The sequence below is a fragment of the Muscardinus avellanarius genome, assembly GCF_963383645.1.
Source record: "Muscardinus avellanarius genome assembly, chromosome: 1".
In the NCBI taxonomy this organism is placed as follows: domain Eukaryota; kingdom Metazoa; phylum Chordata; class Mammalia; order Rodentia; family Gliridae; genus Muscardinus; species Muscardinus avellanarius.
The window spans coordinates 123,134,247-123,275,433 of NC_137786.1; the positions used below are offsets into that span (position 1 = coordinate 123,134,247).

Below are 141,187 nucleotides of genomic sequence, written 5' to 3' on the forward strand. Positions count from 1 at the left end.
GGGAAGCTATGGGCTAGGCATAAGACTGTGATGACATTCTAATTCTTATTTGGGTTATTTTTGTGAGTTTTGGCTTATTGTCCCCTTTATATGATGGAGGGAATTTTCTGTCTTCATAGACCTTTTAAGTGTTGGGGTTGGTCGGTCCTGGGGGGCCAGGTGAGGGATATTTTATGACTATGATGTGATGACGTGTTTAAGGATCAAGATGTGTTGTAAGGGACATCTTAGGTAAATTGTTATTAGTAGAAGTTAAGGTCAAGGTTTATAAAAGATTTCACAAGCTGAGCATGGTTACGCACGCTTGTAATCCCAACATTTGGGAGGCCAAGACAGGAGGATCGTAGTTTGTGGACAGCCTCAGCTACTTAGTGAGGCCCTGTTTTCACAGAAAGAATAAATAATAGGGCTGGGGGTGTTGCTCGGAGGTAGAATGCCCCTGGGTTCCACCACAGTACCACAAAATAAATAAATAAATAAATAAGATTTCACGTTTATAAATGAAAAGTCTCATTATTTCTCTAACAAAATAGTTCGTACGTACTTGATTCACATATGCTGAGTGGGTGGCTTCGTGTTGGAGCAGGGAAATTACATGTAGTACCAGATTCACCCTTGAGAGCTTATCATGCATTTAAATGTCACACATCAGATGATTCATAACAGAGAGAGACAAGAGGTCAGAGTCATTTGGGGACTGAACCTACATTCTACCTCTACCTCTGAGCTACATTCCCAGACCTTTTTATTTTAAAATAGGGTCTTGCTTAGTTGCTGATGCTGGCTCAAAACCTGTGCTCCTCCTGTCTCTGCCTCCCAAGTAGTGGGATTACAGGCTGCACCATTGTGTCTGGCTTCCAATATATTTTCTTAAAAGCTTAAAAAAAGTTCTATATACCTTTATTAGAACATTCATTTTTTCCAGCAACTGCTATATGATGAAAGGCCCAGTACTGATGGGGGCTTTCAATCAAGACAGTGGGCAGCGAAATAAAATAATGAAATAAATGTTTAACACACTTGATAATTGTAAGAGTTAGAGTCAGGATGGGTTTTGAAGGAAAAGGTGAGATTGGCTGAAGAATTAGATGTTAGTGGTCCAAGAAAGGATGACTCCAGAATTTTCAGCCTGAGCATCTGGAAAAAGGCCTTGCCATTTATAGAAATGCGATGGACTAGAAGGAGCTGGGTTTGGGGGACAATTGGGAGTTCAGTTTCAGATGTGTCTCAGGTGCCTTTGGAAATCCAACGTGAAGCGCCATAGGAAGTTTAAGTGTAATTTTGCCTTTTCTTAATTGAAGAAATGCAAAGTGTGAAGGCCTCTATTTTCCCTTTTTGAGTGTGTGGTGCTGGGGATCTAACTCAGAGGCATTCTACCTCTGAGCTACAACCCCAGCCCTGTTTTATCCTTTATTTTGAAACAAGGTCTCACTAAGTTGAGGTGGGCCTCACAAAGTATCGGAGGTTGGCTGCGAACCTGTGATCCTCTTGCCTCAGCCTCTCAGGTACTGGGACTACAAGTGTGCGCTATCATGCCCAGCTATTTTCACTTTTTAAAAATCTCTTTTCTTAGGAAACAGTGAACTCTTCATAGTTGAGTGATGCCCTTCACAAGCTCATCTGCACACACATGTGTGTGCACATGGCTTCATGTTACTTGATACACATGCAAGCACACATGTGTAGCCTGTGCTGCCTGACATACCCACATGTGCATGTGAATGTGGCTTGTGTTAGTTGACACACATATATCTGTGTTTACAGTTTTGCATTACCTAATGTACACGTGCACTGCAGCCTTGTGTTACCTGACACACCCACACATGTGTATGTTACTTGACCTATAGACATACACCTGTGTACATGGCTTTGAGGTACCTGACACACATGTATGTACATGTGTGTTCACAGCTTTGTGTCACCTAACACTCAGGGGCGCATGCAGCCTGTGTTACCTGACACACATGTATGTACATGGTTCTATGTTACCTGATACTTTCTGTTAACACCAGGGCTACCTTCATGAAACAGGACCCTGTGGGGCTGAGATCTCCCCTCCCTCCCCCACACCCCTTGCCTGCTAGGTCTTGAAATCTCGTCCTCTTTTCTTTTCCCTTCCAGAATGAGACTGTCCTACACTATGACCTCAAATTCAACCTTCTTACTGGGTACCCCCAGCACCAGGGTCGGTTCCAGAACCGCGTAACCCTGGTGGGGAATGTGTTCCACAGTGATGGTTCCATCAAGCTGCAAAGAGTGAAGGAATCTGACGGAGGTCTCTACACCTGCAGCGTCCACCTGGGGCACCTGGTGTTCAGGAAAAAGGTGGCACTACGTGTGATCCTGGAGCCTCCAGGTATACCCATCTGTCCAGGGAGGGTTGAGGGACCTCAGCTGGTGGCTGGCCAGGGCTGAAATAAGTTGGAGAGGCTGCTAAGCTGCAGAATGGAAGGAGGCTTGCTCTGGGTACTGATCCTGCTCTGCTCTGCCTTGCCCTGTCTGAGAGTGAGGCCTCCTTCAGCCTAACTCCTCAGTACCTGGCTCACCTTGCCTGGTTCTGGCACTGTTGCTGGGCTCAGGAAAAGGGAGAAAATCATCTGTCCACTCTGCTTTGGCCAAACCCTCCCACTCATGGCCAGTGTAGTCTACTGCTGTGGTACTAGATCTCAGAGCTGGGCTGGAGTTGAGGCCCAAAGTCATTTTCACTTGGCTTCAGGGGAGTCACTATAAGCTCAGGAGTGGAAGGGACACTGACCCTGAGCTAGTGGGAGACAGCAAGGAAAAGAGCGAGCAGGAAGGTCCCAGTACCAAAAATGGAGCGGGTTCTGTATTCTGGCAGCAGTGTGCCTCTGGGTGGTGTGCAGAAGAAAGACTCAGCTGTGTTGACTGAGGAGGTCGATACGTGAGGGGTTGAAATTCAACCATAATGCAGCAGTCAGGATGTGGCCTGTGGATTTGTCTCTCAATAGGGTCTTCAGGGCTTGGCTGTGGTTGGCTGGGGGCGGGGGGAGGATGCAGAGGCTGAAGTCTATGAGCACTTTCCTGTTAATAGCAAGGGATCCCAGCTGGAGAGGGAAGCAGGACAGCCGGATTTGTTGAAGAACCATCATCTTCATGTACACTTCACTCTCAGGAGTCTTTGCTCCCTTTACGGGGGCTTCCTCACCTATGATCCCCTCCCCCACATCTGCATCTGCACCCACTCTCATCTCTACTGCCATCCTGCGGCAGATGAAGTCCCCTCCTGCCCTGGGCCACTGGGTGTCTGCTCAGGAGCTGCCTCCTCTCCTCCTCAGGAGCCTCAGCGTGGCCTCCTGGCTCTTACCTTCTGTTGCTTCTGTCATTCTGCGTATAAATGTGCCCAATCCTTTCTCTTACCTGTGCTCTTTCTTCCTTCAGCTCTCATCCTGTGTCTTTGTTATCCTTAAAACTTTTTTTTTTTTTTGCAGCACTGGAGATTGAACCCAGGGCCATTCTACCTCTGAGCTACACCCCCAGTCCTATTGTTTATTCCTTATTTGGAAACAGGGTCTCACTGAGTTGCAGAGGGCCTCACTAAGTAGCTAATGCTCCCTGAAACTGTGATCCTCCTGTCTCCGCCTCCCAAGTACTGGCTCCTTAAAACAGTTCTATTGAGATATACTCTACTTACCATGCAGTTCACCCATCCAAACTACATAGCTCAGTGGTTATGTATCATCAGAGCCATATGACCATCAATCCAGCAGTCAGTTGTGTTTTCTTAAAGCCACATAGTTTACTAACAGGTTGTGCTGGCTGTCCTACTGGCTCATCTCTATTAGCTGTGCCACATTCTGGCTCCCACTTCTATCTCTCTCTAGCCGTCCTCAGCCTGCTTTACCATAGTGGTACTGGACACATGTGGGCATCTGCAGGAGCTTGCTTTCAGGATGTTCCACTGACCCCTAAATCTGTGGATGTTCAAGTTCCTTATCTAAAACATTGTAGTAGTTGGATGTAACCTCCATGTATCTTTCTGGATACTCTAAATCATCTCTAGCTTACTTAAATACCCAATACTATGTAAATATTTGCTATACCATATTGTTTAGGGAATAATGACAAGAAAAAAATCTGTACATGTTCAGTACACCTGTAATTTTTTCCCCAAGTATTTTCAGTCTGATGCTACTTGGTTGAACTCATGGATGGATAACTCTGTATATGGAGGGCTGTATGTAGGTATAGGCATGTGTGATATGTTTGTATGTATCTACATATGTGTGCATATGCACACACATGTGTGTATATGTGTGCACATGTGTGTGTATACATATATCAACTTCTCCCAAATTTTTCAAAGATCCTTCAGATACAGTGTGTCCAGGTCTACCCCCGCCCCACGTCCTCCGTGGCCCATCTCCCCAGCCTCACTTAGTTCTACCCTGTCTACACATTTGTGTAACTGGATGCCTGGGGGGTATACTTGATCCTTTTCTTTCCTGTGGCCCCCAATTTAAGTGGCCAACGAGTCCTGTCATTTTGTTGCTGACTTTTGAAGCTGTCCTCCTCCCAGTCCTCCTGTTAGTTCTCCTCCTTTTCCTCTGTCTTAGACTGCGGGCTTGTAGCCACTCTGCCTATATTCTCAGCTAGAGCCATCTTTCTACATAAACCAAAACATTTTATGCCATTGCTTAGAATCTTACAGTGGTTGCTCCATTGTCTGGAGAAGAAAAGGCGGCCTTTTGGTTGAAAAGGTCCAGTTCCTTCCTGACTTGGACTAATTCCCTCTCCAGCCCATATCTGCAGCATAGCTTCATATGTAACCTTTGTGCCCTATTTGCTGAGCTATTCCAGTTCCTAAAAGCACTATCCTGTCAAGCTCCAGACCCCGTGCATAGCATCTTCTTCCCTCTGCCATTCCTCAGATTCTCTGCCAATTGGATGCTCCTTCAAGATCCAGATCAAATCCTTATCTTCTGCTCTGCATAGAATCGGGCACAGTTTTCTCTGAGCCCCTCCATACCCCACACAGACATCTGTCATAGCACTTTCAGCAGCCCATGGTTGTTGTTTACATGTCTTTCTTCCTCCTTGGAGGCAGGGACCATGCTCCATTTGTCTCTGTGGAACCCTCTGGGCCCAGTGATGTCTGGCACTGGGGGAGTGTTCACTGTTTGTATTTAGAAGGAATGAGTTTAGATGGGCAGGTCAGCCTCTGAGGACCCTATTTGGCATCATGACTACACAGCTGAATGCTGTAGCATGTATTCTTTTAAAAACAATCACTTTTCCATAGAAAACCCAGCAGCCTCTAAAGCCTGTCATGTCTAGACCACTCGGTAAACCAAATTTAAAATGGAATTGTTGATGTCAATGGAAATTTTACTATAGGCCAAGTTCTAGTCTTTTCTTCCACTCACCTGAATCTACATTTTAGGAGTAAGCAAGGGGATCCGACTTTGGTTCTCAATCTAACAGGAACAGTCTCCCTGGTGTCCAGATACTCTGGTGTCTTGCTGACCTGGCTGCTGCCACGTCGTCTGGAGCTGACGTGACTCTCTGCTCTCTTCTGGAACACTGAGACCCTCTTGCTGTGCTTCCCTTCCCAGCGATGCCTAGATCAGAGTTCCTGGATGGGAATCAGCTGGTGATCATTGTGGGAATCGTGTGTGCCACTCTCCTGCTGCTCCCTGTTTCGATACTGATTGTGAAGAGGACCCACAGGAATAAGAGGTACAGGGCGCCCCACCCCTTGGGTTGGGGGCTGGGGCACAGGGCTGCTCTAACCCATAGTGGAAAAGTGGTGGCCCTGCTTGGGCCATGCTCACAGGAGCGGACATTTAAAAATGGGACCATCTTCACTGTCATGTTAGACACCATCGCAGGGAGCTCTGTTCTTTTGCCCATCCACCCTGGGAAAGACTTGGGAATCCCTAGGCCATTCTCATTTACTTTGACATTGCACAGAGATGACCATCTCCCCTACAGATGGAGCATCACTACGAAGATAAATCCTAAACATAAACCTTATATTTATACTTATATAAATATAAGCCCAGAGTACTTGATTAGCATGCACAAGGCCTTGAGTTCAGTCCTCAGGACTGCAAACGACAGCAACATAAAAGAATATAAATCTTATGCAAGAATGATAACAGCATCATTCTCTACCTGAGAGAAGGGATTTTTAATTAACCACAGTGTCTGTGCTGTGAAGCATCCTGAGAGTGGCCAGTGGATTTATTTAGGGGAGTCAGTTCTTATTCTGAGAGGATAGTTTTGAATAAATGAAATGACCCTGGGTTCTGAATGAATTTTTATTAAAATGTGGGGTCTTTTTTCTATTTGTGTACACACACACACACACACACACACACACACACACACTTATTTTTTGATACTGGGTATTGAACCCAGGGGTGTTCTACCTCTGAGCTACACCCCAGCCTTATGTTTTATTTATTTATTTTTATTTAGGTTCTGGGAGTCTTGCTAATTGTTGAGGCTGTCTACAAACCTGCAATCCTCCTGTCTCAACCTTCCAAATACAGGGATTACAGGCAGGTACCACCATACCTGACTTGAAATGTATTATTATTATTATTATTATTTTTTTTTTTTTGGTGGTACTGGGGATGGGAACACTTCTACCTCTGGGCTATACTCCCAGACCTATATTTTATATTTTATTTGGAAACAGGGTCTCTTAAGCCAGAGAGGATGGCTTCGAACCTGCGTGATCCTCCTGTCTCAGCCTCCCAAGTGCGGGGATTACAAGCATGTGCCACCATGTGCAGCAAAATGTATTTTTAAAGGCCCAGATTTTATCAGTAGTTCTTACAAGGGATAAGAAATACCACAAGGCTACAGTTCCATTGGCCATTGGCAAGTCTGCATCCCTCAGTTTACCCAACTATTGGCGAAGTATATTGGTAGGGAAAGTTGATTCTCTTGCTGAGATCGTATCTGTGGGAAAGAACCCCATGGAGACCATACAACGCTACCTTCCTGGCTCTGCCTTCCCTCTCTTCCCTTTCCTTCATTTTCTCTCCTCCCACTCCCTCGCCTCTATCTTGTCCCTCTCAATGCTGGGGACCAAACCCATACCTTTGCCATGCTAGGTGAGCATTCTATCACTGAGCGACTCCCAGCCCTGCATTGCTCCCTCTGGAGTGCCCTTTCTCAGGCAACGTGGGTTCTGCACAAAGTGCTGTGCCTCTAGGAATGCAGTCCCACTCCTCCTGTCTTGGAGTTTTTGTGACTCTGAGAGTCTTTTCTCTGGGCATGCTGAGAGCACAGAGATAAGAGCTGGACAGCATGGATTCCACCACTAGCTTAATTCCCCTGCTGGGCCTTACCCTCCCGCCCCATGAAGGGCAGCATTTCCCTGTCTAGTAGTTTATTTTAAAAAACATTTAGACCTCCATGCTGAGATTTGTGTATAAATGTGGCTACTTATAATTAAAAAACTAGACTCAGATAACTTTGTGTCAAGACTTCCGGGAAGATGGCGACCGAGAAAAGCGGGGCTTAAGAGCCCCGCTAACAACCAATCTCCATTACCACAAAATCAGCGCCTTTCATAGCTAGAAAACACCATAACCAGAGAAACAAAAAAATCACCAGGCTCCAGAGAGAAAGTGGACTGAGAACAGAGCTCAGAGCCACAGAGGAGATACACTGGCCTCACGCCTGAGGACGTGGCAGCAGCGCCATACTGCCGGCAGCAGCGGCAAGTTCACCGGACGGCTACAGCAAGCCGAGGTGAGCCGCTGCGGAACAGCCAGGCAGGATTTCTCGCCGCAGGTAAAATCTAAAGCTCCCAGTGGCTGAGCTCAGCACAAGCTACAGGGATTCAGAGTGGAAATCAAAACCAAGAAGAAATACACCAGCTTCACGGCTGAGGGCGTAGCAGCAGCGCCATATTGCCACCGGCGGCAGCAGCAGAGAATTCACCGAATCCAGTACAGCTACATCTGCGTACTCAAGAACAGTGAGTCAAATTGCGGGCCACAGAGGAGAAATCCCAGTACTGTACTCCCTGGGACTTGACCCAGTGGGGGAGTGGCGGTAGCAGAGATATCACACCATAGGAGAATGTGCAACTTGGCACCCCCCACAGTCTAAAGCAGCCTCTATCGACTCTCTGGGTCGGAGTCTCTGTGATACAACCCAGTAAAGGAGTAGTGGGGTCTGAGATACTACTGACTCGAGATCCAGAACACCTTAAGTGAAGTCATAGTGACCCAAGGGAAGAACCCAGAGAAGGCACAAACTTCTGAAATCATGGGAAAGAGGAATAATACTGGAGCAATGAATGCCCACAACCCCACAACATCAGAACCCGATAAAACAGAAAATCAGAGATTTCTAGAAGATCAAATCAGGAAAATAACTGTAGAAATAATAGAGGTGCTTCGAAAAGAACTCAGAGAGAGCCAAAAAGAGATAAAGGATGCAATTAATGAAGTAAAGGCCTCAATTCAAAGCACAAACAACCGATTAGACCACATGGAGAGCAGAATCTCGCTCTTAGAAGTTGATCATTCCAAAAATGAATGCATAGTTTCTAATCTAGAAAAAAATATCTGACAGCAGGAATCTGATATTGAAGAAATATGGGCCCATTTTAAGAGAGCTAACCTAAGAATAATTGGAATAGAGGAGGGAAAAGAAAGTGAAACCAAAGGGATCAACAATCTCTTCAAGGAAGTAATAGCAGAAAATTTTCCAAACATAGAGCAAGAGGTTGATACACAGGTCCAGGAAACTTATAGAACTCCCTTTAGACAGGATCGGAGAAGAGGATCCCCATGCCACATAATTGTCAAAATGACTAATGTGGAAGCCAAGCAGAGAATCTTAAAGGCAACAAAAACAAAGGGCCAAGTGACATTCAGAGGCAAACCGATTTGAATCACTCCAGACTTCCCAAACCAAGTCATGAGAGCCAGAAGGGCTTGGAGTAACATATTCCAAACTCTGAAAGAAAACAACTTCCAGTCAAAAATTTCCTACCCAGCAAAACTTTCTATCAAATTAGATGGAGAAATAAGAAGCTTCCATGACAAACAGAAACTGAAGGAATTTATGTCTTCAAAACCAGCACTAGAGAAAATACTCAAAGAGATTAACTACAAAGAAGAAATAGGTAACACACACCAGAACCAGAGAAACAAGAGTTTCCATCCAACAGACAACTAAGATTGGTTATCTGTGGAGATTCATTATTTATGTTAGTCTTTTACCTATCTCTAAAGGGTATTGTTTGCCTTTATTGTTGTTAATTTTTAGGATTTCTAGTTGGAATATTAATATACCTTCAGATATAGCATTTGGAAATATTTTATCCCATTCTATTAGTAACTGTTAACTCTGTTTACATTGTCTTTGGATATACAATATTTTTTTTATTTTTTAGGGAGTTTGTATACTCTTCTGTTGCCTGTGCCATTGAAATCATATCCAAGAAATCACTGCCAATTTCAATGTTGTGAGGTTTTATGACCCAGATTTTCTCCTAAAAGTTTATAGTCTTAAGATTTATATTTAGGTCTTTTATCTATTTTGAGTTAATATTTGTATATGGGATTAGGTAAGGGTCCAACTTTATTCTTTTCCATGTAATTATTATGTTTCAACAATATTTAGTTAAAAGATTATTATTTCCACCACCAAATGTTCGTGGAAACCTTGTCAAAAATAACTTGACAATATAGGGAAGAATTTAGCTCTAAGCTTTTATTTAACTCCAATGGTTTATATATCTGCCTTTAGAATAGTACTACACTGTTTCAATTATTGTAGCTTTATATGGTTTGAAATCAGAAAATATATATCTTCTAGCTTTGTTCTTTTTCAAGATCGTTTTGGGTATCTAGAGTCCATATTCCATATTAGGATAGATTTTTTTTCTGAAAAATAAATATATAAATATATGATAGTTTCACCTAAAAATATAGAAAAAAATATTCTCTGGTAAGAAAGAAAGTAAAAAGAAATATTGAAATGTTATCTTTAAGTCATCAAAAGCTTGGTATCAGACAAATGAAACTGTTATGTGAGATTATCATTTTTAATTTTGGATAAATTGCTATAATACTAGATGTCAACCACTAAGTCAAGCATGGGAAGGAGGGATGGGGAGGAATGGGGTGGGGATCGGGTGGGGGCTGACTGGGCGATGTGTGCATGTATGTCTACAAAAGTTTGTATCCCACTATGATGTATGAATACAGTGCACCAATAAAAAATAAAATAAAAAAAATAACTTTGTGTCAGTCACAAAGTTACTGGTTTAAACCAGAATGTAATGACCTGGCATGACATCCAAGATAACTCAAATCAAATAGAATTCTTAGTATGATATTGATATGATATATAGCATGATGTTCTTTTTTTTTTTTTTTTTTTTTTTTTGCTGGTACTGGGGATTAAGCCCAGGGCCCTGAGCATACTATCTATGAAAGCTCTACCACTGAGCCACATCCCCAGCCTTTTTTATTCTTTTATTTTGAGGCAGGGTTTTGCTAAGTTGTCTAGGCTAACCTTGAACCTGTAATTATGTCTTGGTCTTAGACATGTGTCACTATGCTGGGCTATATGATTTTATTTATTTATTTATTTATTTATTTATTTATTTATTTATTTATTTATTTTTGGTGGTACTGCGGGTGGAACCTAGGGGCCTTCTACCTCCAGGCTATACTCCCAGACCTATTTTTTATTTTATTTGGAAACAGGGTCTCACTAAGTTGCTGAGAGCCTCACTAAGCAGCTGAGGCTGGCTTTGAACCTGCGTGATCCTCCTGTCTCAGCCTCCCAAGCGCGGGGATTACAAGTGTGTGCCACCACGCCTAGCTTTATGATTTTATTTTTATAAAAAGAAAGTAATATAATACTTAAGGACCATGTATAGAAAATACTTTGTGTGAGTTTATTTGCACTGAGAGAGGTTTGGAAGGATAATTCTAAAATCTCAGCAGTGGCATTATATTTAAGATAAAGAAGGTGGTTCCTGTAGGAGTGAAGGGTTTACTGGGAACTTCAGCTTCCAACTGTCTACATTTCTGTGTTATTTGATTCATTTTATGCTGACAATATACAACTTTATAATCAGAAAATATGATAAAATATTTCCACTTTGAGACAAAAACTGTGGCTTCTTTTCTAGATTATACCCTGATTTCTCTTCTCTTCCCTTCCTTTTTCTCTGCCTTGGTTCAAAACAAAAGAACAAAGTCCATTTGCAGGCAGATGCAAATGGTCAACAGATCAGAGGCTAAGGCTGGGACAGAGAAGGGCCAGGCTAGTGCCCAGTTTCAGGGTGTTACACAGGTAACTAGCGGGCTTGTCCTCCCTGAGAGGCTCAGAGCCCTCCCAACCGGTCCTGCTTTAGCATGTGCTGCCCCCTGCTGGTGTAGATGCCTCCACCTAAGTGCTCAGAAACATTAACAGGAGGATAAAGACCAATCCATCCTCTGCCTTTCTATTCATTCACTTAAAATTATATCTCCTACCTTGGACAGAAAGTTGTAAGTTGTTAGGGTGATAATAAATAATTCAGAGCTGTTCTTTATCCTAAACTATTTCCAGAATGACTTTTTTTTCTCTGTTAGAAGAGATGCCCTAGCTGGGCCTGGTAGTACACACTTGAAATCCCAGTACTTGGGAGGCTGAGACAGGAGGATCACAGGTTCCAGGACAGCCTCAGAAAGTAATGAGACTCTCATTAACCTAGCGAGACCCTGTTTCAAAATAAAATAAAATATTTTTTTGCAGTACTGGGGATGGAACCCACAGGTTCTACCTCCAAGCTACACCCCCAGCCCTATTTTTTATTCTTTTATTTTGAAACTGGGTCTCACTGAGTTACAAAGGGCCTCACTAAGTAGCTGAGGCAAACCTTGATCTTCCTGTCTCAGCCTCCCAAATGCTGGGATCACAAGTGTGTGCCACCGAGCCTGGCAAATAAAATAAAATAAAATAAAACAGGGCTGGGGGTATAGCTTGCAGGTAGAATGCCTTTGGGTACCAAAAAACAAAACAAACAAGCAAAAAACTAAGAAGAAGGAGGAAATTCCCTAGCTGCATGAGTCTAGAGAGAATAGTTCTTTGGTTATGGTCTATCAGATGGTGTGTGTGTGTGTGTGTGTGTGTGTGTTTGTGAGTGTGTGTGTGTGTACATGCATGCACACATGCATGAATAAACAGTGCCCACTGATTAATTCTATGTGATTTTCATCTGCTCTGTAGTTCAGTAAATTCTGCAGCGTTGGTGAAAAGCCTGGAGGACATGAAGAAGGCTAATCCAGAGGTAAGAGGAGAATTCTGGCATTTGCTGCCTGCCCTGTGACAGGGAGTTGGACACACGCTCCAGCAAGAAACACTGCATGGGTTCAGCTGGCGCTGTTATCATTTTTTTTCCTGGAACTATATCACTCAGTATGTGTCTCAGCTCACAGGCCAACTGCAGGGACTCGGGAAGCCTGGGGTGGACTGGAGTACGTAGGGCTGACTGGGCCAGACCAGTTCTGGGCAGCAGATCCTGGTAGTGGACTGAGTAAAGGCCCTGGGTTTGGAGACAACACTTCCCCCCATCCCATAGAACCTCATCAACAATCTGAGGATAAGGACAAACTCTGCCCTGACTGCTTCACAGTGCTGTTGTGAGCCTGAGTAAGATGCTGATGGCAGGCAGGTGCTTCATGGTCCATGGGGCACTGAATGACTACTGGGGAGAATTAGGATACATGCAGGAGATAAAGAGTTCATGGTTAGAACTAAGTATGCAGGGACCTTTAGAAAGAGAGGACCTTCCATATTGACTGGTAATGGAGTTGTAAGTAGGGACTAAAAAATGGCTGAACTTCCCTGGACTCCTGTTGTTTTTTGTTCTTCCCCTCCTCTTTCTCCCTTTTGTGGTACTGGGGATTAGACCCACTGAGCTACACTCCTAGCCTTATTTCCCTTTTGTGGTACTGGGGATTAGACCCACTGAGCTACACTCCTAGCCTTATTTATTTATTTATTTATTTATTTACTTATTTTTGTGGTACTGGGAATTGAACTCAGGAGCATTCTATCTCTGAGCTACACCCCCAGCCCTTTTTATTTTTTATTTTTGAAACAGAATCTCACTAGGTTGCTGGGTATCTCATTAAGTTGCTGAAGCTGGTCTTAAACCTGAGATCCTCCTGTCTCAGCCTCCTTAGTGCTGGTGTTACATGTGCGCGCCACTGCACCCCACCTTTTTATTTTTTATTTTGATACAAGGTCTCACTGAGTTGCTGAGGCTGGCCTTGGACCCCTGATCTCCTGTCTCAGCCTCCCCAGTTGTGGTTTTATAGGCACATGCCACTGCACCCAGCTCCCTTCCTCTGTTTAATGTTTAGAAACCCCTCAGTTACCTTTCTGTCTTTTGGGCTGTTGTCTCAAGATTTTCCCCAGCATGACACAGGAGTCTCTAGAAGCCCACCAGTTTGTCACTGTATGATACTGCTTTCCCAGAGTGATAGGACCGTGAATTATGAAGTACACTGACCTTGCAGATGTGAGGGTCAGTGAGGGCTGTCCCTGCTGTGTAAGCCTTCTGAGAAATGACAATTAGTTTCTAATTAATGCCATCCTGCTATGGTTCTAATTAGAAGAAAGTGTCCATAGAAGACAAGCAATTTTGCAAGATACAAGCTCCCTGCTCTTAATTCTATGTCCATAGAAACAAAGACATCCCGGCTTTTGAAGTAAATAGTTTGGTTCTTAAGGTGGTGCCCTTTGCTAGTGAGGTAATTTCAGTAAAACTGGTCACCCTCTAAACTAACTGATTTTGGTGGCTTATGCCCTGTGAATAGGAGTAGATGGTCTCATGAGATTTGCCTGATTCTTATAGCCTTGCATATTTGTTTCCCCTTCTAGAAGCATGTTTACTCCTCTATAACCATACACGAAGTGATGGAGGCAGAAGACCCACAGGGATGCCCAGAGGCCACCTACATGACCATGGTGAGAACAATACTGGGCCTCTGGGCCAGTGTCCAGAGGCAGGAGAAGGGACTGGGGAGGCTGTTTGCTGAGGGTAGAAATTTTTTTAAGTAAAAGGAAAGTCGGAGAAACTAAACTTTTCTGGATAAAGTATCTTATCAAATGAGTCTTCATAGAAGATTTCAAAGAATCAAGTCATCATGAGAGAGTATTGCCTTTCCTGGGAGTAGGGAAAGTGTCTCTGCCTCATTAGCATACCCCTGATAAACAAGACCTAGCCAGGCGTGATAGCCTTTGTTTGTACTTGGGAGGCTGAGTCAGGAGAATCACAGGTTTGTAGCCAGCCTCAGTTACTTAGTGAAGCCCTCTGCAACTTTGTGAGACCCTGTTTTAAAATAAAAAATACAAAATAGACTGGATAGGGCTGGAGGAGTAACTCGGAGGTAGAAAGCCCTGGCTTTAATTCCTAGTACACACACACACACACACACACACACACACACACACACACACACACATACACACAATGTTAGGATTCTTCAACAATTAGTATGCTGTAAGGGATTGTTTTCTTTTCCCATCAGAGGGTCAAAGTAGAGTCCCTTAGAATTTTTTTTTTTTTTTTTCCGTACTGGGGATTGAACTCAGGGCCATTTTACCTCTGAGCTATACTCACAGCCTTATTTTTTATTCTTTATTTTGAAACAAGGTCTCACTAAGTTGCAGAGGGCCTCACTAAGTATCAGGCTGACCAAGAACCTGTAATCCTTTTGTCTCAGCCTCCCAATCTCAGCCTTGGGATAAACCATGCCCAGCTGATCTTTAGATTTTTAAAATAATCTGTGTCTTAGTAAGATCTTCATACAGTTTAACTGCTCTGCAGTGTGCAGGCTGAATAGCATGGAATCTGATTTCTACTTTTTCTTGGATTAGCCTTCTCTATCTCCCTGGGGAAACACAACACCCAGAAAAGGCCACACAGTGAGTAGGGGTAGGGACAAAAGGACTCAGCTGGCTAGAGCTCAAGCTATTTGTAGATTAATTGTAGGCACCAGTCCCATGAAGGAGCAGTGCTCGGCTGGGTTCAGAAAACCTGGCCTTCTGTGCTTGTGGAATAATGGGCGGTGTTTGTTCCTGTCCTGCCATACAGAGGACACATGATTTCCAGCTGATTTCAGTAAAGAAAGATCTGCCGGGGCAGTGTGAGTTCAGAGACTTGGCCTGGTTCCACCAAGTGAAACTGTAGCCCTGATCTGAAGCTGCTGTTGAATAGTCATTTTCCCAAATCCGTCTCCCAGTATGGCCATGTGATGCTCCAGTAACCTGCCAGGCCTTGTCCTGGGATCTTTAGATCATACTTGCAGATGTGGCTGCAGCTGTGCATCCTCCTGTTTGCAGACTGTCTTGAGGTGAGGATGCTGTAGGACTGACAGTGCTCTTCACAGCCACTTTCCCCATGTGCAGCGGGAGGTGCTGGTGACATAACAACACCACTGTCTTCTGGAGACAGATCTACTAGAGTGTGGGTGACAGAGGCCTGGGGCGCTGAGACTGCCAGGGCCTGCCAGGTTACTCTAACAGTGGTTCACCAAGTTAAGTGAGTCTCTGGGTAAATGCTGCACTGCAGGCCACTCGTTTGAGACCTCAAGTGGAGAGGTGTTCTTTGCACTCGCTGTTGACCTCAATGAAATTTACTCAAATGTACAGTTATCCCTCTGTATCTGTGTTTTCTACATCCCCAGATTCACCCAACCCTGGATTGAAAATATTTGGGAAAAAATTGCATCCATGATGAACTTTTACAGACTGGTTTTCTTGTCATTATTTCCTAGACAATATAGCACACCTTTTATGTAGTATTATCATTGCATGAAGTGTTATAAGTAATCTGCAGATGATTTAAACTATACAGGAGGATGTGTGCGTGGATTGTATGTGAATACTATACCATTTTATATAAGGAAGCTGAGTGTTCATGGGCTCTGGTCTTGTGGGATTTCTGGAACTGATCTCCCATAGTACCAAGGGATTCTCTCTCTAAGGCTGTACACACAGTGGTTGAGGTTTTGGAGTTAGGCAGGCCTGGGTTTAAATTCTGACTCTGTGAGTTAGCCTCTAGATGCCAGCTTAGAGGGAGGTAATTTAGCCCCTCTGAGCCTCTACTTCTTTACTTTTCAAGTGAAAATAATAATCTTTCCCTCCTTGGGGGAGGAGTAGCTGAGCCGATGCCTGTGAAGCTCAGTACTGGCCCAGGCACATGAAAAGAATCACTAAATGGTAGCTATTATGATTGAACTACTTGTTCTGGCATTCTTTTTTCCAGTGCTGGAGATGGTACCCAGGGCCTTCCCCATGCTAGGCAGCTTCTCTAGTCCTGAGCCACATCCCTAGTCCTGAACAATTTCTTACAAGTGTGCTTTTGTTTTTTCCCCCTCTTTTCCCACACAGCATCCAGTTCGGCCCTCTCTGAGGTCACTTCCAGCTGGGGGGATTTCAAAAACAGAGCAAGCTTTTTGAGAAGACAGGAGTGTTCCCTGCATCTTAGCCATGGCAGGGTCTATGTCCTTGTGTACACTGAGATACTGCCGGTTATTCCTGACTCCTGCACCCTCAGATACCCTTGGCTTCCATCAAAGGCTGAAGATGGAGGGTCTGGAGCCTGACAGCAAGACTGGATGGCCTGGAGGAGAAGGCTCTGGAGGGGGAGAGCATGGACTTGGCCCCTGCAGTGGGACCCTGGCCCTGGGAAGCTGGCTGAACTGCAGCGGTGGCCCCAAAGGCTCCATTTGATCGCACCCTTCGTGTGGACATTGCCTTTTATGGATGAGCTACTAAGAAGAATCAGAGAGATAAAAAATCAACCCTTGAGAGTCCTTCAGTAAATTATCCCTAAATAGATGTGTTTTGTGGAAATGATTGGTCTTTAGGTCTGGGGAACAGGGCATGTAGAATTCAGAAGTCCTGGAATTACTGAAGCTCCAGAGGAGAGTGGCACCCTGACTCTGTGCTGGGGCTGGAGGTCCTAGGTGGGCTCTGGTGGACACATGGGAAATGGGTGGGAGCGCAGCTCTAGGATTCAGCCCAGGGACTCCTCCTCCTGCTGAGCTGGGTGCCAGCATTGCTGATGGCTCCCTGCTGGGCCTCCTGATGTGGAGTTCCTGGGGGTGCTTAAGCAAAAGGAATGTCAGTTGGATCCTAAAGTGGATACCACCTATTGAATTCTTGGTCTAAAATGGAGCTTTCTATGCTCTGTGGTTACCATTGTAAGGTTGGTCTTAAAAGTCATTTGGTTTTGAACCGACTTTCAGTCTCTAGAGCACCCTGAATGCAGGTCAGCTCTGCTTCCCTTCCCTCCATACCACGGGCCTCTCCTCATTCTCTGTCTCCCTTTCTTCCAGTTGGCAGTTCAGGGCTCAGATAAAGAGGAAGTCCTTAGCAGGATGTGGTGGTGCATGCTTATAATCCCAGTACTTGGGAGGCTGGGACAGGAGGATCAGAGGTTCAGAGTCAGCCTCAGCTACTTAGTGAAGCCCTCTGCAATTTAGTGAGATACTGTTTTACAAATAAAAGAATAAAATAGGGCTGGGGGTGTAGCTCAGAGGTAGAATGCCCCTGGGTTCAATCCTCACTATCATAAAAAGAAAAAAAAAAAAAGAAAAAAAGGAAGTCTTTTCTGGGTCTCTGATTTTTGAACCAGTCTTAAGCAGTGCTATATTTTTAAATGACCCCTCAAGTTCTCCAAACATCAGAGCCCTCTCATAATATGTCCACTGTGAACTCCTTCTCTTTTGCCGACTGTTCTTACTGGGTCATGGGGAAGAGCCACCAGGGGTTCTTTTTTGTTCCTGGTCAGTGGTGATGCACCTGTTGGGCTTTGAATAAGGACTATGTTAATCTGTGTCTTGAAGGCAGTAGCCTGTCTAAGACATACTAGGAGCATATTGGCAGGAGAAATTGGTGAGAGAGGGCTCTTCATAGCCCAAGTGTTTATGGAAGGGAAGTGGTTTCATTTCTGGGCTGTTAAGTGACCTGCTTTTCTGGGCTAAGGGCTCCTTCCCACTTCCTCATACATTGCATGCTCTGAGCTGGGTTTGGTGCACTCACCGGGAATCCCAGTACTTGAGAGGGTTGGGACCTCTCAGCCCATTTGGGGTGTGTGTGTGTGTGTGTGTGTGTGTGTGTGTGTGTGTGTGTTACTGGGGATCGAATCCATGGGCATTCTACCTCTAAGATACATTCCTAGCCCTGTTTTAATTTTTTAGTTTGAAACAGAGTCTTACTAAGTTGCTGAGGTCCTCATTAAGTTGCCGAGGCTGGCCTTGAACCTCCTGTCTCCTTTCAAATACTGGTCCCAACTCAGTTTTAATTTAAAAAAATGAACAGTGTGGATGACAATATTTTTGTTGATGCAGGCCCTATCTCTTGTTAATTCTGATATCTGTGGGCAGGAAGCCTTTTTGTTGGGTGACAGGTTGATTCCTCAGCTCAGAAACTCAGGATTGGTGGGATCCTTGGCTAAGGTGATGGAAAAGAATTTGAGCTTGTGCCAGTCAGGTATGGATGGAGGTTTATTTGGGGAAAAGGAAAGAAATACATATTCAAGAGGGACTGTGGACCACCTCAAGATGAAGAAGGTATTTTGTGGAGAGCAGGGCTCTCTTCTCATAGGGGACTTCATGAGGGGTAGATTAGACGAGGTACGTGAGGATGATCTCAGTCGTTAGTCCCTGAAGCAGTTTACGGTGGTCTGGTAGTCTGGTCAGCTTTCGGGAGGATGATTTCAGTCCAGTAGACCCAAGGTGGTTCCTGGTGATCTGGTTAAACTTAGGGTCCTCAGGCTGATTGGGGTCTTCCTTATCTGACTGACAGATAAGCTGGAGAGTGTCCTAAATTATAAATTTTTCAAAATATCTGTCTTGTTAACAATGTATAAGGCAATTATAGTTTCTTTCAATTAGCTCTAGAATCTACAGATTTCCTAGAAATTTAAGAGTCAGGCCTGGGAAAGAGAACTGGTATGGGGAATAAAGGCTGAAGCACTTCAGCTCCAGGTTCTCATATTAAAGTTCTATCTTACTTTTTCTTCCTGTCTGTCTCCTTTCTACCTACTTATTTTTTCTGTCCTACATCACTTTAACCCTCTTCTCATCCATAGAGTAAGGAGGCTGAGTCTGACAAGGGACTCTGTAGCCCTGAGTGGTGACATTCTGAAGGGTGTGGAAGCTGCTGGGGAGGGAGCTGGCTGCGCCTCCTGGTTAGCAAGCAGTTTTGTTACTTGAATTTGCAGTAATTCAGTTCCCTAGAACACCAGATGCTCCCATATTCGGAGGTTTCCAGAAGCACTCAGGCCCTTGCCAAGAAAGCAGCCCCAACTGCAGAGGGGTGAGGCTGCCCATGAATAATGGAGAATCTCGCAGCTCCAGAATATGGGTGGTATTGCAGGCCTGTGATCCCAGCTCCATGGAGGCCTGAGGCAGGAGCAGCCTGAGTTTGAGGATGGCCTGGGTAACATAGTGAGAACACTTCCTCACCCCCAAAGAAAACACCAGGTAGAAATTCCAAACCACAGGGCTTCATTCCCCCAAAGATATAGCCTATCTTTGACCTGGTGTCTTTCTTCTGCATATCTTTTCTAAGCTTCTCTTCCCCAGCTTTTGATGGCTTCTAGGGCAAGCTTATTCTTTCTGAGCAAAATGGTCATGGGAGGTTCTGAGATGGATCTCCCCTGGCTTCACCCTGCCAGGGCCTCTCTTCTTGGATTTTTTTCTCAACTGATCCTTGGGGTCTTGGCTGAGTCAGACACAGGCTGTTCCAAGTCTAGATAATTGGTTTCTCTTGACTAAATTCTGCTTGGAAGCATAAGAACTACTAGACCCATTTTTTTTTTTTTTTTTTTGCCTTAGTTCCTTCTCAGATAGAAGCTTCTGGACCCAAGTATGAGATCAAGTAGGTCAGGGAAGCAGCTCCCTTCAGTTTCTGGGCCTCAGGGGCATCCTTGGCCACTTGAAGAAAAAGGAGGAGGCCGGCTACATCAAACCAAAAATCTCTGACAACCAGCTAGGCTGAAAAGTGTCTGCGGTGGTGGCAGCAGCGCAGCGACAGCAGGCAGCAGGCAGCAGGCAGTGGGGCTATAGAACTGGGACTTGGTGGGTCGGGCCTGAGCAGGAGCCTGCCCTGCATCCCATCCAGTGGGTGCTGGCCACTCCTCCTGGAACACCTGTGAGCTGCTGGTGTGGAAGCTGCCTCAGATTGGGCTGGGGTGGGATGGAGCCTGGCCATGCTGCTGCAGGAGACTTTCCCTCAGGTGCACCCCTGCTCTTTCCTGGTTGCTTGTCCCTTCAGGGGCAGACCCTGGCTGGGGTGACAGGCACCTGGGACAGAGTGTGTGCATGCTGGGGCAGCGATCAGTGCGAGGTACAGATCTTTGGTAGACTCTGAGGCTCTGCCTCTTCCCTGTGGTCCTGTCTTCCTTTCCTGGCAGCTTCAGAGGTTTTCTGGCTGGGTTCCAGTGTACCCACTACAGCCTTGCCAACTGTTTACTCTCTACTCTGTCAGCCACTCTGGAGGGACCCCTCTGTCCCCCGCATCCTGCTTCCTACCACAGTCTTTTATATGGTCCAAAGCAGCGAATTACTTCATCTGTTCTCCTGGTCTTCTCTTCTGTGCCTCTCTGAACAACCTCAGGGCTGTCCTTCCGTGGGTGATAAGCAGTGGGAACCCTGGGAAGTACAGGTGCTTCACCAAGGCCTTGGCTTGAGGGCCTTTAAACTGGGGTGGGCCAAGTCCTAAGATCCTCAGCTATCCTAGGGCTAAGATTAAACTGGGATATCACCTATCAACTTCTTGACATAGAGTTAAAGCCATAAATATTTCTTGCTCCTTCTGCACATAAACAGCGCTTTGCCAGTACATGGGCTTGCTGATGTAACTGGGTTCTGCTTGACCTGCCCATTTCTTTGCCTAGGGCCACCTTTCTGCTCTTCCCTGAGTTCTCCTACTGGTGACATGGGCCCATTTTCCCCCTTCTCCAAAAGAAAAAAATTCAATCGTATATAAAAGACTGCGTCAAGATGCTTCACATCCTCCTCAGGTTCTCTGGATCATTTGGAGTATCGCCGGCTCCAGGAACACCCACTTCTCCCACCTCTTTCTCCACCCTTTGGATTACCTTAAAGCAAATTCTAGCCATTATGCTATTTAATCTCTTAACACTCCAGTGTGTATCTGGAACAAAGAAAATATTAAAGAACATAACTACAAGCCGGGCATGGTGGTGCATACACACTTATTGGGAGGTTGAGACCAGATGGTCACAGGTTTCAGGACAGCCTCAGCAAGTAGTGAGACTCTCATCAACCTAGTGAGATTCTGTTTCCAAATAAAAATATAAAATAAGCTAGGTGTGGTGGCGCACGCTTGTAATCCCCGCGGTTGGGAGACGGAGACAGGAGACAGGAGGATCGTGCAGGTTCGAAGCCAGCTGCGCCGGCTTAAGAAACCCTGTTTCCAAATAAAAATATAAAATAGGTCTGGGAGTGTAGCCCGGAGGTAGAAGGGTTTCATCCCCAGTACCACCAATAGATAGATAAATAAATAAATAAATAAATATAGGGCTGGGGTATAGCTCAAAGGTAGAATACCCCTGGATTCAGTCCCCAGTAAAACACACACACACACACACACACACACACACACACACACACACCACAAAACATACCATTATACTACTTACTGCATCCCACAAAATAAGAAATTATTCATCAATGTGATCTAATACTCAGTTCATATTTTTTTACCAGTTGTCTCAAATTTTTTTTTTTTTTTTTTTTTTTTTTTTTTTTTTTTTTTTAGTGGTGGTACTGGGGTTCCTGGAAGCCCTTCTACCACTGGGCTACACTCCCAGACCTAGTTTTATACTTTTTTATTTGAAAACAGGGTCTCTTAAGCCAGAGCAGCTGGCTTCGAACCTGCGCCATCCTCCTGTCTCCGCCTCCCAAGCGTGGGGATTACGAGCATGCGCCACCATGCCCAGCTGTTTTTTTCTATTGATTTGAGTTGGGGTTCCCCAAAGGTGCCGTTCCACTTGACTACAAAATCTATTAGAATTTTATTTATTTTTACCAGCTTCGCTGATGTTCTATTTTTCAGTATAAATGCTAGAACAATGGGGGAAGTCATTACTTCCCAAAAGCTCCTCCAAATCACTTCCCTGACCCCTTCCCAAATAACATAAAAACAAATACTTCCTCTTTCTGGCCTTTTTTGGGGGTGTTTTTAAATGATAAAAAGAGCTCTCTGTTGACAGCAGCTTGTAAATAAGTGGATTTCTCTGTTGTCAAAATCCAAAAATCATTCCAAGGGAAGGAGAAAGGCAGGGTTTGCTTTAGTTCTTGTTTTAGAGGGGAAAACTTTCTGGGAACTTTGTTCTTTTCAGAGAGACTGTTTTATGCCCTCCCACCTGCTTTCTGAAATCCACCAACCATAATATTTACTCCATCCCCTTTTTATCTCTCTCTCTTTCTCTCTCTCTCTTACAAACTCCCCCCCTCTTTTTAGCAGCAACATACAAGTCGGCCATATTAGAGAGATGGAAATAAAGCTTCCTTACTGTTGTCTATGTCTTAGAAGTACATCGTGCATTTTCTTCTTCAGCATCTAACCATTCCTCCCTCATAGTCCTTCGGCCCCTAAAACCGCCCTATCCCCTGCCCCCCCTCCACCCGACATCTCAGTCTCTGAAAATGCGGAGGGATGCCTGGCTACCTCGCCCTGCCTTCAGCCTCGCGGGGCTCGGTCTCTTTTTCACTTTGGGTAAGTTAGACCCACATCTGCATGCTCCCGCGGGGTCAGAGGGTTTAGCTGTGCTGCCGCCGCAGCTCGGGGGCAGGGAGGCAGGAAGGAGGACAGCCGTTGAGCTTCCCAGTGTCCTTGGGAAGGGAGGAGCAGGGACTGGGGGCATTCATGGGACTGCATAACACCAGGACAGCTTGGTCCCAGAACTGTTGGGCTGGGGGCCTGAGTGCCTGAAGATGATTTTTCTTTGCGTTTCCTTGAAGTGGAGCCGTGTGGGGTGGGCCCAGGGCAGGTGGATCTGCAGAGTCTTCTCCAGGGCTCTTTTTATCATCTTTTTAGCTGCTGTGGATGTGGAGTCCTGAAACTTTCTGGTTTCTTTCAAGGGCTTCTTTTGGAAAACTTGATCCTAAAATCTGGGGGATTTGGGGTTTCAGGAGGGAGGGAGGGAGGGAGAGAGGGAAGGAGGGGAGAGAGAGAGAGAGAGAGAGAGAGAGAGAGAGAGAGAGAGAGAGAGAGAGAGAGAGACTGTACCACTGATTTGTTGGAAGATGTGTGGGAGTCAGTGGGAAGCAAGCTGGAGGGAGGGTCTTCTGGCTGGGAAGGGGGCTGGGGAAGCAGGACCTAGGCCAGATGGGGTAGAGGAGGGGGGTCAGGTGAAGGAGAGAGGAGAAAGAGAGAGGAGAGAGAGAGAGAGAGAGAGAGAGATATGAGAGAGAAGAGAGAGAGAAAAGAGAAGAATGAATGAGAATGAATTGGAGCCTTGGGCCCTTTAAACCAGCCTGGGAACTGTCCAGCTCAGCCTTGTGGACTCCCCATCAAATCAGTGCTGAAATTCAATTCCGTAGTTGGCCACTCATCGACTTCCTAGTGACAGGTGGGCTGGGAAGGTATTTGTTTGCCTTCTATGTAGACAGATTTAATCTGGCTCCAGAATTTACTCACTGCTGATATAGTGACTGAGAGTCAAGTCTAGGGATTGTCAGTGGGAATATTCCTCATCACAAGATGTCTCTCTCGCCCTCTCTGGGGTGATGAACACGGTACTGAGCAGGGGTGCTAAGCAGAGCTGTGCAGAGCCCCTTACAGGCTGTGCCACGAGGCCTGTTAGCTTTGCTGAATTATTTATCATATTGATGACAGAGCAGACATGTTGTGGAAGCTTGGAAGGGACCTGGGTTTGGAGCCGACTTTGTTATTCTCGTAGTGACTCCCACTGAGCCGCAGGTCTTGTGGGGCCAGCGAGGTGGGAACACCTTGTGCCTGCCACAGTGGGCTTGACCGTGGCAGGCTTTCTGAGCACTCTGCATGAGCCTGGGCATGTTGTTCAGTTCGTCCTCACAGCGATCATATGAGGCAGGTATTGTTCTTATGCTCATGTTACAGGGAGAAAACTGAGGCACAAAGAAGTTTAGTAACTTGCCCACAAGGTCACGTGACCAGCATCCGGCAGGCAGCTGCGATCTGAACTCCCATGTGCCTGACTTCAGCAAGTTCTCAAAACCACTGGGCTCTACTGCCCCCAGCATTCAAGAGATGGTACTGCCACATTGGCAGTGATCTAGAAGGGCAGGCTCCCTGAGGGAGGTGGCCTGCAGTAAGGGCCAGAGCTGGAGGACAGGCACCTCCCTGGGGGGTCAGGGAGCACTTCCTCTGAGGAGGAGTATGGGCTCCGGGAGCAGGACAAGGAGCCTGGGATTAGGAGAGATGAACTCTGGACAAAGAGATCCGGGTGACAGGCCTGCAAGGGGTGGTGGGAGGAAGCTAACGCCTTACTAGACCTGAGTGGTGGAGGATGCCGGGGTGGAGATCTTGAACTTGAACTTGATGAGCTGTGGCGGAGCCTGTGTGGACAGCGGGACTTTGGTGGCTGCAGTAGCCTTAATCTCGAGGATGGAGGGCCGGTGTCCAGGTTGGGGCTTGTGGGGCGTGGAGTTGGTGAAGAGAAAGCCAGGCTGGTCAGTGGCTGCACCCACAACAGAAACACAGGAGACAAATTTTCAGCTCAAAATGGGATCTCAGGACTGCTGACTCCGCAGACTCAGGCCTGGACACTGAAGTCTGATTTGTATGAGGGCTTCCGGCGTGGACCCTGGTCCTTACTCAGACTCACTGTGCATTTTGGCTGCTGGGGGGCAGGGAGCTGGACATAGAGGCCAATGTCTTCCTTTCCCAAACCAGAATTTTATTGAGCACCTACTGTGTACCACGTGCTGTTCTGGATGCCAGAAGGCCAGGATGAATAAGAACCAGTTCCCCAGAACCCCTTGCAGGACACAGGCTCATGGACAAACAGTAGCAATGTCTGTGTAACAGAGCCAGTAATGATGATAACAGTGGCCACCTCTTACCAAGGGCTGTTTGCCCAGCACTGTGCTGGGCTTTGTACCTGGAAGAGGTTATTTAATCCCCACAGTGGCCCTGGGAGGTAGGTCCTATTACATAGATGGTCCCTAGATTACAGATGAGAAAGGTTAACTATTGTTCCTAAGATTGGATGGGGCACTAGAACACTGGTCATAACCACTATGCAGCTCTGCCTCCATTGTCACATGGAAGAGAAAGGGATGGGGTTGGCGAGAGGATCAGAATTCTGGGAAGCTGTCACCCAGGCCATGCCTGGCGAGCCGGCAGCTGAGGGGCACATGGAGACGCCCAGGACAGAGAGGGGAGGGCTTCCCACCACAAAGTAAAACACTTGCAAAGACCAGAGAGGGAAAGACAGTGGTGTTTTCAGGACTCAGAACTCTGGGGTCACTGCGGTGTGGGTGTGGGGAGATGGGGCTGGCAGGAGATGGGGCTGTCCCAGATGGCAAATGGGGATGGAAATGTGGGCAGGAGCCTGGACTTGGTCCTGAAGGCAGCAGGGAGCCATTGAGGGTTTGAAGGTGAGGAAGGATGAGGACAGATTGCTCTTGGCTGCATGGGGGTAAACTGGGCTGGGAGGGGCTGTGAACGGTAAGGTGGTGCGGTAAGGAGGTGGGCTGGGTGTCACACTCACTGGGGGCAGGGGATGCTCCAGGAGACAGTTTCTCTGCTTAGATATCCCCTTTAAAAACAAACAAACAAACAAACAAAATCAACAGTAAAACAAGCCTACATCATAGGTTGCTACAGGATTGGAGAGAAGAGTGAAGAGAATTGACTTCCAGCATCTGCAAGACAGTGATTAGTAGCTGAGCACATTTTCATGGTCTCTGCAAGATGGGTCAGACAGAACATAGGCTGGAGGGGCCAGATGCACCTGGGAGGGGGCAGTCCTGGCGATGCGCTGAGAGCATCAGCTGTGTCCCTCCTGTATCCTGGTTTCCTTTCTGTGAGCTGGAAATCAGGAGATCCAGACGCAGACCTGGTCTGGATAGTGGGACTGTAGAAAGACTGGGCTCCTCTTGGACAGAAGTACCCCCCTTCTGTGTGCCTGATTGGCACTGGGAGCTGGAAGTGATGGGGCAGAAGGTGCCACATAGCCTGAGTCCTGCTCCCTGGGACGTCTTGGGGTGACAATCACATCTCTGTCCAGCTTTGACCCCTGGACTCTGTCTGGAGCCGGAGAGCATAACATCAAATTGTAGCTGTGAGATTGGGTTATTCACTTCACTTCTCTGAGCCCCATTTCCTCATCTGGAAAGTGGGGTGGTACCAAGGTGACTGTGAGCATTAAATGAGGTCATCAGGCGGAAGCATCACCCCACGCTGCTGGCCCCTCGTGGGCGTCTGTCTCTCTCACTGCAGGCCTGGCTTTGCTACTTTCTCAAGCAGCAGAGTTCCTCAAGAGACCAGGATTGTGCTCACAGTTCTGCTTTTGAGCAATGATCAGCTGGTCCTTGACGAGGGCCTGGACCCTGGGGCCCTGAGCCTCTAGGATTCTGAGGCCTCAGGCTGAACCTTGGGCTAACTCTCAGGAGCCTATTTCTGCCTCAGCGTGTCCCTATTCTCTGGATGCTGTTCTTTCCTCCCAGGTGAAACCTGCAGGCCACTAGATCCACAACCTGGGGGGCGGGATGTCTCCTAGCTCTGGATTCCTCTGGTTTTGTTACCCTCCCATCCTGCTCTGCTTTAGAGACTTTATGTTGACCCCCGTCCCCGCTAGAGGGCACACGTGTCCTGCCTGGTGCCTCTGCAGGGAGGGTGAGGCAGGAACTGCACTGCACCTCTCTCTCAGCCTTGCCGCAGGGCGGACCAGGGAAGGCCTCTGGCTCCCCGTGACAGGGATGAGTGCCACCTCCTTCCTGGTGGAGGGAGCTGCCTGGTGGAGTTCAAGTTTGAACCTGGCACGTGCTCTGCTCCGGGGCCGCTGGGATGAGGCAGAGAGGCCCAAGGTGGGTGAAATTCACAGAGCCAGCCTGGTTTCACAGAGCACTTCCTTTTCCGTTGGAGACCCTGTGCCAGAGAGGATGGGGTGTTGCTGGGATAGAAGGTAAACTCAGGGCAAGCCTCTACTGGCTCCTTCCCCCAACCTCAGGCTCCGGGGCGGGTGGGGGCGGTACGGTATTTTCCATGCATCTCCTTGCCTGGCACTGTGCCACGTGCCTTCAAAATGGATCTGCAAGTGCAGGAAATGGAGCTGGGCTTTGCTGCTCCTGGTGGGAACCCACACAGCCTCCCTAGTTGGTAGCCCCCTAAAGAGCACTTAAATGCATACCTGGAGTCCTCCGCCCTGCAGGGTGAAGTTTGAGTGCCTGTCCCTCCATCCAGGGCTCCCCGGCCACCTCCAGGGCCAAGTGGTTCAGAGCATCTCCTGCCCTTCAGTCCTGCCACTTGCCCTGGCCCTTCCTTGAGGGATGGGAAGAGCTGAGGATGCTCTGAATGGCTTTGACTCTCCTGCTTCTGGGCTGCAGATCTGCTTCTGTGCTAGGACCAGCAGCTCGGTGCAGCAGAACAGCCTGGAAATTGGGAGTCCTGCAGCTGGGTCTTTTGCCAGCTCTGGGGGCATTTCAGCCAGCTGGCTTGAGGGGCAGCCTCTGGGACACCTGGGGCTGGAGACTCCCCCTGCCCCATCTCCTCTGTCCCACCTTCAAAGCCCTGTTGTTATGAGACAGAATGTAAGGAGAATTTAGGATAATAGGCACCATTTGCTGAGCACTTACTCTTATTTTAGTTATCACAACATACCCCAGAGTTGGCATCCCTCAGCTGCCTTTGACAGAGGAGACCAAGGCTTAGAGCATGAAGGCACTTGCCCACATCTTCCCAGCTGACGAAGGCTGGAACTTGGGCCAAACCAGGGCCTAACTGTGCCCCCTGGTCCCCACCACTTCCATGTCCACAGCTATAATCCTCCATCCAACAGCCCCCCTCCTCAAGCCCCTCTATTGCCCTCAGAAGACCGCACCCTCCCTGCTCTGGCCTTCTGTGGCCGAGTCTCTCTCTGACCACCCATCTCACCCTCTGCCTCGCCATCATCACTCTGCCTGTGCTACCTCAGATGAAGGAAGGGCATCTCAGCCACTGGGACTCCATGCTCCCCTTGCCTTGGGATTCAAGCCCCTCAGAGCCCAAAGGTGCTGCCTGAACGCCACCCTCTTAGGGTTCTCCCCGACACCCCAGTGCAGCAGCTCCCTCCCTCACTTTAGTCCACATCCTGTAGCATGGCCTGTAATCATGGTCTTTCCTTCTTACTGACTGTCCCTTCACTAGAATACAGGCTCCAAAATGCAGTGACTGCCCCCTGGAGATGCCCCAACTAAGTGCCTGGCACAGAGCAGATTTATAAATGTTTGGAAAATAATAGGATGAATGGGGTGAACATTACTGTTAATTTTTTAGCGTGCATGGTACTGGGATGGATCCCAGGTACCTGCTCTACCCCTGAGCTGCTCTGTACCCCAAGTCCTGTTAATATTAGATTCATCTTTTGGGAGGAGGGTTTTTTTTAATTTTTATTTTTTGGTACTAGGGATGGAACCCAGAGGCATTCTACCTCCAAGTTATACCCTCAACCCAATTTTATTTCTTATTTGGAAACAGGGTCTCATTAAGCGCAGAGAGCCTCACTAAGCTGCTGAGGCTGGCTTTGAACCTGTGCTAGAGACCAGCAGCTCGGTGCAGCAGAACAGTCTGAAAATTGGGAGCCCTGATCCTCCTGTCTCAGCCTCCCAAGTACTGGGATTACAAACAAGAACCACCACACCCAGCTTTGGGAGGAGGTTTTGACAATATTGTTAGATAATCTGGGAACCGAGCAGGGCTAGAATGGGGGCAGTGAAACGTCTGGGCTCAACATTCAAGGAGGTGTTGTCCTGACCTTGGAAGTGGACACTTTGGCCTTGCAGCATCCAGGAGGTCAAGGCAGGAGGATCGCAAGTTTGAGGCCAGCCTGGGCTACTTAGCAAGACCCTGTCTCAAAATAAAAACAAATAAACATAAACCAAAAAGAAGGATAGAAAGAAAAAAAGAAGGAAAGAAAGAAAGAAAGAAAAGAGCTAGAGGCGTAGCTCAGTGGGTTCTGCCCTTAGTACTGAAAATAAGAAAAGAGAAGAAGAAAGTGACGCCTCCTTCAATGTCTGTGCCATGCACAGCACAGCACTGTGAGCTGCCTGTGCGGCTCTGACTCCACAGCAGCGGGGACGGGTCTTCCTCAGCTTCAGCACCCTGTCTCCTGGCCTGAGTCCGGTACCTCTTACCCAGTTCCACCCCGGCAGCTGTCAGCCTGTATCAGCTGTTCTACTTGCGTTTCCAGGCCTGACATCTTCAGGATGGACTCCTGTCCCCGAGGTTGCTGGCTGGTGCTTGGGACAGTGCCTCTTCTTCTGGGGCACCTCTTCCCTGTCTGCTGCTCTTCTGCCCTCCCCCCTGCCTGTTGGCCTGCGGAAGATGAGGTGGCTGGGCCAAGACCATGTCCTGCCCACCCCTAGGCATGGAGGCCAATGGGGCCTTCTGAGTCTATCTGTCCCCAGCCACTGGCCCCCTGGTGGGTACTACTGCCTCAGTTGGAAGGGCTTTGGGCCCCCAAAAGATGGTTGGAGATGGTGAAGGGGACACTGGGGTGGGCACAGTGAGCCCCTGTTCAGTTGGCCAGTGGCCCCAGCAGGAGGGTGGGAGCAGTGGAGGGCTGCCCAGCAGTGGCCTCTGCAAAGGCCGGGACTGTCCCGCTGTCCCCCACCTGCTTCCTGCAGCTCTGCTAAGCCTAGCCACCTCCTCTGGCCCTGCCGGAACCCTCACCAGCTCGCGGCTTTGTCTGCAGTGCCTCCAGGGTGGAGCATGGAAGTCACCGTCCCCAATATCCTGAATATCCTTAACGGCTCTGACGCCCGCCTGTCCTGCACCTTCAACTCCTGCTACACGGTGAACCACAAACAGTTCTCCCTGAACTGGACCTACCAGGAGTGCAGTAACTGCTCAGAGGAGATGGTGAGTCTGGGTGCAAGTGGGGTGGGGGCAAGAGCCCCACAGTGTGAAGCCATTTCCCTGGCACTTGCTCCTGCACAGACCAGAACCCCTGGGTGGGCTGCGTGCTCCAGAGGGCTTTGACACAGGGGTGTGGCCCTCCTGAGGTAACGGCCCCTCTTCCCAGGTAGGAGGGTGCATCCATCCCCAGCCATCCTTGTGGTAGCCCACTCCCCCAGCCACCCATCCGGTCTCCACCCTGCCCCCAGTTCTTGCAGTTCCGCATGAAGATCATCAACCTGAAGCTGGAGCGGTTCCGAGACCGCGTTGAGTTCTCAGGGAACCCCAGCAAGTATGATGTGTCCGTGACGCTGAAAAACGTGCAGCTGGAGGATGAGGGCATTTACAACTGCTATGTCACCAACCCACCCGACCGCCACCGTGGCCACGGCAAGATCTACCTGCAGGTCCTCCTGGAAGGTGAGTGGGGAGCTGCAGCCGGTACCAGGAAGAGGGTGGCTGCTTTTTTCCCCCGTTGGTCACTCAGGGGAAAGGGCTCTGAGAGTCCTCAGAAGGATACTGCCATGATCACACCTTAAGGAGAGCTGTGGCTTTCATAGCTGGACGTTCTCCTTTCATGTTCATAAAAACCACACGAGAGCCCGGCGTGGTGGTGCACGCTTGTAATCCCTGCGCTTGGGAGGCAGAGGCAGGAGGAGTGTGCAGGTTAGAAGCCAGCCTCGCTGGCTTAAGAGATCCTGTTTCCAAATAAAAATATAAAATAGGTGTGGGAGTGTAGCCCAGAGGTAGAAGGGTTTCCAGGAACCCCAGTACCACCACCAAACAAACAAACAAACAAACAACCTCAAAATTAAGCTGGGCGTGGTGGCGCACGCTTGTAATCCCCGAGCTTAGGAGATGGAGACAGGAGGATCGCGCAGGTTCGAAGCCAGCCGCGCTGGCTTAAGAGACCCTGTTTCCAAAAAAAAAAAAAAAAAAAAATACAAAATAGGTCTGGGAGTGTAGCTCAGAGCTAGAAGGGTTCCATCCCCAGTACCACCACCAAAACAAAACAAAAACACAAGGTAGATACTATCACCCTCGGTTTTACAGATGAGAAAATTGAGGTTAGAAAGGATGAGTTAGAGCCTGACATGGTGGCACACATTTGTAATCCCAGTACTTGGGAGGCTGAGACAAGAGGATCACAGGTTCACAGCCAGCCTCAGCTACTTAGTGAGGCCCTCTGCAACTTTGTGAGACCTTGTTTCAAAATAAAAGAATAAAATAGGGATGAAACTGTGGCTTGGAGGTAGAATGCCCCTGGGTTAAATCCCCAGTACCACACACACAAAAAAAAAAAAAAAGGAAAGAAAGAAAGAAAGGAAGGAAGGAAGGAAGGAAGGAAGGAAGGAAGGAAGGATGAGTTAACTAGGTAGGCATTGGAGGCTGAGACGGGAGGATCAAAGATATGAGGCCAACCTCAGCAACTTAGTGAGATCCTGTCTCACAATAAAAAATAAACAGGGCTGGGGGAGTGTAGTTCAGTGGTAGAGTTCCCCTGGTTCAATTCCCAGTATCCCCCCCCCACACACACACACAAGAAAGAAAGAAAAAAGTAAAATTTTCACTAACTAAAAACAATTTTGGATAGACATTCTGAATGAACATACTTGGAGTTCAGAAGTCTAGTCACATTTTAAATTTAAATATTTGACTCTTAAGCAGGGCATGGTAGTGTACCCTGTAACGTCCCAATATTTGGGAGGTTAAGATAGGAGGATGACAGGTTTGAGGCCAGCTTCAGAAACTTAGACCCTCAGAAACCTTGGGAGATCTGTTTCAAAATGAAAAATAAAATGGGCTGGGGGTGTGATCAGAGGTAGAGCTCCCCTGGGTTCAGTCCCAGTACAAAACCTGCACACAAAAGGATAACTTACCTGAGGTCAAACAATCGTAAACGGAACAACCAGGACTCAGATCTGAGTCTGCTTGATTTCAAACCCCATCTTTTAAGTATTCCACTTTGCCTTCCCCCAGTGGCCTTTGGGTGCTCGGGACTTGGGGCTGGTTGGTTTTGGCCATCTGCTTGCCTTGTGTCTGCAGAGCCCCCGGAGCGGGACTCCACGGTGGCGGTGATCGTGGGAGCCTCTGTGGGGGGCTTCCTGGCTGTGGTCATCTTGGTGCTGATGGTGGTCAAGTGTGTGAGGAGGAAAAAAGAGCAGAAGCTCAGCACGGACGACCTGAAGACCGAGGAGGAGGGCAAGACGGACGGCGAGGGCCACGCGGACGAGGGCGCCAAGTAGCCCGCCTAGCCTCCCTGCCCGCCTCTTTCCCTCCGCCCTGTACAGTGTGACCCCGCCTGCCCTCTGTCGGTGTGCTTCTCTTGAACAGAACCCTGGGCCGACCTGGGCCCCCTAACTTCGTACCCCACCCTGCACCAAGAGTGACCCACCTCTCTTCATCTGAGAACCTGCTGTGGCATGGCGTCTGGGATGTGTGGGCCTAGGGAGGGGAGAGGAGTGGCTCCAGCCTGCCGGTCCCTGTGTGGGGTCTCCAGCAGAGGTGGGCAGAGGCAGAGGAGCCCTGATGCTTGGTCTGGCCTCGCGTCGGTCTTTGAGCTGACCGGAACAGCCCATAAGCCTGAGGGAGGATGGGCTCCTGTAAGTGGGGGGCATGTTGCAGGGATGAGTGTGCATTTCTGGGGCCCCGAAGGAAGGCCAGGGCTGAGGAGAGCCTGGGTGCAGCCTAGGCCAGGGAGCTCCACCCTGGCCCCTCCCACATGAGGCTCTTGGCTTGCTGTTGCCTCCCACCCTGGGGGATGTTGGCGAGGACACCAAAATCTGCTGAGGGATGGAGGGGTGTGGGCTCCATCCTGAGTGGGGCTGGCTGGAGACCCCAGGCGACCTCCCTCACTGGCCAAAGTTCAGATCCCAGGAGAGCGGCTCCCTTCAGGGCCTTGGCTTCTCCAGTTGCCCCTTAGGCTTTCCACCTCCTTGGCAAGAGGGAGGGCTGGCAGGCCTGAGGGCAGGCGAGGAGGCAATGGGGCCTGGAGCCCTGGGTGCAGCCTATACACTTGGAGTCCTCCCTCCTATGTGGGGAGGAAGCTGACTTATGGGAGAGACTCTCACCACCATCCACTCACACTGAAGGGGATTGTTTAAGCCTGGAGGGAGGGAGGAAGATGGGGACAGAGGTTGCTGATTCAGAGGCTGAGGCCTTGGAGGAAGACCTTCAGAGGTCAGCTAACCATGTCCCTCATAGCACAGATGGGTAAACTGAGGCTCCAGGCAACAGAAAGTTCCCTAGCTCCTCAGTCTCCAGTCGGAATGAAGAGCCATGGTTTTCTTGATGGGAGAGTCTCTGAGGCCTGGTGGGTAGTGGTGGGGCCATGAAGCCCTGGTCCTGTCCCAGGAGCTCAGGGAGGTAGGTGTCCGGGACAGAAATGAGTGAGGGAAGCAGGGTAGATGGCACCATGACAGTTTCAGGGACCAACCCCTGCCTCTGCCCATCAGACGGCCAGTTTGGGGGGAGAGCAACAGCATATGGGAAATCCAGCCTCATTCACTTCAATTCAACGACCATTGACTGAGCATGAGCCCATGCCAGGCACTGTGCTGAGTGCCACAGACACACTCAAAGCCATATAGAGCTGCCATGTAGGACTGTTGGGCCAGCACTGTAGGGCCAAGATTCATTTTCTGGTGTGTTTATTTCCCTCTCTGCAGCCATTGTTTCCAGGATTAGGGTTGGGGGAGAAGGCAGGGATTCTAGAATCTGGGCCTTGGGGTTTAAAGGAGGGAGGGTATACCTGGTGCAGCAGCCAGGCGGGTGAACACTGAGCAGGGCACGGGAACCAGCCTGAGAACTCCTGGGCCAGGCGAGTCCAGCCCTTCTGGAAATTCTAAACTCATCAGCTCAGTACCTAACTGCCAATCAACACACTGCCAATGGGTGTGGGCATGGAGCAGGTGGTGCCGCCTGCCCTCCAAGCCAGCCAGCTGGGAGCAGAGAGGTGGGTGGTGGGCACCTGACACCAGCTGAGACTGAGTGAGCGTGGTGGCATACGCTTCTGCAGTTTGCAGATTGTGTGATTCGGTCCCCTCATACATGCCCTCCGTTTACAGGATGTGAAAATCTGTGCCAATGTTGGGGGAACTTTCTTTTTCCAGGACTTATAACATTTAGGACGATTATTTGCAAGAGTCCCTACATTCCTTCTAAGAAGTCCAACTCTCCTTTAAGAAGCCCAAGAGTCCTAGGGTCTTTTCCCTCTCTTCTCTGTCTGAGTGCAGCCTGGGGAAAGCCTTGCCTGACCAGAGGCCTGGGCCAAGCAGGTGGTGCTGGTTAGGAGTCATGGCTGCCCCAGGTGCTCGACCTCATACACGCATCCTTCTTGAGGTTCTCAGAGCTGCCTCCCCAAAGGCAGCCAGGTTGGGAGCAAGATGGGGATCTGTGAGTTGAGGTGGGAGATGGGTGAGATGTTTCCGCACCCTTGCTCCACCCTGCTTCCCAGCCTACGCCAGCACGCAGCTCCCCTTCCTGCAGCAGCTGCTCCAGCCCTGCTTCTGGCTGCACGCTTCCAGGCTGGATTCAGGTCTCTGGCTTTCTCAAGGACCCTGCCTCTCCTACTCTCTCAGACCTCCTCCCCCATCTGTCTCCTCCTCCTAATTAAGGACCATAGCAAAGAGAGATGGGCTGGCTAACCCATGGGATTTAGCTTATAAGAACAAAGCACAATATTTTAGGGCTGAAATGCCTCGAGGTGCCTTGGAATTGGCTTTGGGAAGAGCTACCTGCCTGTCTAGCTGTGGACTCATCACGGCTCTTCCCAGTAGATAGAAAGGAAAAGCTGGTTGGATCCATATTTCTCTCTGTGAGTCTCCACAGGGAGGTGGGCTGGTCAGTATTTACAAAGTTAGGTTAAGCAATTTGACAGGTGGGAACACTGGCCAGGTTGCAGAAAGACAGTCCCAGGTCATAGGACTGGCTTGGTACTGTTGGGATGAGTATTAAATCCAGCCATCTCCTGTCCTGCTTATAAGGATAGACAGCCTGCGTCCCTTGCCGTGCCTCTTGATGTCTTCCTCTACCGAAGCTTGCTGATGCATTTGTACATAGCTTCTCTGTATAAGTATAGATATATTATATATATATACAAATATAAAACATCTTGCTACATCTACCCCTGAAGTCACACTGCCGGGGGAGGGTGGCATCGCTTCTCAGTGTTTTGAGTTGATTCACCAAAGTCAAATTATCGAATGTTCTTACTGCCCTTTGTGCACTTGGAGGGGGATGGCCAGCTGCATAAGGAGTCCTTACGTGTGTCTGGGTTCCACGTGAGGTGTGGTGGTTGGAAGGGGTGGTTAAAAGGGGAGAGATGCTCAAACAGTTCCCTGTGACCCAGCTGCTAGGATGTATCTGCTGGCCACAGAAAGAGTTTGTTTGCCACTTGATTGCTTGGATCTCTGGGCTACAATAAATGCACTGTCTCCTCTGAATGTGTCTTGAGTGTAGCTTTTCTCAGGGGCACCAAGTGGGATGTGTTGAAGCTTCACCAGGAGCCTAATGAGGACCCCAGATGATCCTTTCCTGGCAAGCCCATCCACACTGCCAGGTCTGTCATCTGAGGACCTCGATGCTCTTGCCTGGTGAAGGTGAGGTCACCCACTCCACTCTGACAGATGCCTCATCCCTTTACCCCTCAGAACCCTGGAGGACTCTGCCCATCCTGGGGGCCACCTGGGACAGGGTGGCTGAACAGTCACTCTAGGAGGACTTGTGGTTATCTCTAAGAGAGCCCATTATATGCCCAGGGACAGATGGGCTACCCTTCCTGCCCCCTGTTTCTCAGCCTGGTCTAACCAGGCAGACAGCTCATGTGCCTGCTCTGGACTCTGAAAAAATAGATGACAGCTGGTGGGAGTCTGCTCTCACGTTGATTCAAAGAGGAGTCTGGTGATGGGGCATCAGGCTGCCCCTGACCCTGCTACACGGGTACTGCTCTGCCTATTTACATAGCGCTGAGTCAGCGCTACCAAGTGCAGGACCAAAGACAAGTTCTGGCTAGGAGCTCCACTGTCCCAGAACCCCTGGACTTTTCCTCTCTTGCTCCCTGCATGCTCGCTCGCTCTCTCTCTCTCTCTCTCTCTCTCTCTCTCTCTCTCTCTCACACACACACACACACACACACACACATCTCTATCTCTCTCACTCCTTGCTGAACAAGAAAAAAGAAAAGCTTCAATTTACTGAACAGCAAGGAAGTGCCTACTTTTCTTCTGTCTTCCATTTCTGCTACTGCCTGCCGACCCAGAGACCCTGGCCAGGAGTTAGAAGTTGGGAGCGCTCCAGGAGGGTCTTGGGATTGGTAGGTGATGCTTGCCCAAGCAAGACGTCAGAAAGGAGATGGCAGCCTCCCACCAAGTTGCCAGTTTCAACAGACCGGAAGGACCTTGGTTTAGGAGCTGTCTGTGCTCCAGAGTCTGAATTTTTCCAGGGTTGAAATATCAGGGAAGGAGCTTTCTTCCCAACAGATGGGGAAATGAGGCAAGGGACTTGGATTGAGCAGAGGAGCCTCTGGGGAGCCGGTCTGGGTCTTGCTGGTGGACACGAGACCTCGATATTTAGCCAGATCAGTGGCATCTTCTGTATTGGGCTTTACTCCAAGAACTTTTGAAGGACATGGGCTGGGCTTCTGGGAGGCTGGATTTGACCCAGGGTCTCATGCATAATTGGCAAGTGCTCTACCTGAGCTCTACCCCATCCCGGTGGTGGTGATGTAGTCTCACTGCCCAGGGAGCTGCCTTAGGGGGAAGAGCAAACTCCCACCCCAGTGCTCAGAATCAGCCACTTGCTTCCCGTGTCCTCCAGTGGCATGGAGGCGCCCATACAAGAGCACTCCCCATTCCTCCACTGCCCATAGGTGAGCCACCATGGGACAGGAATCTGAGGGGAAAGGAGTAAAGCAAGAAAGCAGATATTAAGCCAGGTGTGGTGGTGTACGCTTGGAATCCCAGCATTCGGGAGGCTGTGACAGGAGGACTGTGGTTCACAGACAGCCTCGGCTACTTAGTGAGGCCATTTGCAACTCAGGGAGACCCTGTTTCAAAATAAAGAATAAAAAATAGGGCAGAGGGTGTAGCTCAGAGGTCAAATGCCCCTGGGTTCCATCCCCAGACCTGCAAAAAAAAAAAAATATTCACAACATCAGAGGATCAGAGGGACGGCCCCCTGGAATACCTGGCTAAGTCTCCTTGTCCCAGTGGAGAAACCAAGGACCCAACCTCTCTCAATGCCACATCAAGCACAAACACAGGACCTCGTGGTGGACTTAGGTCTGCTGTTCTTCCCACAGCCCACGTCCAGGCTGGGCTGGCACTCTGCACAACTTGATAAAGTGACTTCACCTGCCCGGGCTCCTGCCCTGCCCTCCCCATCTGGCCAGGGCTGGTCTGGAAGAGGCACTGCCTTCAGCTTTCAGAAGGGCTCAGTTTTCAAAGCTGAGGTTCAGAGAAGGAAACTGGCTTGCTGTATTTCCAGTGGGACAAATTCCCCACTAACAAGTGGCAAAGGAGCTAGGAACTGTTTGCCTCCATGGCAGGCCAGTGCTAGTGTTTGGCCCTGGGGCACTTATTGATCTAGTGGAAGTCAGAGCGGCAAAGAGGGCTGAGTTTCTTGAGGTAATGAGATCCCCATCCCGGAAGGGATTTAAGCATAGCTGGGGGTGTTGTCAAGAAGTTTCATATATCAGAGCATACTTTTAGATGGCCTTTAGGATGACTGAAGATGGCCCTGGGCCGACCTCACTGTAGGACTCAGATGACAGACAGCAGCAGGATTAACTCTTGCTTGCCTGAGGTTACTAGGACTTGTGCCTGGCTCTCTGCTGCCATCCTCCCAGGCACCTCTGCAGCTGTGCACTCCTTCCCCTAACTCTTCTCTATCTATGTTGTCCGTGGCAGGGGTGGGAGGTGCTGGCAAACCCCTATGTGCAGTGAGGAACAGACTGGGGGCAATGGGGGTGTGAAGCTAAGCACTTCTTTCCAACCCTCAGGCCACTTGCCTGCTCAGCCTACCCTCCAGGCCAACACACCCCTGTCTGTCCAGGCAAGACTGGACCCAAAAGGGAAAAGTCCTCTCTGCACCCCGGAGCCCCTGCAGTTCCCCTAATCTGTGACATCTCACCCCCCACCTATAGAATGCTGACCTGTGTGGCCCCCACAGGAGCCAAGCCCCGTCCCACCTTAAAGGGCTTAAATGACAGTTGGCTAGACGAATAGGAAGAGCCACTCTTTTTCCTGCACCTGCTCCATGCCTGGCATAGGTCCAGGTGCTCTGCCTATTAGTGGGCCTCATCTTTGGGACAACCTCCCAAACATTCATTCCTCCCTTGTTTTTACGGACAAGGAATCTATAGATATAAAAACGGTAACAGGGCTAGGAAATCACAGAGTCCTGTAGTACATCAGGAGAAAGGACAGCGCACAACTTCCTGCAGTCCCGGGACTCAGGGCTAGGGGTGGGTGACTTGAACCAACGGCAGAATGCCCACAGACTGTGAGGCCTCCCCAGAGGGCCGCTGATGCCCACCCTAGTGGCCAGTCTGCTGACCCAGGCTCTGGGCCAATGGCTGCAGCCTCTGCCAGTCACCTTCTCCCTTCTTGGCTTCTTCTCCCTACTGAAAGCCTGTGAATTCTCCTTTTCACCTACTAGCCAGCTCCTTCCCTGCCCCTGCCCCTCTCCCCAGCCAGAGGCATACTCTGGCTTCCCCAAGTTGCCTTCTACCCCAGGAGGATCCCCACTGCTCCTGTGCCTTCCTTCAGGTGCCCCTTCTCCCCGGTCCTGTCCCTCCCTGCCCTGCTGCATCTCCTCTCCAGTCCATGTCCTTCCCCTTAGCTCATAAGACCCACTGACCTCATACTGAAATGTTCGTGGAGACAGATGGGACCGGTCCTGCCTGGTACTCCACACCATTTTCTGCTCTGTCTCAGGTTCCCATCTGGAGGGCAGGATCGGGTCTAGGGTTCCAGGAGGACATCTGGCCAAATGACAAAGCATTCAAATGCCTCCTGAGCCCCTGTCCTCCACCAATAAGAGGGCAAGGGGCACGGTGACCTCAGAGCAAAGAGATGAACACAGCTCCGGGATGCCAGGTACAGTGGCCAAGGCTGTGCACCAGGGAGTTTCAGATCCCACTGCAATGTGGCCCAGAATAAAGAGATGCCCAGGACTCACCCTGTCTCTGAGCTGCAGCGAGGGAAGTGTGTGCCTGCTCCTGGCAGTGGGCACACGCCCCTCTCCAGTGGGACTGTCCAGACAGCTCCTCTCTGCTTGGGATACTTCAGCTCCTCCTCCCTCTGCTCTCTCCCTTCCCATGAGCTCATCTGTCTGGGGCTCCCCACCCCCCTTTGAAAGGATGCTTGGACAGAACCTGGCACAAAACAGCAAAGGAGGAAGGGAGGGATGAGGAGGTGACTACCTACCTGTCTGTGCCCAGAGCCTTAGCGTGTGGATTAGGTGAAGCAAAACGAAGAGTTCTCCCTGGGAGGAGGGCTCAGAATGTTTCTTTCCTCCAATTCACAGATGCTAGAGCTCTGGGGTTGGGATGGGGACAGAGGTGGCCCGTGGGGCTCTTTGCTGGCCTGTTAAACCAAGAGCCTGAGGCTTGGTTTGGTGCCTGCTGCCTGTTAACCCCCTCTGTGCCTGCCAAACCTCAGTGGCTTCTGAGTGAGACTGTGGCTAGGGGCCAGTAGGCACTCAGAGTTGGAAGAGGGGGTGCTGAGCGGGTGGGGGCAGAGAACAGATTCAGGTGTTCTAGGGAGAGGTTTCCAAACAAGGCCCTGGGCAGTGTCTGCCCAGTCCTGACCCAGGTGGTGGAAGGATCTGTGAGCCTTGCAGTCATGTGCCTGCAGTTCCACTGCCCTGAGTTAGGCCCCCGTTTGCCAGTGGAGGGTAGCTGGGGTAGGCAAGGCACAGAAGTGGCTCTTCTCTGGGTGTTGAGCCAGGCTGGAGAGAGCCACCATGTGGGGGTACAGGGAGAGTTTCCTGCAGAGCCCATGTCCTCTGGCTCCAAGATCTAAGAGCCTACTCAGCAAGTCAGAGTACTCAGCTGCCTGGTTACCTGCAGTGCCCTGACAGGAGCGCTAGGGTTTCTGGGGAAGGAGGCGGGAGAGGAGGTGGCAGGCAAGGGCAATGGGGGAACTGGAGGGGGAGGAGGCTCCCTGCCAGGCTCCTGAAGCTTAGGAGGGACTCCTCTCAAAATAGCTCTAGAGACCTCAGCTGAGCTCTCTGGTTCACTTCTTCCCTGCACAGGGGTCTTGGCTGGCTTGCTGGGAACTGACAGGGAAGAGGCCTTCCCTCTTCCTGCCCTACTCACCTGTAGAAGGCGACCTGCTCTGTGAGTAAGCGCCTTCAGGGTGAAAGCAGCTCAGATACTAGAGGCCAGTGCCTACCCCACAGCCACCCGCCCGTTCTCTGACCCTGGGTGAGGTGGCTAACACTTGTATTCCCAGTACTTGGGAGGGCGAGACAGGAGGATCACAGGTTTGAGGCCAGCCTTGGCAACTTAGCAAGGCTCTCAGCAACCTAGTGAGACCCTGTTTCCAAATAAAAAATAAAATCAGGCTAAGAATATAGCTTGAAGGTAGAATGCCTCTGGGTTCAATCCCAGTAATAAAAATAAATAAATAAGCAAGTAAATAAATAAATTTGCCAGGCGTGGTGGCGCACGCTTGTAATCCCCGCGCTTGGGAGGCAGAGACAGGAGGATCGCGCAGTTTCGAAGCCAGTCTCGCTGGCTTAAGAGACCCTGTTTCCAAGTAAAATATAAAATAAGTCTGGGAGAGTAGCCCAGAGGTAGAAGGGTTCCATCCCCAGTACCACTAAAAATTAAAAATAAATAAATAAATAAATAAGTTTAAATATAAAATAAAAACCGGGCATGGTGGTGCACACTCGTAATCCCAGCATTTGGGAGGCTGAGACCGAAGGATTGCAGTTCATGGGCAGCCTCAGCTACTTAGTGAGGCCCTTTGCAACTCAGTGAGACCCCATTTCAAAATAAAGAATAAAATAAAATAGAACTGGGGGTGTAGCTCGAAGGTAGAAGGCCCCTGAGTTCCATCCCCAGTGCCCCTCCACACACAAATAAATATAAAATAAAAACAGCTCAGAGGCTGGAGGCAGAGCCCTGCCCACACTACTGCCCACCCTATGTTCTCCCCTTCTCTGACCCTCTCCAGAGAACAGGGATCCCCTCTTCTTCTCTGCTCCCTTCAAGCCCCTAAGAGGCAGGGGAGGGGGACCTATGGAGCAGTCGCCTGGTCTCTTAGAAGAGTGTTGGGCTTCGAGGAGTCCTACCTGAATCCCCAAGGAAACCATCGCCTGCCTTACAGTCCAGTCTCCGTCTCTGACAGTCTGAGGATGTGCATTCTCTGGCAACTCCTTGGCTCGGGCCCAATCCTTGGCCGCATCCCCGAAAACTTGCTCATCAAGGCGTCTCTGCGCCAAGCGGCCCAGACCTGTGTGCATTATACTGACCTCAGGAAGCAGCCTGCTCAGGCCGCAGCGGGGGCCATGTCCCCAGACATCGGCCCTCCCCGAAGGGATTTTCAGCTGGCGAAGGACACTGTCCATTCCTGTCCCCTGGGGTGAGGGGCCCTTCAGCTGGGCAAAGAGGGTATCAGTCCAGGAGGGCTCCCCAAGAGTTTTCCAGAGGTGTGTGTGTGTGTGTGTGTGTGTGTGTGTGTGTGTGTGTGTGTTGGGGGGACTCTGACCTTTGTCACTCTCTCCCCTGGAATCCTCAGGAGGAGTCTGTAAGCTAGATCAATGTACCAGGTCTCTGGAAATTTTTGAGGAAAGTGCTCTATAAATGTAAGAATCCTCTAACTGCTAATGCATTTCCCAGACACTTTCTGCCCAGCCACAGAGCCCTCCTGGTGCTCCTTAGAGGCAAGCTTGAGTGTGGAGTGGGGAAACAGAATACTGGGGTAGACTCTAACCCGAGTTTCACCAGTAACTTTCCAGGTGACCTTGGGCCATACAGTCTACCTCTCTGGGCATGGGAATTTGTTTCCTAAGGATGCTTCCAACTCTAAGAATCAGTGAACAGCCGGGAAGGTGGGGGAGAGGGCACGAGGGTTACTGGCCAGGACCTAAAGATATCCCTGGAGCTCCGTCCCCTTCCCCTCCCCCAGGCAAGGCCTTCTCTGTCCCTTTGACTCACTTCTCTCACCTCAGCCAACTGCTCTGGGAAACACGACCCTGTTGTAAAAATAAAGCAGGCGGGGTGGATGCCTGGCCTGTGACTGTCGTGTAGGGAAGCAGGGGAGGCCTGCTGACCCGGCCTGGAGACAGGGCCTGCCTGCTCTTTGGGGGCCACAGAGCCCTTTGAGCTCCAATGTGCTGCATGTTTGCCCTATGCCTGGCACTCTGCTAAGAACTTCTCCAAGCAACAACATCTCCATTTCCCTAGCCAGGTCCACTTCTGACGTCTATGAGGTGTGGGGAAGGGCACAGTGGAAAAGACACAGAGGTTATAAGCCAGGATAATGGATGGTTAAAGCTTTTCTTTTATCTTCTGACCTTAGCTCATTTTCCTTTTTGTTGGCCTGGAAGACCAAAGTGAAATGTCTGGACTGTTCTGCTTACTGATTCCTAGAGCCGGAAAGGTCCCAGGATCCCCAACCCCATGCCTTACAGATAAAGAAATGCAGAGAAGTAGAATGTGTGGCTTAAGGTCACCTGGAAAGCCAGGGTGAGTTTCCAGCAGTATTTGAGCCCTCCCCCCACACCCTCACTCTCTTCTCTGGTCCTGTAGCAATGGGGGCTGTCTTGAATGTCCGGAGCGCTCTACAGTCATGCAAGTTCCATCCATCGCCCCTGCAAATAACTGCTCCTTTGCCACTTTTGGGGTTTCTGAGTGCACATTTGCTATGACCCATTTTCAGAGGCTAGACCTGGGGAAGAGGCCTAGTTGGGGCATTTGGGCAGGGAATCCCAGGGTCCTGGATCCCTGGGGCCTTCTAGAAGGGGAAGAAGTACATGCCTGCCCCACTGTGTTCCAGTGGATTTATTGTCCAGTGAGAAGGGGCCTGTCTAGAGGAGAGTCAGGAAGAGGCCCCCTAAAATCAGGGGCTCAAGCAGGGTGTAATCCCAGCACTTGAGAGGCTGAGACAGAAGGATCCCAGGTTCAAGGCCAGCCATAGCAATGTAGTAATACCCTCAGCAACTTAGCAGGACCCTGTTTTCAAGTATAAAATAATACAGGGCTGGTGGTATCCCTGGCTTCAATCCCCAGTTTAGTAAATATCTAAAAATAAATCAGGAGCCCACAGCTCAGGGTGACATTGCTCCTTGACAGTCCTACCAGGTTACTATCAGGTGCTCACCATCTGTCAGGTGAGGAGCAGAGGTTGGCTGGCCTGTTCAGGTGGGGCTGCCAGAGCCCCCATGCCACCCTAACACTTATGCTGAAGAAAGACACCAGCTCTGCAGCAAGCATGCAGACATTGACATTACCTGGAGGGCCCCCGGGGCCTCGAAAGCCCTGGACTCAGGCGGAGGAGGTAGTGACCCTGTGCCTGCAGCAGAGGCCAGGCTAGGAAGGGGTTCCGAGTTGGAACCAGTCTTTAGACAAGGAAGCAGAAAGAGAGTACCAGGAGGCCCCACTGGTCAGGCGGAGTGCTGAGGAGGACACCCACCCGGGAGCACTGCTCACCGAGAACGCAGGGCTGTCGAGGAAAAGGCTGTGTGTTCCAGGTGTACACTCAGCCCTCTGACCTGGTTGTGACCCTGGACTCCCCCTCCCCACGCCCCACTCCCATCCCAAAAGATTCTGAAGGGAATGGGAAGCTTTGGAGGAAGGTGACCAGAGGAACCGCTCAGGTGGGGATAGTGAGGAGCAGGGGTGCTGTGGGAGGGGAAGCCTGCGCTGGCCGCAGCCCAGAGCGGACGGCAGCATCTGGACAGCTCCCTCACCAGGACTTAGGCAGTTTCCAAGAAGTCTAGGAAGAAATGGGTTAAGTTGGTGGGCGGTGGGCAGGGGCATCTTGCTATGGGAAGGGAAGCTCGGCTCCTGCGGGCTAAAGCGACCCGCGGAGCAGATGAGAGGGTGCGGGTCCTCGAGATGCGGGTCGCAGTGGACACCCGCCGCTGCGGCAGCGCCCGCCTGGACGTCTGCGCTCTCCGGCCGGCGGTCCTGCGGAGAAGCCGCTGCCCTGCCGGAGTTCCCTGCGCGGAACGAAACAGCCTTCCAACAACCCGCTTCCCCTGAACCGTGCTCCTGATCGGCAGCTGGGCGCACGGATGCTGCGGGCCGGCCCTGCGGTGCCGGTGCGGGTGCCGCCCGCAGACTGCAGAGGCGGCGGGCCCCGGGCTGATGGCGGGGCCCCGGGACCCCTAGGCGGCCGGCAGCCTGCCCGGCCCCGCGCCGCCACCAGCCCTCCTGCGGCTGGAGCGCTTCCAGAGCGCGGCGCAGACACGCTCGCCGCGGCGCGCTCCGCCGTGCTCCCGCTCCGGCCCGGCTCCTCCTCCTCCGCCCTCCAGCCGGGCTCCCGCAGCCGCTCCAGAGGCGGGGAGCGCGCCGCCCTCGGCTCCCTGCGCCTCCCCTCGCGCTCTGCCCGCTAACTTTCCCCAGCCCGACCCGCGGCGCAGAGCTGCGGGGCCGACTGCCAGCCTCCGGCGGAGAGCGCGGCGGTGCCGGGCGTCCCATCCCGCGCCCTCCGCGCGCTCCGGAGAGGACAGGACGATGCCCGGGGCTGGAGACCGAGGCAAAGCCCTGGCGCGATGGCTGGGCACTGGGCTTTTGGGTAAGGCAGCCCCAGTTTGGTTTCTTCTTTCTCCTCTTCCTTCCCCCACCCCATCCCAGAGGCGTAGGCGCTCCAGAAGAGGGGCGCCTTGGACCGGGTGGGCTCAGAGCGCGGCACTGAAGGAGTATCGGCGGCCACGTCTTCCCGCCGGACTCCTGGCGCCCAGCCTGTGCTCCCTGGGGACTGTGCACCCATCCCCAACCCATGCCAGCCTCAGGATGAGTTTTTTTTTTTCCCCCTTTCCTGTCTCTGGTGCTTTCAGCTCCAGGATTTTGGAGCCGGATCTTGGGGCTGCCGCAGGGATCTCCCTAGTTCAGAGTTACAGGCATGCTAGGGAAGTGGGTCTGTGCCAGGTGGTTGCACGCATGATTGTTGGGGTGGGGTTTCCCACCCCTGCCCGGAGCCGTTTGATTGTTTCCCAGGCATTTGGCATGCACCAATGGGGTACAGGCAGCTCCCCTTCCTCCTGGGTCCCCTACCTTCTCCCTTCAGCTCAGAGAGGCAGGGAGGACTGCTCAGAAGCCACTGTTTAGGAAGGGCCCCATTCTCAGGGAGGGCCTGTGTAGGCTCTTTATCTTTGGGATGACCATGAAGATTGAGGAGACATGCCCAGAGGACACAGAGGAAACGGAGTATTGTTAATACCTATTAATATACACACGGTAGTCTCGAGTGTCAAACTCCAAGAGATTAGGGAATATTTATTAGTCCAAAATGTAATCTCCTCATAAATCATAGCTGGATTTCAATGTAAGCCAACTCATCTCGGGCGCCTGCGTCTCTTCCTGTTTTTATTTGTCGGATTTGGCTTTTGGAGGCTCCTCTGCCTCCGCGGGGTCAGGGACAGGATAGAGATGCTTGTGCTGAAGGTGGGGGGACCTTTAAGGGAAGTTGCTGCTGCTTCTCACCTGCAGACCAAATGCAGCCTGGACGTCTGTACCTGTGGGGTGGGGCAGAGCTAGCCTTTACTGTTCAGAGCTGCTGATTTATTTACATCTCTGCAGCTGGATAAAAGACACTGTTGTTTTCTCTTGTGCCCCTGGCATCGATGTCCTGTGGGCTTCACAGTGACCCCAATGAAGTGGGCCTCTGGGGCCTGAGGCTCCTCTTCTTGGGATGGGGACAGCTCCACTCCGCAGTTCCTCTGGGTCCCCACGGTGGCTGTGGGAGGAGTCTGGGGTCACGGATACATGGAGACTTATGCAGTCATTAAACTACTTCATTTGACACTGCGGCTTCCTTGCTTCCTGTGCCTGGTTGGTGAGATGCCAACCCCGGGCTGTTAGAATATTCGTAGAACCAGACTTTGTGGGCAACCAGAGGGCCCTGGGAACTGTGTGCATGTGTGTGCGCATGTGTACAGGGTGGGGCAGGGTCTTGGTACATTTTTCCAGGTGGAAGCCCCATTTCTCCAAGGAGGAATGATGAGATAGGGGCAGGGGCCATGGGAGCAGATCTAGATGAATCCTAGAGCTACTTCTGGGAGCACAGGACAGAACCAAGTGACTCAGAGATGGAAGGCTCTACCTGCTCTGGCCCCTGAGCCTCTGGTCTGCAGAGGAACTACAAACACAGTCTCCCTCTGGGCTTTGCCCAGGCCGCCACTGACTGAGCCCTCACAGGTGTGCTGCTCTGAGCTTGGGGCATAGATGATATCCTCGTTGTGGGTCTAGTGGGGGAGATGCAGAGAGGACTGGATGGCCAGCAGGAACTGTTTCCTGAGCATCAGAGCAGGCAGGGACTTGAGAAGCACAAAGCTCTTTTACGGATGAGAGACCCTTCTTCCAGACAGGGACAGTGACTCGCCCAAGGCTGCGTGGCCAGTCTAGTGTTTAATGGGACAGGATTCAGGCTGCTTGGCTCTGGCACACCACACTGCCTCCCACTTATCAGAAGTCTGGTGAGGAGGAAGATCCCCACAGGATCCCGCATAGGGCTGGAGGGTCAGTGAGGCTCCGGAGAGTGGTGTGGAAAGATAGAGGCTTAGAGGGGCCCATAGCTGCTGGGGAGACCGACTGGGTCACAGCAAATTCCCGGGAGTCTTCTTCCCTTCTTGCCACATCAAACTCAGCCTCATAGAATGATATTTTACTCCAGCGATTTTGTGCAACCCGACAAGATGCCTTTTTCTTAAACTGAGAGGCTGTTTTGAGGCCCCACATGACAGTTGAGGTTCTGGTCTTAAGAATGTAGCTGGCAACACGTCTGTCTTGCCCACCCTTTCCTTGTTTCCTGATTTGCTTAATTGCTGTGATCTGTGTTTAATTATCACTTGTGAGGGTGCTGTGTTGTAGCACTCTCTCTCTCCCTTGGTGTGTATTTATTAAGGGCTTGTTTAATGAGAACACAATTAAGTCCCACTCAGAGGAAGGAAATGGAAAGGGTAAGCCAGGGGGTTCCTGGAGAAGAGAGGGGGAGCAGAAGAGGGATATGGCCAATTTGAGTCTGGAAAGGTTGGGTAGTTCTCTTTCAAGGCTCTTGGGAATGGAGAGAGGGCTGAGTCCTTACACCCTGATGACTAGTAACCTCCTAGTAGGAGACTCTGGGTGTACTGCACTGCCTTGCCCTGTGACAGGTCCTTGAGGGGGTGTAGAAATATTCACAGACGCTAAGGGTGGGCAAGGCTTACATCCTCTGCTCAGAAGCCTGCAAGAGGAGCAACCTGCACGCTGTACTTGTTTGCAAAGCTGGTTTTGTTGAGAATCCAGGGCTGTCTCAGAGGCTTGCAAAGCTCTTGGGGCTAGGCAGGAAGCAGGCAGGTTGCCTAGGGCCTGGGAGCTGAAATCTTTCCTTTGTCTTTGGGCCCAGGGGCTTTGCCTGGCCCAGCCCTGCCTCCCACAGCCCCCAGAGCCTGCTGCCCTCCGCTCACTCTCTGCCTCCTCCAGGGCCAGAGTGTCTCGACTGAATTTCTGCTTGCTATGCCGACAGAGTCCTCAGAGCTAGACTTAGAGTGGACACCCTCATGCCCTCCTTCCTCCTCCTGCCCCGGGGTAGGTGTGACAGATACCCAGATGTGGGGAAAGGTGGTAGAATGTTTCCCACCTGGCATTTGTCTTGGACCACATGGTAGCTGCCACCAGATTCCTGCTGGTGTGGATATTTCATAACATTTGCATGTATTTGCTACTTTTTTACTTTAATTAAACTGGGGAATCCTGAGTCCCTTCTCAGACAAAGCCCTGACACCTGGACAGATGAGGGTGTCAGGGAGCCAGGATTCATAGGACATCAAGGGAAGGGATTCCAGAGTGGCTAAGTGACAAGTGGAGGCCAGACTGTGGGGCACAGAACCAAGGCCCAAGGACTGGGACCTGGGGGGGCTTGTCCATCAATCACAGTGCCAGAAAGTGCCTCCCACTCCCAATCACACAGCACAGCCTGGCATTCTAAAGAGCTGAGTCCAGGTCAGAGCAAAACAAGTCCTTTACTTCAGGGAATTAGCCACATGGAAAGATGTGGTATGGGGCAAAAGTAGAAATCAATGTTCAAGTGGCCTGGCCACACTCTTGGCTGTCACTGGTCATTAAAGGAGCCTAGGTGTGTCCTGGTTACAGCCGTGCCTGGGGCTAGCCCTGCCCCTCCCCCTTTTGCACACTGCCCTCTACCCGCAGGGCACCTGCTCAGGAAAGCCCCTCCTGCATCTCACAATCTCGTTGGCTCACACAAAGCTCAAGAGGTAGGAGAGTTTACAGCCACGTGGGCACCGGTGTGGGGGTGCGCATGCCCAGGTGGCACCTCTGACTTCCTCAAGGTCAAGGGGCAGAGTGGGGCCAGCCTGGCACCTGCTGACCTGTCCTTGCCCGGCCTGGCCATCCTGCTGAAGCAGCCCTCTGGGGGCCTCTAGTGGACCACATGCCTGCTCCCTCCTTCTCTGCCGCCCAGCCTCACAGGTGAGAGTGGGCTGGAGGCAGACCCCTGGGCTCTCCTGTGCTCAGACCCCCCAGACTTAGGAGGCTGGCAGGTTTTAGGACCAGCTGGGAGGCTGTGTGGTGGAGGAGACAGGTGTGCCCAGCTCCTTTGATGCCTTAACCCCGGGCAGGAATCTGGACTCCACTGGGCAAACTGTCTCCACGTTTCCCCTTTATCTTCTGCAGGTCAAGAAGGAAATGGCAGTGTTTCCCTCAGAGAGTCTTGAGTGTATTACAGTTAAGTCATCCAGCCCAGGCAGAAATGAACACTGTGAGCAAGGAAGAGTGCTCTCCTCTACACCTCTATTCCAACCCTTTTTTGCTTTTATTTGTTTCTTTCATTTATCTATTTAAAGCAATCAAAAGTATCCCCTTAGCTGAGAATGGTGGCACACACCTTTAATTCTAGTACTTTGGTGGCTGAGACAGGAGGATCACAGGTTTGAGAACAGCTTCAGCAACTTGACATGACCCTGTTTCAAAATAAAAAATAAAATCGGGCTGGAGGTTTAGCTCAAAGGTAAAATGCCCCTGGGTTCTATCTCCAGTACCCCCCTCAAAGTATCCCCCTTGTCATGGGTGTCTTTTGTATTGTTCCACCCCTCCCCTTTGGTACTGAGCATTGAACCCAGGAGTGGTCTACCTTGAAGCTACATCTCCAGCCGTTTAAATTTATTTTTATTTTGAAATAGGATTTCACTGAGTTGCTGAGGCTGCCCTTGAACCTGTGATCCTCCAGTCTTAGCCTCATTCCTGGTCAGGATTGGGAGGGGGAATTTAGCCTCTGGCTTGAGTTCCCACATCCTCTCTCCATTGCTCTTGCTTCCTGGGCTTTGGAGTAGGAGCTGCTGCACCCCTTAGAGCCCAGCTACCAGGAAGCTGCCTTTTCCTTGATCTTTGGCTTGGGGGGGCTGTGGGGCGGCTGAGCGGCAAAGCTGGGGTCTCCCAACAGAGAGCCATCTCTTCTAGGGTAGGTCCCAGGCTGGAAGGTAGAACCCTATGCTGGCTCCACCTCTAGACCTCTGGAGGAAGAGGAGCTAGAGGAGGGCAGAGACAAAAGGAAAATCAGGAGCTCCAAGGAGCACCAAGCCCTGGCAACGCTGTTCTCTGGGAGGGTGAAAAGCAGTTTTCTGAGTGTGCCTGCCTACTTCCTGGGTGTGTGGCATTAGCAAGTGAATCTCTTTGAGCCATGTTTCTTCTTTGTTTCTTGAGAATAAGAATAACTATCAGCTGGGCGTGGTGGCACATGCTTGTAATCCCAGTATTTGGGAGGCTGAGACAGGAAAATGGTGGTTCATGGACAGCCTCAGCTACTACTTCGTGAGGCCCTTTGCAACTCAGTGAGACCCTGTTTCAAAATAAATAAAAAATAGGGCTGGGGTGTAGCTTGGAGGTAGAATGCCCCTGGGTTCCATCAACAGTACAGAAAGAAAGAAAGAAAGAAAGATCTCTTATAGGATAATTATAAGGATTAAATTAAATGGTATATAAGAAAAGATCTGTCCTATTGTATAGTGAGTGTTCAGTTGTAGCTGGGCCATTTACTCTGCAGCCCCTGGAAAAGTCACTGACATCTCTGAGCCTGGATTTTTTTTGCATCTGTAAAATGAGAACAAAAAATGAGCTGGGCATGGTGGCCTATGCTTGTAATCCCACAACTTGGGAGGCTGAGACAGGAGGATTGCAGGCTTGAGACCCTGTGGGCTGAGGGGTGTAGTTCGGAGGTAGAATGCCCCTGGGTTCCATCTCCAGTACTGCAAAAAAAAAAAAATTATACCAACCTTTATCACCCTAATAAAACTTGTGGCTAATATGTGTAAGTTCTCCAGCACAAAGGTCCTCAAAGTGGGGTCCCACCCGCAGCCTTCTCATCACCCAGGGGCTTTTTAGAGATACCACTGTCAAGTACTCAGGCCTGCTGACTCAGCAGCCCTGAGGCTGGGCCCAGCTGGCCATACCTGCTTCCCAGTGATTCTGATATTTGAAAATCACTCTCACTTCCCGGCAACAATTCCAGCATATGAAAATGAGAGCTAACTGAAAAATCTCCCCAGCACTCACTGGAGCTCTGACGAGGCAAATCTGGCAATCTTAGGATGCAGGGAGAAATTTTCTTGCTTTGGGATTATGGGATGCTGGAAATGTCTCTTGTTGACCTTAGACAAGTTACCTGTTTCATCTCTCAAGTGACTCTAGAATAGCAAGTTACTCCTAGGAAGAGATGTACCAGGCTCACAGCAAATGGTCAATAAATACCAGCCAGTGCTGTATTGCCTGTGGCAGGGGTCACAATTGGGCTACTGGGCCAGGGGGTGTGATTTCGGAGCTGGTAGGGGATGAAGGCAGGAGCAAAGGGGATGTGAAGAGGGACACCTGGGAGCCCAGCGGGCTGGCAGCTCTCCTTGGAGCCCTCCATTGTCATTTGGAAAGCATTGTTTAGAAGTCCCAAGCATCATCACTCGCTCCTGTGGGCAAAACAAAAGGAAAACGATTTTTTGCTGCAGCACAGAGGGGATTAAGTGGGACAACAGAGGGGCTTTCTGCGAGTCAGAACGGGCAAAGGTTCTCTTTCCCTTAGGGGCAAGGGGAGGTTAAGTGTCCGATTTGGGACCCTTTCCCCAGTGACCTTGTGTCAAGTGGGGCTACCTCGAAGACTGTGCCCGGCTGGCTGGGTGGAGGGCCAGGTCTCCTTCCTAGGACTCGGGAGGAGGGTCCAGGGCGTTAGTGGGACCACCTCTGGGGACGCTGGGCTGCACTGCCGGGCGGCCGCGCGGCAGTTCCCTGGGTGGAGGCGGTGCGGGGCAGGCCCCACCCTGCGGGCGCGCATTGCAGTTATTCTGAGCCTCCGCCGCGCATCTCTGCGCACTTACTTTTCTCTCCATCTTTGATTTCCGCGCCCCGCCCTCGCCGCTGCCCTGCTCCCGGCGGTACCCCGGGCCGCATCCCATCCTGGCCTTGCCCCTCACCCTTCTGTTTGGCTGCCAGAAGGCGCTGGACACGGACGTATAACCAAAGCGTCCCTCTGCCTTTTCCACCCTCCAGCCGGCAGGAGGCTCTAGGGTCGCGCGGGGACGGCGGCGGCCACTTTTCTTTTTAGATGCCCTCGACTCCAAAATCCCACAATCGTAAGGAGGAGGCACGCTCGCACTTCTGAGCACCTAGAGTGCAGGTGAAGGGCGGGGCAGGCGAGTGGGTCCTGCAAAACTGTCAGGTTCTCCTTTTCTTGGGCTGGGGTGACCCCTGGTGGCCATCCAGAGATCCACAGGCGTATCAATAGGCCTGGAAGTCAGTTCCTCTGAGTGAAGGGGGGAAGTGGAGAATGATTGACACGTGGCCCGGGGCCACCAACCCATGGTCCCGAAGGTGACATCGAGGGTGGCATCACCACCCCGCGCCAGCCTGGAGGCTACCCTGGGCTCCACTGAGGAAGGCCGTGCCTCGTACACAGGTCTCTTCCTGCTCCCTGCATCCCTGTCGCTGGAGGTGACTGTGGGAAAGGCCACCACCATCTACGCCGTCAACGGCACGGAAATCCTGCTGCCCTGCACTTTCTCCAGCTGCTTTGGCTTTGAGAACCTCCGCTTCTGGTGGACCTACAATACCAGCGATTCCTACAGGATCGTGAGTCCAGGAGGGAGGGGCAGGGCCATGGATATGCCCGCTCTTCCCCACTCTGTCCCTCATCCTGAGTGCAGTTTCTAGTCCCTTCTGGGCAGAGCCCCACTGCCATGGCCCCCGGGACCCAGCTTTTGCTGCCCATTCTCCCAATATTCTTTTCAGGCTGGCTCTAAGTGTGAGGAGACATTGATTAGATGGTGTGGCCAGAATTTGGAGTCTGCTGGAATTCTTGGCTAGAGTTCTCTGTCTGGTCTTAATAAAATACCTGGAACTTAGATGGTTTGTGTAAAAGTTAAGAGCTTAATAACAAACACAGAAAAAAAGACCATGGGAAGGCCTGGAGAGCGGAGATGAGAAGACAGATGAGGGAGGTTGGGAGGCTGGACTTGGGAGGTGTCTAGCACCCCTAGACTAATAGAGGGAGGCACAGGAGCCCCCCCCCCCCCCGGTAGAATTTGACGCTGGGGCCAGAGGGTGCTGGTGGACAGAGCTCTGGACAGAGGATTGGAATCAAGTCAGGCAGGGGACACAGTGTCAGAGAGGCTGGTGGGAAGCACAGCGGGAAGTGCCTGTGGGATTTGCAGTCATTATATAAAAGGCTTTGAGGAAGAGAGCTAAGGGCATGCTGCATTCCAGGGAGACCTTCATAAAAGGAACATGATTTAGCCTGAAACAAGCAAAATTCAGGTTAGACCAGCAGGGCTGTCAACACTGCAGAGGAAACCAAGGTGAGGGAAATACCCTTTACCGCAGTCTCTTTCTGGACCCTGACAGAGCAGGCACCAGTGGGGGCTGGAGTGAAACCTGCCCCTGACCACTCACTGTGATTCTTTCACGCCTCAGCTCATAGACGGGACCGTGAAGAATGAGAAGTCGGACCCCAAGGTGCGGCTGAAGGATGATGACCGCATCACCCTGGAGGGCTCCACAAAGGAGAAGATGAACAACATTTCCATTATGCTCAGGAGTGTAGAGTTCAGCGACACAGGCAAATACACCTGCCACGTGAAGAACCCCAAGGAGAAGGGCCTGGAGAACAACGCCACCATCTTCCTCCAAGTGGTGGACAAGCGTATGCAGCGGGCCGCGTGGGAGCTCAGTGGGGGGCGGGGTGCCGCGGCTGGGCTGGCACGGTCTGTCATTCCCCACATCTGGGTGTTACATCTGGAGGCTAGAAGAATTCAGCTTAAACTTCTGCCACTGAGTATCTTGTCAAATACTCTTGGCCCCTCTGAGCCTTGTTTTCTGGGTCTGTGAAATGGGACTGTAGCTGTGTTCTTCTGGGGTCGTTGTGAAGGTTAGGGGAGCTGGCTGGAGTGGCGGGGGTGAGCTCTCTGAATGTTGTAACTGTTGTGTGTTCTTTACGCAAACGGGGGTCGATTGTCAGGTGTTATACTAAAAAGTGCTTGGAATAATGCACTGTTCTTCAGGAGTGTCCAATTGAGACCAGGATGGAAGATAAGCAAAGGAACACTTGAGATGGGGCGTAGGCTGCACACCTGTCAAGGTGCCTACATCAGAGATGGGGTAGGCATGCTGTTGCCCCCTGGTAGCTTGTCTTCTAGGTGGGGGGGGGCGATGGGGCAGGCATGGTCTTGCCTCCCGAGGAGCTGGTCTCCTGGTTGGGGATTCCAGTCGTAGGCAGTGAGGGTGCCTGTGATAAGGAGCCAGGTGGTCACAAGCCCCCAAGGCTGGAGGTGGCTGGAGAAGCAGAGCAGGTTGGGAGCCGCCAGGTTGGCCTTGTGCTGCAGAGCAGCCTGGGAGCCTGGGATTCAGGAGCTCCAGCAGTCCTGTCCTGCTGCCTTTCATAAGCACCTGGGGTTCTCTGTTCTCCTGGGAGAGGGAGTGCCAGGAGTTTGATTTGGGCCATGCCAAGGGAAGGCAGGGCCAGCGGCCACCCAGCCAGCCCTCTTTGAGCTTGGAGTTATGTGAGTGAGGTCTGTGTATCAGACTTCCCCTCCTCTTAGTCAGGGATCCTATCAGTCTACTCTGTGCTCAGCTTTCTCAAGAGGGAGAGGAAGGAAAGGGGAACCAACATTTTTGGTGCCAGGCACTGAGATAGGCACTCTCACTTACTTTTTAAATTTTTGTTACTGGGAACTGAACCCAGGGGCATTCTACCTCTGTGCTGTACCCTGGCCATTTGTTATTGTTGTTGTTGTTTGTTTTTGAAACAGGGTCTCACTAAGGTTTGGAGAGTCTCTACATATTGCTGAGGCTGGTCTCGAACCTGTGATCCTTCTGTTTCAGCTTCCCAAGTACTGGGATTACAGGAATGTGCTACCACACCTAGCTCCTTTTTATTTTTTATTTTGAAAAAGGGTCTTGCTATATGCCGGGTGTGGTGGTGCACGCTTGTAATCCCCATGCTTGGGAGGCGGAGACATGAGGATGGCACAGGTTTGAAGCCACCCTCGCTGGCTTAAGAGACCCTGTTTCCAAATAAAATATAAAATAGGTCTGGGAATGTAGCCCGGAGGTAGAAGGGTTCCATTCCCAGTTCCACAAAAAAAAAAAAAAAAAAGAAGAAAAAAAAAAGTCTTTCTAAGTCGTTGAAGTTCTCCTATGTTGCCTAAGCCTGGTTTCAAACCTGTGGTCTCCCTTTCTCAGCCTCTCAAGTGCTGGGATAACAGGTGTGCACCACCATGCCCAGCTTTCACTTATCTTTTTGCTCCTTACAAAGTTGAAGTGGACCCTTTCCCTGTTTTAGCTTCATTCACCCATCGATTCCACAAATGTCTACTGAGCACCTGCTTTGTTGAAGACGTTGTTCTAGGTGCCTTGGGTCCAGCAAGAACAGGGACATTCCCACTCTTAGGGAGATGACCTTCCTCCCTGCCAGATGGGAGTTTTATTTATTTATTTATTATTATTTTTATTTTTATTTGGTGGTACTGGGGTTCCTGGAAGCCCTTCTACCTCCGGGCTACACTCCCAGACCTATTTTTACATTTTTATTTGGAAACAGGGTCTCCTAAGTCATCGCCTGTGGCTGGCTTCGAACCTGCACGATCCTCCTGTCTCTGCCTCCCAAGCGCGGGGATTACAAGCATGCGCCACCACGCCCGGCTAGTTTTATTTATTTATAGAGATTTATTTATTTATTTATTTATTTATTATTTTTTGTGTGAAGGAGGAGATGAGAGGGAGTCACCAGGATGTCATTTGTTTAGAAAGTGACAATGAATCTTTTGCATGGCAATTTGGGGACCACGCTGTCACGCAAACCTCTGCTTTATTCCCCAGCACAATTTTATGTGAGTCTGCAGGGGATGTGTGTGTGGAGGGTGTGGAACGGGAGCCTGTGCACGTGCCTGAGCTAGTGGACGTCATGTGCCGGCCTCTGTGTCCTGCTGGATGGCTGGGGGCGCGGGGGAGGGTGCTGGCCAGGTGACCCCGTTCCCCTCTCCTTCCCTCCACCTCCCTCTCCTGGCTGAGCAGTGGAAGAGGTGGATAACACAGTGACGCTCATCATCCTGGCCGTGGTGGGCGGGGTCATCGGGCTGCTGGTCTGCATCCTGTTGCTGAAGAAGCTCATCACCTTCATCCTGAAGAAGACCCGGGAGAAGAAGTGAGTCGGCCCCACCCACAGCCCTCGCCTCCTGCTCCTCCAGCTGCAGCGTCCTGCTGCCGGCTCAGCCAGGGCTGCCTTCCCACCCAGAGGCTCTCCTCTCTCCTTCTGCCCTCTGCCTCTACCCTTTGCCCACATGTCACAGATCCAGGGCTTGCTGGGCCTGGGGGGAGGAGCTCTGAGTCCCCAGTGTCCTCCCTGCTGGCCTGAACCCTTGCCCTGGGGTGGCACAGCTGGGCAGGACCTTGGCTGATGCCATGGGACATGCTGATCCTGGGCAGCCTCCTAGTGCACCTTCTCCTCAGTCAGTACCACAAAGGAGGTGTGAGTTTGCAGACGAGGAAACTGAGGTAGGGAGAGGCTGAGTAACCTGGCCTCTTGATGTGTTGGTGCGGGCTGGGTGCTCACTGTGGCCCCCTTGCTCCTTCTCAGGAAGGAGTGTCTTGTGAGCTCCTCCGGGAACGGAGACAACACGGAGAACGGGCTGCCCGGCTCCAAGGCGGAAGAGAAACCACCCACGAAAGTGTGAGGCCGGCTTGGCCGAGCAGCCAGGGCCCGGCCATTGCTCCTGACTGACGGCCCGGCCCTGGCTGTAGAACCCACGTGCCTGAGACATCCGCTGCTTGGCTCAAACTGTAGTCTTCCGGGCAGGGAGAAACAGGGTCCTGTAGGCCCGCCTTACCCTCTTCCAGCCAGGGCTTCCCAGGGACAAGGGCTGGCCAGGGAAGGGCCTGTGGAAGGTTTGGGAATGGTAAAGGAGGAGCTGGTTTCTGGAGACCCAGGGAGATGGGTCTTCTTCCAGCTCCCAACCTGTGTAAGCAGAGCAAGATCTTGGTTTTCCTTCTCATCAACAGGGATTTGGAGGATCAGTGAGGATTGCCTCCACAGCTGGGCCTTGGCCATGGGTGGAGGGAAGGGTTGGCAAATGAACCCTTTGGTGTCAGGAGGGGGCTGGAGGAAGACCTAGAGGGCTGGAGGTGAGCCACAGTGGGGCAGCCTGTCCCAGCCCCATCCCACCCAGCTCCGAGTCTCTAACCCCATCAGCCCCGCTGGCTGCCTTGGTCTACTTAGCTACCCTTTGCTCTCTGGGCTGCTGCGGGGATGGTGGAGGGGCCACTCAGCCTTCCTGGAGCACAGGAGTACTCTCTGCACCTTCCCTGGCATTCCCCCTTGGGTGGGCAAGCCAGTGGCCTAGGCCTTTCAGCCTTTGGTCTGCTTCCCCAGCCCCTGTCCTGGACCTGGCAGGACCATGCCCCCCTACCCCCTTCCATGGAAACAGTAGGTGGTCTCACTGCCTGAGGAGTTGCACTGACCTTCCTCCCATTGGCTTGCTCTTCCAGCAGCCTCCTCCTCCCATAGGCCTTTGCTCTGCCCCCAGGGTTGGTCAGCCCCAGCCCTGGATCCACCTTTGCTTCAGGGGCCCTCTTTGGGTGAGAGAGCCCTGGGGTTTCCCAGCTCTTCCTGCTTGGCTGGGCCGCACCTCCCACCCCAGGACTGGGAGTAGCAGGGGAGGGCAGCCACACTTCTCTGCTTTTCGCAGAGCTGGTTTGCATACTTCTCGAGCATGGGGTCCGACTGTGCCTTAGCTCTGGAGTCCAGCTCTTTCCCTTCCCTCTGCAGCCCTGCCTCAGCTGCAGCCAGAGGCTCTTCAGTCCTTCCCCCTCAAGGTACTGGAGGAGGCAGAGGGACTGGGTTGGGGTGCTGACACCCCTTGGCCAGCCTCCCATCCAAGACCCTGACAAGGGGATGCGATGGTGTTCCATGGGGCCTCCTGAAGGGGTGGGTGCAGGGGATGTGACAGGCCCTGACTGCTGCCCTCCTCCTCCTCCTTGTTGGATTCTGTCCCTCTGCTCTGGCCCCCAAGAGGGATGGAGAGGAGTGGCCCTTTTTTCCAGGGATCATGGCAGCTACAGGGCTCTCTTGCCCAGAAACAGCTACAAGCTTCCCCAAGGGGGTGTTGGGGAACAGCAGCACCTGTAGGAGGTGCTGTAGCCAGTGTCCCTACCCAACCCGCTGGGCTCGCAAGTTTCCCCATCTGGTCTGCCCCTTTCCCTCCTGTTCTTCTCCAGCAGAACCCATCCAGGCAGGCTTCAGACTCCCTGACTTTGGGAGCAGACAGACCAGAGCTCAGGTCATTCAGAAAATATCCTGTAGCTGCCTTCCTGCAAATCCACTTTCTTCTCTTCCCAGCGTCAACATTTGAAGAGATAGCTGCCACAAGGCGGTGTTTGCTCCCTTGGGTGTAGACAGAAGGAGAGAAAGCATGTCCCTCTCCCCTCTTCTCTCTCCTCCTGTGCTGCCCACCTCGGTGGGTGTTCTCTGGGCTCTGCTATTATAATAATACTTACCTACCTCACAGGACTGTGTGAGGCTTGGCAAGTCTCTTTAAAAGATCTTTTCAGCTTGGAAAAGGATTTGGGCAGCAGGTGTTTTATCATTGGAGGGGTTTACCAAGTCTGTCTTGTCCTCATTTCTCTATCCCATCCCTAACACACACACACACACACACACACACACACACACACACACACACACACACACTTTTCCCACTTCTCTCCTTTGGAAGTCTTAGTATTGGGACCTAGGGGGAGATGTTTCTGGTTGCCCCAATGCCTGGGGCATGACTGACTTGTAGTGAGTGGGGACTAGGAGTGCTAAACACAGTCCCCATGAGAAGGAATGTGTCATCCCAATGACGGCATTGTGCCCTTGATTAACAATAGGAGGGGTGACCTTGGGGCTGGTGAGGGTGTTCTGGGGTTCATGGGCTCAGCCAAGGCACTCAATTGGGAGTCCTGGGCACATCAACTGCCCTGGCCGTGATGTCAGTAAGACCAAAGACAGAGTTCAGAGTTTCTCATCCTTGGCCTCAGCAGGCCGCCTGCACTTGTTTGAGGCTTTGGGTTTCTCTCCAGTCGGAGCTGGGCGGCAGGCCTGGGAGGGGCTGATGGACACAGACTCTGCATGCGCACCTGGCCCACTTGCTCCAGGGGAGCTGGGGTGCAGGAACACTGCTGAAGGTGCTGGGTGAGGGTGCACCTGTGGGGTGGGGTGGCGACTGGAATGTGTGGCTGTGTGTGAAAGGGGTGGTACCCGATGGGGGAGATGCACGTTTCAGGAACGATCCTTCCGCTGAAGACTGAACACAGATAAGAGACCAGTCACACTCCTGGATTCCATCTCTCTCTAACTCCATCTCACTGTTACAGATGCTGCCATCAGAGGGCTGGGGAGGGAGTGCCAGGAGGGGGACTCTGGGGCGAACCCTGTGGCTTGCTGCACTTTGCTCTGTCCCAGGTTGGAGTCCACGCCCTCCTGCCTCCCACCTGAGACGCACTGCTTCCCACTATCTTATGCATGGTTTATTTCTCTGGCTTGGATGACGATACCCATAGTCAGTTTTTCTCTATAGCTCTGTAGATGACACGAAGCAGTGGCGGGCCTGGGAGGCTCTGGTTGTAGGTGCTTCTGGGAGGCGCAGGTGTGCGCATGCTGCATCAGTTTGTGCTCAGGCACAGGAGGGATGCAGCTAATCAGACTGTTTTGCTCCTACAACATGTTTTGCATTAAAGAATTGTATTTAGCTTTGCCTTGGATGAAATAAAAACTATGTTTAATAATTTGGAGTTTGGGGTTTCCATTGAGTTTTTTTTTTTTTTTTTGCGGGGTTGGGGATGAAACCCAGGGGCATTTGACTTCCGAGCTACACCCCCTGCCCTATTTTTTATTATTTATTTATTATTATTATTTTTTGGTGGTACTGGGTTCCTGGAAGCCCTTCTACCTCCGGGCTACACTCCCAGACCTATTTTTACATTTTTATTTGGAAACAGGGTCTCCTAAACCAGCGTGCACGGCTGGCTTCAAACCTGCACTATCCTCCTGTCTCTGCCTCCCAAGCGCGGGGATTACAAGCGTGCGCTACCACGCCCGGCTAGTCTTTATTTTAAAACCGGGTCTCACTGAGTTGCAGAGGGCCTCACTAAGTAGCTGAGGCTGTCCACGAACCGTGATCCTCTGGTCTCACCCTCCCGAATGCTGGGATTACAAGCGTGCACTTACCTTGCCCACCTCCACTGGGAATTTATCTCCAGTTTTACTTTTGGACAGCAGTAATTAGGACAAGTTTACTTTCTGTGAGCCTCAGTCTGTTCATGTCTAAAATGTTACCTGCCACCAGGTATGTTGGCACGCTCCCGTAATCCCAGCATTTGGAAAGCTGAGACAGGATGATCACAGGTTCGAGGTCAGACTCAGCAACTTAACAAGACCCTTAGCAACTTAGTAGGACACCACTTCAAAATAAAAAATAAAAAGGGCTAGGGGTGTACCTCAAAGGTAAGATGCCCCTTGCCTTTTGCGCTCAACCCCCAGTAACTAAATAAAATGTTACCTTTCTAGATAAGATAATACATGTAAAATGCCCAGGAGTTTCTGGTATATTCACAGGCATTCAGGCTGCTTTCTGGTAGCTTCCCTGGAGAAATTGGAAAGGTAGCCTTTTAATATTGGAATGAATGTTAGAATGCTCCAGTACAATGACCTTGGTAATGATTTTGGTGCCACTGAATGTCATAATATCCTCTTCCCTATACTTCTCTCCCACCAAGTCTAACACGGTATCCAGGCAAATTCTGCTTCAAATGAATGCCTGGGGGTTACTAGCTGCTGGGCATAAGGCCAGGCTGGGAAGGAATTGGGGGTACAGTGTCCCCCCTTATATGCAATGGCTATGTTCCAAGTCCCCAGTGGATACGCCAAATTGCAGATAATACTGAACCTTACATATGTGGTAAGGTTTTCCTACACACGCGCAACTATCATCAAGTTCAACATATACAATAAGAGATAACAACAATAATAACATAGAACAATCATACCAGTATAATATAAGAAATAGTGTGTGAATATGATCTCTCTCTCCCTCTTGAAAGAGTAAGACCAATCGTATTTGCAGATTGCGGTGGCCCTTTGGGAGCAGAAGCCACGGAGCTTGGGAGAGGGGCTGCTGGATAAGTCGGTGTGAATGGCTGCTCAGGTTCTCTTTCTTTTCACTCTGCATGTCAGAGGTCTCATACACTAAGTTCTTCTTGCTAAAGACTTCCTCCTACATCAAGGACCCTAGCAGCAGCAGCATTCACAATGGCCCAAAGTAGAAGTAACACAAATGTCCATCCACAGATGAATGGATAAACAGAATGTACTATGAGCCATGGAATATTATTCACATGCGTCAGAACTCCTGACACATTCTACAACATGGACGAACCTTAGAACATTCTGCTAAGTGAAATAAACCAGGCACGAGAAGACAAGTACCATCTGATTCCACTTATATGAAATATATAGTTAAATTTGTAGACAGAATGGTGGTTGCCGGGAACTCTATATCTAGGATTGGGTGAAACTATAGAAAGAGGGTCCTTGAAAAACTCAAGCCTCCATAGAGTTGCCAGAGAAGTCCCTGAGACTTAATTCTCCCACCATTTTAAGTGCAGGGACTTACTTATGCTTTTATTCCCAGAACCCAGCTTGGAGACTGTCTCATGCTCCAGGTGACATTGAAGGTCTGGAAGAAGTCAGGGTTCAGAAGAGAAAGATATCTTCCCAGCCTCTCGGGGTGCCCTGCTTGAATGTCACCTTGAATGCCTAAATCAGCTTCCCCCAAGTCACAGTTTGTCCCTGGCCCATGGCTGACAGGGGGCAAGCAGCGAAGGAGGAGGCCCTGTGGGAACCACATCTGCTCGCTCTGGCCTCCCTGGTCTGTAACTCACAGGGGCCCCACTCAGCAGACTCTCGGTCCTCACATTTCTGTGCCCTTACTTGGAGAAGTGACTGTCCCCTCAGGATCCTTTGATCCCTAGGTCAGAGAAGAAAGGTCCAATGGACCCGACTCAGCTCTTATCAAGCAGCCTGTGCCAGGAAGTTCACATACCTGTTTAATGATGATGACCATAGAAATAACAGTAACAAAGAGTGCATGGCAGATGTCACCACAGGACCACACAGTTTACACTTTCCCTGGTTTCTTACTCAGAAGAGAGCTGATCAAACCCGCTCCTTCTCTCCTCTTGCCCTTAGCCATCTGGGCTCTCACAGAGCAGCCTATTCACATTCAGCTGAGAGGAAAGCTCATCCTTAGCCAGCAGAGTCTCTGCGACCCAGGCCACAGTCTGGCTCTATGCCATGGCTGAAAATCTCCCTGGGGCTCTGGGAGCACTCGCGGGCTGAGCTAGGGAAGCTGGCTTCCTTCTGGGTGTCTCTGGGGTGCGAGGTCTTGCCCGAATGGAGGTATTTCGTTGCTTTAGGAAGTGCTGAGGCTGTGGACAGAGAGGAGTGCTCAAGGGGACTCTCGTTCTGGGTCTGATTTCTGGCAGCGGGTCCCCAGGGGTGCAGGGCCAGGGAGGGGCAACGGCGTCACATCTCAGACTGGAATGAAAGAGAATAACGAGGAGAAAGCCAGATGATTCAAAACTGGACCAAACTTTGACAGAGCAGTTTTCCTTCTCCTTTGAAGCTCTTGGCTCTCTCAACTCTCTATGGGCTGGGAGGTCCCAGGAATCTTTCAACTGATCAGAATCTCTCTCTGGAAAGGATCTGATAGTCTGATTCTGTTAGAAAACAGAGAATGACAACACTTGGTGTGTTCCACACCCCAAGGTATTTAACAGGAGCCTCCGCCTTAATGGAGAAATGCCAGGCTATCGGCTTGTTGGAAGGGAACTTCATGTGGGAGGTGAAGGGCTGTTGGCGTCATTTAAACCATATGGAATGTCGGTTTCATCTCTGGGGTGGAGGAGGGGATGGAGGGCTCAGGGGTGGGCCATACTCACCTTCCACACACTGTAGACCCAGTCCAGATAGGCTGTGACCTTGGTATATACCCCTGGGGTACTCGGGCCCCCACATCCATGGCCCCAGCTCACGATGCCCACGACTTGCCACTGGTCCGACTTGTACATCAGGGGCCCACCACTGTCACCCTGTGAGAGGACAGAGCAGGGGCTGCTGGGGAGGACAGGCCAGGGAGTAGCCTTCTCCTTCTCCTGGCCTGGAACTGGCCCATCTCTTCCCCTGCTCGCCCCGGTGCTCTCTGCCGTTCAGCTTTTACCCCTTACTCAGGCTATTCCTACATTCAGAAACGCCCTTCCTCCCGGAGCCAAAGGGCCTATTGTGGTCCAGTAGGCTGTGGGCCAACTGTTAACACTCTCTAAGAGACTCTCAGTTCACAGCCGTCCATCCCTCCCTCCCTCCATCCTTCCCTCCCTCCACCCACCCATGCATTCTTCTGTCTTTATCTGACTATATTCCTTCCTTGTCTCCCCGTCCCCTTTTATCATACACGGTGTGCCCACCATATGCAAAGCGTCCTGTGGGGCATTTAGCCTCTGGATTTTTTGCACATCCTCCTAGGATATACATCTCTATCCATAGAACTGCCCATGATCCTTGGAGCCCCACCTGGCAGGCATCCACGCCCCCCTCTGGGACGCCTGCACACAGCATCTTCTCCGTGACTTCTCCCTGGTAGGCATCCTCTGCATTGCATCGAGCTCTGTCAACCACCTGGACTGATGCCTGCAGCAGTGTGTCGGACATCTTTCCTGGGAGGTTGAAAACACACTTACCTTCTCATTGTTGCCTTCTGCCCCAGCCCAGGCGAATTCTCTGCATCGCAAAACTCTTTGCTTTAGGCCTGGAACCTTGGTGCTTAGTCTTCTAGGAAGGGCTTTTCCAAAGAACAGTCCTCCTTCCCATCACCTCTGGGAGCTGCTCCCTCACACAAAAGGATCTCCTGCCCTGAGTCCAGCACTTGCCTCCATTCTGCTCTGTAAAGCCCCATCCTACGACCCAGAGTGGGGTGGCTGGAGTGAGCTCCTCGTCCACAAAGGGCAGGCAGATGGGCCTGACTGTGTCTGCCAAGAGCAGAGAGGAAGAGAGAGACCTTGTATTAAGGATACTTTCAGTTTTGTGTTTTATCATGTTTTGTCATGTTGGGGATCTTGCTAGCCTGGGAGACTGACCGGACTGGGTTAGCTAATTTCTAGAGATAGTAGACCACTTGCCCATGGACACGCCTTTACTATGCAAACCAACCAGTCCCAGGCCCATGCACCCCACCACCTCACGTATCTAACTCTCACACACCAAGCCGGTATCCTCCTCTTCTGAATCACCCCAGGGCCGGATACTAGTCACTGTGGACTAACCTCTACAGCTCAGAGAATTATTCATACTATCCAATCCCAAGCTTGCCTAAACTTGCCTACTGAGCCTCACCCGTACATTCTCATGGAAACCATAGTAAGATCTCTGATTGTCCTCCCACCTTCCCTGCCTCGGGACTGGCCTGGTTGCTTTCCCAGGCAGCGCTGCTGGGCAGGGTGTGCGCCTGAGACTGTAAGTGATATATTTTTTGGCCAAAGGCCAAAAAGGTCTTCGTGTCTGATTAAAACAAATTCCAGGTATAGATCCTGAAACAGAATCCAGGCTCAGGAGAGCCAGGCAGCTAAGCCCCACCAGGGCTTCTCTGATACCTGCTCTATGGGATGCTAATGGAAGTATCATAGAAAAAGGATTCCGTGGTCAAATAAGCTTAGAAAAATGTGGGTTCGATACAGGAAGACAGATTCCTTTTAAAACTTCTTATACTTTTAATAAATTAACATGCTCTAAGAAGAAAGCTATATGATGAAAATATTCCTCAAACTTATTTGACAATGGAACTCTCTCTCTCCTAATGCACCAGTTCCTGTGGAACCCATAGTTGGAAATGCTGATCTAAAAATCACTCATGCCGGGCGTGGTGGCGCACGCTTGTAATCCCCGCGCTTGGGAGGTGGAGACAGGAGGATCGCGCTGGTTCGAAGCCAGCCACTCTGGCTTAAGAGATCCTGTTTCCAAATAAAAATATAAAAATAGGTCTGGGAGTGTAGCCTGGAGGTGGGGGGGCTTCCAGGAACCCCAGTACCACCAAAAAACATAAATAAATAAATAAATAAATAAATAAATAAATAAATAAAAATCACTCAATGTAAGCACCTAAAAGAGCTGTTTAGAGATTCTATGGGCTACCTTAGAGGTAATGGGTTCCCCACTGCTAGAGGAGAGCAAGCAGGGGTCCAATGGCCCCTTGGCAGAGATATAGCGCAAGCCTTGGGCACTAGTCAGTGGTGGCAAATGGACTGAGTGATCCTTTAAAAAGCTCCTTATAACTCTGAAATTAGATGACTTTCTGATTCTCACTTTAGGTGCCCACTTGGAGCACCAAAACCAGAAAACAGACCTCAGAGGAATTTCTGGCGGGGGTGGTGTGGGATATTTAGCTGACAGAGTAACAAGGCCCTGTGTCATCAGTGAGACTGGGCTGATGGATTAGCTTGGAGACAAGTGGGTGAGTTCAGGAGCTGGGGGTTGTGTTCAGGGCCACTTAGTGAGCTGGGGGTGGGGGTGGCCGCAAGAGTGACCTGCAGGGCCTGGAGCACCATCGGGACTCTGTCCCCAGGACTGATGTAGGATACAAGAATAAATAGGTAAAAAGGAGACAGATAGGAACAGAAAGAAAAAGTAAAATATGGCTTTAAGAACCTGGTGCTAAAGTGTCTCAGCCTTTACTCCTCAAGCCAGTTCTCTTTCTCCAGGCTTGTCTCTCCCAAAGTTCTGGGAACTACGTAGATCCTAGAGTTGACTGAAAGAAACTCTAATTGTCATGTGTATTGTTAACAAGCCAGATACAATATCTTGGGAAACATATAATTTAGGACATTTTCTAGCTTATCTCTTAGTCAGACAATGAAAACCTCAATCAGCCTGAGGACACTAAGGTTGACCAGATTACTGGACCACCAGAAACTTCCTCAGGACTACCAGACTGAGATCATTCTCTCTTACGTTGATCAGACTATCAGACCTTAGAGACCACTGGGTTGGGATTATCCTCATCTAACTCATGCCTCATGAAAGTCCCTTGTAAGAAGAGTCCTACACTCTTCCAAAGTCTCTCTCTCTCTCTCTCTCTCTCTCTCTCTCTCTCTCTCTCTCTCTCTCTCTCTCTCTCCTGGAAGGCCTGCATTCTCCCTTGAGCGTGTATTTCCTATTTTTCTAAATAAAACTCTTATCTGTCTCTGACTGGTACGTGCTGAAATTTTTTTTTCTCACTTTAGCCAAGGATCTCACTGATCCTGAGTTCCTGAGCTGAGGAGGAATGGATCGGTCACCCCCAACAGTACCACCCCTCACCTGAGAATGTCAGCGGGTCCTGCAATTTGACCAGGGCGATGTCCTTCTCTTTGGGATACGAGGTGTTCTGCTCTGTGGTGAAGATCTTGGCCACCGGCAGGGATGGGAAGTTGCCCATTTTGTCTGAGCCAACCCTTACTTTCCAATTGGACACAACAAGATGCTTCCTGGGGCAGAGAAGCTGTTGATGAGCCGGAGCCATGCACAAGGAGGCTCTGCCAAGGACTGAGTCCCTGAGTCCTGGGGATTAGGGTGCTGGGTGCCACTGCCCTTAGGAAAGATGGTGAAGGGCAGTCCAAGGAATCACTGTCCAGAAGCCAAACGCTAATAGGGGATTTGATTCTTTTTCCTCAGTGAAACCTGTCCAGGGGAACTTCTTCCTGGGGGTTCAGGGAAGGACCTGCCTTGTGCCTGAGTCACCGGTCCTGGCACCATCTCTGCCCACCCCTGCTCCTGTTTCTGCCACTCATGTGATGCTTTTGCTATGGTCAGCAGCATCATGGGCTTGCCTTTCCCTACGCCAGACAGGGCTTAGTGTGGGGGTGGCTCTCCAGGCCCCTGCTTGACCAGGAGCCCCTTGAAGGCAGTGACAGGCCTGGAGCTTGGTTCCTGGTGTACACTCACAAGATGCTGAAAGAACGAGTAAGGGTGAAGCGTGGCTGGTGTGGCCCTTCCCAGAGGTCTGGCCCCATCTCTCGCTACTGTATCCAAGGGGAACCTACACCGATTGAAGGTTCTGGACACAGTGAGGAGTGACCGTGACTCTTGACCCTGGGATCAATCATTTCCTGCAAAACTGGGGAGGAGCTGGTAGGTTCTCAAGCCCCAGACAGAGGAGAAGGGCTTTGTGGAGTGATGCTATGGGGCTTGGGTGGGGTGAGGACCCTGGTAGCCGAGGGGTCGCCACCTGAGGAACTGGCCAGCATCTCACTTGGGGTGCCCACTCCTTGGCAGTGGTCTCCAGGGGAGAGATGGTGTGAGTGGGGGTGGGAGGTGTGTGGCTGGGGCTCAATCCCCCCCTTCTCCAGCCTCTGCACAGCCAGGGGGCTCACCTGAAGCAGTGGGAAGCCGTGAGGACCCAGTGGGGGCCCAGGATGCTCCCGCCACAGATGTGCTGTTTCTCGTACTGGATGCTGACCTGCCAGGGCCAAGAATGCACGGAGGCCTCCTCCCCACCCACCACCCTTGGTGCCTTCACGCTTCTGCCGCAGTCTGGATTCAGCAGGAAGGAGAGAGAGAGGAGGTCGGGGTCAGGCCCCGGGACAGACGGAGCTGCCTACCCCAGTGCAGTGTGTATCCCGAGCAGGGCCCCTAGGACTGATCCTTCCTGCCATGATGTGAACATGGCTTGAGTATGTCCCCCAAGATTCCTGTATGGGAGCTCTGCCATCTGTAGGGCAATGTTGAGGTGGCGTGACCTTTAGGAGGTGGGGTCTGGGGCCCTCAGATCATTGGAGGGCTGCCCTCAAAAGACATTAGGGTCATCCTCTGGGATCCCCCAGCTCTCCTGAGAGTGAGGGTTAGGAGAGAGCCGGCCCCTGCATGGCTTTCTGGCCTCCTGTTTTAGGCTGTATTTCTCGTACTTGCAGGAGCTCCTGTCAAGACCCATTATCCCCAGTTAAGCCCTCATCAGGGGACAAATCAAGGGAGCTGTCTACCATTAGAGCTCAAGCCTCCCAAACGGTGAGCAAAGTAAGTTTCTCTTCTTTATAAAGTGAGTTTGCCTGAGGCATCTTCTTACAGTAAAGAAAAATGAATATACCCAGGTTGAGGGCTGGAAGCAAGTGGTAGATAGGAGTTCCTGACCCGGCCATTTACAGAGCCTTAACCCACAAGTCCAAAAGCTGGAGAATAAAGGTGGGGCCTCAGAGTGGAACTTGGAGTTTGGGAGATACAGGAATGAGGAGGAAGGTCCCTTTTTGGTCATGACTGTTCCAGGCCTCAAGCCCTCGGAGACAGAGCGTACTCACCAAGACAGTGCAGGGCGACCAGGGAACCTGAGAGGCAGGATCTGCAAGAGAGACAAGGAGCCCTGTGGTTCTTCTTGTCCCTCAGCTGGGAGGCAGGAAGGCGAGCCTTCTGGTACCATTGATTCAAGTCCCCAAAGTTACCTGGGAGACCTGGAATTGCATACTGGGGACTATACAGAAACTATACTAACACTCAGTGTAATCAAACTGGATTTGAATCACCCATTATTGATTATATATTATATACTGGGCTCTGCCCATTTCAAAACCCAGCTTGGGCTCCTGGTGGCAGGTCAGATAAAGAGCAGAGCCCAGAACAGAGTCTGCTGCACGGTGGGCTTTCCAAATGGAAGAGGAACAGGATTGCAGTGGGATCCTGGCCGAACAATCATGTTATGGCTCTGTCCTTTGTAAGGTTTACTCTGATGAATGCACAACTCTGAGCAACCCTGGGTACAAAGAAGCTGGAATCTTCTCTGAGCAGCTCTGCTTCACTGTGACAGATTTCAGATGCTTTGCTTTAAGGCATGGCCAGGCGGCGGGCCATTGGGTGCTTTTCCTGGAGTGGTGAGAACGTGGGGGTCCTCCTCTGGCCTGGGAAAGTGGTGGGAAGGACAAGGTGACTTTTGGTATCCTGCCTATTTGGTGTGTTATTAGGCAACCTAAGGCAGTAGCAAAAGATGTTTGCCTTTACTATTAGGATTGAGAAAAAGGCCACTCTATCCCTCACTCTACTTTGGGGAGGGGAGTGCACTTTGTCCAGCCATCCATTATATTAAGAAAAGTCATCATAGAAAACCTCTCAGAAATGTGATCCTGTAGTTTTTAGTATTTAGCGGTCTGCCTTGCTGGCAGTTCCTTCTGCTGCCTGCCCTGCATTTCTCTTGCTGTAGCCCTGGGGGAGGCTCCATGTGAAGCCTTTTGCAGGTCGCATGTCCTCTTACTTACCCACTGGAGTTCTGTACCCGCAGCTCCTGGCTGTTTTCTGTGACGTGGACGACATCCAGACCCTGGTCTGGGCTGATCTTCACAGCTGAGAAAGTGGGCTGGCTGTGAAGGGAGAGAGCTGTGAGCCGGGAAGCTGGAGGGTACTGTCAGGAGCAGCGCTTTCCCGGGAGAGGCTGGTCAAAGATGGGCCGGGGACTGGCAGGCAATGCAGTGGAGGGCCTTGGTCAGCAGGGCGGGCAGGTCAGCTGTGCTCAGGTGGGGGGCAATGGCTAGTCCAGGACCCAGAGCTCTGGAGAAATATCAGGCTTCTCCCTACCTTTCAGCTCTGCCTGGATGCCAAATATCCCAGCAATCTTCTGGTTGTATCAGAGGGAACAAAGGAGCAAACTAGGTGAACTCCTTTCTTACTTGGATGGAATAGAGTGTGGAAGCCAGGCCAGCTCTCTGATTTGACTTGGTGGTGGGTTTACACATGCGGCTTCTTTGAAGATGGGGCCGTCCTATGTCTTCCCGTGAAATCCAGACAAAACTTTCTCTAATCTGGACTACCCTCCTTCTTGCTTTCTGCTAATTCATGTTTATTTCCTTTCAAGCCTTGGGGTAAAGTCTTCCTTTCTCTGGGAAGCCTTCCCTGAGTACTCCTATTGCTACCATCCATCGTTCTTTGATTAAGCCGGCTTCTTCCAGACCTCCTGCTCCTTCTCCTCCCCTATCTGCAAGTACCAGCGCTTCACGGAGGGCTGAGGTCAATCTATGGTCAGCTGAGAATGCTGGCACTCCCTGAGCAGGGTCAGGTGCTGCATCCGGGTGACCAGAGTATTGTAAGGGCCTCAAGATCTAAGTTCTTATGCTGGCTGTGACACTCATTTGCTGTGTGACCTTGGCCAGGTCACGTTCCTTCTCTGGGTCACTCTGAGCCTCAGTTGTCCCCTCTGTAAAATGATGAGTGGACTAGAGGATCCCTGGGACTCCTCCCACCCTAGGCCAACTATGGCATTGTGGTCCTGGGACAAGAAGGGCCTCCAGTCCAGGTGAGCAGAGGAAAGCAGAGAAATCTGAGTCGAGAAATCCATCCCACGAGGAGGGACAAAGCTGGAAACAGACATTCCTAGGAAAGCTAACCTCTGCTCACCAATTACAGCCTGATGAATACTTTTAGCGAACTTAGACTTTGTAAAGCCCAAGAGCCAGGTGGGTTGGTGCCTGAGTGAGCTCTGGAAGGACAGAGGTTCTGGGAAGCTGTCATCCTCAGAGCCTCAGGAGACTCCCAGGTTTCGTAACCATGCCTCAGCCTGCTGCGTAGGTATGGCTGACGCTGCAGTTGGCTGGACCGCAGAGGGAGGAGGGGCTGCTGCAGGAGGAGGGCAGAGCAGCTGATGCAGGTAGGGCCATGCTTTCTTGGCATCTTCAGAAATACTCAGGTGGTGGTGTGCTTTCTGGAGGGCATGGGGAGCTGCACTCCCAGGAGGGTGGAGGGCAGCAGAGGTCTGACAACTAGAGAGCAGGGGGGTATCTACAGGCTGAACAGCTTGCAGGGGTTGTTATTGAAAGGACCTTGAGGCTGTTTTAGGGATCCTGGGAGAGAGCTCTGGGATTGGCTGGTGATATCTGCCTAGTAGTTAAAACTTTTGCCTTGTCTCTGGGCCCATTTTCTTAGAACCCCAAAGATGCCTGGGGTCTTCTTGGGAGAGGTTTGTCCATCTTGCTATTATTACACATGGGTTCTTTCTATCCTCTCAGAGAAATTCTCTGAGGGATTGACTACCTTGATTTTATTTCCTTTATAAATAAATTCTGTGAGAAGAGAGTATCACCCGATGTAAAAACTGAGATACCAGAGGACCTCTACTGCCGAGGAGTGAGGGGCCTCGGGCACAGATTGTAGCCTTCTATCTCTCAGCCACTCATGCACAAGTTACTTTCTCTAAGCCTACTGGCATCACAGATATACGATGCTTTTGGTACACTGCCAAGATCCAATGAATATAAATATGTATGATGCTAATTGCTCCCTTTATAATTATGTACCTCCCATCGACTCCAGATTTGGAACTTGCTGAGAGTCGGGATTGCTGACGATGGACCCTGATGAAATCACTCATTTAAACTAAATGTTAACTGGTGGAACTTTGCATAGGTAAATTAGGCTTTTATAGTATGGGACAGGGAAGGCTTCTCGCAAAGGATGAAGGAGTGAAGAGTGAGCAGTAATGGGAAAGAGGACTGCAGTGGAGCTGAGGCCAGGTGTGTGCGTGCGTGTGCGTGCGTGTGCATGAGTGAGTGTGCTTGTGTTGGGGCACAGTCTGCACCCTCTCTCTGGCTCCCGGAGGCATCCTCTGAGGTCAGCTTTACTTTCCCCACTTAACCCTTGAGCTTCTGAAGCTTATGAGCTTTTACTTCACAGAGCAGCTCCATTTGACTCTGACCTCTGTGCTTTTAGCAGGGGAGGGAGGAAAGGAAGAAGAGGATCCGAGAGGAAGGACAGAGGAGAGCAGGGGAGTGGCAGCAAGGTGAGAGCCTCCAGTGGCTGGGGTTGGGTACCTGCTATAGCCCATTTGCCTGCAGGCTGTCTTGGCCAGAGCTCCTGTAAAGTTGTCAAAACAGGCAGAGGCCCAGTTCCCCATGGCTGGGTCCCACACCTGCAGGGTGGATCGGTCCTTGGAGAGGCGGACTGGGAAGCAAGAAACTTGGGTCAGCTCCTCAGACTTTTGAGACCATCCATCCCAAGCTCCCTCAACCCAGAGACAGGCAGCATGAACACTGACACCTTAAACATCAAGGGAAGGACCTCTGTTTGACTTTGTCTGACCCTTGCTTTGACAATAACTAGGCTGGGAAAATGTCCTGGGGTCATTTGACCTATTATCCTGGTAAGATGATTAATAGCAACCCCATTTGTTCTTATAGTTAGAGTTCTGACGATCAATTATGTGGTCCCTCCACCCATGGTCCACACAGATTGCCCAGCCTGGGAGACTTCTCAGCCAAGCACCTGGGCGCTTCTCCACATAGGTCAGAATGGCAGGTTGCACAAGAAGCTCTACTAGCTGCAGGTGCCAGGTGCCTGGAGGTATCTGGCCTCCGTGACAGAGAAGGAAGTCACTGGGCCCTGACCCTCAGAAGCCCCATCACCTGTCTTCTGGGCTTAAGCTTTTTGGAGTCTAAGTACCAGGTGGACCAAGCTGGTCTAGCCCAGTCCAAAAAACAACAGGGGTTTTATGGTCAAAACACCACCTTTTTTTTTTTAAAGACTTAGCTCCATCTGTCCTGCTACATATACATTATAATAGCCTGGATGTAGAAGGTCCCTGGGTTCCATCCCCAGTAACACACACACACACACACACACACACACACACACACACACACACACACACGTGAATACAAGGACCACTAGCTGGTTAAATGGGCCTGCAATCTCTTTTCTAGACCCTTGAAGTAATAGATTTCATAGAAAGGAGAAATCGAGTCCTCTTTCTCAAAACTGAGTCAGTGTGGCAGGCATGGGTGGTCACAACTTCCTGTGTCCATCAGACAGCTGTGGAGTGGAGGCCGTGTGTCCAGTGCCAGGGTCTGCCTGGAGACCCAACATGGTTCTGCAAGTCAGCAAGCTGACTTCCTGCTGTGCCTGCCCTCTCGCCCCTCAGCCACGGCCTCACCTGGCACCGCAGAACTCTCAGGGAAGTCCTTCACACAGGGCTCCTCGTCCTCCCCCTGGGAACAGTCGGGCCGGCCATCACACACCTGTGTCCTCGGGATGAAGCTCAGGGGATGCCCACAGATGAAGTAGTACTTGTCCAGAATTGTCATGACTGGAGGACAAACGTGAAGAGGGGTACATAGGGTGGGGTCAAGCTGGCAGCAGCAGGGGACAGGATCCAGGTCTTTCCTCAAAAGCAGTGTTGGGCTTGGAGACAGGCAGAGAAGGTTCCAGTCTGCTCCAGGCTGCCACATAATAGCAGATACACCTGGTCCTGAGCCTCAGCTTTCTTATTTGCCAAGAGTGAGACCGTGTGTGTAGGAAATGAAGAACCAGGCCCCAGAGCCCAGAGCCCTCAGGTAGAGAAGGAGGCAGAATGGGGGACTTGGCATCCCCAGACCTGGGTCTGAGTCCTGGGTCTGCCTTTTGCTGCATGGCTTTCTGCCCATCCCTCCCCTCTCTCAGCCTTGGGATCCTCCTGCACACGATGGGACGGGATGGGATGGAAGCCACTGAGAACATGTGGCAAGCAGAGGCTGTGAAGTGTCTCCTAAGTGCCTAGTGTGGCTCTGGACGTGGGTGCTTTTATCTGAGATCAATAGGTTCACGAAGAGGTAGGTGGTCTACTTCGTCTTCTGTCGGCTGTGTTAAGGCTGTGCCAGCTGCCTTCAATTTCTGTCGCTTCTTTGCCATCTTGGGCTAATGGGATGAATTTAGCTTTGTTTAACGTTCTAGGAAACAGATATTTCAAGAAGTTCCCTTGGTGATGACTCTCAGCCAGACACCACTGGCGGGAAGGAGCCCTTCCTACGTGAGCTCTCTCCTGGGCGCATCTCTCCCAGCTGCTCCTAAGGGTGGGGGGGTGAGTCGATGACAGTCCCCACTTATTCCTATGCCAGGGGCCTTCCAGACTCTTGATCAAATAATCTCATCTACAAGCTTAGGAGGCAGGTGTCACACTGACTCATATCACCAATAAATAAACTGAGGATGGGAGGTTTGGGGATTAGTTCCCAAGGCCACACTGTGCTTATATGGCCCAGCCAGTATCTATCTCCCAGACAATGCACGAGATGTGATTGGCTAGTCCTGATGCTCTGGTCTGAGTGAAGCAAAGGAAAAGCAAGTCGGCTACTTTCTAGAACTTCGGAATTAATTCGTGATTGGGAGCCAGGTTAAGGAAACTTTCTGGGACAAAGCTAAGAGACAGGGTTGCAGATTGAACCCCCAGAAGATTGAGAGAGCCTAGCCTGGGGTGGAGACTGGTTTACCCACTCCAGGTACAGGATGTGGGGGCTCAGACATGGGAGCCATGTAGGGTCTTCTGGGACAGCAGACCTAGAAGGGCAATACAGTTTAGAGCTTCAATGACTTAAGTGGTCTTGATTAAACATTTGACAGCTAACATGTGTTATAAGACACTGTAGTTTCTTTATGCAATCGACTGCGTTGCTGCTCCTGCTGGTGCTTAGAAAGAAGTGGGGCATTTTATAGAAGACAGACTGCAGCCAAGAGAGGTTGGGGGCTTATTCAGGACCACATGGCAGCAAAGAGCAGAGCTGGACCCCATCCCCGGGGTGACGTGCGTTGAGGAAGACAAGGACTCAGCCGCAGGGCATGGGAGTGGACTGTGGGAAGCACTGCTCATGAGGTTTTATCTTCTCTGCTGCCAAGTGGGCTGCTCAAGGTGGCAGCGGGTCTCAGGCCCTGGCATGAGGAGGGTAGGGCTGACAGTGGGGAGGGACGCTGTCTGCTGGGCACTCTTCCCTCCCTCCTCCTGTTCTACAAGCCAGGAGGGCTGTGCACAGCTGTCAGTCTGTAGGAGATGGGTGCAGGGGGTGGGGGCTGGCGCCACTGCCAGGGATGTGCAGTGCGTGTGGGTTTGGAACGTGGGTTGTGTGTGCAGAAGAGCTCATCTGGGATAGAAGCCATCTGGAGCCCCATGGGCAGAGTTCACCTTCCCCTTTCACTCTCAGAAGCAGGCTCCCTTCAAAGCAGGGGTGGGGATGCGTGGATGTGCAAAGCTTTGTGCAGCTCATGTGCCCCTGGCTGGGGGCGGGGGGTGGAGAGTGTAGGGGGGGCTGTCACTTACTCAGGATTACCACAGTGGCGATCGTCGCCAGGCTCAGCAGTGTGCTGAGGATGGGGATCCCCACCTTCTTGAAGGTCTCCAGAGGGGTGCGGGGCTTGCGAAGGGGGGCGACATCTGCAAGGAGGTGCAAAGTGGAGGGAAGGAGTGTGCAGGCAAGGCCCCCACCTCCTGCCCTCTTACCAGTGGCAGGGATGTCCTGGACAGTTCTGGTTAAGGCGGTGGGGGGTGGTTATTTCTGTAGCTAGGCTGAGCTCCATCATCTCGAGGCTACTTCTCCAGACCTGTCCACCTCTCACAAGGGCTCACCAAGGGAGGCCGCTGCCTGTTCTCACCTCAGCCCAGGGTGTGCTGGCCCTGCTGGGTCTGACCCCTCCTCCCCTGGAAGAGGCCCAACCCCTGTGCAAATGTTGAGTTACTTACTGTATTCCCTTTCCTGACTTCCTGGCTCAAGTTTTGATATATTTTAGGTTTTCTTTGAACTGGGAATTGAACTCAGGGGATTCTACCTCCAAGCTATACCCTTAGTCTTTTAATTTATTTTTATTTTATTTTGTTCATTTTTGTGGTACTGGGGATGGAACCCAGGGGCATTCTACCTCCGAGCGATATCCCCAGCCCAATTTTTTATTCTTTATTTTGAAATGGGGTCTCACTAAATTGCAGAGGGCCTCACTAAGTAGCTGAGGCTGTTCATGAACCGCTGATCCTCCTGTCTCAGCCTCCCAAGTACTGGGATTACAAGTGTGCACCACCACATTCAGCTTATTTTTATTTTATTTTGAAACAGAAGTCTTGCTCAGTTGCTGAGGCTGGCCTTCTGTGAACTTGTGATCCTCCTGTCTCAGCCTCCCAAGTTCTGGGATTAGTGCACACCATGTCTGATGACATATTTTAATTTTTAGTGGACACATAATAACTGTACATATGTATGGGGCACAGCATGTCATTTCTAGTATGTGTATACAATGTATAGTGATCAGAGTAGGGTAACTGGTATACCTATCATCTTAGACATTTATCATTTCTTTCTCTGCTAGCTCTTTTTTTGGGGGGGGGTATTAGAGATTGAACCTAGGGGTATTCTACCTCTAAGCTACATCCCCAGACATTTTTTTTTAAGCAGGGTCTTGCTAGGTTGCTGAGAGTCTCAATAAAATGCCGAGGCTGTCCTGGAACCTGTGATCCCCCTGTCTTAGCCTCCCAAGTTCTGGAATTCCAGGTGTGCATCGCCAAGCCTGGCTTCTACTTCTACTAGCTCTCTTGCGATATAATTGGAAGCTGCAGTTACTCTACTGTGCTGAACATTAGAGGTTATTCCTCTTATTTAGCTGCACCCCTGACTTATCTTTGGATTAAACTATAAACTCTATGAGAGCAGAGGCCTCCAGCACAGTAAGTGCTAGGTAGGGGCTTAATAAATATTCATAATTACGAATAAATACTTGGACATCCTGATGGCCTCTGCCTCCAAGTCAGTCCAACAACAGTGAGTCCTTGTATTTAAGGAGATTATGGTCTGGAGAAGAGGTGAACTGACACAGATTCCAGTCTTGCCAAGTAGAAGAGGACATGTGTTATACTAGAAACACCCTCACAGGCAGATGGTGTGAGGGGGCTTCCTGAACAGGTCGCACTTAGATGCAGGTAGAGATGGGGATGGAGGCGCTGGGCCAGCCCAGCATGTCATGGAGTTGGGTCGCTGTGAGTCCCCTGGGTCCTGGAAGCAGAGGTGGGCCACAGTATGGTAGGATACAGGACAGTGGAGTGAGTTTGTGGGCACTCTTGAAAGCCTTGCTAAGGAGTTTGGATTTTATTCTCAAGGCTATGGGGGGCAGGTGAAAGTTTTTAAGCAGTCAAGACACGTGATCAAATTAATGTTAGAATAAGGAATCTTTTGCCGGGGAGTTGGTGAACTGGAATCTAAGAGTCTGGGATTAGGGACCAGGCAGAAGCCCATCGCCACTTAAAATGGGAGTAAGAGTAGGTACATCGCTCACTTTCCAGGGCTGTTCAAGGAGCTGGGACATGGGGCGTATCCCCAACCACTGGAGCAGCACTGATCCTCTGAACTATGAAATGGCCCAACTCAGTAGACCTGGCCCTTTTCTTATTGATCTATTCATATGAATTTGTTCCTTATTCATTTGTTTTGTTGACTCAGCAGACTATCAGGAGTAGGTGTATCAGGAATAGGAGCAGTTTAAGAAAAGGTAGCTGGGCGTGGTGATACATGCTTATAATTCCAGCATTCTGGAGACACAGACTGGAGGATCACAGTTCACAGACAGTCTCAGCTATCTAGCGAGGCACTTCGCAATTCAGTGAGACCATGCTTAAAAAATAAAAGGACTAAAAAATAGGGCTGGGCGTGTAGCTTGGAGGTAGAATGCCCCTGGGTTTCATTCTCAGTAACACACATACACACACACACACACACACACACACACACACACACACACACAATGTAATGGGCCAGGCATGGTGACTCACGCTTACATTCCCAGTACGTGGAAGGCTGAGATAGGAGGATTGCAGGTTTGTGGCCAGCCTCAGCTACTTAGTGGGGTCCTTCACAACTTACTGAGACCTTCTTTCAAGATAAAGAATAAAAAATAGGGTTAGGGGTGTAGTTTGAAAGTAGAATGCTCCTGGGTTCCATCCCCAGTACCGAAAACAAGAAAAAAAAAGTAATGGGAGGGGAAACCCCTTAAATTTTGGGACATTCTATTTATTAACTGTTTTTCCCCTGTAAGTCATGCACACCCTGCCATTTTCTTTCCTACAACTGAAAACACTGCTGTCCACATTGTTTCTTGACAGCAGGAAAAGACTGTGAACTTCCTGAGGGCAGAGACTTCAGTCAGTCTTACTTATCATAAAAGCCCAAGGCCAACAGAGAAATTAGGGGATCATTGCTCTTTCTGTTTTAGATTCGTTGATAATATTTCCCCAGAGATTAGGCCTCCTAACTCTAGAATAAATGCTGAAACTTATTTAATATTGTTGTTGAATGAGGCTGAATGGGGGTGGATGGTACCTGCAGCTCTGACCACTTGGCAGAGGGGTTGAAGGCCATGCATCGACTTTGTGGTGGACACTTGGAGGCGAGAGGAGCTTACCTGGGCTGTTCAGGGGTTGGTCACTGTCAGGGTCCTGTAATTGAAGAACAGTGAGTTGAGTGAGGGCCCAGCAGCTTAGGGGAGCTTCATGTCTACGTTCCCTTCTCCCTGCTAAATCTAAGTTGGGGTCTCTGTGAAATCCAAATGAAAACTTTAGTTATGCACCCATTTGACCTGGTTCAACAATTTTACTAATTGCAGCAACTAACCAGTGCTTGTAGAAACAATTGGTTGCTAGGTTTTTTATGTTGCTGAATTCTCACAGCGATTCTTCTTTACTATCTGTTTTTGTTAATCATTTGTGTATTTTTATAGGTACTGTATTTCTGTGAAATCTTAGACACTTCACAGAGAGGGCTATTCAAGAGGCCAATAAGTATCAACAGAAGCTCAAAATCATTACTCATTATTTGCAGGTGCAAATTCACAGCATAAGAAAATATCTCTACATAGACACCAGAATGACTGAAGTTCAAAAACAATAATATTAAATGTTCATGAAGACGTGGAACAACCAGAATGCTCATATATTGTTGGTAGAATGACAAATTGGAACAAATTCTTAGGAAAATGTTTGACTAAATCTACTATTGCTGAACCTATTGCTATTTTATGACTTAATGATCCAGCAATTCTGCTCCAGAATATATGAATACAGAGATGTGGATACATATGTTTAACAAAAAATGTATACATGAATTTCCATAGTAGCTTCATTTGCAATGGGTAAACATTGGAAAAAATTCTAATGCCACTCATTGGTGGAATAGATAAAGGAATTGTGGTCTAATTATATAATGTAATTTCAGTTATTGGCAAGAATAAACTAGTACTAAATGCAATGACATGGACTGATTTCATAGACACAATGATGAAGGAAAGAAATTAGGTATTGCAGGAACCCTAATATCTACTACAATGCTTCTTTTTGTGGTCCTGGGGATTGAACCTAGGGGAGCTACCACTGAGCTCCACCCACAGCCCTTTTTATTCTATTTTGAGACAGGTTCTTGTTAAGTTGCCCAGGCTGACCTTCATCTAACCTGTGATCCTCCTGCCTCAACATCACCAGTGATTAGAATTACAGACATGTGCCACTGTGCCCAGTATATGGTGAGTATGGAATAAACACTGATGAAATGAGAAAATTAATAAGCCTATCTCAGTTTAGGACTTGGCTTCAGCCTTTAAGAAGCTGACTGTGGAGCTGGGCATGGTGGTGAACACTTGTAACCCCAGTACTTGGGAGGTTGAGACAGGAGGAGTTCACATTTCAGGACAGCCTCAGCAAGTAGTGAGGCTCTCATCAACCTAGTGAGACTGTTTCAAAATAAAAATAAAACAGGACTGGGGGTGTAGCTTGGAAGTGAATGCCCCAGTATACACACACACACACACACACACACACACACACACACAGCTACCATGTTTGCACATGAAATATTATGCTTCAGTCAAAAGAAATGCCCTCTAGTGACACAGAACAATATGGGTGGCATTAGCAATTTAGTATTAAGTGGAAAAGTAAGTCTTAACAGATTACATATAGCTCAGAAAGGCTCTCCTTTTCTTTTTTTCATAAAGGCAAGGGCAGGAGAAGTGTGTGGTTTGGGATGATGCTACCTGGGCAGAATATGCTTAGCACTGTTCCTGCCCTACCAGAGATGTGCAGTCAGCATTTGTTGAACTGATAAAGAAGAGACCTTCCCACTCCCTCCGTGGGGCGAGAGGAATGTGAAGGGGGTTAGATGAAGGTCCTTGTCCTGGCTTTTGATGGGGGTGGTGAGTCTGTGGAGGCATACCACATTGCTAAACCAGCCGGCCAACTAGCAAGTGAGTTCTAAATGGGGTTTGCATGGCCCAGTAGTAGAATGTCATGAGTCCAAGGCAGCAATATATTCAACACTGAGTGCCCAAGGACTAAAGAGGAAATAAAAGGCTGCCCCTAGCCATGCTGAGTGGTCTGAGGAGGCCAGGCTCTTGTCCACATAGTGCTCTGCCCTGAATATCTTGCAGCTGGAGTTCTTCCATTCAGTGGCCCCTTTGGCTTCTCTTGAAGCTCTTGGACAAGCATCTGTGATAGAGGGAAGGGGAGCTACTGAAGGTCATGGGTGTTAGGGGTAATGCCAGGCCTGAGCGTTTGAGATGGGGACACTCAGGCCTGTGAGGGGTGATTGGGGACCATCAGTGTCCATGGCATTCAGGAACAGGATAGAAACCATGACTTATGGCCAGCTCCATCTCCTCTCAGCCCAGAATCAATCAAGAGCAGAGGAAAGGAAAGCATGTGCTGAGACCTGAGGGTACCAGGTGAGATTCTGAGGTCCAGGCATCCTCCATTTCTCAGGGGTTCCCTGCCACGATCACAGGACACAGGGCTGATAGGGCCGCTGGAGACCATCTCAGGTTGAAGCCAGACAGGGTAAATTCTTGCCCTGGAGCTGATAAAAGGAAGGGGACCTCCATGCTTCTGATTTTCTAGAAACATCCTAGTTTACCCCCAACTTCAATTTAGGCTCTGGCCATGATGGCCACAGCCTAGCCCAGCCCAGAGCAAGTGAAGGTGTTGCGTTGCCCCTTCTGTTTGGACTGGCCCATCTACGGTGATTCAGTTCATTGTGTAGAACTGACTCACAGGTCTAGTCTAGCCAGTGTAGTCTAGCCCCCTCCTGGGGCTCAGATGGAGCAAAGTGGAATGGCAGGAATGCTTGTGCCTACTGCATCCAGGAGAGTCCAAGCAGAGGAGTCAGAGGAACAAGGGGACCTGGGTGTATATGTGATGGCTGAAAAGCACCTGCCATTTGGAGAACCTTCCTTCCCTTGCTTGGTCACTGGCCCCAAATGTGAAGACAGAATAATTAACTACTGTAGTTGGGTGTTGTGATCTAGCTTACAATAACCTTCTTTCATTAATGCTACCCTTTTCGCCCATTGGCATGAGAATACTTGACAGCAGCCTTTGCTCTGAGGTAACTAACAGATTACAGTCCCAGTGGATTTTTAGGAATGGATTCATGGAAAGACACTGACAATGACGAACTGAAAGTCTTCTTTGCAGGGATGTTCCTGCAAGTATTGTGCAGAAGCTGGAGCTGGAGGTGTTTTGGATGATGCGATCTCTTTTGGACATGACTTATCTCAGCAAATGAGGATCGCTGGAAGGTTTTTATTGCTTTGGTGCCTGCGTTTTGTCAACAATTCTTCCATATCTGCTGGTCCAGATTTCACTGCAGAAAATTAAACCTGTCTTCAGCTTTCCTGTAAAGTTTTCAACTGCATATCCCCCAAACAGAGACACTGCGCTCAATGAATCATAATCAGCTTAGCTTTAGCCTCAAAGTGTGTGTTTGTGGAAAAGCTGCGCTTTTCTTTGCCTAAATGGGAAGTAGGTTAATTCTTGGAACCACCCTAAGAAATCACCTACATTTTATGCAAGAACAAACCAAGGCTCAGGTATATCCAGTGGTGGCTGAGGCCACAAATCAAGCCATAGGTTCAGAGGCTTGGGGCCAGGCCTCTGGTGGAGCGTGTCTTCGTTTCCCTGCAGTTCTGGGAATCTGTTTGGGTGAGTGTTGTCCTCTGGCGCTGGGTCCTTTTGATTCTCTACTCCTCTGGGTGCCATCAATGTGCAGAGGCACATGCCCGCAGCATCTCCCCATTCCATCCTTGGTTGGAAGCACAGTGACCCCTGCTTGGCTCCTAGCTATGCCAAATCATCCACAGCAGTGATGGCGGGGAGCTATCCCTTAAAGAGCACATGGGTCAGGGGGCTTCTGACACTGGCACCTCTTTCCTCAATCAATAGGCTTTCAGGGGTTTCATCTGCCACTCCCCCCTAACCCCACAACTTCCCCAGATCTTGAAGAAGCTCTTGGGCTTAGTTCAGCTCCAAATGGCAAATGGACATCTGGACATCTCAGAGACCTCTTCCTTCCAGCTCAGAGATGGTGAACTTGGACTCCGGGCAGCCCTTGTATTTGGGTGAGGGGAGGACTGAGTGTGCCGCAGAGAAGCCCCACAGATCCAGCCTGGGAGTAGGAGCTCTCACCTTACATGTCTTCTGACTTGCTTTGTGACTTTGGGCACACCTTGTGACTTCTCTGAACCTCAAAGTCTTGTCAGGTGATTGGGGACTCTCTTTCAGAGATTGTAAAGAGGGTAAACGAGTTAATAACCTTACAGAGAAACAGGCCAGTGTTCCACCAGGTCAACAGAGGTGAAGAAGAGGCAACAGATGAAGGAGATCTAAGGAACACAAAGCGGGGCTACCTCCCACATCTGCTTTCTTGGTCAGCAGCCTTCCCCGGGGCCTTATTTCTCCTTTCCTCTCTGCCTTTCTGACTCTGCATTGCCTCGCTCTGGAAAGAAATCAGTAGGGCAGAGCTGGAGAAATTGGTGTATGAATGAAGAGAGAAAAGTAGAAGCAGGTAAAGTGCGCTTTCTGGCCCTGCTCCTGTCTGTGGCTGCTTCCGACTGCCAGGGGTACCAAGGCACTGGCTTCCCATTACCCCTGAGGGAAAGCCTAGAGCCAGAGATGCTGCTGTTGCTAGGTGATGGGATAAGCAGGTCCTCTGAGGCTCTGGCAGGTGGTGGCGAGGCTGCTGAGGTCAGTAACTAGGCAGCGAGGAAGACCCCGAGGGAGAAGTGGGGAGAAATTTCTGGGTGTGTCAAGAGACCTAGAGGCCACTCACAGTCACCTGGAGAGTGGGGCTCAGCCAGGCCATCTCAGTGCTTAGAGGCTCCTGCAAGGCTGCCACACACCACTCTTTCTCTCTCACGACCTCCAAACAGGCTCCCTCCCCATCCCTCGCACAGCTGTGTCGTCTTCACCTGCAGCTGGGGTGGGCAGTTTGATGCCTTTGCCAGGCAGGACACTCTCTCAGGTGCCTCAGCCATGACAGGTCAGTGACATGGAGGGCTGTGGGATTGCAGGACAGGGGAGGGCCACTAACATGTCCTGTATCAAGCCTGACTGTGCCATAGTAGCTCAGAGTGCAGGGAAGGCTTCTGAGGGGACAATCATGCTGGCTTCCAAGTGGCCTCTGATCTATAACCCTGTCTCCAGGGACGTCCCCAGCCCAGGCCACCTCAGGCTCTCATGTAGAGGCGATCCAGGAACTCTACTTGGGTTTAGGTGTCCTCGAGCTGCAGATCTCCCTTGAGGTCTAACCTCAGCCGGCTGCTACGTTAGAAACCATTTTGCCTTGTTCTAAGCCACATAGGTGCTGACCTGCTGCAATTTGAGCTGCGCACCTCGGCCCCCTCTCCAGGTATAATGGCTCCAGGGAAGGGCCTGGGGCAGACGAAGGTGTCAGATGGCTTGTCATTATCCTGCTGCCAGCCTGCCAGGCCAGCTCTGCTAATTTAAGAATTAGCTTTTGTGTTCAGGTATAACTCTTAACTCCAGGGAGTAGTGCCTGGAAGGGAGTGGTGAGTGGATGATCCCTGTTTCTCAAATGGAGAAACTGAGGTTCTTCAATCACATGGAAGAATGGTGGTAGAGGGGCAGGCTTCCAGGTGCCTCCCTGGTCCCGGGGGTAGCTGTCCGTCTTCTCCAGCCTTTCTGAGCTCCCACCGTTTTACTTTGTTCAGCTCTCTCTCGGCTCTAGGGTGGAGGGCCCATCTGAATTCCCCTTTCCTTGTTTGTAAAATGAGGCAATAGGACCTCACTCATTGGGTTGTTGGTGAGGACCTGTGGAGAGGACAGACATGGTGTGCCTGGCTTGGTGCTTGAAACATGGAGGAATTTAGTGTGTGGGCATCAAGGCCAGGCTGCCTGGGGCTCTGTGCAGGGCAGCAGGAGTGAGCAGCCTTCTACCTTCGGGGTGCTCTAATGATGACCAGTCTCTGGTTTGTCTATTATCCAGTCTGCTGGCAAAGGTCCTAGTGATCCCTCGACCACCTTCCTGGTAACTCTGAACTTGTGACCCTGTAAATAGTTCCTCAGTGGGGATTCTGTGACTCCTCTGCACACCGACTTGGTGGTTTTGTAACCTGGTGTTTCTCTCCCACTTTCCTGCCAACCCACAGAGCTCTGTGAGCACTTTGTGAAGCCTTCCGTGATGGGGTGCCACTTCTAGAAGAGGGGGTGTTTCACAGAGGACAGAGTCCTGCCACCTGGGTCTGAATTCCACTTCTGTTGCTCACCAGCCTTAGACCCTAGGCACATTATTTAACCACTGAGATACCAATATGTGCATGAGAAAGATCAAGTCTTCCACCTAGCCAGGAGAGGTAGTGCATGCCTATGATCCTAGCACTTGGGAGGCTGAGACAGGGGGATCACAGGTTCCATGCCAGCCTCAGCAACTTATCAAGACCTTCAAAAACTTAACAAGACCCTATTTCAAAACAGGAAAAAAGAATGGGGCTGGGGATGTAGCTTGGAGGTAGAATGCCCTTGGGTTTAATCTCTAGTACAAAAAAAATCCAAAAAAAGTATTTTTCCTAAAGATCCCTAAATATGCCCATGAAGCAGATATCCCATTATTGTTCTTAATAATTAATAATAATATTGAATTGGAGACTAGCAAGTGCTTGACATGGTAGATACTCAAAAAGCTCTTCATTATTAATGGGAAAGAGCTCCATAAAGGGTTTAGCATAGAGGCAACTGTGCTGAAACAGATGGGAGCTATTTGGATGATTTAATAGGCCAAGGGGCCCGACATGGGGAGGGGACACTGTGGACCCCAAATGTCTGCCCTGGAGAGTGATCTGAGACCATGTCACATAACCTGTGGGGATGCTCTCTGGAGAGAAGGCAGAGGATGCAGGCTGGGAAGCAAAGGCCAGTGGAAGGAGGAGGATGAGCTTGGTCCCTGATTATATGTTTGACCATCTGGAAGAAGAGGCAAGAAGGTTCTGAGGAAAATGGAGAAGTCCCAGAAATCCTTTCTCTTGGCAAAGGGAAGGTTCTTAAAGCAATATCCCAGAAAAGGAGGGCCTGTGAGTAGGAGCTGGACATAAAGAAGGCTCTGCTGCAGACAGCAGGTGCAGATTGGGCCCCAGCACCCTGGTGGTTGCATGGAGCCCCAGCAGTGCTGTTGGGGTTCTGTGTTAGATCTCGGTGGGACTGAGGCTAGAACACACTGCGGAGCCTCTCGCCTAAAGGACTCCTAGGGTTCTTCCCTGGGGTCTGTGAGAGCTGGAAGTCAGCCTGGAACTTCTGTCTCCTTACCCAGATAACACTGCTCCTAGGCCAGATTCTCTTAGAATTCTCTCTCTCTTTAAATCAGTTTTTCTTCCTCAGCGGTGTTTTCCCGGAGTGGCATTGGATGTAAAACTTTCTCCTAGTCTTTTTGAAATTCCAAGTGAGCTGTGTGAACGGCTTTCCTTTCGTGGGTGTTTGCTTACTCCTTCTGGGCCTTCCTCTGGTCACCCTTCCTTCCTCCACTCTTGTGCTGGCTGATGCAGTTCCCTGCGGTGTATACTTTGCTGCCCAATCCGCAGCCTCGAGGTAGGGAAGTGAGGTGTCTTGGTTCTGCGGTATCTCAGGCAGCTCCAGATGTCGGCAATGTGGGTCTTCATTTTGGGGAAGGGGTGAGGAAGACAAGGAGGGAACGCCAGAGTTTGGAGTCCCAGCCTTGACTCCTCGAGTGACCCTTTTCAAGTCGCCAAGCGACCACTTGGTGCCTCCATTTCCTTATCTGTAGAATGAGGATTTCAGTGTCCCAGAGAATTGGTATCACACAGACAGGGAGACCTTAGGTATGAAAGTGCTTCTCCAACCACGAAGGCCATGGCAATTGTTGCACTAGGTTGGAAATGAGACTCTGGCAGGAACCCTCCTCCGTGGGTGACCTGGGTGTCAGGGTGGAGGTGGGGTGCAGGCGAGATGGCTGACCTAGCTGCAGTCCCTCCATCTCGTTGGCATCCGTGGGTGAGTGAGGGCCCTGCTCTGCCTGGGTTGGCCGAGCAGGTTAGCCTGACCCTGTTCCATCTTCAGAGGATTGTAATCCAGGGCTGTGCTTTGCATGCTTGTCTCTGAATCCTCCACAGTGTCTAACCCTATCCACCCCATAGTGTATACTCAGGGCTACATACTGAATGAACGAAGGAGAAAATGCATGGGGATTATAGCAGCAGAAATTGAGATGGCTGGGACTGCCCAGAGCCGTGGTCAGCTCAGCCCCACGTGTGGGTAAAGTCCAGCCAGGACGCTTTGCAACTGAAGGTGCTGCTGCCACCCCTGACAGGGTCCATCTCCAGATTTCAGCCTTAACTTAAGCCAACCCCTCCATCAGCTGGCTATGAGAGTTTCCAGGAGCAGGAGAGTTACACGAGGAAGCCGGAAGCTGCTCTGGGAGCAAGGGGTAGGGCGGGGTTGCCCTCTGAATCTCTTTCTACCCAAGTCTCTGTTGCAATCCTGGTGGTTAGTGAGAGAGTTGCAGGCTGTGGGGCAGAGTCACACATGGGGGGCTGTGATTGCTTCTTTGGCCTGGTTGCCTTTCCTGGCACTGGGGTTTCTGGGCAGGCTCAGGCCTGTCCCTCCCTAGCCCTTGGCCCCTGTTTTCTGGTAACACCTCTGATAAGACTGGGCATGCTTCCACCAGATATGGTTTACTCACTTTCAAGTGTCCCATAGATCAGAAGCTGGCTGGGAGATTCATTCATTCATCTGTCCGTCTGTCTGTCCACACACACTCACTACCTACCCATCAACTCTGCCCACCAGCAGCCCACAATCTGTCCAGAGGCAACAGGTTCATAGAACGTGGCAAATGGGTGCACTTTTGACTTGGGGGCGGGCTACTGCTTGGAGAGACCCTGGGAAATGAGGTGCTTTAACAAGGTGGATGCTTTCATCTGGGTGAGATGGAAGGCAAAAGATAGATGAGGTGCCTGGGGACCCGAGGCCCATGAAAGTTTCAGGCCGGAGAGTACTGCCTGCTGCTATCCTGAGCTGCTGCTGGGGCTTTGGGAAGCTTGTCCAGAGTGCCTGAGCGAGCACTGTTTGTGGCCTGTTCTTCTCGTTTCTTCCCCTGTAAAGCCTCCTCTCCTCTGGCTCCTCATTCCCCACCGGTCGCTCCTCCTATCCCTGTCCTCAGCCTCTTCCGACCCCACAAGGCAGGGCGTATCCTCTCTCAGCTGCTGGTCTCAGTTGCCAGGTAAACACACTGGTGTTAGTTGCCAGGTAAACACACGTTGTGTAATTATTTGATGTGTATCTATTCCCACCTGGCCACCCTGCTGGACCCCAAACCCCTGAGGGCAGGATCCCTGTCTGTTTGACTTAGCCCTGGAGTGCATCCCCAGTGCCCAGCACAGAGAGGTGGGCAGCGTTTTGCATGTCAAGCAAGTGGAGCCCGGCGCCTGCTGTCCTGCCTGGTGGGAAAGATGACCCCACCAGGACCCGGGTGGCGGCTCCACAGCTGCTGGGGTCCTTCCTTCCTACCCCTCTGAGCTCTGGGGTGGAGGAGGGACCTGAATTTGAGCTCTCTGGAGGCAGTGCAGAGGCCAGACCTTGGCCTAGGCCCTTTCTGCTCCGCGGGGTTCTGTTCCAGCCACAGTGCACTGCCCCTCTGGTCTTGTTGGCCACCAGCAGTACCCTCTGTCTGTAGCACCTTTCCTGGCTTCACCATAGGAGAGATCTTGCTCTCAGGCCCAGCACTAGAACTTTCTCTTCGGGGATGACTTCCCGACCACCCTAGAGAGAATTTGCCTTCTCAGCTCCAGGTCACTTATCGATCACCTCTCAATGACACTTATCACACTTGCTTTTTGAGCATCTCAGGGCAGAATCTAGACATCACACACACACACACACACACACACACACACACACACACACACGCGCGCGCCTAGAGGCTAGCCAATGATGCCGCCCGGAGCTTCTTTGGGATCCCAGTGATGCCAGGTGGGAAGGACCCAGGAGAGCAGCCTTCCTTGGATCTCTCCGGGGCCTCCCACTGTCTCCTTCCCCGTGGCTGTGGGCTCCGAGGCCCTGTGCCGGTCCAAGGCAGGCCCTGCATGTGACCATGTACTTCTTGAGCCCCAGCTAAGCCCAACAGATTCCTTGGTCTGAATCACACTGGCAAGGAAAGGAGAGGGCAGTGGAGAGCCCCTCTCCCAGCTCAAAGGGTCAGGACTGACCTTAGGCGCGGGCACCATTGCGGCTCATGGTGTTTGGGGCTTCCTGGGTGGCAATCCAGGATGGCCAGTCTTGGGTCCCTGACTTCCTCCCAGGCCTCAGCTAAGAGCAGATACGAAGGCAGATAAATGAAGGATCTTGGCTCTGACCTCTGCTCTTCCTGCTGTTAGAGGGAGCTCTATGCAGGACTCTGAACCTCTGAGCCAGGGAGGGGCTCCGGGTAAGGAAGGGGGAAGGAAGGGCTGGCCCTGGCTGTGACTATCCTGGCCTCATTAGTGGGAAAGCATAGGGTACTAGGCACGGTGGCTTAGCAGCCCACCCCTGAGGCTGACCATGCTCTGGCTTTGCCTTTGGAGGCGAGGCCCGACTCCCCACCACAGGGTGCCCACCGCACTCCCTCCTTGGGACACAACACCTGGTTCTTTCCTTGGGTGGCAGAGGGTCAGAGCCAGATGTGGTGCCAGCTGTCATTTCCTGGAGCAGGTTCCCCTTTAGTCAAAAGGCCTGGCATTTGTACAGTGTTTCCTGATCTACAGAGCCCGTTCAGTCTCTCTCACCACCCTGTGAGTGTGCCTGGGGTAGGAGTCACGGAGGAGGAAGTGATTCTCAGAAAAATTAAGATCTCAGGACAGCACAGTGAATGAGTGTGAGTGTCCCTGGACTGTGAGCGTCTCAGAAAGAGCTGCCTTGTTTGCTGGCCCCTCAGGTCCCCTCAGTGCCATCCAGCGACAGCTCCAGCCAGGCAGGGTGGCCCTCTCCCCACCTTTCCACCACCCCAGGTGCACAGCTCCTCTCCGCACACAGGCCAAGCTCCTGGGGAGCCCCTTGGCTGGGAAAGCACCCTGGTTCTGCCTCAGCACAAAGCAGACAAGAGCCCTCCCCCAGCTTGCGCTCTGCTTTGTACCTACTGGGCTTTTCACTAGAGGGTCATGGGGAGTGGGCTGGAGCAGGGTTGAGTGCCTGGGAAGTGGGAGCAGGTGACCTCAGGGCACAGGGCTGTGGAGCTCTGTGTGGGCTCCTCCCTGGTAAGGAGGACTTCACAGTGAGGCAGAGGGAGACCAGGATTCCCTGGCTTTGAAATAGTGAAGACACTCTGAGTATAGAGGGCGCAGGAGAAGAGAGGAGACTAGGCAGAGGTTCTCTGAGTCTACCCCGGACTGTCTGTGGCATCTCTGCACTGTTTTCTTTAAAACAAAAAGGAGCCACTTTCCCCAGGGAGCGACTGTGGCCTCCCATGGCATCACAGCTGCCCCTCCCCTTGAAAAAATAATGCCAGTCTCTAGGCAGCAGACGAGGGGATGCTGCAGGGATGGGAAGGTCAGAGAGAGTGCAGACCTGGCCTCTGCACTTGGCATCTCTAGCTGATGGGGGGGGGGGACACCAGACACGAAGGGGCTGATGGAACTCATTTAGTTGTGACCTCTTTCTTAACCTGGGAGATGTTACAAAACTCTCAGCTGATGCCTCAAAGGGCCCTTTGTGGGGTCAGTGGCCCCCTCTGGTCTTAGGAACTGGGGCCCCACACTCACCATGGCCGGCAGTGATCCTTTGATTTTCCTTTCGCCCTGAGGCAGGAGGGCCTCTCTGACTGGCCCTGGCTGGCTCGCAGGTCAGAAGCCCCAAGTCAGCACCATCAGGAGGAGGCGGGAGCTCGGGGCCCCAGGTAGCCCCTCATGGCCCCATCTTCTCCCCTCAGCAAGCCTGCCTCCTCCCAGGAGAGATGTGGGGACTGTGGGGCCAGTTGATTAAAACAGCCCTACAGGTGGAGTTGCCAAACTGGAATGATTATATATCTTGTAACCTGACACCTGTCTTAGGGGCTGGAACACCACCTGAAGTCGCTGGGGCCCTGAGGCCTCAGGGCCAGAGCCAGAGACACACCTAAGATATTACAAAAGCCTTCCCTTAACTGGGCGTGGAGGAGGTGATGGCTGGGCAGAAGACTGCCTGGAGAAAGGCGGAGGAGTTGAGGTTGGGATGACAGATTCCGCCACTGCATAGAATAAATTGTTGGCAAGTGCAGGTGAGAGGATTGGAAAGCTCTTGGAGACAGAGGGGGCTTCTTCCCTGAAGATGCCTGAGCCCCTTCCCTAGACCCAGAAGTGAAGCTTGGTTAGCTTCACTCAGGGCGAGATGTGCCAGTGTCTCTTCCCAGTGCCTCCCTTGCTGCCTATTACATGTTTTGAAAATTGCGTTGGTGCCAGGGCTAGGGTCCAGCTCCCTCTTCCACTGGCTCATTTCTGATTTATGTCCTGAACATCCTGGTGACCAGAGCTGCTCCCTGGCCAGGTCACATACAAGGTGAAACCTGGGAATCACAGACCACTGATCCAGAAGGACTTGGGTCCCTGCTGATCCTTCTCCATAAAGAAGACTTCTCCAAAGCCAGTCACCCAAGGTCACACAGTAGGCTGATGTTCGATACTGAACAAATCCAGACCTTCCATTTCTCACCTGCCTTTCCTGGGAGACCAGCCCAGGTTCAACGTGTTCACTGGTCTTTGGATTGAGAACGTAGTCCTGCATGTCATCTCTTTCATTCTCTTAAAACCCCACAAGGAGTATTTTGTTCTATTAGGCAGTTGAGGGAGCTGGGGCCGGTTCCTCTTTGGAGGATTGGAGAACCTTTTTGTCTTTCTCTGTCTTCTCCCTCCCTCTTTGTCCCTCCCTTCTTTCTTGCCTTCACCTGTGTCTGGCAAAGTTGGAGCTGGAGTCAAGGTCCCTCCTGGTGCCAGCCAGTGAATGGGCTGACCATTAGCCAGTGTCAGAAAGCCTGGGAGTGTGGCCCGGGCTGGCATGGTCTGTGGTAGACCTGGCAATGTCTGAGTGGGGAGGAGCTCCGCACAGAGGGGACCAACTGGTCTGACTTCAGCTGATGGATGTGGTGGCCCAGGGCCTGACCTGAGGTGGCCAGGGGCCTCTTGAGCCCATGCAGCCATGTAGCCCTTACCATCTGAGGGCCCTTCCAAGTTGGCCTTTTGGGGCAGGGTTGAGTGCCTGGGAAGTGGGAGCAGGTGACCTTAGGACATAGGGCCGTGGGGCTCTGTGTGGGCTCCTCTCCTCACTTCACAGTGAGGCAGAGGGAGACCAGGATTCCCTGGCTTTGATTTTGCTGTGTGACAGGATAAGCATCTCCTCACCTGTGCCCAGGTGAGCTGGAAGAGGCAGCTGCCTGAAGATGCTGCTGTGTGGGGCAGTTTCTCACTCTCCTGGCTCCAGCTGTGGCCCCAGCTCTCAGCAGAATCTGGGAAGCAGTGGGGAGGCCTGGGAAGGAGGCAGTAGGTGGGTGTGGGGGATAGTCCCTGGTAACCCAAGGGGCTCTACCTAGCAGAGAGCAGAGGTTTGTTCCTACCCGAAGTCAGGTGCTAACAGCCAGAACACCCATTCTTCCCCAGGGAAGCCTTGGTGCCCTGCCCGGGCTCCTCTTCTTTACCACCTATCTCTGTAGGTTCTCCTCCTGACCTACCTTCCTTCTCTTCTTTCTTCCCCTTTTATCCCTTCCTCTTTTTCCCCTTTCCTCCTCCTCCTCCTCCTCCTCCTCCTCCTCCTCCTCCTCCTCCTCCTCCTCCTCCTCCTCCTCCTTCTCCTCCTCTTCCTCCTCCTCCTCTTCTTCTTCTTCTTCTTCTTCTTCTTCTTCTTCTTCTTCTTCTTCTTCTTCTTCTTCTTCTTCTTCTTCTTCTTCTTCTTCTTCTTCTTCTTCTCAATACTGGGGATTGAACCCCAGGGCATTCTACCTCCGAGCTACACCCCCAGCCCTATTTTTTATTATTTATTTTGAAACAGGGTCTCACTGAGTTGCAAAGGGCCTAAGTAGCTGAGGCTGTCCTCGAACTGTGATCCTCCTGTCTTAGCCTCCCAGATGCTGGGATTACAAGTGTGTGCCACCACGCCTGGCTCTTCCTCTTCTATTTCTAATAGTGTGGCCAGTTTAGGGACAGAGTGACTGTGAAAGCCCCTCATCTAGGGCCCCTCCCAAGGGTCAAGTCAAGGGTCTTAACTGTATGTTCACATGGGTATGTTTTTTGAAATTTGGCTGAAGTGTCCTCTCTGAATGTATAACCTTCAGGCCTCCATGCCTGGTTCGCTCTTAGTGGAGAGCACAGGCTCTGGGCTCCTGGAGTCCAGCATCCTGATCTCAACCACTAGCTATGTGTGTGGCTGGGGGTGTTCATTCAATCTGCCTGAGCTTCATCTTCCTTGGCTAAAAAGGGATGATAGTACTGACCTCAGGAGGTTGTCATAAAGATTAAACAAGATAATCTGCGTGAAGTGTCTGGCATCAGGCGAGGCCCTGTGGATGGGGCTGTTAATCCCTATTCATTTCCCAGAATGTGTGCTCATGGAGTTGAGATTAGAATCAGACTTTGTGCTGACCTCTGGGGATTACAGAGAGAAGGCGCCAGTTCTTGAATGCACACGTCTCACAGTTTACCGTACACATCCATAAACCATACAAAGTTTAAAAAGATGTCCTGGCGCACAGTCCACGTGCTCTCTCACCCCCGCCTCCCTCTACCAGGCCCTGAAATCCTCAGTCCCCGGCCTCATGGACTGAATCTGAAACCGGCTGCCATCACAAATGACCACACATTTGGTGGCAAAACAGTAAAAGTTCATCCTCTCAGCCTGGAGACTAGAAGTCAGAAGTCAAGCAGGAGTTTCCTTCTGTGGGGGCTCTATGGGAAATCCGTCCTACTTCTTCCAGCTTCTGGTGGCTTGCTGAAACTTTTCTGTGGGAGAAATATCTGGAGAAATAACTTCAGAGTCAGAAAAGGATAAAGAGAGACTGACCTAAGCCGCTGGAATGTTTTTCTTTCACATGAAAGATCTTGTTTCTTTCACAAATGCATTTACTGAGTTGTTTAATTGCAGTATGAATACTCAGGTCCTCTCCACAGCTGTGAAAGAAGATAGTAACATAAGGATTCCTTGAACAAATGCTTAAAACAATTTTAAGGAGATACAATCTGTAGAGAATGCAATGCACAACAAAATACAAAAGGAACCTTTATATGTCCCAGTGTTGAAGGCTGTGTGCTCTGTGGTTGAGAAATGTACCAATGTGGAGTTTCAGCATTCAGATAAAAAAAATGTTAAAAAATGTGCAGATACAGTCGTTGTCTCTGTGCTGAATAAGTAACGTTCCTGGGAGTTTGGCATCTTCTCTTTCACTCTTGATGACATTCTCCATTAGACCCTTCAGTTAGGTGAGTCTATAGAGAAGACATCAAAGAGCAATTGGAAGCTGTCGCATTTGGGAAAACCCGGAGTCCATATCTTTCTAAAACCACTACCATAGACACCTTGAAAAAGTTGCAGGATGCACTAAAAACAGGGAATGCCAGCCATCTCTTAGAGTCAGCAGCGGTTCAGTTGGAACAAACCTTAGAGACCCTCCGAAAAGCCATGAAGACTCTGGAAACTGATATTTCTGTTTAAGAAAGCAAATGAAAAGTAGGGGTGCAATAGAAGACATCTTTATGTCCATTAGAAAAATCAATTCAAATTATACAATTTTTTATAAATCCTTTGATACCAGACCTGGTGTCTGAGAGGAGTCACCTGGAAAATCATTTACTTGTAGTTTAGCTTTGTTAAAATAAAAAGGTAAATAAAATAAAAAGGTAAATAAAAAGGTATGATAAAAAAAAGATGTTTTGGTGGAGATAAAAACAAACAAAAAAAGCTCTCTGGAGAACTTTCCTTGTCTCTCTTGCCCTCTTCCTCTTTCTCTGTCCTTCTCCCCTTTCCTGCCTTCACCCTGACTTCATTTTACCAAGATACTCAACTTATAGGAATGTATATAATGGTCAGTTGGTTGATTGTGCATTTGACCTGAGCATCAGTGGTCCCCACCTTTTTATCCACATGTGCCTGCCCATCGTGGATGGGTGTGTTTCACGGTGTTATCTAACACTGAGGCTCAAAACTTATTGAAGCAGATAAAGAAGTTCAGTCTGTCCGTGAGACACACATCCCCTGTTAACCCAGGACCTTCCGAGGGCAGCAGGCCCTCTTGGCCCCCCTGCTCCAGAGGAGTTGGCTAGAAATAGACTCTCGGCCCCCTCCCCCACTGTGATCAGATCTCCAGGTGAGGCGCCTGCCCCTGCAAGCTTAAGTGCGCTGTCCAAGTCTCTTCTGTGCTTTGGGACTAGGTTGTTATTTCTGGAGGGCGCATCAGAGATTAATATAGCTGAGACCTGGGGTTCCTTTTAGCCAACACAGCCTGTAGTTCTTCCCTCTGAACCATGTGATTTGAGATTCAGTTTGGCAACTGACTCTTCCAAGGATTTAAGGAGAACGAGATGTGGTGAGTGGACAGGGGCTGGCGCCATTGTGAGCTGCGGCATGCAGGGGATGCTGCACCTGTCTGCGGGGACGGTGGATGCACTTGGCTTGCGGTGGGGTTGCGAAGGTTGACTCCCTCGCTTTCTAGAGAGGATTTCCATTGCTTACTGACCCTTCTCCAAGGCATGGTTTAGGCCCAGAGTTTGGAATGGAGTCTCAGACTTCCACACCACAGATGAGCCAGAGACACTGAGGGTGCCAGACCCCCCACCCCCCAGTCTCTAGTCACTGGTGTTGGCTGGGAGCTGAGCTGACCTTCCTCCTGTTGGCTCTGCCTGGTGAGCAGCTGCCTTGAGGCTGGGGCTGGGGCAGTGGGGAGGTAGGTGTGAGCCTGATGGAGGGACCAGGCATGTGCTTCACACATGCCACAAACAATGAAGCACACTGAAGGCACCGTGTGTGTTCCTGTGGGTCAGGCCCTGGGCCTGTGCTAAGAAGGCACAGGGATTCCCAGTCCCTGGAGCTTCCTGGGAGGTGGGTGCTGCTGCTACTTCTGTGTTACAAAGGAGAAAACTGTGGCTTGGACCATGCTGGGATTCAGGTTGAAGTAACACAGCACCCCCAGGCCTTTCCTAGTACACTGCACGGGGTGGGGTGAGGGCACAGCACAATGAATGGGGGAAGTCTGCGATGGGCTCTACAGTCCTCCAGGGACCTAAGAAGCCACTCGGGCTCTCCCAGAGCACAGAGGCCCTGTGGGCCTGCCCAAGTCATGAGGGCAGTTTCTACCTTAAGTTTTTTTTTTTTTTTTTTTTTTGGTGGTACTGGGAATGGAAGCCAGGAGGCAGTCTACCTCTGAGCCACACCCCCAGCTCTATTTTATTATTTTATTTTTTGAAACAGAGTCTCACTAAGTTGCAGAGGGCCTCACTAAGTTGCTGAGGCTGGCCCGGAACATGCAACCTCCTGTCTCAGCCTCCCAAGTACTGGGATTACAAGTGTGTACCACTACACCCAGCTCACTTCAAGCTTTTAATTTGATGACAGTCTGAGAAAAAGACCTTCTTTGCATTGATCTTCTTCCCCCAATTAGATGAACAACACATATGAGATTACTTCTGAGCCCAGCTCCTTCCCTCCCTCCCTCCCTCCCTCCCTCTCCTCTTTCTCTCTCTCCCTTTCTCCATCTCTTCCTTTCTCCCTTCGTTCTTTCCTTCTGTGGTGCTGGGGATGGATCTCAGGGCCTTAGGCTTGCTAGGCGAGCATGTTTACCACTGAGATGGATGCCTGGGCCCTTTCCTTTTATGTGTTTCTCGATGATACTCTTAATTCCATCCTAGGTAGCCCAGTAGACTTGGAGTTCAACAGGGATGGGAGACGTTACTTCTCATCCTGTGTTGTAGATTCAAGACCATGAACAGATAGGACTTTGATGGTCTTTTTTAAAAAGAATCTGCCTAGAGAGTAAGTAGTATAAGTTTACACTACACTTGTTTCTCATGATTCAGATAACGAACAACACGGCACTGGGTTGACCTGCACGCCCAGCTTGCATCTCGGCCATCATGGCTCCATCACCCCCAGCTGTTTCACCTTGCAGGTGCTACTTAACGCTCTGCATCTCACTTCCCATGTCCATAAAATGGGACCTGACTAGGACCTGCTTTCTATGGCTGCTGTGAGCACTAAGTAACTTAACATGTTGCCAAGTGCTTATGGTGGTACCTGGCAGACACTAAGTGCCATATAAATATTATCGGTGAAGTGAAAATGATTATTATTTCAGTCGCAGGTTAAGTGACTCATTCCCTTCAAAACGTATGTTTGACTAGCACCCATTACTACCATATGTTCTGTGCCCGTCATTAATTCTTTGCGCTTCATCAACAGTTTGTGCTTATTTATGTTCCAGCTCCCTTGCCAGCAGTGCGGCGATGAGCAGGACCCTCTTCTTTGGTTTTATTTACCTGCATGGTCCAACAGCTGCTCTACCACGCTGTGGGCTGTGCAGTATGATATATCCTAGCAGCGAGGAAGATCAGAGGGAAAAATGGGCCACTGGGGCTCTGCCCTCTGTATAGAGTGCTGTCCATGGAAGGAGCTGCTTCTTCCAGGTCTGCGACTTGGGGAAGTAGAGAGGACCCTGATGTGGCTGGACTGACCTCAAGGTCTCTGGACCTTGGGTCCCATTTAGTCCAGCTGTGTGCGCGTCTTGTTCTCAGGAGGCACAGCCCCATGCCGTCAGGTACTTTGCCTCTCCGGGGATCAGCTTGTGGTGTCATTTCTCCCCGGGGGGACCTGGGCATAAGCGGGGTCTGAACCAGAGGTCAGGCCTGCCAGTTAGGGGTCTGATAAGATGATGTGTCTGATTCCTTCTGGCCAGTTAAAAGTGACTGCCAGAAGCCTGGAACCAGAAGATGACAGAGCTTCAACCAAAGTGGAAATAGAGCGACTGTGTAAATATTTGCTGATGAGACCAGGCAGCTCCTATCTCACCCAGGTAGCAAAGGTGTAGCTGGTACAAGAAGAAAGGGTGCAAGGGTGGTGGTGTCTCATCTGGTGCTGTGGAGGGAGAAAGTATGTCCAGTGGTGGATGCACCTCACGCATTTGCACAGCACCTTACAGCAACAGAGCACATTTTTTCACTTGACTTTCAAGACAACCCTGTGTGGTCAGCAAGAGGATGGTGGCTCAGAGAAGTTGAGCGACTTACCCAGGGTTTCACAGCCACTAAACCATGCACCTGCAACTCCTCAATCCCAAGTCCCTTCAGAGGGCACTTTACTTAGCCTTTTACTGGCTACTTGGCATATATCCTTTAGGTTGTAGCTGACTATACTGGGTTGAGTAGTTTCCCCCAAGAATTCAAGTTCATCAAGGTCCTCAGTATGTGACTTATTTTGGAAATAGAGTTGCCACAGAAAAAAGTTATCTGGGCATGATGGCACATGCTTGTAATCCTAGCTATTTGGGAGGCTGAAGCAGGAGCATCACAAGTTAGAGGTCAGCCTCGGCAACTTAGCCAGATCCCGTCTCATTAAAAAAGAAAGATTAGGTCAGGCTGGAGTAGGATGAATTTTCACCCAATGTGACTGGCTTCCTTAGAGAAAAAGAAGGATCACAGAGACAGATACAGAGAGGGAAGAAGAGGGGAAGACACACAGGAAGGTGACTCTGAAGACAGGCAGAGGTCGGAGTGCCCTGGACGAGAGCCTGGGAGTGCTTGTGGCCACCAAGAGCTGGAAGAGGCACGGAGGCTTCTGCAGGAGTCCCTGTGTTTGGGTTGCTATTCCCAGTGCCACAGTGCTGGCAGGTGGGGTCTTTAGGAAGAGATTAGGCGGCCCGGGCTCGTGAATGGGTTGATACAAGTATTTGGAGACTGGATTAATTATTGTAGGAATGGGCCCCTGATAAAAAGACAAGTCTGCCCACCCCACCCTCCCTCTCTCCTGCATGCCCACTTGCCCTTCCTCCACGTTACAACACAGCCCTCAGCAGCTGCTAGTGCCATGATCTTGGACTTCCCAGCTCCAGAACTGTGAAAAACAAATTTCTTTTCTGAACCGGGTGTGGTGGTGCACTCTTGCAATCTTAGTACTTGGGAGGGAGAGACAGGAGGATTGCAGGTTTGAGGCTAGCCTCAGCAACTTAGTGAGGCCCTGTTTCCATGTAAAAATACAGTAGGCCTGGATGTAGCTTGGAGTAGAATGCCTTTGGGTTCAATACCCCAGTATGGCAAAGCAAAACAACACACACACACACACACACACACACACACACACACACACCAAAACAAATAAACAAATCCCTTTTCTTTATAAAGAATCCCCTACACGATGGTTTTGATGAGTGTTTCCCAAGGGCCCAGGTGTTAAAGGCTCGTGGTAGAACCCTCGAGAGGTGGGGCCTCAGTGAAGCCATCTGGCCACACTCAGGAATGCCCTTGAGGGAGCATGGGGACCCTGCCCCACCTCCTTCTCTGCGTCCTAGTCACGTGCTCCCGCCGCGATGTGCTGCCCCCCCATGGGTCCAGCAGTGACATGCCCACTGACCAAGGACTGAAACCTCTGAGAGCATCAGCCCAAAAAAGCCTTTCTTCCTTGTACCTTGACTTAGCTCAGCGATGTCACAGTGATGGAAAGTTTCAGGTCTTCTGTAGTAGCAACAGAAAATGAACCAAGACAGATTCTCCCTGAGAGACTCTGGGGGACGTGTGGCCTGCTGAGACTTGGATAGTAGACTTGGGCCTCCAGGACTGGCAGACAACACGTTCCTGTTGTTTAATTTATTATTATTATTATTTTGGGTGGTACTGGGGTTCCTGGAAGCCCTTCTACCTCCGGGCTACACTCCCAGACCTATTTTTACATTTTTATTTGGAAACAGGGTCTCCTAAGCCAGCGCGCGGCTGGCTTCGAACCTGCGCGATCCTCCTGTCTCTGCCTCCCAAGCGTGGGGATTACAAGCGTGCGCCACCAGGCCCCGCAGTTCCTGTTGTTTAAAACCCTCCAGCTGTGGTCCTTTGTTTCTGTCACTCTGGGAAATGAACATCGTGTCAGTGGCGGGGGCTGTGTCCTCCCCTTCCTGGGGTTTTGTCCAGGATTGCTGTGTCCATCCCTGTCCTCAACAGTTGAGTACATGGGGCAGCCAGATCCTGGTAGCCTGTGCTCTGTGAAGACGAGGGTTCCCATCACTGACTTAGGTCATATTTACTGTAGAAAATTCACCTGTGTAATCCTATTTGCCCCAAGGCTTTTGATCAGTGCAACTGCTACTGTCTCAGACACACCAAGACTGTGTCAGGGTGGGAGGGGAAGGGGGGATGTGGCTGTCATGTCTGGGCAACAGGCTTTCCGCTTCCAGACCTCACTGGGAATCTCTTGAGCCATCTGCCTGTGGCTGGTGGTCTCAGGCAGGGATCTTGCTCTTGGCCTTCCTTGGCCACGGAAGCCTTGCTGGGCGGAGGCTGGAGGCCTCGGTCTTTCCCAAGGTGGAGGAGCTGGTTCTTCTGCATGTGTTGAGGACACCTCTGTGGTGAGAACCTGCTCTTGCTCAGCCTACTTGCCTCCCCCACCACCTTCCTAAATACATTCTTTGCCCTTGGGAGCCACGGAGCCAGATGTTGGCAGATGGCAAGTCACAAACCTTGCCTGTTTACCGTTTCTTCCACTGCCCCCAGGCAGTTTTTTCATGCTGAGACTCTCTGCTATTTGCCCCTGTGTCAAAGATGGGTAGAAGGGTGGGCAGAGGGCAGCTGAGGTTTGGGTGTGTGTGGGGGTGTGAACTGGAAAGGACACAGCTTCTACTCAAGAACCAGTTCAGTGATTGTCTTAATCTCTTTTTTTGCTGCTAATAACAGAATGCCGGAGACTGGATCATTTATAATGAGCAGAAATCTGTTGGCTTCTGGAGGCTGAGAAGTCCAAGTCTGAGGGACCAACATCTGGCCAGGGCCATCTTGCTGATCATGATGGGAGAGGCGCAGAGAGAGAGAGAGAGAGAGAAACTCTCCTTTTATAAGTAACCTGTGTCTCCAAGAATAAATCCACTTGTGCAATAACAGTGTTAATCTCTTCAGCTCTATCTCATGGCCTAATTAGCTCTCATTAGGCCCCATCTCCCAACACTGGTTGGTTGGGGATTAAGTTTCTAGCCCATGAGTTTTTTGGGGGGGACATGTTCAAACCATAGTAGAGATGTGACTTGCCAGTCTCTTAAGTGTCCTTGGAGCCCCGTGCTGGGTCCCGGGAGGCCTCCTTTGTCTCTATCTGCAGCCTGGCACACAGAAGGTGCTTAAATGTTGGCTGTGTACTTTGAAGTTAAAACACAACTCCCATCACAGAGGAAGATAGTTCAGTGATGTGGGGGAGAGGTAGGAGCCCAGGCGAGAGATACCGCATAGGTCCAGGTGAAGGGTGGACAAGGTCTGCGTTGAGGAAAGACTGCAGGGGTCAAGAGGAAGAGGAAGGAGGGAAAGGGTACTTGCTGTCATTCTACTTGACATTTTGCAGCATATAAGATATCCAATTTTATCCTAATAACTTTGCAAGCAAAGTCGTGTGCGTGTGTGTGTGTGTGTGTGTGTGTGTGTGTACACGTGAGATTCAACCCAAGGGCGTTCTCTCTCCAAGTTATAACCTCAGATCTTTTTATTTGTGAAACAGGATCTTGTAAATTGCTGACAGTGGCCTTGAACATGTGATCTTCCTGTCTCAGCCTCCTAAGTACTGGGATCACAGGTGTGCGTCACCATGTCCAGCTGCAAAATTTTGTTCTCATTTTACAGATGAGGCCCTGAAGGAGATGGCCCATCATTGGCTTGGTGCAGGGGAGCTGGGCTGGGGCAGGAACTGGGGATGACTCAGGCTTCTATATGGGGAATAGAGTCGGGGTGGGCCATTAGCAGATGAGTTCACTGGGTTGACCCCATCGGAGGGACAGAATGCTTTTAGATTGTCTGTATCCAGGCCTTGGCACATCTCTGGACAATAATTTATTGATAGTGCTGGTGCCTCTGGCTTGACTGAGTGCTTTTGGCCACAGATGATGCTCAGGGAGAGGCTGCTGGCTCCTAGGTGCCACTTGGCCTGGGGAGGGGGAGCACCAGTAGCACAGACACAGTGCTGCTCAGGAGTGGATGTTCATCCCCAAATTCAGGGTTCCCACTTTTCCTAACAGACTCCAAAACAGCCTGAAAGAGCTGGGCACACTGGTGTACACCTGTAGTCTAAATACTTGGGAGCTGAGATAGGAGAATCAAGTCCGTGGTCAACATCAGAAACTTAGTAAGGCCCTCGGCAACTTAGTGAGACTTTGTTTATAAAAATCTCCAAATAAAAGACAAAATAGGGCTGGGGTTATAGCTTGGAGGTAGAACACCCTGAGTTCCATCCCCAGCAGATCCCCTACCCCCGCCGCCACATACACACACACATTCAAACACTCAGTTTGAAAGGCGGTCTGTGAGCAGTGCTGTGTGAGGCCGGATGTGCAGAGACATTCTGGACGCCCCATCCCACCAGATGTTCTTCCATCCCTGCTCATTACCCAGGCTGCACACAGAGCAGTCGGCTCAGGGACAGAAGGGAAGTTCCTGAACCTGATGACCTCAGGCCCGGTTGGACCTGGCCCTCATCTGTGTCTCAGAAGAGCCCCTCATTCATCAGAAATGTCCTGAGCCCCACAGCGCGCTACCTCTGGGGACTGAATTGAGCAGGGCCCTTTCCCTGCCTCTGATGCTCTTCAACAGGGCAGGGAGGAGGAGGGATACAGACTCTGACGCCCCAGGCCCTCTGCAGTGCTAAGATGAGAGTAACCAGTTGCAGAAGGCCCAGGGTGGCCCCACCTGCAGGTAACACTTGAACAGAGCTGATGAGGATGAGCAGGTGACACTGGGGGTGTGAGGAAGAGACCTGATCCCTAGCTCAGAGAGAAGGCTCTTAGTGTTTGGGAAACAGATGAATTCCACAAATTTTTACCCAGCACCCCCTCTAAGCCAGCCTGTGCCAGGGCCGGGAAGATAAAGAAGCATATCTTCAGGGAAGAGGAGATTGCAGAAGGCTGCTTCTTTTAAGACCTGTACACTACACAACTTCTGTGCGACTGGGACACAGAACAGAAGTCTCTAAAGAGGATTCTTGAACCTAGGGACTGTACTGGATGATCCACTGGGATAGGAGAAAAACCACTGAAACTTGTATTTTCTTTGCTTAACTAACAGCAAAGAAAATATTTAAGCTTTTCTAATACTCAATGCAGGGGTTGGCCCTGGTGTCTGCACTTAGTCCCCAAGTCAAAGGCTCAGAGGCTTTCTTGTTGTGTGCAGGGTCCAAGGGGAGCTGGGCATGGGAGTTCCAGGACAGGGGCAGAGGGGCCTCTTCTTACACTTCCAGCATATTGTGACATATTTATACATGTTCAGCAAAGGGGATATATCTGTGATCTGATGTAGGTTTTTTTTTTTTTTTTTTTTTTTTTTTTTTGCGGGTCTGGGGATAGATCCCAGGGGCATTTGACCTCCGAGCTACACCCCCTGCCCTATTTTTTATTATTTTTTTTATTTTAAAACCGGGTCTCACTGAGTTGCAGAGGGCCTCACTAAGTAACTGAGGCTGTCCATGAACTGAGATCCTCTAGTCTCAGCCTCCCAAATGCTGGGATTACAAGCATGTGCCACCACGCCCGGCCTGATGTAGTTTTAATTGAATCAATTTTCACACAATGAATATGGAGCACTTAGCAAATTTTCTGAAAAGGTATTGGGGTTAAAAGAAGGTCAGTACTTAGGTGTGGTGGCATAGGCCTGTGATCCCAGTACTTCTGAGGCTGAGACAAAAGGACCACAGGTTCAAGGCCAGCCTTGGCAACCTAGTGAGGACATCAGCAATGTAGTAAACTGTTTTAGAAAAAAAAGCCAGGTGGTGCACATTTGCAATCCCAGTACTTGGAAGACTGAGACAGGAAGATCACAGGTTCGTGGCCAGCCTCAGCAGTGAGACCTTATTTCAAAATAAAGAATAAAAAATAGGGCTGGGAGTGTAGCTTGGAGGTAGAATGCCCCTGGGTTCCATTCCTAGTACTGCAAAAAAGAAAGAGAAAAAAGAAAAAGAAAAAGAAATAGGGCTGGGTTCAACTACTAAGTATCAAAAATAATAGATAAAGAAGCCAGCCTCAGCTACTTAGTGAGGCTCTCGGCAACTTAGTGAGACCGTTTCCAAATAAAATATAAAATAGGTCTGGGAGTATAGTCCGGAGGTAGAAAGCCTCTGGGTTCCACCCCCAGTACCACCAAAAAAAAAAAAAAAAAAAGATAAATAACATAAAAAGAAGGTCATTAATGTAGGCATGAGGAAAGAGAAAGAAAATGGCTCTAGGCTGCTGTTCCCCTAGTTGAGAAGGGACTCTTTATTATCTTTACATCTTGAGTTAAAACTTGTAACATGCCGGGCGTGGTGGCGCACGCTTGTAATCCCCGCGCTTGGGAGGTGGAGACAGGAGGATCGCGCAGGTTCGAAGCCAGCCGTGCTGGCTTAAGAGACCCTGTTTCCAAATAAAATATAAAATAGGTCTGGGAGAATAGCCAGGGTTCTATCCCCAGTACCACCAAAAAACAAACAAAAAAACAAAAAACAAAAAAAAGCCAAAAAAACTTGTAACAGTCTAATCATAATTGATATGAACAGCCCAAACAAACAACCCCAAGTTATCAAGACAATTGGAAAGATACATTAAAATCTCCTGATATTAGTAATATTTGCAGAAAGGTTCATTAAGCCTTCAGATATTGGCTAACAGTGAAAAGTGCATGTTAACATATTATACACAAGTAAACGTGTGTATGTTAGAGATACGTGCTATTTTTTTTGTAATTAGCAGTAACCAAAGAAGTTTGGAGGCCACGGCTCTGGGAGCTGGGTACGCAGGGTGGCATTTTTGTCTCTGTTTCATTACTTGGAAGGAGTCCCTGGTACCTGTAGAGCAAGGCTCCGGGGTGGAGAGAGGCAGGGATGCGGCAGGTGTGAGATGAAGCAGGACAGCAGAAAGACATGGTACACAAGTCGGACGTGGTCACAAGTCAGACATGGTGACTAAGGCAGGGTCGGGGCGGGGGTTAGGGTGATTTTCTGTTCTCTGGGTGACCAGGCAAGTAGAGGTGCCATTTGATTTACTGAGGTGGCAATTGGGTTTGGGACAGAAGATGAGCAGGTTGAGTCAGATGCGCAGCGGGAACCCTGGGTGGAGCGGTCTTCAGTGACGGTTCTGGGTGGAGCCAGGTGAGAGGTGGTGGCCACAGCCCTGGAAGGAAACAAAGGTGCCGAGATGGGTCTTCCCTGGGTCTAGCCAGGCCACTGGGTGTGTGTCCCTGGGGTTGTACTCACACTACTCCCTGTATTTCAGCTCTGGCAAGCACCAGAGTGTGGGTCCTGTGTGTCTTCCTCCCTGGAGCCATCTTCAGGCCTCATCAGGTCGCTAATCCTCGGTGCTTTAGGCCAGAGTCACTGGGACATCCTGGGTGGGCTGAGAGAGTCCTTGCTGAGGTTGTTGAGGCTGAGAAACTCAAAGTGAAGGGGAGAGGGGGAGGGGGGCAGGGGGTGCATGATCCTTGCAGTTACAGGGCAGGGTGGGGCTGGGCGGCGTCATCTGGGACCCAGAGGGGCTCCCCTGATGTCAAGCTCTAGAAGGGAAGTATCCCAGCCAGTCTGTGGAGTCAAGTCAGTGGGGAGAGGCGGGGAAGCTCAGGGGGCCCGGCTTGACTCTGTCTTACATCAAAGGGTAGTGCTGGGGTACAGGGGAGACGGGCTTCCCAGCTAGCGTCCAGCAGCTGGGGTCAGAGAAAGGCTGAGGAGAGGGCCTCCCCCGCCCCGCCATGTCCCACCATCCGACTGTGTTACGGCAATACAGCTACGATTCTGCTTCCCTGGAACCCTGATGCCAAGAAGATAGCTCAAGGGGACTCCCTGAACTAGTCCCTGAACTAATTTACTATGACACAGCATGTTGGCATAACAGTGAGAAATGCCACTTGTGTAGTGAGCGTGCACTGGAGCTGTGTGGCAGGACTGCCCCGTCCTCCCATGGCCTCTTGTGGGAGGTGGACTTTCTTTTCCAGACTGGTCTATCTCTGAACCACCTTCCTCCTGGAGGTGGACCTTGCCCTTTCTGCAGCAGCTCAGTCAGGCCATCTGGGGACAAGCAGGAGTAGGTGTTGGAACAGGGCACATGGCCGAGGCTGGCCCAGGGCCTCCAACCTCTACCAGAACCCCTGGGTGGAAGAACACAGGACTGGAAGGGCAGGGGGCACTTTCTCTGTCCCTTACTCTTGGATCAATAAGAGAAAATTTGAAAGGAGCCGGGGTAGGTGGTGTCTGCCTGGGAACCCATGGATGGGGGCAGCCAAGCAGGAAGAAGAAGGTAGGGAAGGCAGACTTGGAAGCCAGATTGGAACCAGCACTCCAGGTGACCTGGGCCTAACAGGAAATCAGAGGAAGGGAAGGGAATTGCTAGAAGTACAGATACCAAGGACCCCTGGACCCCAGCTCTGTGTAGGGGGCTCCAGATGGCCAATGGCAGCTGCTTGCTCCTTCCCCCTTCCCTTAGAGACCCAGAGGCACACAGGACACTAGGCCTGGAGGGGAAGGGAGCAGAGCAGCCACCTCTGGGTTTTCCCTCCCCTGCTTCCAGGGCTGCCGTCCTCCAAGCTGTGCAGGGGAGAATGTTAGGACGGTGGCCGAAGCCAGATAGAACTGCAGCAAAACTCTGACTCATGCCTCCCATGGCCAATGGATCTTATTTTAGTATTTTCCAGCTCTTTCATTAGCACCAAGAGCTGATTGTGAGAGGATGCGTGGCAGGTGCTGAGACAGGAAACATGGAGGGCTCCTGTTGGTAGAAAGATCTCGACCTCCCTCCCAGTCCTCTTCACCATGGAGCTCATGACATAGGGTCCACCTGGGGCAAAGTGTGTAGAAGACATGGTCTGAGAGAGGCCCTGGAGCCTGGGAATTGGGTTGGCATCTGGAAGCCTCCACCAGGACCCAGCTGGGGCTGCCTCCTAGTGCCCCGCCCAGCCCCCCACCCAAAGTCTCCTCCACCCACAACAAGGGTGTGCAGGTTTACCCGCCCCTGCCTTCCAGGCTCTGAGTCAGGAGATAAAATGCTAATCAGTTTCTTCTCTACCTGTAGGTAGTCAGGGTTTATCTTCGCAGGGAGTGGAAACTTTTTTTTTTAATCACACTAACTTTTTAAAAAAATTTTTATTGAACATAAATGGTATACATTTAAACTATACTTGTTGCCCTCTCCCCACTCCCGCCCGTTTTCCCTTCCTCCCTCCCAGCAATAAAACAATGATTGTCCCGGGTAACCATGCCATAATCAAAATTTTACATATATTCAGATGTGGACCCTCATTAATCAAGTTCAGCCTTCCTCCTCTATCTTTCCATTCAAGCTTTGCTGGTATTTCCCCTCCATTATCACTGGTATCACTGGTATCCTCTGGATTCCCTAGTTTGGGCATATTAGCGAAAACATATGTACCTTCTCCTTCTGTGCTTGGCTGGTCTCACTTAATGCTCTCCAGGACTTTCCATCTTCTTGCAAAAGGTATGATTTTGTTCTTCTTTATGGCTGAGTAGAATTCCATTGTGTGTATTTCCCCTAGCAGGCTTGCTACCCCAGTGAGAGCCCCAGTGAGACCTCCCGTTCATGTTTATCCAGCTGTGAGGAGGAGCTCGCCCTGCCTCTCAGCTCCAGGCTTCCTAGCAGCAGGGCAGAGGGCCCAGAGGGAGGCAGGATGGGGGATAGGAGGGCGCTCCGAGACCAAATAAGGTCCATCTGCCATGGGAGGAATGAGTCAGGGCTTTGCATCAGTTCTATCTAGCTTTGGCCCCAGGGTGCCCATGGCCACCACCAGGGAGTCCCAATAAATGGCTTGTGGTTTAACAATGGTGGTGGGGACAGTCCTACCCTAGATCCTTCACCTGGCCCTTGACATTCTGAGGCGAATCTAAAGGCTGAGAGATGGGCACTCCGTAGAGCCCTCCCGGCAGGCCCGCACCTGCCAGCCCTCTGCTCTGCCAGTCTCCCCTCTAGTGGGTGTTCTTCAGAAAGCAGCCCTTCCCAGACTTTCAAGCTGCACCCTCAGCCCAATTTTATTTCTTATTTGAAAATAGCGTCTCCCTAGGTTGATGAGAGCCTCACTACTTGCTGATGGTGTCCTCGATCCTGCGATCCTCCTATCTCAGCCTACCAAGTACTGGGATTATAGGAATGCGCAACCATGCCTGGCTCTTTGCACAAGTATTTAATTGTCCACCCTGGCTCCTTCAGGTTCTCACACTGACCCAAGGTGATCTGAGCACGGTGGTGCACACTTATAATCCCAGTACTTGGGAGGCTGAGACAGGAAGATTGCAGGTTTGAGGCCAGCCTCAGCAATTAAGTGAGATTCCATTTCAAAATAAAAAAGTAAAAAAGACTGGGTTGTAGCTTGGAGGTAGAGCACTCCTGAGTTCAATCTCCAGTACAAAAACAATAACAAAAGACATGTCTAGTGATCTGGACTGAGGCCCAGAAACATCAGTCTCAGGCAAACTCAATAGTGGAAGGCTGGGAGGACCCTTTCCAGATAAGCCCTGGCCTCTTGCCCTTTGCTGACCTCACTCCTGCCTCCCCGTGGTTCCCAGCCAAGAGCACTGTGCCCCCTGAGGGCCAGGAAGGGAGTCTTCCCTGCTACCCCTTCTACAGAAGGACACCTCCCCCAGTTCTCCCCCAGGTGCCTGGAGTCTGGCAGGGTGTCCCCAGTACTCCAGGCCTGGAGTCAGGTTGGCCAGCGGGCGCCCTGCCAGGTCCTGGGCTCTTGGCTCTTTACCCGTTCTTCCCCAATTCAGGAGAGAGGTGCCCACTCCCACATTTTCTCAAATTCCTGTTGTAGTTCAGATTTAAAATGTCCTCTGTGCTAAGTCACCAGCCTAAGGCGCTATCGGGAGGCAGTGGAAACTGGGAGTTGGGGCCTGGTTGGAGAAGGTACAGGTCACTGGGGTGCATCTGTGACCTCTCCCTCTCTCCCTTGGCTTGCTGGCCACCGTGAGGCGAGCGGCTGGACTCCACCTCACACTCCCTGCCATGAAGTCTGGCCTTGCCACAGGCCCAAGATGTGGCTAAGTGACCATGGACTAAAACTTATGAAACCTTTCCTCCTTTTAGTTATTTCCTCAGGCATTCTGTCACTGCGATGGGAAGATGGCAAGCACAGCCCCCTTCCAAGCCTGGAGCCCCGCCACCTGCCTCTTACCGACCAGCTGCCCACCCTGTTCTCCTTGCTCAAGGCATGGCTGTCCCAGCTGCCCAGGCCTGCGCCTCCCCCTCTGCCTCCCTGGGCCTGTTTCCATCTTGCACCTTTTCCTCACACACCTGGCCTGTGACGGGTGAAAGGAGAGAAGCTTCAAGGGGAGAAGGAGCAGACCTAGGAAGGGGCCAATGGGGACTGTCTGGGGTCTGCAGGGAAGTCCTCACCTCTGAGGACTTCCCAAGTGTGTCCAGGATGGCCACTCCTTCTACTCAGTAGAACAGACTCCACAATAGGGTGTCCAAGCCCTGGGACAGGTCTTTTAAACAATGATCAACCCAGGCATGGTGGTTGCATGCTTGTAATCCCAGTACTTGGGAGGCTGAAACAGGAGTTTGGCAGGTTCAAATCCAGCCCCAGAAAATTAGTGAGGCTCGCTGGGCTTGGTGGCACACACTTGTAATCCCAGCATTCGGGAGGCTGAGATAGGAGGATTGCGGTTCGTGGACAGCCTTAGCTACTTAGTGAGGCTCTCCACAATTTAGTGAGATCCTGTTTCAAAAAAAAAAAAAAGAATAAAAAATAGGACAGGGGGTGTAGCTCAGAGATCAAATGCCTCTGGATTCTATCCCCAGACCCAGAAAAAAAAAATAGTGAGGCTCTCAGCAACTTAGCAAGACCTTATTTCCAAATTAAAAAAAAATAGGCCTGGGGGTGCAGTCTTGAGGTAGAAGGCCCCCGGGTTCCATCCCCAGTACCACACACACACACACAAAGATTAAATTTATTCTAATTAGTTAGAACAACTAACTAGCTGTCCTAATAAACTGACTTGATGACAGCCAGGTCATTGGGTCAATAGTTTAACTCCCTGCCCATGGTTACCCCACCCCTGGGGCCAGGTGTCAAGTGATGGGCTTGGCTGAATTGAAGGTAAATATAATTATTTATCTTCAAGCTATTTATGTTTAATGTCACAAAAATTGCCTCCCGGCATCATAGAACTTGGTGTTGGGTTCCCCATTCTGGGCATACTCCCCTCCTCTCCCGCCTTCTCCACTCCTCGCACCTGCTCTTTCTCCTGAAGTCTAGCTCCTGGCCTCTCCCAGTCCTGCCCCTTCTTGGCTTTCCTTCTCCTGCCCACTCCCCAAAGCCAAGTCCCCCACCCCACCACCCTCCAGCAAAGACCCCCATTCCCTCTTCTGCCAGCCTGGAGCCAGCAGCTGTCCGCCCAAGGCAGCAAGGACAGTGTCTCCTACCCCCGAGCAAGCTCTGCCAATGCCACTCCCAAATCTGGATTCTCCACTGTGCTCCAGAGCCCCCTGCTCAGCCCTGGCAGCATGTTAGCCCGTTGCTGGGGAGAGAACTTGGTTTCTCTTGTCTCCTCCACTGACCTCTGGGCTGGAGCGCTCACGTCCACAGGGTCTGGTTCTTGCCAAAACAATGGTTTGTGATTACTGAACAAATAAAGAATGAAGGAGGACTTCTTAGAAGAGGTATTTTGTAGGCAAACAGGAAATGGTGTGAAAAGAGGGTGTGAGTGGACTGTAGAGGGTGGGGTCTCGATTTGGTTTCCTTCAGAAGCCAGTGGACCCTGAGGCAAATGACTTGGTGTCTATAATGGGGCTCCCACCCACAGAGGCTCACCCTGCTGAAAAGCATCACCTTCAGGTATGGATACTTCCCTGTCCAGGTCCAATGCAGCACAGAATCCTGTGCCCTGGCCAGGTGGCAGGGCTGGGGCAGCAATAGCAATATGTGACCCAGAGAAAGGCTGTTGGAAGAGCATCGTTGGTGGGTTCCTGTAAACCAGGAGCAGGTGTGATTGTGCTGCGCTGGCCCCTGAAGGATTGAGTCCACTAGGCTTGTCTTGCCCTACACAAGGCTAGGTGCAGGAAGCCCTGGCAAGAATGCCACACCAGAGACGCAGAGCAGGGGTGCCCTTCCTGAGACTTGGTAGGCAGGTGTGGACACCACCACCGCTGTCCAGGGAAAGGGGTGGGCAGATGTCTTTGGGATTGTGGATGACATGAGTCCTCATAACTCTATCCAGGCCAAGAAATTCTCCCAGTGGGTAAGACCCTGGCAAACTCTGGGGATCAAGGACTCCACAGGATGTTGTTGCCAATTGTTAGGAAAGGAGCCATCTTAGCCACTAGGGGGCACAAGGGCTCTAGGAATGGTCTCAGGATGCTTCTAGGAGGAGACAAATGAGGCACACAGGGGCTGGTCAGGTGAGACCTGTGCGCTGGTGACACTGGGACTGCGCCCTGAGCTTTAAAAGCACTCTGTCACTGCCTGTAGCACCAAGGCCACCCATTGACTCATGTGTTCAAGAGACATTTGCTTGGCACTTGAGAGGGTTACCTTGAGCTGGCAGGCTCTGGGGTATAGACTCAAAGAAGCCCATCTGGATTCTGGAGGAGCCACAGCCTGGGCAAGCAAGTGGGTCCTCAGAACCGCAGTTCCAGCTGGGTTATTTGTGCCGTGGCAGAGGAACACCTGGTATGGAGTGCTGATTCTGTTGAGCAAAGGCTTCCTAGTATTGGTGATAGTCGCTGTGGGTCCTGAAAGGTTAGCAGGATTGTACCAGAATAGGCCAAGGCCTGGAGGCAGGAACCTGTTTGGCTTGTTCAAGTTTGGCTAGATAGGAGGATGAGACTGGAAGATGGAGGGTGTGGGCTTTCAGGTTAGAAGAAAGATGGGGGGGCTCATCTCAGAGGAGAGAAGAATTCTACTTGGGATCCTGGGCATACGCCATTTTGTGGAACCTGAAGCTTATATGATCTTAGAGACTTTCTTAAAACAAGAATACAACATCCTAAGTACAAAATTAGGTAGATGGGCTTAGAAAGGTCCATGCAAGAGGTACCTGAGCTTTATGGTGAACCATCCTCTGTGCTCTGTGTGGGCGACATATATTTTGCCATCTCCTCACTTCCTTTTAGGGCACTAGATGCCCTCAGCAGCCCTCTGCTGGCAGCAATGCCTCTTCTCTTGTTCCTTTGCATTTTCCTTCTTGGGTCCCCTAGGGCCTGAAGCAGCTGCAGAAGGCTGGATGAAGGGTGCTGAGGTGCCCTGTGTGGGTGCTGGAGGATAGGGTGGCAGTGGGTAAGGATGACCTTCCATATGGAGTTTAGGCAAATAGTGCCCCCAGCTGTTCCAAGGAGGCTTTGAGCTTGACCAACAGCTGCTGCTAATGCTTTAAACAACACACTTGGTGCCAGAGGATTTTCACACCTCTTATCCCTCCTCCTGCTGAGCAGGGACAGGCAGCCTCTCCAGAAGGTTTACAGCTGGCTTACAAGCACTTGGCAGGTGTCCAACTGCCACCCCATCTAACTCTAACCCCCAGCACTCTGTTTCTTGTTCACAATCCACCCAGTGGTACTCAAGCCCAGCATCCTTTGCTTGGGCACATGAGCAGGAAAACATGTCACCTTGGGGGTGAAACTACAAATGACCTGACTTTGGTATTTCGGCTTCCCACAGAGCATTTGATGGTAAGGCCTGCACAGGTAAGGGGGAGCCAGCAGCCCTTGTGACCTCTCTTTCTGTCTGTCTGTTTGCACTGTGGTCAGAGAGAGTTCTCACCTCTACCCCTTTCTGGGGTGCCAGGAGAATTGTTGTGTGGTAAAGGCTATCTTCACTCAGTGATCTCTGAGGCTCAGCACTCATTTGCAAGATCTAGGCAATCAGTCTGGGGACCTCAGCTGGGGCAGGGTGCCTGCTAATCCAGAAAGACAAGCTGGGATTCCAATTGTGTTAAGCTCCGCGATAGCCCTGGGGAGACAGAGCCAAATCATGCATGGCCTTGGCCCAGGGCCCAGGGTTGAGCTAGGCAAGAGAGCCGCTTGCCTGAGCCCCCATCTGTTTGGGGTGGTGGCCTTCCCTCTGACCCATAGACAATAGTCAAAGGTAGAATGGAGCCCTGCCAAATTGCACAGGACCCTGTCTCTGCTCCTTGTGCCACCACCCAGAGGAAACCAATCTTTCTTGGCCCTGAACAAAGGCACAGATGAATCTACCTCTACTTCCTTCTCTCAACTCCACAGAAGCCTGGAATGAGACTCTCTGAGGCCTCCCTGAATGATTGATAGAATGAATCCTCGCTCCTTCCTTAGCCAGAAGAGTTATTGAGCAGGGACCTAGAGGGAGCAGATGGGTCGGGGATGGACTAAGGAACCAGTGGGAGCCTCAGCCTGGGTCCAGCAGGCACTGAGGTGACAGAACAAGAGGGTAATGCAAGTATTGAGCTGCAAGGCCAGCTCCAGATACTCCAAAGCCTCTGACCTCGCAGCCATACCAAGCAACTCCAGTTTGTTCTGTTTTCTGCAATGAGCACGTGTTACCCTGGTTCATGTCCCTTCCCATCCACATGCACAGACAGAAAAGGCACTGCAGCGACACAGACCACCTTGTGTGGGGTGGGATTAGGTAGGAGCAAAGAGAGCCTCAAACTTCGCCTTAGTGTTAGATTGAACCATAAAAAACTACCATTTTTAAGTGAAGAACAGGTATCATCGATTATACATCATTTTCATCAGAAACATTTAATTGTAATATGTATATTAACTTTATGTAATAAAAACATTACTGAAGGTTGTGGGGCACAGTGGCCCACACCTATAATCTCAGCTACTCTGGAGGCTGAGGCAGGAGGATCACAAGTTCAAGGCCAGCCTGGGCAACTTAGCAAGACCCTGTCTCAAAATAAAAAATAAAAGGGCTGGGGATGTTTTGAGAGCAGTAAGCAAAACCAATGTGCCTAACTATTTGTGTGTGTGTGTGTGTGTGTGTGTGTGTGTGTGTGTGTGTGTGATGAACCCCAGGGGCTTTCTCTGGGCTACACTCCTAGACCTATTTTATATTTTATTTGGAAACAGGGTCTCACTAAGTTGCTGAGAGCCTCAGTAGCTGAGGCTGGCTTCGAACCCATGTGATCCTCAGCCTCCCAAATACTGGAATTACAAGCGTGTGCTCAATGTGTCTAACTTTGAGAACAAGAGAGCTTTGTTCTTGTTATTCCATGGTTGGTTAATTTTATTCAGTACTTTTCTTTGTGGTAGAGGAGTTTGAACCCAGAGCCTTGTGTATGCTGGGCAAATACTCTACCACTGAGCTGCATCCCCTAGGGATGAAACCCAGAAAACAGAACACACTGGAGTTGCTTGGAATGGCCGCAAGTCCAGAGGCTTTGGAGTGTGTGGATCTGGCCTCGCAGCATCTAGAAACACCTCAAAACTTGGATTACCCAGGGGCATTCTACCTCTGAGCTATTTTTTATTCTTTATTTTGAAACAGGATCTCACTGAGTTGCAAAGGGCCTGGCTAAGTAGCTGAGGCTGTTCTCGAACCACAATCCTCCTGTCTCAGCCTCCTAAATGCTGGGATTACAAGCCTGCACCACCATGCCCAGCTTTCATTGTTATTTTAAATAAGATCAAGTTTAGATCCGCTCTTATGTTGAAAGATTAAGGTATTAACTTCACAAGGCTGCTGGCAAAGATTGAGAGGTGTGTAAAGAAGACTGCACGACTCTTGGAACATGGAAAATATTCAATACATTTCTTTCCTTCACAAAGAGTGAATATTTTCTAGAGCAGTATAAGAGAGTTGGCAAATTTTTATGATCTATCAGCAACCTATGATCCCTTGGGATACAAATTGGCTAAGCACCAAGTCACGTGAGCCCATCTCATTCTTTGAAAGATCCTAGGGAACTCTGATGCATTAGTAACACCTGCTTTCCATCTGTTGATGTTCAAAAGCCCTAACCCAAGATGGGCATGGGCAGAAAGGGTCACCAGACAGTTCACAGCTCCTCATAACACAAGCAAGGCTCAGTGTTGGGTCCCTTTCTCTTTAAGCAATGCCATGACGTTCTGATACCACTGTGGATTCAAAGGGTATGTAGTCCTCTTCCAAACACTCAGGAATATGCACCAGCCTTTATGCTGGTGGGATAGGTATCTCACTCAACTTTCTCACTGACATAACCCAAGACAACTGACCACATGACTCAAAGGAAGAAAAATTTGCTCACGATATGTTTTGGAGATTCCAGAGTTCAGTGTATGTCAGACTGGGTCTGCAGAGCTCAGGACACAGTGGTGGGAATCAGAGAGATGCCGAGGGCGAGGCTCTGCTCTCACATCGTGGAAGCTGGAAACAAGAGGGCCAGCAAGGGGCTTCAGAGGCAAAAGCACAATCCCTACAACCACACTCTCGGGCTACTACCTTCTCCAGCCACACCCACCTGCCCGGGTAAATCCACACCCAGCAAATCCATTACAGTGGATTTATACACTGAGATTACAACCTCATGGCTTGATTACATAAATTCTGAACATTAGTACATGGGCTCTTCAGGGGATATCTATTACACTAACAGCAGGTTTATGAAGAATCAGAAGGAATCCTCAAGAAACTATATGTCCTAGTGACTGGCTATGCTAGAAATGAAATCTTAACATCAGGTGGTCCCCCTATGTATCAAGGGTCCAGTCTGGGTCTGAGTCAAGTTCTCCCTACATTTGAGACAAGTCGACGTAACTTCAGAGCAGGTGTTACCAATGCTTCAGAGTCCCCTAAGATCTTTCAAAGAATGGAGTTACCTGGGACCTACTCCAGACCTATCCAACCAAATTCTCCAGAGATGGGCTTAGGAATCTATAATTTTCAGTAAGCTCTTACCCAGGGCAGGGGTGGGGGTGAGGTATGGTCTGTCACCAGTCTGACACCATTTGGGACTGAAGGATAGAGGAATGAATGGGCTTGCCAAGATCTATCAGTATAGGGAACTTCCCAAAGAAAACAGTTCTGAGTATATCACCTCAAGGAGAAAGAAGGTGAGAATCATACTGAATGTACTCAGGTCCACACAGAAAGACACTGAGGTTTGGAAATGTATTGCTTTGAATAAAAGAACTTAAGATGAACATAGCTGATTTCTTGGTAGATGCTGGTCTCAAGAATACTTTGTTTTGCTAGTTTCCTGAGCAAGAGAAAGTCAACAAGAAAATTAGAAGTAAGGCTCCCTCCTGAGTGAGCTTTATGAGTATGTTGACTGATGAGAATTATGTTGACTCTAATGTAATGGTCTTGGGAGGAATAACCCAATGACATCTGACAACAGAGAAAGAAAGAGGAAAGAGATAGATAGATGATAGATAGATAGATAGATAGATAGATGATAGATAGATGATAGAACATCTTGGAGGTGTCTAAGGATAGCCTAGAGGTCATCCAGGAGAGTACCCATCCATACACAGCCAGCCACTGCTGTCCCAGAGGACTCCAGACCTCAGACCGTCCTGCCCAGAGACCAAGAGTTGGGAAGCATGGGAAAGATGGCTAGCCTCAGCAACTTAGTGAGATCCTGTTTCAAAATAAGAAATAAAAAGAGCTGGGGGTGTAGGTCAGAGAACTGGGGGTGTAGAATGCCCCTGGGTTCCATCCCCAGTACAACAACAACAACAACAACAACAACAAATTTGCTCAAAAACCTTTTGAGTGTGGGAATCAAGGCTCCCTGGAACTCAGAGTGCCAAGGCTAGGGTGGGAAGGATTGCCCAGGTTTGTGCTTAGAGCTGATGTGGACCCAGAGAAAAAGTATAAACTTCAGATGAAAACACCTTCCAACTTCTGTTCATAACCTGCCAGCCTAATGGACACACATCCAAGGGAGGGTTCACGAGAGCCCCATCCTCAGGCTGGTGCTGCCATAGGATGCTCAGCTGACTCTCGTCGTGAACATCTGGGTGGATACAGAAGGTGGCCATTTCCCTCTTACTTTTGCCCTTCTCATGGTGATCCCCCATCTTGTGTTAACCCATAATTGGAACTGTGAGACTGGGAATATAGACTGAGGCAGTGACAGTTAAAAAAAAACCCAAATATTTATTGTTTTCTTTGTGATCGACATGTATTATTCCTTTTTATGTGGTACTGGTGATGGAACCCAGGGGCATTCTATCTCTGAGTGACCCCCAGCCCTATCTTTTATTTTTATTTTTATTTTTTGCGGGTCTGGTGATGGAACCCAGGAGCATTTGACCTCCAAGCTACACCCCCTGCCCTATTTTTTATTATTCATTTTGAAACCAGGTGTCACTGAGTTGCAGAAGGCCTCACTAAGTAGCTGAGGCTGTCCGCGAACCGCGATCCTCCAGGTCTCAGCCTCCCGAATGCTGGGATTACAAGCATGCGCCACCATGCCCGACGTTAATTATTTATTTTGAAACAGGGTCTCACTGAGCTGCAAAGGGCCTCACTAAGTAGCTGAGGCTGGTCTTGAACCTGCACAATCCTCCTGTCTCAGCCTCCCAAATGCTGGGATTATGAGCGTGTGCCACCATGCCCGACTTGACATGTGTTACTTCAAATAAATCTATGACAACTTCTGATGGCAGGTATATTTTTTAATCATTTCTGTTTAAGATCAAGTGTCATGCTCAGGAACACATTTTTGATAAATGGTAAAGCTGTTATTCAAATTTATGTCTGTTTTGTGTAAGCTCCTAAACCCGTAACCTCTGTTCTGTATTGCCAGAGGAGTCTAGCATTCTGTAAGTGATCTCTCTTGCTGTCTGATAGTCTTTTGAAACTTCTAAACTTTCATTTGAAGTGCCTTTTGAAACTTTCATCTTCAAGTGCCCGAGAGAGGCAGGCTCTTCTCTTTTCAGGCCTATCAAGAGATCATTAACCAAATTCTGTAGTAAGCATTCCATGTTTGACTGGATGTGGGTCTTGCTCTAGACTTTCTCGATTTTACAAGGACATTGTCAGGAAGTCGAATGGCACTAACAATCACCACCTCAACAGAAAAGGACCTTTGAGTAGACCAAGGAGGCAGGCTGTGAAGAAAAGTGGGAGAAAACATACACAGCTTATCAAACTTAAGCCTGTAGACACATATTACCTTCAAAAGCTTTGCATTTGGAAAATGCTTGTCAAATCACTGACACAGATGGGAGAGCTGATTTTAAATATTTTGTATAAGGTGAGGTTTGGGTGAAAAAAGTTGTGGAACCCGGATGGATGGTGGTGCACTGTTGTAATCCTAGTGCTTGGGAGGCTGAAACAGGAGGATCGCCGTTCACGCCCAGCCTCAGCTACTTAGTGAGGCTCTCTGCCACTTAGTAAGACCTCGTTTCAAAATAAACAATAAAGCGGGGCGTGGTGGCGCGCGCTTGTAATCCCAGCATTCGGGAGGCTGAGACAGGAGGATCGCGGTTCACGGACAGCCTCAGCTACTTAGTGAGGCCCTCTGCAACTCAGTGAGACCCTGTTTCAAAATAAAGAATAAAAATAGGGCAGGAGTGTAGCTCGGAGGTCGAATGCCCCTGGGTTCCATCCCCAGATCTGCAAAATAAATAAATAAATAAATAAATAAAATAAACAATAAAAAATATGGCTGGGGATGTAGCTTGGAGGTAGAATGCCCCTGGGTTCCACCCCCAGTACCACACAAACACACAAAAACAGTAGTGGAGACACAGATATAAATTAGTAAATCAAAGACTTATCTGCTGCATGACTCCTGCTTGGAAGCCCATGGGTCACAGATCCTTGCTAGTTAGTAGCTAAGACCAATCCGTCATTCAGATCTTTAAAAATACTTAAATAAATAAAACACCAGGCAAAGACTTCCTGTCATCAGAATTATTCAAAACCTGACTCTATTTGTCAGAGCTCACCCTTGTTAAGTGTATTCATTATAGAGAGAAAAATAAAAAATTACTGTGTATGCATGTGAATGTTTGCTATTATTTATTATTTTTATATTTATTTTTAGATTTTTTTTTTTTTTTTTTTTGTGGTACTGGGGTTCCTGGAAGCCTTTCTACCACCGGGCTACATTCCCAGACCTATTTTATTTTTTGGAAACAGGGTTTCCTAAGCCAGCATGGCTGGCTTCAAACATGTGCGATCCTCCTGTCTCCGCCTCCCAAGCGCGGGGATTACAAGCATGCGCCACCACGCCCGGCTTTATTTTTAGATTTTTGATGCAGAAAAATAAGACAATTCGAGTGGTACATAATCCCACTTCCCAGAAAACTCTGGATTTTTTTGTTTGTTTCTGTTTTTGTTTGTTTTTTGCTACTCTGTTATTGATGTGCCCAGTAATAAGTTTAAACTTTGCAGCCAGGCAGTGGTGCACACCTGTGGTCCCAGTACTTGGGAGGCTGAGACAGGAGGATCACAGGTTCGAGGTCAACCTTGGCAACTTAGTGATATCCTCAGCAATTAGCAAGACCCTGTTTCAAAGTAAAAAAAATAAATAAAATAGAATAGGGCTGGAGGCATAATTCTGAGGTAGAGAGTCACTGGATCCAATCCTCAGTGCCACAACAAAACCAAACAAAACACCTTTCAGAAAAATGTAAAATAAAAATAAAAGCTCTTTTCCACCACTATCCTGTTCCTTTCCTAGCTTGCCCACATTATTTTTCTTCTTCTACATCTGTCCAGAAAAACTATATGTAATGTATATGTATATATGCATATAACAACTATGTCTATATACCTTTAAATTAATTTTAGAGTATCTAATTAAGCTTTTTTATATTTGTCATCTTGGAGATTTTATAAACCATTACTAAAAGTAGAGACCAACTGTGTGTTGCTCAACTTTCTGTTACTATAACAAATAGCTGAGATAATCAGCCCATATAGAGAAAAGGTTTATTTTAGTTCATAGTTTTTAGTGGGTTCAGTCATGGTTTGTTGGTGCTGTTGCTTTGGGTTTGGGATGGCACATCGTGTGGAGGGCATAGTGGAGCCAAGCCACTCATCTTACGGCTGTAAAGTGAGAAAAGGAAGAAGAAGGGGCTGGGGTCCCATCATCTCCCCCAAGGGCATGTCCCCCAGTGATCTAAAGACCTCCAGTAGGTCCTACCTCTTAGAGTTTCCACCATCTCCCAATAGCGCCCCCTGGGGACCAAGCCTGGAACACACAGGCCTGTGGAGGACACTTCAGACCAGAATCATAGCAAACTGCATGAAAAAATATATATTTCCAGCTATATCACTCCTAGGTAACTTCCCAAAAGAACTGGGAATTACAGCAACATATTCATGTTCATAGCAGCACAATTCACAATAGCCAAATTATAGAACCAACCTAGGGTTCATCAACAGATGGATGGATTACAAAATTAGGGGATATATACAGAATGGAATTCTACTCAGCAATAAAGAAGAGAAAAATTATGTAATTTGCAGAAAAATGGGTTGACCTGGAGAAAATTATGTTAAGTAAGATCATCCAGGCACGAAGGGTCATATGTTTTCTTTAATATGCACAAACTAGGGAGTAACTGGGACTCCAGTAATGGAGGAGAGACCTCAGTGGAGCCAGGGAGGTGGCTTGGGGGGAGGGGAGGGAGTAGAGGGAGGACTAATGAAGGAATTACTTCCTTTGACTTTAAGTACATCTGTGGGAATACTAATGTCAGTCTCAGTGCCCTGTATTAAGGTGAAGCGGAATGAGGAGAGAGCCAGGGGAAGCCCAGCAAGTGCTGTGTGCATGTATGCCACTCTCAGTATGGACTACATTATTATGTGAGACTATAATCTACTGCTAGGAGTATATTAAAATATTGTTTTTCATTTTGAAATGATTACAGACTTACAGAAAACTTGGAATATATAAAAAGCAACACACACACACACACACACACACACACACACAAACATGGAAGTCTAAGCGATAAAATGTTAGATTTCCTTCCCTCTCTGCATGAGTGTCCTTTTCTTGCTTAGCCTTGACCCCCACACTAGGCCAGCTCTCCTCTGGATGCTCTCCTATCCCAGTTAGACTAACCTTGTACTGGGCAGGGCTCCTTGCCCAGAATCAGCATAGTGACATGCTCCCAATTAAAAGTGTGTTGGTGTTCTATCACGCTCCTTCATCTTTGGGAATGCCTGCCTATTGTCTTTATAGCTGATCGACATTTCGCCTTGGGAAACTATTTTGGAGTTTCCCCCCCACAACCCCGAATCCCGTAGACATTGTTCGGCTGTCTTCTGGCAGTAAGGTTCTGGGAGGACATCTGAGGCCAGCCTAGTCCCCCATTTCCCAAGATATTTTTATATTTCTGCTGGACATCCAGCGTCTAGTAAGAAAACAGAAACCACATTAGCTTTTTAAGAGAGAAACTTGATTCTAGAGAATCGTTAACTAGGACACTGAGGAGGTAGGCAGAGGGTGCCAGGTCTCAGGAGTAGCAATACAGGAAGGAGTGACCAGATTTAGAAATAGGAAATAGGAACAAAATAATAACTTGGAAGCATTAACATGTAGAGCTTGGGGGAACCCCATAACCTGTGAGGAGAGGCTTTGGCATCCTGGTGCTAGTGTTTCGGGGTCAGAGGTGGGGGCCGATGAGACTGGTTCTATGAATTTGGAAAAAATGCAAAATAGATCTGATTCGGCCGGGTGTGGTGGCACACGCTTGTAATCCCAGCATCTGGGAGGCCGAGACAGGAGGATCATGAGTCACAGACAGCTTCAGCTACTATTTAGTGAGGCCCTTTGCAACTCAGTGAGACCCTGTTTCAAAATAAAGAATAAAAAATAGGGCTGGGGGTGGAGCTCAGAGGTAGAATGCCCCTGGGTTCCATCCCAATACCACAAAAAATAAGTTCTGATTCTAGAAATATCTGTTGGGGTGAAAGAGATACATTAGGGGGATGCTGACCCTAGCATGAAATCCACAGCAGTCTCTCCTCCGGCCTCCAGCCTCCCTCTGCTGCCTCCTGTTGGCAGAACTTTCCCCAGCTGGGAAGAAGAAAGGCTTGCGGAGTCCAGGCTGTGCAAAGCTGAGAATGTTGGCAGTTGGAAGCTGAGAAGCCCGCGGAGCGCCTGGGACGACACTTGAGTTAGAACAGGTTGCGGTCCTGAGTGTTCCAAATCAGGCTCGCCCAGAACCACACACTCTTTACCTACAGGGTGTGTCTCATCTCTCATTTCAGGGCATTCTCTTGTCTCCTAACTTTAAGTTGTACCTTCCGCTCCCTCCGCCTAGGACACTTGCATGGCTCTCTCTCACCTCCTTTAGCCTTTTCTTCCCAAAGCCTTCCCTCTGCACTTTATTTAAAACTGCCATCTCCACCTCACAGTACTGTGCATCTCCTTTTCTGCTTATTTCACCCTGTCATGCATCCCTGTCAATGTACCATGTAATTTATTTATTTTCTTTGTTTATCACCTGCCTCCCTCCAGTGGAGTGTTATCTCTATGAGGACTAAGGATTTTATTCTTATTGTAACACAAGTGCCTGGTGCAGAGAGGACGTGATCACGTGCTTGCAGAAGGGCTAGAGGCCATTCTGTAGTCCCCTCCACCTACCCACCTTGGCTTCCTGCCTGAGGCACTTCAGGTCCAGGGGTATGGCCTCTGCCTCCACTCTGCTCTGCCCCTGTCTGTCCATTTATGCTGCTATAACAAAATACCTGAGACTGGTAATTTATAAAGCCTAGAGGTGTCTTTCTTATAGTTCTGGAGACTGGGAAGTCCAAGATCAAGGTGCCAATGGGCCTGGTGTTGGTGAGGGCCGCTCTGTTTCAAGGATCTAGAAGGGACGAGCAACATGTCCTCACATGGCAGGAGTGCAGAAGATGACGAACCCATTCCATCAGGCCCTTTTATAAGGTCACTAATCCCTTCAGGAGGGCTCTGCCCTCGAGAATGAATCACCCCCTAATTTATCCCTCACCCCTTAATATTATCATATTAGCAATTAAATTTCAACATATGAATCTTAGGGACAAGTCCAGATCATGTCAGCCACTGTCTCAGCCGTTCTTGCGTCCTGAGGCCTAGGGTCAACAGTTGCATCGGTGCTGGACTATAGTCAGCTAAGCCTTTCTTCCCACAGCCTAGCACTAGTGCATCTCTTTTTATCTGGGTGTCTAGCTGGTGAGGATTCTAGAGAGGAAATTGATACTAGTGATTATGTTGGCCAGGTAGGCTAGACTGCTGCAACAGTAGGGCAGGGGGCAAACCTTGCACTCACTCACTTTCTTTAAGGACTGGGGCTTTGGAAACTTAAGCCTGGAAAGAGAGACCTTTCTTTCTGCAATCACCAGCCATTCTCTTCACTGAGTGGGGACCAACCTTGCCATGTCAATGGGAAGAAAGACCAAGGAGCATGAAAGAGGAAAAAGAGCAGGTGGGGGGAAATGAGCAGTGTTTTTAAAAACCGGGCATGGTGGTACATGCCTATAATCCCAGTACTTGGAAGGCTGAGACAGGAGGATTGCAGGTTCAAGGACAACCTCAACAAGTGAGACTCTCATCACCTAATGAGACCCCATTTCAAAATAAAAATAAAATAAGGCTGGGGGTGTGGCTCGGAGGTAGAACGTCCCAGGGTTCAATCCCCAATACCACATACACACACACACACACACACACACACACACACACACAAATTTAAATTATACTTAATAATGACAACAACAATAGTGATATAACACATCTCTTGAGCATTTATTATTTGCCAGGCCCTCTCCTAAGTGCCATCTACTTCAACATCTCCATTAATCATCACAACTTTCTGCATGTTAGTTTTTAGTCTCCTTATTTTCCACCAGAGCGATTGGTACCCAGCAAGAAGGGAGTGGTGTGTCTCCCGTGGTTTTCTGGTGAGGGGCTGGGGATGCTAGCCTCCACTTAAAGTCTGTGCTTGATAATGCACCCTCTGCACACTGGCAACAGCCATGGAGCCTCGGGCCACTCAACACGGCGACAGACAATCCTTCCATCTTTCCACACTCACGGGCTGGCCTTGCCTTCCCTCCCAGCATGCAGAGAAGGGTGGTCTATGGTTCCCTAGCCTCTCCCTTGCAACCTGGCCACCCTCTGCTTCTGCTCTGGCCTCTCATCTCTCTGCAGATGTCCAGTTTTGCTGTTTCCTTTTTCTTGGTTTAGTTTTACAAATAAAATGTAAATTTAGCCAAGAGCTTCTACCACAAAAAGGGAAAAGGAGGCAAGTGTCAAGCAGAGCCCAGGGCTTGACACCCAGTTGTGGGACCGACCCACTGAGGCTCCTGGGGTCCATGCTCTCGGGGGGTCTCCAGACTGCCCCGCCTGACCTCCATGCGCATGCAGAGGCTGGGCCTCCCACGCTCTTCCCCAGGAGGCAGGACTTCTGCATTAGGGAGAATGTGTGTGGCTTCAGGAAGGCCTCCAAGCTGTCTATATCGGAGGACTGTTACTTTGCATTAGCAAGCTCCAAATTCTGCATGGGTTTACCCTAATAATTCCATTGTCAGACATTCACACCATCGCGTGACTGGACTGACTCGGCCAGCTCAGATCGAGATGTGCAGGGGATGGGCGTACTGATGGGCCACCGTGCAGGTCCTTGGGTGCGAGGGGACTGAGGCTGCCATGCCTGTCTGCAGGTGAGGACTCCATCAGCACCTTGGGCCTGATCCTCAGCGTGGGGCTATCACTGCTGTTCGTGTCCATCCTCGGCTACAGCCTGGCCAAGTGGTACCAGCGTGGATACTGCTGGGAGGGTAAGTGAGCACCTGGTCCTGTTGCCCAGCTTGGCTTGGCCCCTTCTGCCTGCAGCAGAGATGTTCTAGGCTGGGTGGGGCCTTTCAGCGCTGCAAACGCAAAAACATTTCCTGTGGTGGTTGCCATGGTGGATGCCTTGAGTGGGCGAGTGGGCAGCTGAGTATCTGAAATGGTTGGGGTGGGGGGTGGGGCCTTGAGGGAACATGGGCTCCTCCCACTCCAGCAAGCAGCCAGCTTCCTCTTTTTCACAGCCCACCAGAAGCCTTCCCAGGAGCCTGTGTGGGCCCTCAAGGCAAGGGGATGGACAGGCCAAGATCCAAGAGGTCCCTGCCTCTACCCACTCCCAAGCTGTCTAGTCTCCAGGACACTCCAGCCTCCCTGGGAGTCTCCTGGAATTTGCCATGGTGTTCTTAACTCTGAAATACAGCTGCACTTTTCACAGGGCTCTGGGAAAGCTGGACAAGCATGCTGGAATGCTGAGGGATTGAGGAAATTTCTTAGATCTGCAGTTAATCTGAACAGATAGTCCATGAATAATGTTGCATACCTAATATGTACTAATGTACTTTTGCCTAACATGATTTCTTTAAAATTCCACATAAGGAAGAAGTTCTTATATCCTTTATTTATTTATTTTTTATTTTTGGTACTGGAGATAGAACCCGGGACATTCTACTTGCAAACTATGCTCCCAGCTCTTTTTGTTTTTTTATTTTGAAACAGGATCTTGCTAGGTTGCTGAGTGTCTCACTAAGTTGCTGAGACTGACTTTGAATCTGCAACCCTCCTGTCTCAGCCTCCAAAATACTAGGATTACAAGTGTGTGCCACCATGCCCAACTGAAACTTCCATTTTTGTAGTAGATGGGAGCATGAGGTTGAAGTCACAGGGTTGGAAAATGGTGAAGTTGGGTTCAAGTCTAGATATAGTTCCTTTGGGCTCTAGGCTAGGATTTTATCCCTCTCAGCATGACCAGGGCCCCTAAAGGGAGGTCCCTCAAGGAGCCCAGAGCCCTTCCACAGCACCTCAAGGTCAGCTCATCACCCAGGACTCCCTCTGACAGGTGTCCCCAGAAGAGTGGCAGCTCCTGTCCCAGAAGGGAGGCACTGACTCTCTTTTTGGGTTGTCTTCACAGGGCCTAATTTTGTCTTCAACTTGTATCAAATCCGGTGAGTAGATACAGGGCAGATCTGCATGGGGTGGGCATTGGGGGTTAACTATAATGAAGGAAGAATCAAAGATGCAGCTAGACCTTACTGCCTCCCTTCCCCGTTTCCCCTCCATGACCCTAAGCAAACCAGAGAGAATCCATACAGAAAAGTCTTGTGAGCAAAATTTAAACATGGACAGAACCATGTGAAATTCTCTGATGGTGAACATCCATCCATACATCCACATACCCACCCACATACCCATCCATTCATCCACCCACCCACCCACCACCCACCTACCCACCCATCCATTCATGAACTAACCCACCCATTTGTTCATCCATTCATCCACCCACCCACCCATCCACCCACTCATGCATGCATGCATCTATCCATTCACCTACCTATCCATATATGCAACCACCTACTCATGCATGCATGCATCCATCCATCCACCCACCATGCATCCATCTATCCATCCATCCATCCATCCATCCATTCATCATTTATTTGGAAAAGTTCTGTCATGGTCAGTATTATGGCATTTGCTTCTAAGGACATAAGGTGGCTGGACATAGTTCCTCTCCTCAGGCATTTCACTGTCTATGCATGATTACTAATAAAGTCTCAGGCACAGTATTGTGTCAACAGAGAAAAGCAATAGAAGAAGAAAGTCAGAGGTTTAGGGAGCAGGAGTCAGAAAGGCCTCTTTGAAGTGAGTCATTTTCTCCACTCCCTACACAGGGCAGTCCTGCTTCTCTGGTCCTAAGAAATGGGGTGAGTTCCATTCTGGAAGATAAATCAGTGAGTCAGTGCCCTAGAGATCCCCTGCTTCCAGAAATGTCTTCCTATGCCCAACCTAGGGAGATGGGGCCCCAGGGAGAGCCCAGGTTCTCAACTGCAAGAGCCTAATGGGACAAACTTTCTCAGGACCCTGAAGGATCTGGAGACAGGGCCGCCTTTCACCATCAGCGGCCACATCAGCAGTCCAGATGGAGGCTACATGAAGTTCTCCAACGGGCTGGTCTGATGAGCTGTGGAGGGCAGGTGAGTGGCAGGCTGGGGAGCTCCTGGGGGAACTGGAAGCTCAGGTGAGGTCCTGAGAGGGTCCAGGCCCCGCATCTAGCACCAAGGGTCACTCGGAACCCAAAGAGGTCATTTGGTCAGGCGCCAGGCCAAAAGACAGGGTTCTGAGGAGCCCTTCTCAAGCCTCTGCTTTTCCAACCCCTCTTTTCTCATATACAGGAAGATTTCTGGCTCAGCTCCTGGCTGCTTTCCCGCACCTGGCTCCTCAAGGCCTGCCCCAGTGTTAGAGGGCAAGAGTTTTTTCTGGATAGTCCACCAGCCTGCAGCACGAGAATCCTGGGGAGAATTGGGCCTCTGGGGACAGACTGGCCAGGCAGCCACAGCTTCTCATGAATAGAAGACGCAGCTGCCACTGGGGACAAGGACTGGCCAGGGGCTCTGAGCCTGCAGGAGTTGTTGTGGGTATCCTGCAGAGCTGAGTGTGCCGGGCACAGCCAGCGTGGGCAGAGCCCCCGGTTCCAGACAGCACTCATCGTGGCACGTCCCAATTGCTTCCTCTCAGAGGGTTGTCAGCAGGTCTGGAAAGCCAGTCACGTCTTCACTGGGCAAAGTTCTGTGGAAGTAGAGGTGGTTCTGGGCCTGGCTTCAGCCTTCCAGCTAGGGGCCACCTTTCTGGGAGACAGCGCCGGGGACTTCACTCAGCTGGGGCCCACTGTGCTTGATTCTGGTCCTTTCCACCCTTCCCCTCTGGCTGCCACCTGCCACCCCGCCATTTCCCTATGCAGGCCTGCTCTCCCTACTCTGAGAGTCCTCCATGCCTCCAAACATGGTCCACTCTTGATTTTGATGGGCAGTTCTGAGAACAATCTAGAAACATGTTCCTGGCACCTGGACTCGTGTGCTGGGGTGGGTGTGAGCACAGGGGACACTGTCTCCTGGTTCTCTGTGTTTTCCATGTGCAGCTTGCTGGGAGGTGGAAAAGGTGGAGCCAGTGAGGAAGGCAGGAAAGGCTGAACAAAACAGATAAGAGCAGGGCAGCTAAGAACTTGCTGTTGCCTGGGGGGCAGCAGAATGATTTACCCGTGAGTCACCACTTCTTCCTTTGGCCCATGACCTTCAGAATGGGGAGAGGAGCTGCTACTGGAATGTTTGCCTGGTGGGTGTTTAATGCAGAGTTGTCCCTTACAGGGTTGCTGGGCAGCTGGGGTGGAGGAAGGCAAGAGAAGGGGTCCTGCCCTGCTGAAGCTTGCTGTCTGAACTGCCAGTGCTCCAGCAGCAAGACAGCCAGATGCCAGGGACCATACAGGGTCGGGAGGGGGTGAGATATCATGGGATTTTTCTTCCCACCCTCCAGTCCCCAGTGGCCTTGTTTCACTCTTGCTTTGGGCTCCAGGCGATTGTAGAGAAAGGGAGGAGAGGGGCCTTGTTGGCTCTTGCCCTGTTGTTTTCTGCCAAGGTCTGGGTCGTCCTCCAGGATAACCAGGTTCTGACTTATCAAGCTTAGTCTGGAGACTTGAAAGTCTGTACCGGGCCTTGTGTCCCTGAGTAGCTAAGAGTGGGGAAGAGCCTTTTTAATAGCTTTGGGCCCAACCCTCAGTTCCTTGAAGGCGTCTTGTGAGGGATGGAGAGGGGGGAGATCACTGACTTAGATTTCAGCTCTGAGGGCTGGATCCGTTTTTTAGTCCATGGATATCTAATGTCACTAATACTTTCAACAATGCCCTGTTTGGCACAGATCTTGGTTCATAGTCCCTGCAGGACCACCCAGGGCCCTTGGAAGCACTCTGGACTCAGCGGCCTAGAGGAAGGTGAAAGGAGGATGGGCCGGGCTGGAGGGCCTGGTCCCAGGGCTGGCAGCTTCAGGTGAGGACGCAAGGCCAGCTGCTGAGGGCTGGGAGAACGAAGGGTATTTCCCATCCTTGGAGAGGAAGTGAGAGTGGACTACTTCCTCTTTCAGGGGCCCTCTGACGTGCTCCCTGCCCCCTGTTCTCCCCCTCGTGTCCCTCACTTCCCTTCTGCAGGCCTCTGCCTAGTGCGGCTTTCTTCACCCAGCCAGGGCCCACCCTAGGACTCTGCATATTTTTATTTTTTATTTATTTATTATTATTATTATATTTTTTGCAGGTCTGGGGATGGAACCCAGGGGCATTCGACCTCCGAGCTATACCACCTGCCCTATTTTTTTATTATTTATTTTGAAACAGGGTTTCACTAAGTTGCGGAGGGCCTCACTATGTAGCTGAGGCTGGCCACGAACCATGATCCTCCTGTCTCAGCCTCCCTAATGCTGGGATTACAAGCGTGCACCACCATGCCCGGCCTTCTGCATGTTTTTAGAGGGCTGGAAAGGGGAAGGTTCCAGTGTGTTCTGAAATGATAACGGAGCACAGGCCTAGAAACCTGGCTGCGGGTCTGCTGGGCTGGGCACAGGTGGGCACCCAGGGCATCGGCAATGCCGGCCTCCCCAGCACCGCCTTCCCCGCTCTCAAAGTCTCTGCAGTGTGCAGTGGTATGAGCCAGGGCCACCATGCAGCCAGCCGTCCTTTGGGCTGGCACCCCGGCTCCTCAGCCACTCTGCTCCTCTCTGGTGCCTTGGCCAGGGCTGCTCTCCAGCCTGGAATGCCTGCCCCTCCAGCTACATCCTGTCTCCATGGTGTGGCCAAACCCTGTCTTTCCTGCAGTCTCTCCCAGGACTTGAGACCAGATGCTGCCCGTTTGATCCCAACTGCAGATAGCCATGATTCCTCCTTTTGTCCTGCTCCCCAACCACACCGAGCCCTTTGTGGGCACAGGCAGGTCCCACAGGTCTCTAGTAACACTAACACTGGGGCACGTGGGAGGCACTCAGTAGACGTGTGCTGAGTAGACTAGAAGCATCCATGGCCTTGACCTAGGAGAGGGCAGCCCATGGCCAGAGGAGGCGGGGCTGCTTGCGCGAGGCCAGCTGCAGAGCCAGAGCACTCCATGCACATTGTTACATTTTGAGCCTTGTGCAGCCCTGTGACCCTGGGACTGTTCTTGGCCCCTCTTTCCATATGGGGAGATGAGGAGGCTTAGAGAGGCACATGCTTTGCCCAAGGCTCCATGGTGCCCCCAACCTCATCGGAGTCTGAGTGGTCTGTGGCTACATGGACGCCGTCTGACCTCAGGACTGAGCAGGATGAGGACTCTACACAAAAGAATAAAGTCTGGTCCTGAAACTGCCCTGTTATGTCTGGTGTCCACGGGCTGATCACTCCGCCTTCCTGAGCATCTATTTTGGGATCAGAAAATCAAAAGATTGGATCATTTTTTTTTTCAAGGCCTGTCCTGGATCTTACCCTCTGTATTCTAAAGAAACCTCTGTATTCTTAGATGTATCTTGGCATATAGTCTGCTCAATACGCAATTAAAAGGTATAGCTACAAAGTGTGGCCCTAATTCTCTACTTCATTAAGTGGTAGTTGAAAAGACCCGTTGCAGTTCCTCTTGACCCCAGATCTCAGATTCTCAGCCTCTCCTGGATCCTGAAGAGATTGGGATGGGATCCAAGACTGGGCTGTTCCCAGCCAAGCCCCTCTTCCTCTGGAAGGCTCACATGAAGGTTTGCTGGACCTATGTCAGCACAGGGCAGTCTCCATGTGACAACCTCCCTTCAGCCTCTCATCTCCAAGGGCCAGGAAGCAGAAGCTCAGAGTGCTTATCTGAGAAACGACTTGCTTACAGTCAGACGAGAGAGTCCTTTCTTTATAATCCTTCACCACCGCCTATAGCCTTGGTCCAAGCCAACAGCTACCCTGAGATCTTTGGCTCGCAAGACACTGGCTTCTCTTTCCCATCATGCCCTGGAGTGATGAGCATGGCTGTCAGGGCCTAGGTCTCCCCAGGCCCTGTCCTCAGCTCTGAGCATCTCACTGGCCCCCTCACTTCCTCTTTTACGTTTTATACCTCTCCCAACCCTCAGAGAATCACATTCTGCCTAGTCTTCAGACGAGCTAAACGTTTGCTTCTCTAGGGAGCTTCCTCAAGACCTGTGGATTTTGTTCTCTTCTCATTGCAGTGACAAATACTCGCTGGCGCCCTTAATTTAATTATTTTCATTCATTCATTTAGCATTTATGATATGCCAAGAACTGTGTCTGGCACCACTGGAGAATCCAGTCTCTGTGGAGATCTACCTCGATCTCTCCTATTTCTTGCAGGTAGGGTCAGGGATTCTGCCTCTTCTGAGTTCTCTCTGGTGCCTTCTTTGGCCCTGGCCGTAGACAGGAAATTAGGTTGAAGGATTACTTGGTCCCTTCAATGTGTCTTGGGTGTTGTTCCTGGGTCTAAAAAACCAGCACTTTCAATCTCTCCCCATCCTCAACCACATCAGACCCTGTGCTCATGAGCAGACACATTTCTGGAGACAAGGGCACACACATAAGGTGAGGTTTTCTACATGAAGGAAACTTAAGGAGTGATTAAGACTGTGATGAGGCTCCTGGGGCTCTTTACTCTGGGATCTCCTTTGAGCCTTTAAAGTCTTGTTCCATGCCAGTGGCAGTGGTAGAACTCAGAAGAGTGGTAGGAGTCAGGAAGCCAGAGGAGGCAGATCCCTCTCTGTTCCCAGGGTCTGAGAAACTCAAACTGGGAGCAGATGGAAATATATATATATTTGTGGTACCCCTGGGCATTCTATCTCTGAACTACACCCCCAGCCCTATTTTTTTATTCTTTATTTTGAAACAGGGTCTCACTGAGTTGCAAAGGGTCTCACTAAGTAGTAGTAGCTGAGAATGTCCTTGAAACATGATCCTCCCATCTCAGCCTCCCTAATGCTGGGATTACAAGCATGTGCCATCACACTGTCTATATTTTTAAAAACTGCTTAGTGATCAAAAACCATTCTGAAGTGGTGACATGGAGCAGATCTGGTGCAAAACAGGAAGCTAGTGGCCGGCTGAATTCTCACACTTGGGGACCAGAGGCATGGCAGGAGGTCAACAGACAACAGGTGTGGCGGCACGAGAGGCCATGGCCTGGGTGGGCCCATCTCCTAGACCTCACCTGAGGGGCTGTGGGGTTGCTCCCCTCCCCAAAGCCCGGATGAGGTTTCTTGTACACACAGGGAGCCACCACAAAACAGATGGGTGGAAACTGAAAGGGGCTTCCTCTTCTAGTACAGTCCCTGCCCTTGCCCTTGTAGCTGTGGGCTCCAGCTCTCGCTCCGAGCCCCAGATGCTTTGTGGCTATAGGCTGTTATTGGATTTGGGGACCTCAAGGGTGCTTTCAACTGTGAAGCTGTGAAGCTGTTTCAGAGTGTGGGTGACATCGGTTCCACAGTGCTGGGGTGGGGAAGAGGCAAGTGGAGGCACCTGTGTGTGTGTGTGTGTGTGTGTGTGTGTGCGCGCACGCGCGTGTGTGAGAGCACGTGCATGTGTGTGTGTGCATTTGTAATGCAAATTGAGCTAAGAAGAAGAAAGATAACCTCTGGTTGCCCATTGTGTCTCCAAAGGCTGCCCTTGAAAGGTGCTCAGTGTGTGTTTGTGCAAAGAGTCAATGACTTCGCACTGGACAGGTTCACGTTTCCTTGTTTCCTGGCCACATCCTCTTAAATTTCCTGTTTGGTCTGTAGCTCCAAGTTCCTATGGCACCTAGGAGTTGTAGGGAGGATAGAACGAAGGAGACTAATCATGGTACCATATGACTAAGCTAAGAAGGTGGCAAGCCTAGCCAGGCAAGGAGGCAAATGCCTGTAATCCCAGTACTTGGGAGGCTGAGATGAGAGGATTGCAGGTTCAAGGCCAGCATCAGCAATTTAGCAAGGCCCTCAGCAAGTTGTACCAAAATGTGGTACATTTTGATAGAACCCTGTATCAAAATGAAAAATAAAGAGGGCTGGGTGTATCTGCTCAGAGGCAGAATGCCCCTGGGTCCAATCCCCTAGCCCACCCAAAAGAGGGAAAAATAAGGAGGAAGAGGAGGTGATGTCAGTGGCAAGCCTGAGAAAATGTCAGCTTGCAGTTCTGGATGGCCTGCTTTCTCTTAGGCTCAGCCTAAGTTCTCCCAAGCACCTGCTTGGCCTCAGTCAGCCATGCTCATCATCAGCACCTCACGCTGGACATCCTGCTTCTTCAGCTGCTTTCCAGTGCTGCATTTACACCAAGGGGGGAATTGTGTTCATTTGTGCATTTCATTTATTTACCAAAAAAAAATATTACATACCCATTACTGTGTGGTAGGCATTCGTGGGGTGCAGAGAATGCGGAGGTAAGTGGAGAGGGGTCTCTGCACTCAAAGAGCTGGTGGTTAAACACGTGGACTGCTGCCTGCCCAAGGAAAACACCCTGCACAGGAAATTAATTAAAGAAGTCATTTGAAGGTGCCTATCTCCATTTGACAGATGGGAAGGCTGAGGCCCAACGCTGCCCCAACAGACTCACCCAGAGAACAGACCCTGCCTGAGCTGGGGGGAGCTGAGGACCCAGCCCTGAGGGTCTGTCCCTGCGGCACTCTTCCTCCTCTCTGGGGGCTCCTGCCTGTTCACTTTTGTGCTTGGGCATCGCCAGGTCAACAACCTTGCTGCGGCAGTCCACTGGCCTGAGTGACAGACATACCTCAGCATGATGGCCCAGCCTTCTCCTCCCCCACAGCACCAGACGCACGGCGCTGGCTCTATTACACGTGCTCATTCTCTTTGCCCAAATGTGAGTTCTGAGCTTATAGTACCTGCCACAGAACTCAATTCTGGAGTCTTCCTGCCTCCGTGTAGTAAAATACAGTAAGTAACTGTTTGGCTCCTTTCAATTTGGTCTGGCAGATGTGCATCCACAGCTGGGTACTTGGCATGGTTCCAGGCACCGTGGGCACCCAGAGGCCTGTGGCATGCTCACTCTTTCACTCTCATGGATGAGACGGTTGTGGGAATGCAATGCAGTGACTGTGACATGCTGGGAGCATATGCAGGGTCGGAGCGACCTAGAGTAGCCTTGTAGAGGACCCTGGATCCGGGGAGAGCACTACGGGACAGGGAACCAGCAGGAACGGAGGCCTCTGGGCGTGCCATGGAACGTTGGGGGTGGCTACAGGGGAGAGGTGGAGAAGGGAAGAGGGGCTGGAGTTCTCCTATCATGTGAAGACACAGAAATAGGGTGATTACAAGCCAGAAAGATGACCCTCAGGAACAGAACCAGCTGGCACCTTGATCTGGACTTCCCAGCTTCCAGGTCCTGAGAAATAGAGGTATGCTGTTAAGGCCCCCAGGCTACCGTATTTGCTATGCCAGAGGTAGGACAACCTCCCCTGCTCCTTCTCTGCTTCCTAAACTAATTCCAGTGGAATTAGTTTCTTTCAGGGAACTGGTCACAGATGGTGATAATACTGTTGGTGGGTTTGTTTGTGGATGCATGCCTTTATAACCAGCTGTCATGCTCCTTGAGGCCAAACCCTCTGTACCAAGGCTAGCCATTGTGTCTGGAACACTGTAGGTGTTTGCTGAAGACGTGAAGTGCTGGCCACCATAAAAGCTTCCAGTGGGTCTCCCACTTCCTGTCTCGCGGTCTCTGAGCGGCGCTTTGTGAATTGTCATTTAGAAGCCCTGATTTCATCCCACCCAGCCCTTCCTCATCACTGTTTACTGAGTCCCATCATCCTGCTGGGAGTTTATGGGAAATTAACTGCAGTTAAGATCAATTTGGTAGCTGGGAAAAGTGCTGCGGGTCATTAATAACAATGCACTTAATTTGAAGTTGTGGGTTTGCTTCAAAAGAAACCCTCAAACCCACGAGTACTGCAGGAAATGAATGAGTCAAGCTTCCTAGTACCCAGTGTCCTCTAGCTTGGGTCCTGATAAGATCAGCGTTGACTGCCTGGGCCTGCCTCCCCCACCCCAGTGTGCTGTCTCAGGTGGGCACGGCCTACAGCTCCCCTCTCTGTGATTTGACTGCAGGATAGAAGAATCTGCCCAGCGGTGTGGGTGCAGTGGGGGCTTTGTTGATGGGCCCAGATGTTGGGGGTTGTGCTTGCTCTGTGATAATGTGTGTGTGGGTGCAGGGACAGAGGTATCTGGGGAGGACAAGGGAGTCCCTCGACTACAGCTATTTACACACTTGGGAAAACACAGTTCAGCAGAATTTCCTCTCCCGTCAATATTGCGTGCCTTTATAACCAGCTGTCTAAGTAGCTCTCTCCTACTTAGAGGAAGTTCCCTTAGCTCATAGAAACACAGAACCACGTATTCCTCAGCCTGGAAAAGCCCGTTGCTCAGCTGAAGAACAGTTGGGGCCTTCTGTTGGGGACTTTAATCCAACTTTCAGAGAAGTATAGAAGCACCTCACCAGCCTGGCTGCCAGGAAGAGCGCTCTCGGCCTCTCTGCGGCCCTGGCCTGCACCGAGAACTGCTCTGATCTGAGGGCTGCAGACTCTCACTGGCTGTGCACCAGGAAGTGTCCGGCTGCTGCCCCAGGGCTTGCCTCCTTACTCATCTGCCTTCTGCTGTCTCTTCTAACCCAGCTGGACCAAGTTCCTAGAAGGGGACACTCCCTCTTATTCTCTGAATGTTGACATCTCCCTGGTGGTCAGTCTTCATCCTGCCTCCCTCTTTTCAGCGTGAAGAAGCCATTTCCATGTTCCTAGGAGAGTGTCCACTTCTCTTTCCAATCCTAACAAGGTGCCTCCCCCGGGGGAGGGGGGGCAGTATGATCAAGTCCAAGATGGCTGGATAAGAGTCCAGTTCTGACGTGGCAAGGTGAAAAGGCATGCTGGAGATGAGGTATCCCCGGGTCACCTCCTGGGGGTCCAGGGTGGGACAGAGCACTGCACAGCAGAGTGAGGCTGTGGGCCCTGGTTTGCTCTACCTGCTGGTCTGAGCTCAGGGAGGGTCAAACCCACTTGTGGATTTTCCAGAAAGGAGCAGGCTGCTTTTAGAACAGCATGCACATGGCTTCCACAGTCCTGTGCAGTACCGGGACACATTCCAGGTGAGGCGAGCCGGAGGCAGCTCCAGGAAGGCCAGCGCTGCTGTCCTCCTCCAGGAAAGGGGCTCTTCCAGGTTGTCAGGATCCACATCACTGCCCTGCAGTGTACTTTCCACCAAAAGAACCCTTGAGCACAGTCCTTATCTCTTTCATTTTCACCCATTTCCAAGAAAACTGTTTCTCTTTATAACCTTAAATAAGCTAGAGGTGGTGGCACATGCCTGTAATTCTAGTACTTGGGAGTCGGTGGTTTGAGGACAGCCGCTGCAAGTAGTGAGACTCTCATTAACCTAAGGAGACCCTGTTTCAAAAAAAAACCAGAACAGTTCTGGGGGGTAGCTTAAAGGTAGAATGTCCTTGGGTTCAATACACAGCACCCCCCACCCCGCCCACACACACAAAAGCTAATGACAGCTGTTTCCCCCTAAATACCACAACACCACATGCCCAGCACCAGGCTCAACTCTTTATATATGTGATCTCATTTAAACCTCAAAACTTCACAAGGAGAATCAACATCCCCACATTCCCAACAGGGAAATCAGGAGCTTCAAGAGAATAAGCCATTTCCCAAAGGTCACAGGCAACATATGCTAGCAAGTGATCTTGAAGTTGGTCAGTCTAATTTGAGCCTAGAATTTCAGTCTAGCAACGTCACATACCTTATTCATTATCACCCCAATTTCCACCTACTATGTCTTCACCAACCAATGTCGGCAGAAATCTAATTGGTTTTTCAGGATTCCATGGTCCTCACAATTTATTGGAATAAAAAACATACATCTCTCATTCACAGGCATGTTCAAATACATCTTCTCAGTAGGACCTTGCGGCCCTGGGGATTAGAAAGTCAGGCGTTCTTTTCCAGTTTTATGGAAAAGGAAACTGAGACTCAAAGAGTGACACACCCAACGTCACACAGCTAGAAACAGTGGGTCAAAACAAAGACCACAGGGCTCTTGAGAGGCCCTGAGCTTTTTTTCTGTGTGACTCTTCAATAAATAAATGAACAGAATAAATAAATAAAGCTATTGAGGGAATCCCAAGGAATGTTCTGTCTAGCCTGTTTCCAGAGGGAGGTCAGTCATCAGACTGGCCCCGGGAGTGTCCCAGCAGAGTGGCAGAGGTTGTGTCTGTGTCCCTGGCCTGAAGGCCTGTTAGTCACCAAGAAATACAGGGCCAAGAGCTGGCTTTGGAAGGCATTCCACAGACCTATCAGCATCTTTGCCTGGGGTCCGTAAACTGCCTTTGCTTGAACATAGACCCCAAATGGATAGCTGGGGTGCAGGGCCATACCTGCCCTCTGGGCCCCAGTGACTGGTAGTTTCTCTGGCAAACTCCACAGGAGCTGGTAGCCTAGAAGCAAGCTGGCTCCGGACAGACTGGTGCCAGCACAGAGTCTGGTAAGTCCTTAATAACACCCCCCAGAGCCAGCTCAGCTAATACCCACCACGGGAACCCTGGATGATTGAATCCTCATTTCACAGCTGGAGAAACTGACACCCTCTGAGTAGTGGCTGGCTCAAGGTTACACAGTTGAACACAGAGCATTCAGGCCCCCCTCCCAGCGCCTGACCCCTGGGTCTGCAGCTGGACACTATCAGCAAACACAGGTGCAGATCCTGACCACAGAGATGGTGGGAAGCTGGGGATGATGAGTGGCCTGGCCACTGCAAGTATCCCTGAGGAATTTGCTAGAAAGTGTAGGTGTCTACATATGGACATCAGAGACACCCACAGGACGGTCCAAGCCAGGAACCCCATATGGGTTGCCTCTCCAGGTTGTCAGGATTCACATCAAACCAACAGTGCCTCTCACGACTCTCTAGTGATGTGTTGACTGACGAATGACTTTCCGGGGCACATGGACTTTCAGGTCTTCCAGTCATAAACTGTGCCAAAGAGGATTCTCAGAGGAGAAGCTTCCTTACGGGACCACCCTAGAGACTCTGCTTCAGCCTTCCCCCTAGAAATGAGCCTCAGGGGGGTTCTGATGCCCCGTTCTCTCAGTGTTCATTTGCTGGAGGCCCTGTTGCTTACCTGGCCCAAAGAAGGCCTCCCGGTCTGAGGTGCTGTCCTGCTGGCAGCACACCTACACTCCAGAAAACCCTGCGGTTCCCCTGAGCACAGAATCCTCACGCGTGAAGAGAGTCCCATGGGGTATGAGGCATCTCTCCTGCCCTTCTCAGCTCTGCCAGAGTCCAAGGGCCCCGCCCAGCAGAAAAGGCCAATACCACCCACGGACCTTGTCCTAGCCCAGCCAGGCTGCCTCCTCCAGCCCTGTGGGGCTGCCCAGCAGGCTTGCCGAGAAATGCCCAGGCAGGCCTTTCGCTCCTGAGCCTGTGGCCCTGCCCCTGGTCCAGGCAGGGGAGTGGGCATGGCCAAAATTCACAGCAGCCCCTCAGCCTGAGTCACTCACTCGCATGCAAGGTGGAGATCAGCGGCAAGGTGGCCAGGTCTGAATCCAGGCTGCCCAGGAGACCACCCAGGGTGGCCATACAGTCCAGAGGGGCAAGATCATGGGTGAAACTCCAGTCAGATGTCCCTGGGTCATGGCAGCCAGTTAGGCCTGGGAGTGGCCATTCCTCAGCCAGCTGGTTCCACTGTCCAGGTGGGATGCTTAAGGGAGCCAGAGTCACTCCTCGGGGATCCTGCTTCAAGTAGCCCTTGGCCAGGGCTGGTGAGGGCCGGCCTGCCTCAGCATCCAGGCTGGTCCTGAGCCGGCCCCCTGTGGAGGGCCTCTCTTCCTCCAGGCAGCCTGCTGCGGCTGCTCTTTCTCCAGGGCTTTTGGTCTGTTTCACGTAGCCCTGGAATGCCACCGTAGCTGGGTCCTCACGCACCTCGGGCCCCAGGAGACTGACGTGGCCCAGAGTTGAGGCACCTTGTACATCCCCAGGCTGCCTCTCAGAGTTTGGGACCAGGCTGATGCCGCTGTCATCCTTCCCCGGGCTGGCGCCCTCACTCTGCTGCTCCCAGGTGGGCCCTGGGCCAGGGTTCAGGGTGGGCTCCTGCAAGCAGATTCCGCTGTCTGTGCTGTTGCTGCTGCCATGGCTACAGCCATCCTGCAGTTGGGGGTGCTCTCCCTTGGCCACTGCTCTGCAGGCATGGGCATGGGAGGTAGGAAGGAGGAATTGGGGCTCTTCAGTCTGCAGGGAGGGCTTGGCGCTGCCAAAGCCGCTGTCTGTGCTGCCGTGCAGGTCTGAGTTCCTCTGCTCCAGGGATACCTTTGGGAAGGCCTCCTCATCGAGGGGGTGGATTGTGTCCTGCGTCTCTGGCCAGGGAAGCTGGCTGATGAGGCTGAAGGGGCTGGGCTTCTTGAAGATCTGGAGAGGAGAGGCACAGTGAGAGAGGTGGGAGTACCCTCAGGAGCCCTCTGCGGTGCTGCAGAGGGGGTCTGCAGGGCCTGTTCTGTGCTGCCAGGTGTAATCTGGCTTCTGTTTTAGAATCAACCTTCTTTCCCAGCACAATTCTCTGCCCAGGCCAGAAGCAGGAGAAGCTGGTATTCCCGGAGCCAGATGGAGAAGAATGCCAGGCAGAATGGCAGCCCAAGGAAAGATGAAAGCTGCCAGGTGGCCTCGTCTGTCATCTTCTCAAACCTGAGATCTGCTGGGCCCACCCCATCTAGAGGTGTGCCTCAAACCAACTGACAACATTCCAAAGAAGAAATAAATTTATACAATAACTGGAACATATACATCAACTACAAATACCTGGGACCAGCTTCCCAAAAGACTTCCTATGTGTGTAGCCTGATATATGTTGTCTATTCTGTTTTCTTCTAACCTATCCATTTAAAAAAAAATTTGGATATGAGACACCAAATTAATTTCTCCCTCCCAAGCGAGTTTTGGGAAATGCTGCTTAGTTCTTGCCAAGTTGAGTTTGAGACCCTGGCTTGCTACAGATGTGTCACTCCTGGAGGGGAAAGAGGGCCTGGCCTCTTCCACAAACTTCTCTCCAGCGTCACCTCTGAACCTGCTCCTTCCCTCTGAGAGTCCCAGCCCCCTTCCTTCTCTCCTGCTGTGGCACTGCTCAGGGCCACTGGGGATGGGAAGCTGAGCTCCTGCCATGACCCTGTGCATGGAACAACCTTTCTGTGTCTCAGAGTCCTCACTTGTTTAATAAGAATAACAGGCACTAATACACACGGCTGGCCCATGGCCAATTATTATTATTAACAGATAATAATTATTATTATTAACAGATAATAACAAAATGGCTCCCAGTTGCTAGGTTCATAACTCAGCTCAGGACTGGGCTTTGTGTTTTCTTCCTTCCTCTGTTCCGACGGGGGCAATGAGGTGCTCCTGAGTGGAGGGGAGCCCAGAGGTTGGAAGGTCTGGGAGAGAAGGAGCTGTCCAGTTCCTTGGAGCTCTGGAGTGTGTGTGTGGGAAGGGCGGGACCCTGGCTTCCTCGCGAGACTCACCAGCACAGCGGGCAGCTTCCTCCGGTGCTGCACGTACAGCTGAAGGACCAAGCAGTAGGCCAGGGCTCCGAGGAGCAGCAGGATGGAGGTGAAGATGATGCTGAGGTTGGTCACGGTGAAATCTGCATGCCCAGAGAGGTGCGCTTGTAGTCTGGCATTGCGGGATGGTGCGAGACACTTCCGCAGACCCTGTGGCTATTCTCAGTAACCACTCGGTGAGTGGTCCCTCCAGGCTACCTGCTCTAGATGTGTCTGGGTTCCTCTGAATCCCTGCTGACCTCCCAACTGTGCCCTGAAGCCCTCCCTCCTTAGACACAGGGGCTCTACTTTCAACTGTCTGCACAAATGGCAAACAGAAACAGGGCTGGATGATACAGCATGTAAGAATGGCGGCTCTGGGGGCAGCCAGACCTGGGTTCAAAGCCCAGTTTCACTATTACTAGCTACTTGTCTGGGCCTCATGCCTCAGATGGGGCAAAGCTGAGATTAGAACACAACTATGCCGGGCGTGGTGGCGCACGCTTGTAATCCCTGTGCTTGGGAGGCGGAGACAGGAGGATCAGGCAGGTTCAAAGTCAGCCGCGCTGGCTTAAGAGACCCTGTTTCCAAAAATAAAATAGGTCTGGGAGTGTAGCCCGGACGTAGAAGAGCTTCCGGGGGGGGGGGAACCCCACAACTATTTCTTGCACCAGTGAATGAATGTATGGGACCTCTCAAGACTGCCCACACCTGGTGCCTCCCTCTACAGTGGTACTTAAGAGGCAGTTGTTGCCCTCACAGGTCCGGCCTACACGGGCTAGGGTGTGCCTGAAGCTCCTGTTGCCGCCAGAATTTGGGTTCTTCACACAGTGGCCTTGCATTGCTAACTGCTGGGTCCTCTGGGCACAGCACACTCCGCCCCCTCAGCCAGGCAGCAACCCCACCGCGGCATCCTCTCCTGCCCCTGCCGCCCAGTGCTGATTGAGAGAGCCTGGGGCGGGATTCGCTGACTTCAGCAGCTCTTTCTGGGAGTCGGCTCCCTTCTGCTTCCTCTGGTAGGAGGAAGAGCAAGGAGAAGGAGAAGCCCTTCATACTCCAGCTCTAAAGGAACAGCACAAGACAGTAACGAAGAGGAACAGTACAGCTGACTAAGGGGGCCTGGGGTTCCCGGGAAGCCACTTGTGCTCAAGTACAGGAACCCAGAGTCGGAGACCAGTTCTGCCACCATGCCCCTTGCCATCCTGGGAAGCTGCCTATAAGGAGCTTGGGTTCCCTCATGTCTTTTCTTATTTTTTGGTACTGGAGATTGAACCTAGAGGGATTCTTCCTTTCAGCTAGACACCCAGCCCTATTTTAGTTTTAATTTTGAAACAGGGTCTTTCTCAGTTGCTGAGGGTCTTGATAAGTTGCTGAGTCTGGCCTTGAACTTGAGATTCTCCTGTTTCTGCCTTCCAAGTACTGGGATTACAGGTGTGCATCACCATGCCTGGCTCCTTCATGTCTTAAATGGGGACGGTGGCCTTCTCTTGTGGGGAGCATGAGGGTAATGGTTATAAGGGGTAGGGCTGGCACAGGGCCTGGAAGCCACATCCCTGAGTGCTCTCTGGAGGCTGCAGCCCTCCCAGGCCCTCTTCCACCCAGGCGGCAGCGGGGCCACTCACACTGCTGGCTGAGCTGGATGCACTGCTCCTTTGACCAGAGCCCCTTGTTGTCTCGGGAGCCGATGGACGGTTTCACCTTCACACAGAACTTTCCCACCTCTCCGGAAGCTGGGAGGCTGAAGTTTTCCTGTTTTACATTATTGATTATGAACTGAAACAAAACAAGAACAACAATAAAGAAAAGCATCTTGTGCCAGAGGAGCTGCAGGGGTCTTTGCTGCTGTGGCTGTCATCTTTGAGAGGAATCTAGGGCCTAGAGCACAC

At 50.6% G+C, this 141,187-nt stretch overlaps 5 protein-coding genes across 6 annotated transcripts in view; 3 read left to right on the top strand and 2 right to left on the bottom strand.

Annotated features, from left to right (window-relative positions):
- Window positions 1-16,461, top strand: part of JAML (junction adhesion molecule like) — a gene marked incomplete at both ends in the record, with an annotated part of 23,318 nt that extends 6,857 nt beyond the window's left edge. Inside the window, 5 exons of the mRNA XM_080717561.1 lie at window positions 2,122-2,356; window positions 5,574-5,697; window positions 12,220-12,280; window positions 13,879-13,965; window positions 16,393-16,461. Coding sequence (XP_080573687.1) covers window positions 2,122-2,356; window positions 5,574-5,697; window positions 12,220-12,280; window positions 13,879-13,965; window positions 16,393-16,461 — 576 coding nt within the window. The remainder of the gene's footprint in view (window positions 1-2,121; window positions 2,357-5,573; window positions 5,698-12,219; window positions 12,281-13,878; window positions 13,966-16,392) is intronic.
- Window positions 16,462-22,673: 6,212 nt separating this feature from the next.
- Window positions 22,674-32,366, top strand: SCN2B (sodium voltage-gated channel beta subunit 2; the record flags this gene model as incomplete). Its single annotated transcript, XM_080708877.1, has 4 exons — window positions 22,674-22,755; window positions 29,918-30,084; window positions 30,330-30,540; window positions 32,167-32,366. Exons 1-4 carry the CDS (start codon window positions 22,686-22,688, stop codon window positions 32,364-32,366), a joined length of 648 nt encoding a protein of 215 aa, XP_080565003.1. The 5' UTR covers window positions 22,674-22,685.
- Window positions 32,367-44,812: 12,446 nt separating this feature from the next.
- On the top strand, window positions 44,813-56,499 carry SCN4B (sodium voltage-gated channel beta subunit 4; the record flags this gene model as incomplete). Of its 2 annotated transcripts, XM_080708826.1 has the most annotated exons (5): window positions 44,813-44,873; window positions 52,230-52,402; window positions 53,243-53,471; window positions 55,841-55,970; window positions 56,403-56,499. In XM_080708826.1, the coding sequence occupies 5 exons, from the start codon at window positions 44,813-44,815 to the stop codon at window positions 56,497-56,499; spliced, it is 690 nt and encodes a 229-aa protein (XP_080564952.1). The 2 variants fall into 2 exon arrangements, with proteins under 2 accessions (XP_080564952.1, XP_080564953.1); XM_080708827.1 differs by lacking the exons at window positions 52,230-52,402; window positions 53,243-53,471.
- A 6,283-nt stretch (window positions 56,500-62,782) lies between these two features.
- TMPRSS4 (transmembrane serine protease 4) lies at window positions 62,783-103,967 on the bottom strand (the record flags this gene model as incomplete). The annotated part of the gene is made up of 13 exons (XM_080717669.1): window positions 62,783-62,953; window positions 63,432-63,574; window positions 63,788-63,886; window positions 66,210-66,376; window positions 67,262-67,421; window positions 68,180-68,220; window positions 69,128-69,229; window positions 71,669-71,798; window positions 72,787-72,939; window positions 74,920-75,033; window positions 78,039-78,072; window positions 91,272-91,395; window positions 103,891-103,967. The coding sequence occupies 13 exons, from the start codon at window positions 103,965-103,967 to the stop codon at window positions 62,783-62,785; spliced, it is 1,515 nt and encodes a 504-aa protein (XP_080573795.1).
- Window positions 103,968-137,268: 33,301 nt separating this feature from the next.
- The window catches only part of IL10RA (interleukin 10 receptor subunit alpha), a gene marked incomplete at both ends in the record, with an annotated part of 8,278 nt that continues 4,359 nt past the window's right edge, over window positions 137,269-141,187 (bottom strand). The window contains 3 exons of the mRNA XM_080695826.1: window positions 137,269-138,180; window positions 139,284-139,405; window positions 140,924-141,074. Coding sequence (XP_080551952.1) covers window positions 137,269-138,180; window positions 139,284-139,405; window positions 140,924-141,074 — 1,185 coding nt within the window. The remainder of the gene's footprint in view (window positions 138,181-139,283; window positions 139,406-140,923; window positions 141,075-141,187) is intronic.